Source organism: Aquarana catesbeiana, linkage group LG11 (genome assembly GCF_042186555.1).
Source record: "Aquarana catesbeiana isolate 2022-GZ linkage group LG11, ASM4218655v1, whole genome shotgun sequence".
In the NCBI taxonomy this organism is placed as follows: domain Eukaryota; kingdom Metazoa; phylum Chordata; class Amphibia; order Anura; family Ranidae; genus Aquarana; species Aquarana catesbeiana.
The window spans coordinates 272,147,236-272,291,414 of record NC_133334.1 but is presented as its reverse complement, the minus strand read 5'-3'; the positions used below and the strand labels follow the sequence as shown (position 1 = coordinate 272,291,414).

Sequence of the window (144,179 nt, the reverse complement as noted above, 5' to 3'; positions counted from 1 at the left end):
CATTGGTCGTCAGTGGGAAGAATGCCCCTTACATTAGTGGTCTGTTGGAAGAATGCCCCTTACATTGGTGGCCAGTGGGAAGAATGCACCTTACATTGGTGGCCAGTGGGAAGAATGCTCCTTACATATTGATCAGTGGGAAGAATGCCCCTTACATTGGTGGCCAGTAAGAAGAATGCTCCTTACATTGGTCGTCAGTGGAAAGAATGACCCTTACATTGGCGGTCAGTGGGAAGAATACCCCTTACATTGGTGGCCAGTGGGAGAATGCCCCGTACATTGGTGGTCAGTGGGAGGAATGCTCCTTACATTGGTGATCAGTGGGAAGAATGCCCCTACATTGGCGGTCAGTGGGAAGAATGCCCCTTACATTGATGGTCAGTGAGAAGATTCTTCCCACTGACCACCAATGTAAGTAGCATTCTTCTCAATGATCACCAATGTAAGGAGCGTTCTTCTCACTGGCCATCAATGTAAGAATTCTTCCAACTGACCACCCATAAATTGGTTTTAGAACACCTGAAAATTATTTTAGGGGTTCCTCTGGGGTAAAATAGTTGAGAGATGCTGGCCTAAGGCAATGTTGTATACGTTGTAAAAAAAATTGCAAAAAAAAAAATGAATGTATGCACTGATATGCTGATTTTAGGAACACATGCCTACTAAAATTGTGATAGGTCCATCAATTGAACCTTTGTAGTATGTTATATTTGCATTTTGTTAGTGGTATATTCAAGAACCTGATCCAAATATTCATATTTTTTGGGATGGTGGCACTGAAAGGATTACTAATTTGTTTTTAGAATTCTACTAATCAAGTCCTTCAAGGAATATGTTACCATTCAAAGCTGTGTAATTCCTTATGGCTTAACTAGTGGAGTCACACAGGTAGAGGCTTTAACTGGGTCCAGGGACTGGTTATGGCACCCGGGAGACTTTAAAAGTGACCCTGAATAGTCACATGTACTCCTTTATTACCAGGCCTTTTTTGCAGTTTTCAGTGCTGTGATAAGACTAACAATTACTTGGTCATTCAATACTGTACTCAAATGAATCCTATTCAATATTCAATTAAAAATGGTTGTAACGTAGAAACACCTCCAAGATGACCCTCTTTGGAATGTCACTATTGGTCATCACAGCGTTCACATTGTACAGAGCTGTACTCTGTTTGTGAACCGAGCTTTCTTCTGATGGTTCGCAGCCATTTATGGGCGCACTTGCTGTCCAAAGGCTATTCCTAAAGTGCTATTTATAAACAGCACTGAAGGAATAAAAAGTCCACCATTTTGCCATTCAGAAACGGAGGTAGGGAAGCAGTAAAAACAGGATTAATAGGGATAAATGTGTCTATATATCTAAATCAAACTGTTTTTAGTTTAGCTATATTCAGCCCCACCCGTTTAATAATTAAAATATCAGCTTGGGTGAACTGGCCCTTTAAAGCTGAACTCAGGAATAAGAAAATATTGTTCACAGTATATGCAAGAGCTACATGTATGCTTCTTGAATCTTGGTGTGCTTTGTGTATTTCTTCCAGATCTGTGCAGTAATCCAGTGTAAACTTCCTGAAATAAAGGCCACTGATTGCTGGTTTCTCTCCTTGTGCAGGGGGACTGGTCTTGTCTCCACCCCCTTCTGTCGTTTACTACAGCCAGCCTGCAGTGGGTGGAGCCTGCTGGGTCCCTCCCACAGCTCTGCTCTCTTCACAGTCACTGCTACTTTTTGCAAGATAATAATTGTGTGCACCAAATGCATTTGCAAGCCCAAAGTGGATTTATATCTATATTAAAGTATAAATGTAAAACTATAGTGCTTCTGTGTCCCCAGTGAAAGAGGTCATGATTGCTGCTCCTCAGGATCAGGTCTTAAGATAGCCTAATATACATAAATTAGAGAAGAAAAGGAGGCGCACCATCTAAGTGTAACCTGTAGTAATGCTTAAATGCGCTCAGTGTGATTCAAGCTCAGCATGTAAAGATGTTCATCTGTAAGGTTGCAGAGATCGGCAGGCAAGCGACTGGTAGATGCAGAATTCGTCCAGGAGGCAGCTGCTGTGCTTGGAGATGGGATGCAAGCTGTCACCCTGTGCTGGCGGCTTCCTGGAGTCCTCGGCCCACTCAGCAAGGATCAGCTGAACTCGGAAGGGGGCTTGGACGTAGTGACATCATTCCCGACACCTCCGAGTGCGGCCGCTTCCTGCCAAGGGGGCTTAAACATAGTGACGTCATTCCTGACACCTCTAGGTGCAGCCAGTTCTTGCCAAGGGGGCTTGGACAAAGTGACGTCATCCCCGACACCTCAGAGTGTAGCCGATCCTTGCCAAGGGGGCTTGGACGTAGTTACTTCATCCCCGTCACCTCCAAGTGCAGCCGATCCTTGTGAAGGGGGCTTGGACATAGTGACGTAATCTTCGACACCTCAGAGTGCAGCCGATCCTTGCCAAGGGGGCTTGAACATAGTAAACGTCATCCCAGACACCTCCAGATGCAGCCAATCCTTGCCAAGGGAGCTTGAACCTAGTGACGTCTTTTCTGACATCTCCGAGTGCAGCCGATCCTTGCTAAGGGGGCTTGGACATAGTGACTTCATCCCCGACACCTCCGAGTGCAGCCGATCCTTGGCAACAGGGCTTGAACGTAGTGACATCATCCCCAACACCTCCAAGTGCAGCTGATCCTTGTGAAGGGGGCTTGTATGTAGTGACGTCATCCCGGACACCTCCGATTGCAGCCGATCCTTGCCAAGGGGACTTGGATGTAGTGACGTAATTCCCAACACCTCCGAGTGCAGCCCATCCTTGCCAAGGGGGCTTGGACGTAGTGATGTCCTCCATGACACCTTTGAGTGCAGCCAATCCTTGCCAATGGGGCTTGGACGTAGTAATGTTATTCCCGACACCTCCAAGCTCAGCTGATCCTTGCCAAGGGGTCTTGAACATAGTGACATCATCTCCGACACCTCCAAGTGCAGCCAATCCTTGCCAAGAGGGCTTGAACATAGTGACATCATCCCCGACACCTTTGAGTGCAACCGATCCTTGCCAAGCGGGCTAAGGACTCCAGGAAGCCACCAACACAGCGATAGCCTGCATTCCATCTCTAAGCACAGCAGCGATTACTTCTCATTCAGCTGCCTCCCGGCTGAATTCTGCTGATACCAGCCACTTGCCTGCCAACCTCTGCATCTACCAGCCAGTTGCTTGCCGACCTCTGCAACCTTACCGATGACCATCTTTATATGCTGAGCTTGATTCACACTAGATTTGGGTTCACATCTATGCGACTGCGCTTGATGCGTTTTTTAGGCACGTTTTGCATTGCGCTTTGTGTTTTCAAACCCTCCTTTTTTATTTTTGCATGCAATTTTCATGCATTTTGCGTTTTATGTATTTTTTTTTTTTCCCTCTTAAACACCCTGTATATTGCTGGTTGCTAAGGAGGAGGCCAGATTTGGAAAGAATCCCCCATGCCAATATTTAAAACAAAAAAAATCCATACCAGATCCTTATCCGAGCATGCAGCCCGGTAGGTCAGGAAATAGATAGGACGAGCGAGTGCCCCCCCTCCTGAACCATACCAGACCGCATGCCCTCAACATGCCCCCGCCCCAGAGCACCTTGCCCTCAAGACAAGGGCCTCTTCCCGACAACCCTGGCCGGTGGTTGTCGGGGTCTGTTGGCGGGGGGATTATTGAAATCTGGAAGCCCCCATTAACAAGGGGGCCCCCAAATCCCGCCCCCTCCCTATGTGAATGGGTAGGGGTACATCGTACCCCTACCCATTCACCCCAAAAAGCAGTGAAATTTTAAAAGACCAGCTATATACTATATACTTATGTTTCTGGTGCAATTCCATTGAAGTCTATTACACGCAAAACACAGAAAAAAAAGTCCCCCAAAACGCATATATGTGAACATGTACCATAGGAAACCTAGTTAAATGGACTCTACTGCGTTTCTGCAAACTTTCTTCTTCTTCTTCTCTTGATTGATATCCGTTGTGGCTATTGATGAATATATTAGGTTTGTTATGGCATTTTTATTTTAAATTGGAAATGTTAAAATTAAATTTTGTATTGGATTCGAAGTGCGGGGGCTCCCTCCGTGTCCTACCAAAGTCCTCCAAATCTCACCCAGACAAACAACCGCCTGACACATTCATCATTATTATCCAGCTCTGAAGTGGTGTCTTTTTAAAAATGAGCAGTGCTTTATTTTTAATTTACGTTTAAGTGGCAGGACGTGAGCTGTTTCGGCTACTTGCAGTGTGTAATAGCGGGGCTCGTTAGCAGTTAATGACTTGCTTGATCGTTAGGAATGAGAAGTTTTGGATCATTAACACTAACAGTGGAATTATTACCAATATAACCCGGACCCATATTAACGAATAATAAACCAGCAAAATCCTAAAGGCTCGTGAACAAACTTCTTAATAGCCCCCTAAATCCGCTGGGACACTTTACAACACCAATTTGTTTCCCTTTTTCTGTGTTTCAGAAAGCAGACGACCGGGAGAAGCGGCAAGAAGCCCATCGCTTCCATTTCGACGCCATGTGAAGCTTCAGAAACAGCTTTCCTCTGTGAATAAAGGCTTAAAAGTGGTTTTCCTGGAAAAAAGTTCATCTCTGTTCACTTACTGATGAAGGCATAGTTCAGCGATTTACAACCTTCAGCTCATTAACTTCTATAAATTGGCTGAGGGCTGCACGAATTCTGAGCCCTTTTCTGAAATCAGCTCCTTTTTTGTTTGGGTGAATTCTGTTCATTGAGCTTTTATGTTAGGACCTTCACTGACAACCAGAAGTTTTAAATTAAGGCTACATGTACACTTACCCTAACCTGACCGCGGGAAAATGCAAAACACGTTTTTACCGCTATTTTGCTACGTTTTCCCGCGCCCAGCAGTCAAAATATTCCAATCCTGAACGCGATTCTTCCACGTTCACGAGTGGGAGGTTTAGGCCTAAAAGCAGCAGCTCCTAAACTCTGCTAAAAGCTAAAGTGTTACATGGACACATAGGCTTTTATGGAGTTGAGTTTAAGAGCTTTGGCAAAAAAAAAACACCAAAAGCTCCTAAACTCAAGTTTAGGAGCTGCCAATGTACATGAAGCCTAAGGCTCCGTATTCGCTTAGCCCTCCACTTTCACATAGACGTTAAACTAAATCTAAACCCCCCCCTTCCTCCCATCCTGCTCCGTTACAGTAATTGGTAGAAAAAGCTTGTAAAACCTTTTCAGCAAAAATGCTTTCATGGGATTCCACTGCATCCAGTCACATGATCAGTTGCCTAGGCATAGGTCATGTCATCTCAACCAAAATGGCTTAAGGGACCAAGGATTGAGAAGTCAGCAGATCTGCTTGAACTCGGATTCAGCTATGATCACATGACCAATGGCCAGACATTTGATTATGAAATCGCCAAACCCATAAGAAGTTGGAAGAAGCATCTTCTGCAGGACAAGTTAGCATTACAGGTCTGTACTATTGTAAGGGGCCAGGAAGCAGGGAAGTATTTTTGGTATAGGTTCAATTTCAAGCTAAGCCCTTTCCCATATAATGGGCACAATAAAGATAATAACACTATATTTGGTGATTCCTCCTTGCAGTTCTATACACAACAGTAATTGGAGCAGCCTATCTTAACCTTTTCATCCCAGAGGAACCCTAGGAATCATTTTGAGATTTTGGCAAACACCACCAAAATCAAATTAATGAAAGGTCAGTGGGTGGCCAGTGGGAAAAATGCCCCCTACATTGGTGGCCAGTGGAAATAAAGCCCCCTACATTGGTGGCCAGTGGGAAAAATGCGTACAACATTGGTGACCAATGGGAAAAATGCCCACAATATTGGTGGCCAATGGAAAAAAAAGCCCCCTACATTGGTGGGCAGTGGGAAAAAAAGCCCCTTACATTGGTAGACAATAGGGAAAAAAGCTCCCCGCGTTGGTGGCCAATGGAGAAAAAAAGCCCCCTACATTGGTGGCCAGTGGGAAAAACGTCCACAACATTGGTGGCCGGTGGAAAAATGCCACTCTTACAGTGCAGGCTACAATGCCACCCTCATAGACAGCTAAAAAGATAATTGGTGTCATGCAGCTGGTGTTGGCCCTGGAACCATGCAGGCACTGTCAGATGGCTGGATTTTAGCCCGACATGCCAATAAACTATTCTTTTAACTGAGGATCTTCACCATGGCGCCATCCTTTTGAGAAACTTTTTATTAGATGGCTTGCAGAGGCCATGATTTGTGAACCATTGTCTCATGTATTGAGTTGGGTGCTAGGGTAGAATGCAGCTTATTGTTTTGGAACCATCAGATGGGAGGTCAATCAACCACTGCTCAAGGAACCTCTACCAACCTCTGGAGGAACCCTGGTTGAGAAAGGTGTGTGTAGATAACAAGTGAGGAACATTTGTAGCTGAAATCACTAAAAAAGCCCTCTGCATTGGTGGCCAATGGTAAAAATGCCACCCTTACAGCAGTGGCTACAGTGTCACCCATGCAGACAGCTAAAAGGATCTTTGGTGTCATCTGAGGCCACTTCTGCCAAGTGGCCTCAGATGAGCCACCACCCACGGAACCTCTAGAAACCTCTGGAGGAACCCTGGTTGATATTGTCCGGTTCAGATAGACCCTATCTTTTCGAGAAGGGGGAGTCCATGCTCATAACAGCAGAAATTAGAACCTTATAGTGCCTGTGGGGGGTTGGCTTAAGACATCTTCTAAGAGAATTTTGCTGTAATAAGGCTGTAAGTCACTGAACTGTCGGTGTATGGAAAGGACCTCTTTCCTTGGAAACCTTGTCAATTTTATAGCAGGACGCAGCAACCAAGTGGCAAGTTTGCCAAAGAATGAACAGCAAGAATACAAGACAGCGAAGACCAGGAAAACTCATACCGCATATTTTGCATCAGACTTTATTTATTGGTTGCTAATTAAAACGTGTGCTCTAATTTATCATCCTTTAAGCCTAGGCAAAAGGACATGGATACTCTTTATTTATAAAAGAAAAAAGGGTGGGGGGGTATTTTAGTTCATGTAACGGGGTGTAATTTGTTATTTGGGTTCTGATCTTAGAACGTCCAGGAAGCGTTGAGTGTGACTGATTGCTAACGATTTGTGATGTCTGTTACTTTTTTTAATGATTTTTGCATGTTTGCACAAAATTAATGGAACACTGGAAGATTTAAGGGATTTTTTTTTTCAATGATGTTAAATGTGACAAAATTATGTACTATGTAAGGTTAAAAGTGAACGTTAATGGCCGTTAGTAAGACAGAGAGCTATGGGCAAAATGCGACAACTAACAGCAGCCAATCACACATTTGGGGAGATTTACTAAAACGGGAGTGCTCAGAATCTGGTGCAGCTGTGCCTGGTAGCCAATCAGATTCTAATTTTGTTGAATCAAGCTTTGACGAGAAAACCTGGAAGCTGATTGGTTACTATGCAGAGCTGCACCACATAATGCATTCTCCAGTTTTAGTAAATCCCCACCCATTGCGTTTCGTTGCTCTGACCACTCTGATGGTAAAAACCTGATTTGGATTCTGTGTTTGTAGCCTTTTCACTGCCGGGTTAAATAAGCAAACAGCAAATTAATTGCTAAACAATATGGCATGGTAATATGCATTTGAAACTGACAAACTGATAAGAGACAGCTTCAGGCTAATGATCAATAATACTTAGTGACCCTTTCGTGTTGTTAAAAAAATGGAGCTCAGAGGTCTCTGCTACAGTATTTGCTCCCCTCCCTTGACACCTACCTCCCATCCTTTCCTGGGCAGCTTTCAACAGTCTCTTCAGAATTCAACATATTCATGAGTGTTAGATGTCTGTGGCCCCCTCTGCATAATGTGGTTCCTTCCTCCACCCGCTACGTCACTACAGGACCGAACAGTAGTATAGGGGGGGCGGAGGATGGAGCCTCAGCACATGGCAGGGGACACGGGCATATGCTGCCCTGGGATTCCACTGCATCCAATTAGGTGACCGGTTGCCTAGGCATTGGTCATGTCATCTCAGCCAAAATGGCTTAAGGGAAAGTCGAATGCTGAAGAGACTCACAGGGATTTCAGAGCTAGAACTGAGGGGAGGTAGGAGACACGGGCACCATAGAAACAAGTGAACTCTACCTTTTCTCTTCTGGGGACCTTTCTGTTCCATTTTTTTTAAGGAACTAACCCTTAAAGTGGGCACATAGACATCAGCATAAATCAGTTTTAACAGTTTTTCTAGGGGTGAAAAATAAAAGCAACGGAAAGCCTAAAATGATTGAAGTCCCATCCAGTGTTAGTTGTGTTTTATTAAGAATAAAATGCTTTGAGAAACTGCTGAAACAAGCACCTATTAGTTTTGGCCACGTGGCTGAAAGCCTCAGCACATGCTCATGTGATCAAATTCTTCCCTTTAGCAAAGACAACATAATCAAATGCCTAAGCCTTTGGATCAGCAGTCGCCAACCATTGGTCCATGGGCCACTCATGGTCTACGAGAAAATTTTGGTGGTCCCCAGGGGTTCTGCCGCAAATCAACAGATGTGTACCACCCAATGTTGTCTCCAGTGTTGTTCTCAATGCGCATTGACAGTCAATACTATCAGCGCGCATTGATACGCAATGCCTCCTCTGTAGTTCTGGCTCCTTTGAACTCAGAGGGAGGCGTCGGGAGTAGTGCAAAGAAGGGAAGATGAAGAAAGAGGGAACTTCGAATGGCAGCTCCAATCACAGACTGGGAAGGAAGCATGGAGCTTGGGCACTTGGCTGGATTAGGAGGTGAGATCCAATGATGAGTCTGTGTAAGGCAGCAGTGTGATGCAGAGGGTGGGGAGCATTGAGTGTATAAGGCTTGCAAAATTCATGTTAGTGGTCCACGGGATTTTAAAAAGTTTAGTTTAGTGGTATGTGAGGTCCGAAAGGTTGGCAACCACTGCTTTTAGATTTAGGGTCAGCACTAAAGGGAGCCTGCAGCAGCGTCTTCTCCACCACTCTTCTGCGATTTGCTGTTTGTCTGTCCCTGCAAGAGTTTTAATAAAGTTGTGTGTTAACATTGTATGATAGGCACTCCTTAGAGTGCGAACAGCAAACGTGCAAAATACAAAATGGGGGACTTAATTCAGGTTTTCCTTCCATCTTCTCCTTGATATGCAGGTGGAATTGCAAACTATTCAGTTTTGGATTTTGCTAAAGACAAGCTGCTTGATGACTTAGTAAAGCAGTGCAAAGGGACACAAATGCTGTGCAAAGTGTAGTAACACGGCCAATAAGATTTTGTGTTGATGCAACAAGCTCCACGATGGTTTCTGATTGGTTGCTGTATGTTATTGTAGTTTACATAGTCTCATTGCTCGCTGGCCTTACTTGATGCCAAGCCTGTAAATTCTGGGAATGTGCTCGGAGTTATGGACTGTCTTCGTGACTGTTAAAAACTGAAATTTGGTAATTATTATTACATTTAATTATAGGCAGTATTGTTTTATTTTTTTTTTAAATGAAGGATTGCCAAACTGATTTGTAAATGAAGCAACTGCATTTTATGTAAATAACAGGATCTTATGTAAAAGATGGCGCACGCCAATGGATTCTTCAGAAGATGCAATGGGGGAGATTTTTTATTAAAACTTGAGAGTGCAAAATCTTCTGCGAGCCTCATAGGAACCAATCAGCTCCCAGATTTTATTGTTAAAGCTTAAAGTGGAGTTCTGCGCGGCCCCCCCCCCCCCCCCAGCAAAAAATTAAAAGTCAGCAGCTACAAATACTGTAGCTGCTGACTTTTAATATTAGGACACTTACCTGTCCAGAAATCCAGCAATGTCTGCACCCCAGTTGATGTTTTCATCGGCTGTCATGTTTCCAAGCAAAGCTGCACCAGATTTGGCACTCTCCAGTTTTAGTAAATCTCCCCCATAGTGTTTGAATGGACTAACCCTTAAAGCTCAAAGTGTGTTGTAACGATTGATATTTAAAGGGTAACTCCACTTTAAGCCCTTAAGTGGTAATCTGTGGACTGGAGGATGCGGATGAGGTTTGCAAACTATACTTGCTGCATGTGGCCAAACTTAATGCCAATATCCTTCAGAATCTGCCCTTTGCTCTGGGGTATTGTGAGACCGGCCCTGTGTAAGTCTAGGCTGAAATCTCCAACATCCAGAGCAGGTGAGCAGTCTGGGAAGCCTCTGGCCAAAGGACTGAAAGAGTAGTAGTATGGATAAGAGGACCACTGGTTCCAGGCAAATGTAACTCACCCTTTACACTCCTCATCCAATCCAAGCCCTTTAAATATTCTGTCTTTTACCTTTGAGGCGCACACTTAACTATTTCTGATATTTACTGGGATCCCTTATTATCAAACGTCATCTACATCTAATGATACTTCAGTTTTGTGTGGGCACTGGTGTCTTGAATAACCCCCCACTTCCAAAATCTCTTGGGGACTCCAGTGGTGAGATTGTTCCCAGTAGATGGTGTCACTGCCCCTCCCACAAAGCCGTAAAACAAAGTTGTCACTCTCTCTCACAGCGGAAGTTACAATGATTTGATTAAACTCCTTAGACCAGAGCTTTTCAACCAGGGTTCCTCCAGATGTTTCTAGGGGTTCCTTGAGCAATAAGCAATTGCTGAGTAACCACTGACACCATTGTTCTTTTTAACTATCTTTAAGAAGGGGGGGGGGTAATTCTCAATGACTACAAGTGTACGACAGGCCATAGATAATTCAATTCTCTTTCCTGCAACCTCGATTCCCTCATCAACAGGCAGTGTTGATGGCAGAGCTACTACGTTCTCCTGGCAGGGAAGGAGGGCACGGGGAGGTGCGGGGGGGAGAGAGACGGGGGGAGAACACAATTATTGCTAGTGGCTATAGCCACTGGCAATAATTGCATGTAAAAATCCGACATGCTCGTTGTTGACGATCGATTTGGTACAATCAGCCTGCCCATGGATGGTTTAAATCTCAGCTGATTCCTGCTGAACAAGCCGAGATTCGAACCATCTATGGCCGGCTTAAGGAGCATTCTTCCCACTGACCATCACACTAATGTACTGTGAGCTGTAAATATAATATTTATTAGCTGGTGCTCCCTGGAGCCGAAAAGGGTTCAAGGGCTCCTCCATGTTACAAAGGTTGAGAAAGGCTGGCTTAGACTATACATACTAATACCATCCACAATAAACAGACTCTGCGTGGGGTATATTATTGTTTCAACACCACAATTTGGTTTCCTGCCTTGGAGCGAACCTTGCAGATCCCAACAAGTTATGGCTATATAGTAGCCATCCCCAATCCTGAATTATTAGGGGTAAAAAAAAGCAAAAGAAAAAGAAAATACTTCGCTTGGACCCCACCTTGTGGCCTGTGTACACAAAATAATTAAAAATAATAATTTACTACATTAAGAGGATCATTTACAAACATGTTGAAGTGATAATTCAAATCGTATATAAAGGGAAAAAATATATATGTATATATATATATATATATTATTTTTTTTTCCCCTTTACATAAATATATTATATTAAAATATATATATATATATATATATATATATATATATATATATATATATATATATATATATAATTTTTTTTATTTTTTCCTTTACATAAATATATATATATATATATATACTCTAAAATATGAGCCAGAGACTGTCCTATTAACTATAATAAGACAACTCTGAATATAGCATAAAAACAATCTCCTATAAAATACTTTTACCACATGCAGCCTCCATTCATAAATTATTACGGCTACAAAGAAGTTCATGTATCAATAAATAATGAGATTCTTGTATGAATATCTAACAAGCATGAATTTCATAAGCCACAGTTTCACAGCACCTCCAGTTCCCCTCATTAAAGGGAATGTATTGTTGGCTTTGTATCTGTTTTCTTTAGGACTAAAAAAAGCCATTGTTGGTGTCAATGGAAGGACTTATGCCCCATTATTGGTATCAGTGGGAGGAATAGTACCCCATCATTGGTGCCAGTGGAAGGAATATGTCCCATTGTTGGTGTCAGTAGGAGGAATTATGCCCCATTGTTGGTGCCAATTTATAGACTTATGCCCCAGTGTCAGTGGGAGGAATTATGCCCCACTATTGGTGAAGAAAGATATCAGTAGGATCAAAGAGAAGAAAGGGCACCACTCACCAAACCACAGTGCATTAGTATGTAGATGAATGTGGCCTCAGCCAGCGCCATTCCAGCCACGCCCCCTGACATGCTTCGCCTTGCTACTCACTGGGGCCTGGTCACAGACCTCTCTAACCAAGCCCTAGTGAGCGGGGCAAAACTTGTCAGGGGAACTTGGCTGGAGCGGCGCTGGCTAAGGCCACATTCATTTACATACTAATGAGCTCGGTTGGTGAGCAGCGCCTTTTCTTCTCTTTGATAATGCTCTTACACCTCTGAATGGGGACACCAGCTCCCTTCACTGCAACCGGCGGGGAGATCTCAGTCTCAGCTTAGAGCGGCAGTGCAAGTTTTATTTGGATTGCTGAAGGTATCAATAGGAGTTATGAAGGCAATCAAAAGGGTGTATCCGGCCCCTTGGCCACAGTTTGGAGTCTACTACACTAAACCATCACAGTTTAGAGGTCCACATTATTTTCGGCAATACAGTTTAATCCAGATTGGACCTAAAGACCACCAACCAGTTTATATTTGATTTTCCTTTTCTAAATTATAGAGGGTCCACCAGGGTAGAGTGGCAATATCTTTTGATTTTGTTAAGGCTGGAGCAGTTGGGCAAAATTGATGTTCTTGCTGAAGTCCCTGAGACATATAAGAAACCAGAACACGATTCAACTCAACCAGAAGCCACACACATCTGAAATATCTGTTAGCTACCACTGTAAAGAAATGACTGCCGATAGATACTTGAATGTTTGGTTTACAGAGAAACTTTTCCATGTTGTACGATGTTGTATGAATGCTCTGCCGTTATCTGTATAGGAAATGCTACATTCCGCTATCTCACTCTGACTCGTCATCTTCTGTCAGACATTAAACTGTCAGGAGGATAATCATTGGTCTGTGTATTGTTAACCATGATCTCTAATTAAAGGAAAATAAAACAACAGAATCTGGTGGTTTCTGAAGACCTTGTATGTCCATGTTCATCATAGAGGACCCCGTCATGACCAACTGGCTAACCTTACAGCATTGGGGCCCTGGGAATCTTTTCCTTCAGGGTTCCTGTCTGTGTAGGGATTGTATGATCTCATGTAATTTTCCTTCGGCTGCTCCAGCATCCTCCTAAAAATATAAAGTCGCCAAGAGTTGAAAAGACCTGAAACCTCCCATGGAAAGGATGTTTTGCTGTTAAAGAGCATCTTCACCCTATAAACAAAAATGTAAAAGTCAGCAACTACAAATACTGTAGCTGCTGACTTAAAAAAAAACACACACTTGTCTGTCCCCGGGTCCAGCGATGTCCTCACCAAACCCGGCTCTTTGCCAGTCTTCGAGGCGCCGGCATCTTAACTGTGGGCAGCCAGCTGTGACTCCCTGCGGCTCCACAGCCGACTGCGCATTGCATGAACCGTGCTGCGCCCCATGAATGGTCCCGCAGTCTCCTGGGACCTGTGACATGTCCCAAGAGGCTGCGGGGAGAGGTGGGGCGAACTTTGAGGTTGCCTACCCCCAGGCCTAGGTGGTCGGAGCAGAGGTGGGAGCGGGTACCTGTCAAAATCAGGGTTTTTTTTTTCACAATAAAATTTTATTGAGAGAGAGTATTATAACAAGTACAGAAAAGTGTAAAATATATAATGTACAATGAGAGTACTTGCTCCCATTGTCTATTATATATTTATTGCAAATAGATTGTAATTTCGATATAAGTAAATACAATCTAGTTGCAAAAATGTAAAAGATTTACTAAAAACTATCACTTAACTCATCTGAATTACAATTGGTTCTTCCCAAGCACTGTGATGTTTGGTTGATCAGAAGCCATACTATCAGGCTCAGTTCTTTCAGCTGTCAGCGGGATTCCCCCCACTGACAGCTGAAGTGTAAAAAAAAAAAAAAAGTGTCAATTATCGGTTGTTAAGTAGCGGGCCACTGCGTCCTTAACAACGTATGAGTCATTCAGCTGGCAGTGGGGTTCCCAATGGGCAAATGCCCAAAAAGAGTTCCATTTCCCCGGCTGGTGAAGGTGCGTCTGCACGATCTGTTCAACACAATGTTCTTGTAGAAGCATCACTGTTCTGGGGACTTCCTGGTCGCAAAATCCCATTAGATACTCTTGGCCAGTCAAAGGGTTTCAGGACCCGGCTCTCCTTCATGCTCTGACTGGGAGAAGCAGGCAAAAACCCTGGTCTCCTCCATGGACAATGATCTGTGGGTAGAAGGCTAACTCATAGTCCCCTCCAAAAGCCCCTGTCCTGGTTGGGTCTGTCACAAGATGTTTCCAGTGAAGGTCACTGTTCACACTACAACACGTAAAGACGTTTTAGACAATTGTTCTCATTCAGCCGTGTGGGAACAGTTTGGTGAAGGCTCTTCCAGCATGACTGTGCTTCTGTGTACAAAGCCAGCTCAAATCATGACTTGATGCCGCCTTTCTCAACCTTTCTACCCCAGAAGAACGCCTGAAAAATATGCACCAGCTGTAGCTCTTCTGATACTTTATTTACTTGAGGGAATACAACATTCAGTGCTCCAGGCTCACGCCTATCGACCCTCAGTGGGTTTTAATCATAGCCAATGATGATTCACCTACAGCTGACTGTACATTAAGGCTCTTTTCACACTGCCACACCCTGACTTATAAGTCTCGTGATTTTGCGGCCGCGATTTCACGGAACCCATGGACCTCAGCTCGCATCAAATTAGGACCAAAGTAGAGCAGGGACTACTTTGAAGTCAGTGCGAAGTCACACAGACATGAATGGTTATCATGGGGTACAACTTTTCATGCGACTCTGATGTCCAAAGTCGCAGGAAAAGTCGCACAAGTGTGAAAAGGGCCTAAAGCGCAGCTCCACCCAAAAATGAAAGCTCCGCTCCGCACCCTCTACTGCCACATTTGGCACTTTTTGGGGGGGAGCAGATACCTGTCAAAACCAGGTACTCGCTCCCACTTCTGGGTAAGATTGCCACACAGTGATGCGGCGATCTACGACATTTCCACCACCCCCCCCCACTGCTTTCTGGGAGACACACAGGTACCAGAAGACAACAGGAGGATTCAGAAAGCACGGCGCAACTCGCGCATGTGCAGTAGGAAACAGGCTGTGCTTCCTGTTTCCCTCAGTAAGGATGCCGATGCCTGTACCCGAAGCCGATGCACGAATCGGCTAGGGGCGCCGACATCGCGGGATACCTGGACAGGTCAGTGTCCTAATACTAAAGGTCAGGACATATAAAACAAGGAAGGTAGCTGTAGTGACGTCACGGTACCCTCCCGCACGCGTATCGTCCCTGTGGGCGGGACTTCTTCAGCGAATTTAAGGACGATACGCGTGCGGGAGGGTACCATGATGTCACTACAGCCACCTTTCTTGTTTTACATGTGATATGCTGTATACCTCGCATCCTAGCACTGGGGTTGCAGTGCTATGTTTGTAAGTAGCATTTTTATTCTTTTAGTCAAAACGGAGAGCACTATATATGTCTCATTGATTTTACATGAACCATGACTGCATACGAGAGTTCTCATACTGCTGCCGCACTATATCGTTGGATCGACCGTGAGACAGACTTGCATCTTATGATTGCCCCAGTGGGGACTGCTTGAATGACCTTTCTGTTAATTCAGAGGTCCACAGATTAAGGTGAGCGGCCTGTATCTGCGGTGGGTGGAAGCACAGATAAGGATGTGAACTAATTACGATCGTCTTGAGCACCCTGATCACTATTGAGGAGTTTACTCTTGTCTGCTGGTGTCTTCATTTATGTCATTCCTGGCTTTTTAACTCCATAATCTGGGACTCTCTATGCGTTTTTTATAGCAGTATTTGTAGCTGCTGACTTTCTTTTTTTTTAATACAGGCTGGAACTCCTCTTTAAGATCAGTAAGTTATAGATATAAAATGTAATAAAAGAATAAAAAATGTGCTGTACTTGGAATATAGAACACCAAGGTGGATCATTTTAACGCCCTCTGCTCTATATGATAAAATAATTTTCAGTAATAATCACAGTTTTAAAATAACAAAATGAAAGCCGAACTCCAGGTATGATCTTAATTGCATACTTACCTTGGATCGATATGAGTATGCATATTCCATACCTGAGTGACCCCTGGGGAAGCAGATAATCAACGTAGTAGTGAGTGAGCGCTACTACAGTAATCATTGTAGTCTTCTAGGTCCTGTCCCATTGTGCTCAGAACGCCTTGTATTTTATCAGTGAATACAAGGCGTTCCCTGATTGGACAAGGTGGAGATCATACTATCACGAACCTTAATCTGCACCTCAAACAATCAGAGATTGCCTTGTATTCACTTAAAAAAAAAAGGATAAGGTGTTCTGTGAATGACTACTACAGAGATTGTCAGCTTCCACAGTGGTTCCACAGATATAAGATATGCATACTTATATAAGTCCAAGTTGGACCAATGTAAGTATGCAATTAAGATAATACCTAGAACCCAGCTTTAAAGCCAGAAGAAAGACAGACTTCCTTATATTGGTGGTCAGTAAAGAAATGCGTCCTTGCATTTGTGTTCAATGAAGGGTCCCTTCATATTGTTAGTGGGAGAGGTGTCCCCTTACATTGGTGGTCACTGGATAAAAGGCACCCTTACATCTATGTTCAGTGGCCCTTCCATTGGTGGCCATGACGTTCTTCCAGACAACTAAAGAGATCATTGGTGTCAAACTTCTGGCTCTAGCCAATGACGTTGGCCATGGAACGTTGTAGGCACCATCATGTTGATGGTCAACCTGCCACTATTTAAGAAACTCCTAGCAACCTCTGTAGGAACCCTGGTTAAGAATGGCTTGTTTGGTGTGGAGGAACTTGAGTGCTTCCGACCTCAATTCTACAGATCAGTGGTCTCTAAACTGCAGCCTGGTGGCCGGATGCGGCCTTTGCTTGCTTTTATTTGACCCTTGGGGGACTATTTCATCCACTGTTACCAACAATGGGGCATCATTTCCTCAACTGACACCAATGGAGGGACACAATTCCTCCCAATGACACCAACAATGGGACACAATTCCTCCCAATGACACCAACAATGGGACACCATTCCTCACAATGACACCAACAATGGGACACAATGACACCAACAATGGAGCACAATGACACCAACGATCAGGCCCAGTGACACCAATGATGGGGCACAATTCCTCCCACTGACGCCCAACGATGTGGTGCCATTCCTCCCACTGACACCGAAGAAGGGTCATGGTTTATACCCACTGACATCAGGACCTTTTCTACTCCCGCTGGCCACAGTCCAGCCCCCCTAAAGTCTGAAGGACAGTAAACTAGCCTTTTGTTTAGAACATTTGGAGACCCCCTGCTATAAAACATCTTTGGGGGTGAATTGGAATGCTGACTTCAAGCCAGGTTTTCTCCTCCAACATCTGTAACTGACCTCACAAAAGGTCTTTTACCGAAATAGCCACAAACCCTCACAGGTGTCCAACAGGCTCATTGGTGTAATGGTCAGGTTTCCACAAATGTTTGGCATATAGCTATATTTAGGATAAATGGTGTAACCAGGCAAATTGTGAATTTATATTTATCTAATAGACACTGCAAACATGCCATTTTGATTCTGCCGCTCATCTTGGCGGTGGCCAGCCACACTTGTTATATGATATAGCTTCTAACGTCCTTATTTGCTTACTGGCTTTGAACCTAAACTTTTGGAAAGTGGCCTCTGGTTCCAAGCTCCACCTCTGGGCTCATTCTAGCCTTGGCCACACAATTTCCCAGCTTGAAGGGTTTGCACAGCACAAAATGATGGGATAAAAGGACATCGTTGTAGTCATGAAGGTATCTTGCAGGCTGCAAAACTGATTGTTTTCCACTTTTGATGTTTCCGGGCATTGGTGGCATGAATTAAAAAGCCATATCGGAATTGTTTTGATTTGTTCTATGCGGTGATCTTGCTTTGCATGTGACAGGTTGACGTTAAATTGTTCTGTCCGGTCAAAAAAAAATTGGCACAGTGTACGCAACATGGACAATGCATATCACAGATGCACAGCGAGTCGACGTGCCAGTTTATCTGACCTCTCTCCCTGTATGCCTTGGCGAGCGATGAAAGAACTGGATCACTTCTACCATCCCCGTTCATGTCACAGCTGCCTTCACTCCCACCAGCTCCGAGGGGACTCACACTAACATTAAAGGAAAGCTCCACGCTAATAAAATTAAAGTTAAATGTGTGGTGATCATGCTCCAATTTTAGTCGTTTTTGGATGAGGGTTCACTCATTTATTTTTTTAGTCACGATGGTCAACATCACCAAAGATGCGAGCAGGGCCGGTTCTGTTTGCACATTCATTGATGGGCGCTGGTAAAGCTGCATTTAATGGGCGCTGGTAAGGCTGCATTTAATGGGCGCTGGTAAGGCTGCATTTGATGGGCGCTGGTGAGGCTGCATTTGATGAGCGTTGGTGAGGCTGCATTTGATGAGCGTTGGTGAGGCTGCATTTGATGGGCGCTGGTGAGGCTGCATTTGAAGAGCGTTGGTGAGGCTGCATTTGATGGGCGCTGGTGAGGCTGCATTTGAAGAGCGCTGGTGAGGCTGCATTTGATGAGCGTTGGTGAGGCTGCATTTGATGGGCGCTGGTGAGGCTGCATTTGATGGGCGCTGGTGAGGCTGCATTTGATGAGCGTTGGTGAGGCTGCATTTGATGGGTGCTGGTGAGGCTGCATTTGATGAGCGTTGGTGAGGCTGCATTTGATGGGTGCTGGTGAGGCTGCATTTGATGGGCGCTGGTGAGGCTGCATTTGATGAGCGTTGGTGAGGCTGCATTTGATGGGCGCTGGTGAGGCTGCATTTGAAGAGCGCTGGTGAGGCTGCATTTGATGAGCGCTGGTGAGGCTGCATTTGATGGGCGCTTCATTAATAAGGTGGGGTATACATAGGCAGGGCAAAGGGCTTGCACCAGCCCTGGGTGCGAGTATTGCCCTCCTAAATAAGCCTGTAGAAAATGTTCTGAGTCCTACTCAAACCTTAATTTACTTTGTTTCCAGAAGCAAAAATCTGCGTGGAAAATCCCCGTCATAGACATTGCGATAGTAAAACGAAAACTCACATGGATCATGTTGAATGAAAAAATTGTGAGTGTCCTACGAGACAATTATGGTCCGACAAAATATGGTCCTCCTGGCTTGCTTACTTCCAGGTCCCGGATGAATAAATCTTATCGGACGAACAAGTTGATGCAGGACCCCCGAGACGGATCCATTTCCTTTTCTCTTCTCTTTTCCTCTTCTTAGCTCTTTCATTGTTTCCTTGACTCCTGCCAGCCGTGGCATCACGCTCTATTAGACCTTTTTCTTTTTTTTTTTCTTTTCCCTTTCTTATTTAACCTCTTGCTTACTGGGCACTTTCACCCCCCTCCTGCCCAGACCAATTTTTAGCTTTCAGTGCTGTCACACTTTGAATGACAATTACGCGGTCATGCTACACTGTACTCAAATGAAATTTTTATCATTTTTTTCACACAAATGGAGCTTTCCTTTGGTGGTATTTAATCACCACTTGGGTTTTTATTTTTTGCTAAACAAACAAAAAAAGACAGACATTTTTGAAAAAAAAACATGTTTCATAGTTTGTTATAAAATTTTGCAAACAGGTATTTTTTCTCCTTCATTGATATTCGCTGATGAGGCTGCACTGATGGGCACTGATGGGCTGCACTGATAGGCACTGATGGGCACTGATAGATGTCACTGATGGGCACTGGTAGGTGGCACTGATGGGCTCTTGTAGGTGGTATTGATATGCAACACTGGCGATGAGGCACTGATTGGTGACATTTATAGGTGGCACTGATAGGTGACATTGTGGGCACTGATGGGGGGTACTGTGGGCACTGGTAGGTGGCGCTGGTGGGCACTGGTAGGTGGCACAGATGGGCACAGAAGCCTCTGCGGAGGCTCTCCATGATCGGGACCGATGTCCTTCTCACAGCCGCCGGTGATCGGCTTTTTTTTTTCTCCTCACGCTGAAAAAATAACCAATTACCGGCTCTGTTTACATCACGTGATCAGCTGTCATTGGCTGGCAGCTGATCACGTGGTAAGGGGTCGGGATCGACCCCCTACTCCGATCTGTGATCAGCCGAGTCTCCTAGATTCGCTGATCACAGAGCGCGCCACGTGCCCTGCGGGGGGGGGGGGCGTAGGCCGCTCGAGCAAGGGAGGATGTCTATAGACGCCCTCCCGGCAAAGTAGGTCCATGCTGTAGCCGTCTTTCAGCTATAGCGTGGTCGGGAAGAGGTTAAGTTACTGATGTTTACATTTGGGGGCCCAGAGTCCCATCTATGGGACCGGTACAATGCTTGGTAACGAGTAATACTTCATGAACCGTGGTCAATGGACATGGGCTTTCCTACCCGGTGGGTTTACTTCCAGTGATTACATTTTAAGGTGGTCTCGACCTCGAAACGTATGGATGAACACCTCTCAGTGTTTATACTGGGGTGCACAAAGCAAGGTCCAAAAAGACATGGGTGAGCGAGTTTGGGGTGGAGGAACTTGACTGTCCTGCACAGAGTCCTGACCTCAACCTGATAGCATACCCTTGGGATGAATTAATGTGGAGACTGCGAGCCAGGTCTTCTCATTCAACATCAGTGCCTGACCTCACAAATGCTCTTGTATGGTCAAACATTCCCATAGACACACTCCTAAACCTTGTGGACAGCCTTCCCAGAAGAGTTGAAGCTGTTATAGATGCAAAGGGTGGGCCAACTCAATATTGAACCCTATGGACTAAGACTGGGATGCCATTAAAGTTCATGTGCGTGTAAAGGCAGGCGTCCCAATACTTTTGGTAATATAGTGCATGCCATGAAGAATGACGGCAGTTCTGAAGGCAAAAGGGGGTCCAACCTGGTACTAGCAAGGTGACCGGTGAGGTCGGGATATCTCACTCCTATCACCAAATATTCTTTGAAATTCCTCTTCTTCTGTCTTCCTGGCCTACTCCCTCTTTCATGTTTTTTGCTCATATTATATGTTCTTGCTCTGTATTCATTGATCCTTTTTTTTTTTTCCTCACTTGATCTTCCTCTTTCTTTCCTATAATTTACACCTCACTAATAAATGTTTAAAGTGCGCTAAGTGCTTCACCCATTGAACCGCGGCGTGTCAGGTGCCGCCCTGTGGACTCTCATTTTGACACTTTTTAGTTCGATGGGTGAAGCACTTAGCGCACTTTAAACATTTATCGGTGAGGTGGAAATTATATGGAATTTACACAAAAAGATTGTCCATTTGGCTTCATTTAAGACGAGAGTTAAGCCTCGTACACACGATCGGATTTTCCAACGGGAATTGTGTGATGACAGGCTGTTGGCGGTAAATACGACCGTTTCTACGCTCCATCGGACAATTGTTGTCGTATTTTCCGTGGACAAATGTTGTGTTGTCGGATTTTCTGAGCGTGTGTACACAAGTCCGTCGGACAAAAGTCCAAAGTACAAACATGCATGCTCGGAAGCAAGGAAGAGCCGGAAGCGGTCGGTCTTGTAAACTAGCGTTCGTAATGGAGAATTAACATTCGTGACGTGGCAAATTATGAAATCTAGAAATGCAGCGCACAATTCTCTTCCTCTTTAATGGGATAATAATGAAGCTGCTTTGCTGGTGATACTGATGGAGTTATGGCAAACGAATTTTCAAAGGCTTTTTTTTTCTAGTGATATCAAGAATTGTATTATTATAATTAATATTTTTTGTTTTTTTTGTTACTACAACACCATTATCCCGTAGTTTTTAAGATCAAAGATACAACTATGTTGGTCTCCCTTGTTAATTTTACATTGTATTTTTTTAAATGTAACTGCCGACTCCCAATCTGTCATTTGAAGTAAAACACATAGCCAAGTATTATTCTACACAATTTTTTAATTGTGCATTAAAAAAATAAAACACATAAAATTAAACATGCTCTCTGCCAATAAAACTTAACCAAAAATTGCATTCTATGCATCCAAAAATATAGAAAATATACCAAATCAAATCATTATTATTCAACCAAAAAAAAATAAAATAAAAGCCTCATGGATGTGTCCTGCTTTTTAATATAGGGGGTCACCAATGCCAAGGGTTAGTGAAAGCAGGGGGGCCGTCATCTGGAGATAATTCCAAAAATCATCCGGATTGTTCTCCCGGAGCTCCCGCAGCAAAGGCATATGACATCATTGGTCACAATTAAAAAAAAGGAACCAAGAACTGGACTTGGGTCAAAGCAATATCTCCAAGGCCAATAATAAATAACACGCTATCTCCTTGGATTCCGCAACATGGCTGGATGAAGAACAACCGTTCAGAAACAAACTGAAAAGCATGAAATGAAAAGCGCGAATCAACACTCACCAAACTTCTACTAACACGAAAATTGTGCCCCCCCCACCCCCTTCATTATGTGTGAGCTTATGAGGAGGAGATGGAGAGAGAGCACAGCCCACACCTCCTCCTGGCTCTCTCCTTCTCTCCTTGCTGCTTCCAGCTCTGGGCTGACAGAAGTAGTGATGCCGCTGTCACTACTCCTGTCCATGGGGCAGTAAATGAATGAGAAGTGCTCTGTGCTGAGCGGCTTCCTGTTCATTCACAAACTGAAGCATAGCAAACACAGTTTGCTATGCTTCGGTTATGAATGGACACAGTGAGTGAGTGTGTTCACTGTGCTCATTTAGAAAAGGAAGGGCCAGTAAATAACATTTACTAGCCCCTTCCCCCCGCTTTCCATCCTGAAACATCCCCCCACAGGAACCGGAGGGAGAGGAGGGAAGCCAGCAGCACTGTAGGGGCAGGGCAGCAAACAAGGGGGGGCACCGCATATAGTGATTATGGTGTGCCCTGGCACACCCCCTGCGCATACCTATGGATGTACTGGTACGTCTCTGGTCCGCAAGTGGTTAAAATAATATAAAATCATATTGGCTGGTATATGACATATCTACCTGGTTCATCATTTTATGAAGATCCCCAATGCACTCCCCTGGGGAATGTCACATAGTCATAGAGTACTTATACATTTCACAGCAGGCCCCAATGGGGCATATATCTACGCGTTTTGAGAAAATTCCTTTATCCTCTTCCTCGGGGGTGTATAGAAAATAATGAGTCTGAAATGTAGCACCCTTGTCTTAAACAGGGCTGCTATTATATTTAGTTGTGCTAGGTGGTAACTAGCCTGGCTAATTTGTAGTCTTGATCAACTGTTTTTTCTTCTAAACTCGAGTTTAATTGTCATCTCTCTCTTCTGTCAATAGGTGGCACTGTTGCCTTTGGCATTAGGATGATAGATTACAGTGAATTAAGATTATGCGTAGATATGTTGTCTCAGAATCAGCAGGAGTTTTCTTTGGCCGCTGTGTATGCTTTGGAAGGAGTCAGGTGATCGGGGTTCTTTCCACCTGGCCTGCGGACTGGGTGGGTGTGTGTGTGTGTGTGGAGCAGCAGCTGAAGTGTAGGCTTGAAGCCTAGCCACGTGTAAAGGGGCTCAGCCTGAGGGGAGCCTGATCGTTGCCTGGAGGCATAGGAGAAGAAGTTGCCAGAGTGTCAACCACTCTTGTTGGCCGAGGTAGGTCTCAAAGGGATGAAGTTCTGAAAGAGTACCAGAGCAGACGCGCGGGTAGCTGAGAGTCAAGCCTGAAGGATCAGCGGTTATCTGAGAGTCCGAGGAACCCAGCGGTGAAGCTTGAAGAATACAGCGGGTAGCTGTGAGTGGAGCTTGAGAAGTCCAGCAGGTAGCTGGGAGCTAAGCTTGAGGATCTACAATGGGATACTGTGAGTGAAGTTGTTGCCATAGAGAACAGCAGTTGCTACAAGATACAGATCGCTGCATTAAGCTTAAAGGCCCTTTTTTTTGTATCGCTGTCTGCCTAGTTCTATTTGTGGTCTGTGGAATCTGCCAAGTTGCGTTTGCATTTGCCTAAGGGTGTCCTGTGCCCTAACCCTCTCTCCCCTGTTCCTGTTAGGAGAAATAAAAACTCTCTTTGTTCATTTTAAAAGTGACTGGCGCCCATCTTTCCATCTTGCACTACACCCACCATGCCTAGGAACCTGCACCCTGAGGAGGAATGTCAGCCTTTCCGGCCTCTGGGGCTCACCACTAGGCCCATGGAGGTTAGGGAGACCCCTACATAAATAAAGCTATTTAAAAGGATGCTGGGGTGGGCGGGAAAGGGGTTAACCTTTGAAAACGCCTCCCAAAAGCTTGCTGTACGTGTGACTCTTATCCAAGCAGAAGCCCGTGTGAATAATGCCCAGAACAAAACAAAATTAAAAAGGTTTGTGTAGATTGGGCCGAGGGAAAATGAGATCCAGCTCCCTATTGTAGAGGACATGGCATTCCTTCGTAGGCAATCCTATCTTCTCTGTATCTTCATACCCCATTGAGATGCAATTCGGATGAGACAGATTTTCCATCACCGTGTCATTTCCCGAACAATCGCAGAACGCGCTAATGACAGCGGCGATATGGAGATGTATGCAAGCGCTTGCCAATCTCATTGCTGTGTATCCTGGCACTCGCTGGCAGAGCCGCGTTCCTTTCAAAGAGATTTGGACGGATTCTCGAGAAAATAATCATCGGAGATGAAAGGCTCCTGGCGAATGGTTGGGATGCCTTTCTCAGAACGGGAACATACGGGTTCATTCATTAAACTTGGAGCCACACAGGAGCCTTCCATGACACGTCACTCCGCCATGGTTGGGATGCCCAGTTTTCGAGATGAAACCTCTGCAGCTAAAAAAAAGCATGAGACTTCTCTGTGGACATCATTGTCAGATGATAGACTCGATCTTCTCCTTACTTTTATAACTATGAAGGTGGCTCTGAGCAGTTCTGGGTTGTCCACATGGAAGAACCTCAACAAACCCACATACACCACCGTAATATTGGTACCAATGGTTTTCACTGCAGAGCTCCCAGTGCGGAGGGCGATGCCGTACCATAAGGTCCACTCACACTAACCTACCTTTGTAACCCTCCCTGTAACCCATGTATAATCGCCTGTAACCCTAATGCTGCGTACACACGGTCGGATATTCCGATGAGAAATGTTGGATGTGAGCTTGTTGTCAGGAAAGTCCAACCATGTGTAGGCTCCATCGGACATTTGCTGTCAGAATTTCCGCCAACAAATATTTGATAGCAGGTTCTCAAATTTTTCCGCCAACAAAACTTGTTGTCGGAAAGTCCGATCGTGTGTGTACAAAGTTCCACGCATGCTCCGAATCAAGCAATAGCAGCCGTACTGGCTATTGAACTTCCTTTTTCTCGGTTTGTCGTACGTCTTATACGTCACCGCGTTCTCACGTTCGGAATTGTTGGCCAACATTTGTGTGACCGTGTGTATTGCAAGACAAGTTTGAGCCAACACCCTTCGAAAAAAATCCACGGTTTTGTTGTCGGAAAATCCGATCGCGTGTACGGGGAATTACACTAACACCAACCCTCACACTAGCCCTCCTAAGAGAAACCCTTCTTATATTCCTAATCCTAGCAGTAGCTCTTACACTAATGCCGCGTACACATGACCATTTTTTCCGTCAGAATAAAAACTCTGACGGTTTTGCCGATGGAGTTCCGCTGAAACGGACTCGCCTACACACAATCACACCAAAGTCCGATCGTTTAGAACGCGATGACGTACGACGGGACTAGAAAAAGGAAGGTCAATAGCCAGTAGCCAATAGCTGCCCTTGCGTCATTTTTGGTCTATCGGACTAGAATACAGACGGACGGTTTTCCCGATAGGAATTGATTCCTTTGGAAAGATTTAAAACATGTTCTATTTCTAGGTCCGTCAGAATTTTTGAAAGGAAAAGTCCGATGAGACCAACACACGATCGAAATACCTGATGGAATGATTCTGTCGGAACCTTTTCTGCCGGAAATTCCGGTCGTGTGTACGCGGCATAACACTTCCTGTAATTCAAACTCTACGTCCTCTTGTAACCCTAATGCCCCCTACACACGGTCGGAATTTCCGACAACAAATGTTCGATGGGAGCTTATGGTCGGAAATTCCGACCGTGTGTGGGCTCCATCGGACATTTGTTGTCGGAATTTCCAATAGCAAAAATTTGAGAGCTGGATCTCAAATTTTCCGACGACAACAAAATCCGCTGTCCTAAATTCCGATCGTGTGTACCCAATTCCGCCGCACAAATTTTCACGCATGCTCGGAATCAAGCAGAAGAGCCGCACCGACTATTGAGCTTCATTTTTCTCGTCTCGTCGTACGCGTTGTACGTCACTGCGTTCTTGGCGATTGGAATTTCCGACGACATTTGTGTGACCTTGTGTATGCAAGACAGGTTTGAGCCAACGTCTTTCGGAAAAAAATCCAGGATTTTGTTGTCGGAATGACTGATCGTGTGTACGCAGCATTACACTAACCCCAAGACCAACCCTCCCTGTAATCCTAACACTAATAACGTCCTCCCTAAAATCTAGCCCTAACACTAACCATCTCTGTAATTATACCAATAACACTCTCTGTAACCCCAACACTAACCCTCCCTGCAACCCCAACACTAACACTAACCCTCCCTGTAAACCCAACACTAACCCTCCCTGCAACCCCAACACTAACCTTCCCTGTAAACCCAACACTAACCCTCCCTGCAACCCCAACATTAACCCTCCCTGCAACCCCAACACTAACCCTCCCTGTAAACCCAACACTAACCCTCCCTGCAACCCCAACACTAACCTTCCCTGTGAACCCAACACTAACCCTCCCCGCAACCCCAACATTAACCCTCCCCGCAACCCCAACACTAACCCTCCCTGTAAACCCAACACTAACCCTCCCTGTAAACCCAACACTAACCCTCCCCGTAAACCCCAACACTAACCCTCCCCGTAAACCCCAACACTAACCCTCCCTGCAACCCCAACACTAACCCTCCCTGCAAACCCAACACTAACCCTCCCTGCAAACCCAACACTAACCCTCCCTGCAAACCCAACACTAACCCTCCCTGTAAACCCAACACTAACCCTCCCTGTAAACCCAACACTAACCCTCCCCGTAAACCCCAACACTAACCCTCCCCGTAAACCCCAACACTAACCCTCCCCGTAAACCCCAACACTAACCCTCCCCGTAAACCCCAACACTAACCCTCCCCGTAAACCCCAACACTAACCCTCCCCGTAAACCCAACACTAACCCTCCCCGTAAACCCAACACTAACCCACCACGTAAACCCAACACTAACCCTCCCCGTAAACCCAACACTAACCCTCCCCGTAAACCCCAACACTAACCCTCCCCGTAAACCCCAACACTAACCCTCCCTGCAACCCCAACACTAACCCTCCCTGCAACCCCAACACTAACCCTCCCTGTAAACCCAACACTAACCCTCCCTGCAAACCCAGCACTAACCCTCCCTGTAAACCCAGCACTAACCCTCCCTGCAACCCCCACACTAACCCTTCCTGCAACCCCCACACTAACACTAACCCTCCCTGTAACCCCAACACTAACCCTCCCTGTAAACCCAACCCTAACACTAACCCTAACACTAACCCTCTCTGCAACTCCAACACTAACCCTCCCTGCAACCCCAACACTAACCCTCCCTGTAAACCCAACACTAACCCTCCCTGTAAACCCAACACTAACCCTCCCTGTAAACCCAACACTAACCCTCCCTGTAAACCCAACACTAACCCTCCCTGTAAACCCAACACTAACCCTCCCTGTAAACCTAACACTAACCCTCCCCATAAACCCCAACACTAACCCTCCCCGTAAACCCCAACACTAACCCTCCCCGTAAACCCCAACACTAACCCTCCCCGTAAACCCCAACACTAACCCTCCCCGTAAACCCCAAAACTAACCCTCCCCGCAAACCCAACACTAACCCTCCCCGCAAACCCAGCACTAACCCTCCCCGCAAACCCAGCACTAACCCTCCCTGCAACCCTAACACTAACCATTCCTTATTTAAACGTATGTACCCCAAAGGTCAACCCTTCCTGACCACAGTGGACTATGCCTGTGTAATGTGTTTTGAAACAGCCACTTGTAGCCTCCATTAGAAGGTCATGTGACAACACCGGAATGCAAGTGGAAGACAGGAACCGAGCATTGTCATCCTTCAACAGGAAGAGCCTGAAAACGCCTCCCCCCCCCCCCCCCCCCCGTGGCAGGATCACCAGGAATGAGTGAAAGCCGCAAATTTTACAGTATGAACATAACTGTTACGCAATAAAAAAAATAAAACATTGCCATGTTAAAGCTTTTATGAGATAATATATTGAGTTTGTATATACTTAGAGCCTTGTGTTTTGTCTTTTTTTAGGGTGCATGGATAGGTAGGTTCATAGATAAAGATAATAATCCCTTCTGGTCTCTCCATGCTCTGGGTGAATTCTCAGCACAAGGCACAAGGAAGCTCGGTAGCGCTGGACATGAATTAATATTGATCATTGGGTGTCAGATTAATGATTCAGCCCGGAGACTCTTCGCAGATTGATAGGCCGGGTTAGCGGTGTTAGCGTGTGATTGAAAATAAATAATGACCCACGTGTAGACATTGGCGGGGGGATCCTCCGGGAAATCTCTGGGGACGCAATCACTCCGCGGCTTTCATAATCAGCTGACTGCTCTTCTATTGATATTGATATGTTAAATAAGCGGCGGCCTCGGCCATCATCCACCGCGCGGTGCTGGCTGCTCCACATTGGCCGTCATAGATACAATCAATGATAGTCGCCATTATTTTTAATCAATGACAGCCAATGAGAATTGAAAATAACAGTCACATGGATGAAAATAAGGGTCATTTGGCAAACGTGTGTGTTATACAGCGGGCAAAAATAATGATCCCCTGCACATTTTGTATGTTTGCCCACTTACAAAGAAATGAAGGGTCTATTATTTTTTATCATAGGTGTATTTTGAATGATAGAGACAGAATATGAACCAAAAATCCAGAAAAAACACATAATACAAATGTTATAAATTGAGTTGCAGTTCAGTGAATAAAATAAGTTTTTGATCCCCAAGCAAAACATGACTTAGTACTTGGTGGAGAAACCCTTGTTGGCAAGCACAGAGGTCAGACGTTTCTTGTAGTTGGTGACCAGGTTTGCACACATCTCAGGAGGGATTTTAGTCCACTCTTCTCTAAATCCTTAGAGTTTTTTGGCTGTCGCTTGGCAACTCAAAGTTTCAGCTCCCTCCATACATTTTCTATAGGATTAAGGTCTGGAGACTGACTAGGCCACTCCATGACCTTAATGTGCTTCTTCTTGAGCCACTCCTTTGTTGCCTTGGCGATATGTTTGGGTCATTGTCACGCTGGAAGACCCATCCATGACCCATCTTCTGGCTGAGGGAAGAAGGTTCTCATTCAAGATTTTACAATACATGGCCCCGTCCATTGGCTCCTTAATGCGGCAAAGTCGGTCAGTACCTTTATCAAACAGCCCCAAAGCATCATGTTTCCACCTCTGTGCTTGACTGTTGGGATGGTGTTCTTAGGGTCATAGTCAGCATTTTACTTCCTCCTAACATGGCGAGTCAAGTGAATTTCAAAGAGTTCAATTTTGGTCTCATCTGACCACAGCACTTTCTCCCAATCCTTCTATGAATCATTTAGATGTTCATTGGCAAACCTCAGATGGTCCTGTTCATGTGTCTTCTTGAGGAGGGGGACCTTTTGGGGCGCTGCAGGATTTCAATCCATGGCGGCATATTGTGTTACCAATGGTTGGTTTGGTGACTGTGGTCCCAACTGCCTTGAGATCATTCACAAGCTCCTCCCATGTAGTTCTGGGTTGATCCCTCACTTTTCTCATCATCATCCTCACCCCATGAGGTGAAATCTTACATGAAGCTCCAGACCGAGGGCGATTGATGGTTATTTTTTACTTATTCCATTTGCGAATAATCGCTCCAACAGTTCTCTCCTTCTCACCAAGCTTCTTGCTGATGGTCTTGTAGCCCATTCCAGCCTTGTGCAGGTCTACAATCTTATCTTTGACATCCTTTGACAGCTCTTTGGTCTTGCCCATGATGGTGAGGTTTGAATGAAAGAAAAGAGATTCTGTGGACAGGTGTCTTTTATACACATAACGAGTTGTCGTTAGGAGGACCTTCTTAAATTGGAAGGACTAATCTGTGTACCACGTGACCACCTACTGTAGCCAGTCTGTGGGAGCCAGAATTATTGTTGGTTGGTAGGGGATCAAATACTTATTTTACCCACTGAACTACAACTCAATTTATAACATTTGTATCCTGTTTTTTTTTCTGGATTTTTGGTTGATATTCTGTCTCTATCAGTTAAAATACACCTATGATAAAAAATTATAGACCCTTAATTTCTTTGTAAGTGGGAAAACCTACACAATCTGCAGGGGATCAAATAATAATTTCCCCCACTGTAGCTATGAGAATCGAGCCTGAAGTGTTTTATGTAAAGTTTACCTTTTATTATGGCTTTGGTCACTCCAGGAACGCATGCAAAATTGCGCATTTTCCCGTACCGCACAAAAACGTGTTGTCTTTTGCAGACGCGCATGGGTGCCATTAATTCCTAATGGGAAATTAATGGCCATTAATTCCTATGTGGGAAGCCACCACCCGCGACCTAGATGGGGTAAGTGCGGGGCTGGATGACCGACCTCCTCGCGGGGGGGAGTTTGCGGGTGACCCGACCGACCATCCGACAGCGCGCGCAGGGGGGGGGGTGTTTTCCACCACTTGCCACTGCCTTTAATCAATACAAAGCCATCCTTAAGCTCCAGTCCAGCCCCTTTGCCTAGGCTGAGATGATGGCATCAGCCTGCTGCAGGCAGGAAGAAGCATTACCTCAGTCTCCTCTACCCCCAGTGATCAGACTGAGCAAGTCACATGGTGAGAGGCTGTAGCAGGGGGCTGATCTGTGTTAAGAAATTTGTGAACACAGCCAAGAATTGCATGATTATACGTAATTGTGTCATCTCCGCGCTTCAATCTCAGCCCAGGAGGTAGACGGTGATCCTTGGTGATGCCTGAACAAATATGGGGCTGGCCTTCTGTGGAGAAAAGCATATAGAGCCATTGTCAATGGGAAGTTGTGATTTTTTTGTGAGAGGTAATATTTGCTTACGTGTGTTACAATGACATAATACTGAGCCCGATACACTGGGTGTATTTACTAATGTTGTTGTTTTAATGGGTATTAAAGTGATCTCATTCTAAACATACTCCTGACCCCCCCCGAGCACCGTGATAGCGCTCACTTACCATTATCATTCACTGAAAGCATCTGCACACAATGCTTCCCGCCAATAATGAGGGGAAATCTGGCTTCATAAATATGGATGCTGTCGAGGTCACATAAACTCCCAGCTGCTGGCTCCTCCGCTATTTAATATATGTATGTAAACAGTGAATACACGGCATTTCAATCCTCTGTGTCCTGTTAACAGCTGAAATATGGAATGCATGGAGAACAGGGAGAGCGCCGGCTGTGTAATAAAATAGGGATTAAAATGTAATGTCAAGGGTGACACGGGGGGGCCACATGGTGTGGCGATTTAACCCCCTGCCCTCTGTAAAGTTACAAACATAGGAAGAAATTCCTCCATTAGGGGCGCAGGGGCACCACCCCCCCTAATCCATGCGCCCGGCCCCTAATCTACATGCAGAACGCCGGACGCATGGATTTCAATGGGGGTTTTTTTTTTCTTTAAGCACATGATTAAAGCCTGAGGCTCTAATTGGCTTCAAAAAAGGGTGGGCTCGGGGCACAGAGCACTGCGCCCCGAGCCCACCCAGGTGTGTGATATTAGCGAATTAATATTCGCTAATGTTTTCCTGCTTCTTCCTTCCAGCCAATCAGGAAGCGGGTCTTAAGACCCGATTGACCTGAGAGGAGAAGCGACCATAATAGCCACGAGGAGGAAGCTGCTGAGGAGGAGGAGGAGACGCAGGGTGAAGCCCCTGAGGAGGAGGAGATGCAAGAAGGAGCTGACGCTGCCCGCGACCTAGATGGGGTAAGTGTGGGGCTGGTGGGCGAATGAGCGAGCGATGGCCCCCACTAGACACATGCAGTGTGTTTCGTAACGAATCAAAATTTGCATCTTTCTGACATTCGGATGCATCCGAATAAAAAAATAACGAATTTCAACTAATACGAAAGAAATTATAGCGAATATAACGAATGAATTCGACATGATTCGGTAATTCGTTAAAGATCTAATTAAACAAAAGGTCAACTCAAAGTAAATCTTACAGTCCAATCAGCTGATTAATTTTGTGCTGGAGGTTGGATTACTGGCAAAGAGAGAATTGAGTGAAAAGGGTGTTGTATTGTATTTGAGCAGAGGAGAAGAGATAGTCATTGTGTGTGTTGTATTGTATTTGAGCAGAGGAGAAGAGATATAGTCATTGTGTGTGTTGTATTGTATTTGAGCAGAGGAGAGGAGATATTGTCATTGTGTGTGTTAATAGATTCAATAAACAAACGACTTTCCAAACTACGAATCATTATCACGAATATATATACATACATAAATATCGAATTTCAACTAATACGAAAGAAATTATAGCGGATATAACGAATGAATACGCTCTACAATTAATAACGAATTATCCAAAAACGAATATAACAGAACAAAATTATGTCTTTTACGAATGACAACAAGCCGAAACTAAACCAAATTTCCCGTTGTGCACAAGTCTAGCCCCCAACCAGCCCCCCCCCCCCCCCCACCAGCCAGCCATCCCCCACACCCCCCCAGGCGCTCAATCGATCTGGCTTATGAGGGGTTCCTATTCTTTGAGAGGTGTGTGCCTAGGGGACCTTTAGAGTAAACTCCTGAGGAAGCGCTCCAGCGCGAAACATGTAGAGCTTCAATCTGCAACATCAAACATGCACCAAGCCTGCCCAGATATTGACGCCCGTAATCTACCGACGCATTGTACATGGCTCATTGGTGGTTTTCTTGATGGTTTTGCTTGATTTGACACCACTATGTTTTTAACAAAATTGTATAAAAGTTCTATTTTTTACAAAAATGACTGGTGTACACTGGTGCCTATAAAGTCCATAAAGGTCTACCAACAAAAATTCATTAATTTTGGGATGTGGCACTGTTTTAACTGTTCGCATCCACAGTCCATCCTGTGAGGATGTAAACACATTATATAATAAAACGCGTTGGGTTAATAGAAATTCTACATGATTAAAGTGAATAAAGTATCAGATCTGCCTACTCTACCTGTAGACATGAGATTTAATTTCATTGACTTCAATGACATGGATAGAAACATATGGAAAAGGGCAAAAACAGCCCTGGGTTGGACTTTAGAGGCACATTGGACGATATTTGAATAAAAAAATACACTTTATTAATACAATTCATTTGTGAAAACAGAACAAAAGACAATAAGTATTAAAAACATACATATACAGCAGTAACCATGAAATACATGGCGCAGAAAGAAATTTTGCACCATGTAGAAAACAGTGAGCCCCTGTGCGTCAACGTGTTTCGCTGTTTTGCTTCATCACGACACATTCAGGGGTTGTTTAAGGAAACAGGTCTCACTATTACCTTGTCAGCATAGAAGCATATGCAGATGAAAATGGAAAATTTCCCGGCTGGGCCTCAAACATCACCATATGGGTAGGGTACCATACTTTTCAAATATTTGTAACCATGTGGCAGGTGACTCTAGCTCTCTCGGCTCTCTCCACAGGTTGCTCTGGGGCGGTGCTGGGAGGGCAGCGCTTGTCGAACCCCGCCTTTAAGGAGTGCTGGCTCTCTCCGAAGGTTGCTCTGGGGGCGGTGGTGCTGAAAGGACAGCTCCTATGTGCTGCTAGGCTGAGAGAAGTCTCATATCGGCTTTCTACACCCATACCCTCCCCTTACAAAGAACAATTTCCCTTCTAAGCCACCTCCAGCAGCCTTTTACCCTTCTTCCCTCCACATGTGCATATCTGACCTCTGAAAGCCCCTTATTACATGAGAGAGGGATGATGGGAGCAAAGCATGATGTGGTAGTGAAGGGGTTAAATAAAAGAGCAATCTCATACCCTACTTATTGCAATGCTGTAAGTGCTTTTCATATACAGCCAGGTCCATAAATATTGGGACATCAACACAATTCTAATCTTTTTGGCTCTATACACCACCACAATGGATTTGAAATGAAATGAACAAGATGTGCTTTAACTGCAGACTTTCAGCTTTAATTTGAGGATATTTACATCCAAATCAGGTGAATGGTGTAGGAATTACAACAGTTTGTATATGTGCCTCCCACTTTTTAAGGGACCAAAAGTAATGGGACAATTGGCTGCTCAGCTGTTCCATGCCCAGGTGTGTGTTATTCCCTCATTATTCCATTTACAAGGGGCAGATAAAAGGTCCAGAGTTCATTTCAAGTGTGCTATTTGCATATGGAATCTGTTGCTGTCAACTCTCAACATGAGATCCAAAGAGCTGTCACTATCAGTGAAGCAAGCCATTATTAGGCTGAAAAAACAAAACAAACCTATCAGAGAGATAGCAAAAACATTAGGTGTGGCCAAATCAACTGTTTGGAACATCCTTAAAAAGAAAGAACGCACCGGTGAGCTCAACAACACCAAAAGACCCGGAAGACCACGGAAAACAACTGTGGTGGATGACCGAAGAATTCTTTCACTAGTGAAGAAAACACCCTTCACAACAGTTGGCCAGATCAAGAACACTCTCCAGGAGGTAGGTGTACGTGTGTCAAAGTCAACAATCAAGAGAAGACTTCACCAGAGTGAATACAGAGGGTTCACCACAAGATGTAAACCATTGGTGAGCCTCAAAAACAGGAAGGCCAGATTAGAGTTTGCCAAACAACATATAAAAAAGCCTTCACAGTTCTGGAACAAAATCCTGGACAGATGAGACCACGATCAACTTGTACCAGAGTGATGGGAAGAGAAGAGTATGGAGAAGGAAAGGAACTGCTCATGATCCACAGCATACCACCTCATCAGTGAAGCATGGTGGTGGTAGTGTCATGGAGTAGGCATGTATGGCTGCCAATGGAACTGGTTCTCTTGTATTTATTGATGATGTGACTGCTGACAAAAGCAGCAGGATGAATTCTGAAGTGTTTCGGACAATATTATCTGCTCATATTCAGCAAAATGCTTCAGAACTCATTGGACGGCGCTTCACAGTGCAGATGGACAATGACCCGAAGCATACTGCGAAAGCAACCAAAGGGTTTTTAAGGGAAAGAAGTGGAATGTTATGCAATGGCCGAGTCAATCACCTGACCTGAATCCGATTGAGCATACATTTCACTTGCTGAAGACAAAACTGAAGGGAAAATGCCCCAAGAACAAGCAGGAACTGAAGACAGTTGCAGTAGAGACCTGGCAGAGCATCACCAGGGATGAAACCCAGCGTCTGGTGATGTCTATGCGTTCCAGACTTCAGGCTGTAATTGACTTCAAAGGATTTGCAACCAAGTATTAAAAAGTAAAAGTTTGATGGATGATTGTTAATCTGTCCCATTACTTTTGCTCCCTTAAAAAAGTGGGAGGCACATATACAAACTGTTGTAATTCCTACACCGTTCACCTGATTTGGATGTAAATATCCTCAAATTAAAGCTGAAAGTCTGCAGTTAAAGCACATCTTGTTCGTTTCATTTCAAATCCATTGTGGTGGTTTATAGAGCCAAAAAGATTAGAATTGTGTCGATGTCCTAATATTTATGGACCTGACTGTATATATGGTTACATGGTTAGTAAGGTTGAATAAAGACACCAGTCCATCCAGTTCAACCTGAGTGAGTGTGCATGTCTACAATTATCCCTATTTATTTAAGGTACCCATATGTGTATGTATATATATATATATATATATATATATATATATATATATATATATATATATATATATATATATATATATATATATACTGTGCTGTGCAGGGAAGGCAATGGAAGAGCTGTATATCAGAGATATTTCTGTGCTGTGGCACTGAGCCCCCGTGTGCTGTAAGGGGGAGCTGTGGGATGGGTTGGCGCAGTGCCAGGCATGCATGGCCCATATACTGTACTGTGGCAGCACACGGGTTAATGTGACCTCAGGTATTCGTGTCCCTTTGTGCTCTGTGATGGACAGTGGAGGGTTAATATCGGCTGGTTGTTAGCCCAAGTTTCCCCCCCTTGCATGCTACTGAAGCTTTGGGAGAATTAGAAAAATGCATTTAAGGAAAAATTCCAGACACAGACCTGTTGCACTGAACGGGTTAATATATTTATCTTGCTTATAGTTCAGTGCTGTACACATGGAAAGGGTTAAAGCTCTGGTAGGCTCTGTGGTGCACAGCTCACCTCTAAGACTGAATGGGTTAAACTTTAGCAGAGCTGGGTATTAATGGTTTATTTACATTGTACATGATATTTATGGTTTATTTACATTGTACATGATATTTCCCTGCCCATGTGCTACAAAATGCTACATTCCTTTATGGAATCGCACAGGTTAATAAACTGATACAGATAAACTCCCTATGAACTGCTTCTCTCTGGCAGTGAACGGGTTAATAGTCTCATGGACTGCATATGTTATATTTTCTGGTATATAGGACATGGAGCTCATTCTTATTCGCACAGTAAACAGTTAAAAACAGATGTACACTTAAATTCCACACACTGTGGTATGGATTCGGCGTCCCTGGCAGTGAAAGGGTCAATGTGATATGGATGATATCTGTGATTTATGTGTCCCCCTGACCTGAGCTCAGCAAGCTGCCTGCATTTAAAGGGACTCGGTCTATGTGTGTGTGTATAGCTATGCTGTACTGGTGAGGGGTGGAGGGGAAGGAGTTAATTTAAGGCGTCAGAGCAGATGCTGAAATAAAAGAGGCAATAGAAGAGAAGGAAATGAGGAGAGAGATAAATGGTATGTTGGTAACCCCTGAAAAATCACATTTAGGATTTATATGTTGTACCTTCACAATGCACAGTGCAAAGCACATAGGAAGGTGCGGTGTGATAGAAAGATGACAGGTACTAGAAGGAGGGACTGACAGATGATAGATGGAAACACTGGAAAGAAAGAGGATGGAAGAACAGACAGTGTAGAGAGAGAGAGAAGGACAGACATACACTGGAAGGAGAGAAGTAGAGAGAATGAAGGACAGACATACACTGGAAGGAGAGAAATAGAGAGAATCATAGGCGTGCGCACAGGGTGTGCCAGGTGTGCCTGGGCACACCCTAATCGCCTTGTGTGGTGCATATTCCCCCCTGTTTAGATCACTGATATTTCATCAAGTAAAAAATAAAATCTTAAAAAATAATAAAGATAAAACTACTGACACTGTCCCCTGCCCTCCTGACACCATCACTACATATACACATGCACACACACGCATATGTGTTTGAGCTTTGGGGTGCACACCTATGGAGAGAATGAAGGACAGACATACACTGGAAGGAGAGGAATAGAAAGAATGAAGGACAGACAGACACTGGAAGGAGAATAGAGAGAATGAAGGACAGACAGACACTGGAAGGAGAATAGAGAGAATGAAGGACAGACATACACTGGAAGGAGAGAAATAGAGAGAATGAAGGACAGACATACACTGGAAGAAGAATAGAGAGAATGAAGGACAGACATACACTGGAAGGAGAATAGAGAGAATGAAGGACAGACATACACTGGAAGGAGAGACATAGAGAGAATGAAGGACAGACATACACTGGAAGGAGAGAAATAGAGAGAATGAAGGACAGACAGACACTGGAAGGAGAGACATAGAAAGAATGAAGGACAGACATACACTGGAAGGAGAGAAGTAGAGAGAATGAAGGACAGACATACACTGGAAGGAGAGGAATAGAGAGAATGAAGGACAGACATACACTGGAAGGAGAGGAATAGAGAGAATGAAGGACAGACAGACACTGGAAGGAGAGGAATAGAGGGAATGAAGGACAGACATACACTGGAAGGAGAGAAGTAGAGAGAATGAAGGACAGACATACACTGGAAGGAGAGAAGTAGAGAGAATGAAGGACAGACATACACTGGAAGGAGAGAAGTAGAGAGAATGAAGGACAGACAGACACTGGAAGGAGAGGAATAGAGAGAATGAAGGACAGACAGACACTGGAAGGAGAGAAGTAGAGAGAATGAAGGACAGACATACACTGGAAGGAGAGGAATAGAGAGAATGAAGGACAGACATACACTGGAAGGAGAGAAGTAGAGAGAATGAAGGACAGACATACACTGGAAGGAGAGGAATAGAGAGAATGAAGGACAGACAGACACTGGAAGGAGAGGAATAGAGAGAATGAAGGACAGACATACACTGGAAGGAGAGAAGTAGAGAGAATGAAGGACAGACATACACTAGAAGGAGAGGAATAGAGAGAATGAAGGACAGACATACACTGGAAGGAGAGGAATAGAGAGAATGAAGGACAGACATACACTGGAAGGAGAGAAGTAGAGAGAATGAAGGACAGACATACACTGGAAGGAGAGGAATAGAGGGAATGAAGGACAGACATACACTGGAAGGAGAGAAGTAGAGGGAATGAAGGACAGACATACACTGGAAGGAGAGGAATAGAGAGAATGAAGGACAGACAGACACTGGAAGGAGAAACATAGAGGGAATGAAGGACAGACATACACTGGAAGGAGAGACATAGGGGGAATGAAGGACAGACATACACTGGAAGGAGAGAAGTAGAGGGAATGAAGGACAGACATACACTGGAAGGAGAGAAGTAGAGGGAATGAAGGACAGACATACACTGGAAGGAGAGAAGTAGAGAGAATGAAGGACAGACAGACACTGGAAGGAGAGAAGTAGAGAGAATGAAGGACAGACATACACTGGAAGGAGAGGAATAGAGGGAATGAAGGACAGACATACACTGGAAGGAGAGAAGTAGAGAGAATGAAGGACAGACAGACACTGGAAGGAGAGAAGTAGAGAGAATGAAGGACAGACATACACTGGAAGGAGAGAAGTAGAGAGAATGAAGGACAGACAGACACTGGAAGGAGAGGAATAGAGAGAATGAAGGACAGACAGACACTGGAAGGAGAAACATAGAGGGAATGAAGGACAGACATACACTGGAAGGAGAGACATAGGGGGAATGAAGGACAGACATACACTGGAAGGAGAGAAGTAGAGGGAATGAAGGACAGACATACACTGGAAGGAGAGAAGTAGAGGGAATGAAGGACAGACATACACTGGAAGGAGAGAAGTAGAGAGAATGAAGGACAGACAGACACTGGAAGGAGAGAAGTAGAGAGAATGAAGGACAGACATACACTGGAAGGAGAGGAATAGAGGGAATGAAGGACAGACATACACTGGAAGGAGAGAAGTAGAGAGAATGAAGGACAGACAGACACTGGAAGGAGAGAAGTAGAGAGAATGAAGGACAGACATACACTGGAAGGAGAGAAGTAGAGAGAATGAAGGACAGACAGACACTGGAAGGAGAGAAGTAGAGGGAATGAAGGACAGACATACACTGGAAGGAGAGGAATAGAGAGAATGAAGGACAGACATACACTGGAAGGAGAGAAGTAGAGAGAATGAAGGACAGACATACACTGGAAGGAGAGGAATAGAGGGAATGAAGGACAGACATACACTGGAAGGAGAGAAGTAGAGGGAATGAAGGACAGACATACACTGGAAGGAGAGGAATAGAGAGAATGAAGGACAGACAGACACTGGAAGGAGAGGAATAGAGAGAATGAAGGACAGACATACACTGGAAGGAGAGGAAAAGAGAGAATGAAGGACAAACAGACATTGGAAGGAGAGGAATAGAGAGAATGAAGGACAAACAGACACTGGAAGGAGGGGAATAGAGAGAATGAAGGACAGACAGACACTGGAAGGAGAAACATAGAGGGAATGAAGGACAGACATACACTGGAAGGAGAGAAGTAGAGAGAATGAAGGACAGACATACACTGGAAGGAGAGAAGTAGAGAGAATGAAGGACAGACATACACTGGAAGGAGAGGAAAAGAGAGAATGAAGGACAGACATACACTGGAAGGAGAGGAATAGAGAGAATGAAGGATAGACATACACTGGAAGGAGAGGAATAGAGAGAATGAAGGACAAACAGACATTGGAATGAGAGGAATAGAGAGAATGAAGGACAGACATACACTGGAATGAGAGGAATAGAGAGAATGAAGGACAGACATACACTGGAAGAAGAGGAATAGAGAGAATGAAGGACAGACAGACACTGGAAGAAGAGGAATAGAGAGAATGAAGGACAAACAGACATTGGAATGAGAGGAATAGAGAGAATGAAGGACAAACAGACATTGGAATCAGAGGAATAGAGAGAATGAAGGACAGACATACACTGGAAGAAGAGGAATAGAGAGAATGAAGGACAGACAGACACTGGAAGAAGAGGAATAGAGAGAATGAAGGACAGACAGACACTGGAAGAACAGGAATAGAGAGAATGAAGGACAAACAGACATTGGAATGAGAGGAATAGAGAGAATGAAGGACAAACAGACATTGGAATGAGAGGAATAGAGAGAATGAAGGACAGACAGACACTGGAAGGAGAGGAATAGAGAGAATGAAGGACAGACATACACTGGAAGGAGAGAAGTAGAGAGAATGAAGGACAGACATACACTAGAAGGAGAGGAATAGAGAGAATGAAGGACAGACAGACACTGGAAGGAGAGGAATAGAGAGAATGAAGGACAGACATACACTGGAAGGAGAGAAGTAGAGAGAATGAAGGACAGACATACACTGGAAGGAGAGGAATAGAGGGAATGAAGGACAGACATACACTGGAAGGAGAGAAGTAGAGGGAATGAAGGACAGACATACACTGGAAGGAGAGGAATAGAGAGAATGAAGGACAGACAGACACTGGAAGGAGAGGAATAGAGAGAATGAAGGACAGACATACACTGGAAGGAGAGAAGTAGAGAGAATGAAGGACAGACATACACTAGAAGGAGAGGAATAGAGAGAATGAAGGACAGACAGACACTGGAAGGAGAGGAATAGAGAGAATGAAGGACAGACATACACTGGAAGGAGAGAAGTAGAGAGAATGAAGGACAGACATACACTGGAAGGAGAGGAATAGAGGGAATGAAGGACAGACATACACTGGAAGGAGAGAAGTAGAGGGAATGAAGGACAGACATACACTGGAAGGAGAGGAATAGAGAGAATGAAGGACAGACAGACACTGGAAGGAGAGGAATAGAGAGAATGAAGGACAGACATACACTGGAAGGAGAGAAGTAGAGAGAATGAAGGACAGACATACACTGGAAGGAGAGAAGTAGAGAGAATGAAGGACAGACATACACTGGAAGGAGAGGAAAAGAGAGAATGAAGGACAAACAGACATTGGAAGGAGAGGAATAGAGAGAATGAAGGACAAACAGACACTGGAAGGAGGGGAATAGAGAGAATGAAGGACAGACAGACACTGGAAGGAGAAACATAGAGGGAATGAAGGACAGACATACACTGGAAGGAGAGAAGTAGAGAGAATGAAGGACAGACATACACTGGAAGGAGAGGAAAAGAGAGAATGAAGGACAAACAGACATTGGAAGGAGAGGAATAGAGAGAATGAAGGACAAACAGACACTGGAAGGAGGGGAATAGAGAGAATGAAGGACAGACAGACACTGGAAGGAGAAACATAGAGGGAATGAAGGACAGACATACACTGGAAGGAGAGACATAGGGGGAATGAAGGACAGACATACACTGGAAGGAGAGAAGTAGAGAGAATGAAGGACAGACATACACTGGAAGGAGAGAAGTAGAGGGAATGAAGGACAGACATACACTGGAAGGAGAGAAGTAGAGGGAATGAAGGACAGACATACACTGGAAGGGGAGAAGTAGAGAGAATGAAGGACAGACAGACACTGGAAGGAGAGAAGTAGAGAGAATGAAGGACAGACATACACTGGAAGGAGATGAATAGAGGGAATGAAGGACAGACATACACTGGAAGGAGAGAAGTAGAGAGAATGAAGGACAGACAGACACTGGAAGGAGAGAAGTAGAGAGAATGAAGGACAGACATACACTGGAAGGAGAGAAGTAGAGAGAATGAAGGACAGACAGACACTGGAAGGAGAGAAGTAGAGGGAATGAAGGACAGACATACACTGGAAGGAGAGGAATAGAGAGAATGAAGGACAGACATACACTGGAAGGAGAGAAGTAGAGAGAATGAAGGACAGACATACACTGGAAGGAGAGGAATAGAGGGAATGAAGGACAGACATACACTGGAAGGAGAGAAGTAGAGGGAATGAAGGACAGACATACACTGGAAGGAGAGGAATAGAGAGAATGAAGGACAGACAGACACTGGAAGGAGAGGAATAGAGAGAATGAAGGACAGACATACACTGGAAGGAGAGGAAAAGAGAGAATGAAGGACAAACAGACATTGGAAGGAGAGGAATAGAGAGAATGAAGGACAAACAGACACTGGAAGGAAGGGAATAGAGAGAATGAAGGACAGACAGACACTGGAAGGAGAAACATAGAGGGAATGAAGGACAGACATACACTGGAAGGAGAGACATAGAGGGAATGAAGGACAGACATACACTGGAAGGAGAGAAGTAGAGAGAATAAAGGATAGACATACACTGGAAGGAGAGAAGTAGAGAGAATGAAGGACAGACATACAGTGGAAGGAGAGGAAAAGAGAGAATGAAGGACAGACATACACTGGAAGGAGAGGAATAGAGAGAATGAAGGATAGACATACACTGGAAGGAGAGGAATAGAGAGAATGAAGGACAAACAGACATTGGAATGAGAGGAACAGAGAGAATGAAGGACAGACATACACTGGAAGAAGAGGAATAGAGAGAATGAAGGACAGACAGACACTGGAAGAAGAGGAATAGAGAGAATGAAGGACAAACAGACATTGGAATGAGAGGAATAGAGAGAATGAAGGACAAACAGACATTGGAATGAGAGGAATAGAGAGAATGAAGGACAATCAGACATTGGAATGAGAGGAATAGAGAGAATGAAGGACAGACATACACTGGAAGGAGAGGAATAGAGAGAATGAAGGACAGACAGACATTGGAAGGAGAGGAAAAGAGAGAATGAAGGACAGACATACAATGGAAGGAGAGGAATAGAGAGAATGAAGGACAGACAGACACTGGAAGGAGAGGAAAAGAGAGAATGAAGGACAGACATACAATGGAAGGAGAGGAATAGAGAGAATGAAGGACAGACAGACACTGGAAGGAGAGGAATAGAGAGAATGAAGGACAGACATACAATGGAAGGAGAGGAATAGAGAGAATGAAGGACAGACAGACATTGGAAGGAGAGGAAAAGAGAGAATGAAGGACAGACATACACTGGAAGGAGAGGAATAGAGAGAATGAAGGACAGACATACACTGGAAGGAGAGGAAAAGAGAGAATGAAGGACAGACATACAATGGAAGGAGAGGAATAGAGAGAATGAAGGACAGACAGACACTGGAAGGAGAGGAATAGAGAGAGAGAAGGACAGACATACACTGGAAGGAGAGAAGTAGAGAGAATGAAGGACAGACATACACTGGAAGGAGAGGAATAGAGAGAATGAAGGACAGACAGACACTGGAAGGAGTGAAATAGAGAGAATGAACGACAGACATACACTGGAAGGGGAGAATAGAGATCAATGATAGAAGGACAGACAGAATGATTGCAAAGAGAAAGTGAATGGAGGGGGACAGGAGAGAGAGACTAAACATGGAGAAACTAATGAAAGGGTTGAGAGAGACAGACAGACCAACACTTTATATAATGATGGACAGACCCAATAAGGAAAAGTATAGTCAGGTGACAGACACACTGCTGTAAGGACAGACAGGTGCTGGATGGATGGATGGGAGGACATTTTCAGGGACAGGCACTCTGGATTAGGGCTGAGTTTACAGAATTGTAATAAATACATTAAAGTTTTTGGGAAAATATAAAGAGGGGAGAAGGAGAAAGGTGCTGTACAGGAGAGGAATGGGATGAGATACTGTAATCCCTATTCAGGAAAGGAACATGCACTGTGTAGAGGGACATGGGGGGCTCTGAATGGACAGGCGCCTCATATAGGGAAGGACGGGCACTGTGTAGAGGGACATGGGGGGGCTCTGAATGGACAGGCGCCTCATATAGGGAAGGACGGGCACTGTGTAGAGATCAGAGGGATTTTGCAGAGACAAGTGCTGGATGGAGAGGAAAGACACTGTGTAGAAAACAGATGGGACTCTGCAGGGACAGGTGATGGATGGATGGATGGATGGATGGATGGATGGATGGATTGAAGGACAGGCACTGTGTAGAGGGACTCTGCAGAGACAGACATGAAGACAGGCAGAAAAGGACTGGGATGGATGGATGGATGGATGGAGACTGGCAGATAAAGACTGGGATAGATGAATGGATGGATGGATGGATGAAGACAGGCAAAGAAGGATTGGGATGGATGGTGACAGGCAGAGAAGGGATGGATGGATGAATGGATGGATGGATGGATGGATGGAGACAGGCAGAGAAGGGATGGATGGGTGGAGGGATGGAGACAGGCAGAGAAGGGATGGATGGGTGGAGGGATGGATGGATGGAGACAGGCAGAGAAGGGAGGGATGGATGGATGGATGGATGGATGGATGGATGGATGGAGACAAGCAGAGAAGGGATGGATGAATGGATGGATGAAGACATGCAGGGAAGGGATGGATGGAGACAAGCAGAAAAGGGATGGATGGATGGATGGATGGAGACAGGCAGAGAAGGGATGGATGGATGGAATGGATGGATGGATGGAGACAGGCAGAGAATGGATGGATGGATGGACACAGGCAGAGAAGGGATGGATGGATGGATGGATGGACACAGGCAGAGAAGGGATGGATGAATGGTTGGATGGATGGATGGATGGATGGACACAGGCAGAGAAGGGATGGATGAATGGTTGGATGGATGGATGGATGGAGACAGGCAGAGAAGGACTGGGATGGATGGATGGACAGAGGCAGAGAAGGGATGGATGGATGGATGGAGACAGGCAGAGGATGGAGGGATGGATGGAGTCATGCAGAGAAGGGTTGGATGAATGGTTGGATGGATGGATAGATGGATGGATGAATGAATGGATGAAGACAAGCAGAGAGCTCCATAGGAGTCTGAGCAGCTGTGACAGTCTCCGCTGGATGGAGAGTTGGGAGGGGCGCATGCGCAGTGGCAGCTCTTGCAGCCTCTCATCCTAAATGAAGCACATTTGTTGGCAACTCTTCATTGAGCCGCCAGCCCACCCAGCCCAGCTCCAGTCTCCTGCACCCCCTCCTCCTACCCTGGACATCCTTCTTCCTCCCCCACCAAGGATGGCAGCCCAGCATCGCCCCCCAGGACACAGCTGAGAGGGGGCACCCAGGGGGGGTCACCCTGATGGATTTGGGTACCTGTGGGCAGTGGTGTGAAGTGCTGCCAGGGCTGCAGATCTCCAGCACAGAGCCCCCCCTCTGCCCAGGGCTGCTGGTACAGTTCAGGGGTTCTGACACCCGGAGGCTCTGAGCACACAGCACCCCCAGCACCCCCCTTCCTGGATACCCATGGGGGGACCTGGCATGGAATGCCCACTGCCTGTGGATTTCTGACCTGGCACCGGGGCACCACAAAGCTCATCTGACATTTGGATTATAAGAGGCATCACCATGGCACTGGAGAAAGTCTACTTTATCCTAGAAGGTATGGATCCAGGGGGCACCCCCATCCAACATTCACCCGCATTTACACACCACACTGCCATGCATTCACATGATAATGATTACTAGGTGTCATTATGGGATGTAAGCTGCTTAGGACTAGTCCCTGAGATGGTAAGTCATCCCTGGCATTGCACTGTGATGCCAGTCTTGGTCCTGGCACTGGGGTTGCTGTACCCTGGTCAGGCACACAGTGTCTGACATCGATGCACCCAGGTTGGTGCTGTATAATGCCATGTACAGGTATTACTCCCTACAACACCAGTCGGTACAACATTGGTATTTGGTCTTTGACTGCCCTCTAGTGGACAAAAAAATCCAGCTCCATAAGGTGTAGATCGATAAAATAAGGGATCAGTAAAATTAGGAACATATCAATAGCTATCTACAGGAACCTCTGACACCTTAGATTACACCATGTGTAAAGGCAGCGCTCACAGTGCAGTAACCTACAGCAACCAGGACTCAGTTAATGGTATTAGTTTATTACATTGGGTTAACACCATGCCCACAGTGCCATAACCTGCAGAAATTCAGCTCAGTATCACTAGAAACATTCCTATATATCCAGCTACAGGAAGCCCTGGCACCTTAGCTGCTGTTTCTTAAACCATGTGCAAAGTCAATGCTCACAGTGCAATAGCCAACAGCAACCAGGGCTTAGTACATCTGGAAATGTAGCTATCTACAGGAATCTCTGGAACCTTAGCTTCTGTTTCTAAACCCCATGGCATGCACAATAGTGGGTACCCTATAAGTCATACATGTATTACACATTGGGCTAGCAATGTGCTATGTGCAAAGGCAATGCTCACAGTGCAATAACCTACAGCAACCAGAGCTTAGTAACACTGGAAACATACCTATATAGCCAGCTACAGGAAACCCCGACACCTTAGCTGCTGTTTCTAAATCCATGGCACGCATAATACTGTGTGCTCCATAACTAATACATGTATTACACATTTATTAAACTGGGCTAGCACCGTGTGCAAAGTCAATGCTCACAGTGCAATAACCTACAGCAACCAGGGCTTAGTAACGCTGGAAACATCCCTATAGCCATCGGCAGGAACCCCTGGCACTTTAGCTACTATTTCTAGTCCCTGGTTTCATGGCACACACAGGTCTCTAAGCCAATATTGGGTGCTCCATAATTAATACATGTATTTCACATTTATTAAAATGGGCTAGCACCATGTGCAAAGTCAATGCTCACAGTGCAATAACCGGCAGCAACCAGGGCTTAGTATATCTGGAAATATAGCTATCTCCCTGAAACCTTAGCTTCTGTTTCTAAACCCATGGCGTGCACAATATTGGGTGCCCCATAAGTCATACATGTGTTACACATTGGGCTAGCACCATGTGCAAAGGCAATGCTCACTGTGCAATGACCTACAGCAACCAGGGCTTAGTAACTGGAAACATACCTATATAGCAAGCTACAGGAACCCCCAGGACCATCGCTGATGTTTCTGTACCTATGACATGCACAATATTGGCTGCTCCCTACATAATACATGAATTGCACATTTATTGATCTGGGCTAGCACCATGTGCAAAAGTAATGCTCACATTGCAATACAACAACTAGGGCTTAGTAACACGAAAAACATACCTATATAGCCAGCTACAGAAATTCCAAGCACTTCAGTTTCTGTTTCTAAATCCATGGCATGTACAATATTGAGTGCTCCATAACTAATACATATATTACACATTTATTAACGTGGGCTAGCACCATGTGCAAAGTCAATGTTCACAGTGCAATAACCTGCAGTAACCAGGGCTTAGTACCGCTGCAAACATACCTGTATAGCCAGCTATAGGAACCCCCGGCACCCTAGCTGCTGTTTCTAAACCCATGGCATGCATAATATTGGGTGACCCATAAGTAATACATGTATTACACATTTATTAACTTGGGCTAGCACCATGTGAAAAGTCAATGCTCACAGTGCAGTAACCTACAGCAACCAGGGCTTAGTAAATCTGGAAACATCCCTATATATATATATATATATATATATATATATATATATATATATATATATATATATATAGCCATCTGCAGGAACCCCTGGCGCTTTAGTTTCTCTTTCTAGTCCCTGGTCTCATGGGGCACATACAGTGTGCTAACCCAATATTGGGTGCTCCATAACTAATACATGTATTACACATTTTTTGATATGGGCTAGCACCATGTGCAAAGTTAGTGTTCACAGTGCAATAACCTGCAGTGACCAGGGATTAGTACCGCTGCAAACATACCTATATAGCCAGCTACAGGAACCCCCGGCACCCTAGCAGCTGTTTCTAAACCCATGGCATGCATAATATTGGGTGCTCCATAACTAATACATGTATTACACATGTGCAAAAGCAATACTAACAGTGCAGTAACCCACAGCAACCAGGGCTTCAAAAATCTGGAAACATCCCTATATATCCATCTACAGGAACTCATGGCACTCCAGCCTCTATTTCTAAACCCATGGCGTGCATAATATTGGGCGCTCCATAACTAATACATGTATTACACACTGGGCTATAGCACCACGTGCAAAGTCAGTGTTCTCAGTGCAGTAACCTACAGCAACCAGGGCTCAGTAAAGCTGGAAACATACCTTTAGCCATCTGCAGGAACCCCTGGCACTTTAGCTGCTGTTGCTCGTCCCTGGTCCCATGGCACACACAGTGTACTAACCCAATATTGGGTGCTCCATAATTAATACATGTATTACACATTTTAGTAAATTGGGCGAGCACCATGTGCAAAGTCATTGTGTTTGGTGTAGTAACCTACAGCAACCAGGGTTCAGTAGAACTAGAAACAGATCTAGAGCCATCTACGAGACCCCCCGGCTCTCTATCTGCTGTTTCTATTCCCATGGCACACTCGGTGTCCCAGACCAATATTGGGTACTCAATAACTAACACCTAAATTACAGATTTTTTAAATTGGGCTAGCATCATGTGCAAAACCTGTGTGCTCAGTGCAAACACCTACAGCAACCAGGGCTCAGGAAAATTAGAAACAGATCTATAGCCATCTACAGGACCCCCCTAGCATTTTAGCTGTTGTTTATAAACCCATGGCATGCACGGTGTCCCAGACCAATATTGGGTACCCCCATAACCAATAACTGTATTACATTTAATATATTGGACCAGCACTATGTGTAAAGTGAGTGTTCACAGTGCAGTAACCTGCAGCAACCAGGGCTCAGTTATTAGCATTAGTTTATTAAATGGGGCTAGCGTCATGTGCAAAGCCAATTTGCACAACATAATCCCCTACAGCCATCAGGGCTCATACAAGACTGGAATCATATTTATAGCCATCTACAGAGCCCTCTGACACTTTATTTGTTTCTAAACCCATGGCACCCACAGTGCCCAATGTTGGGTACCCCAGAACTAATACTAATACTAATGGGCTAGCACTATATGCAAGGACAATGTGCTCACTAACACTGGAAGCACATATAGACCTGGCACTTTAGCTGCTGTTTGTAAACCCATGGCATGCACAGTGCCCCAGACCAATATTGGGTACCCAATAACTAACACCTAAATTACACATGTATTGGGCTAGCACCGAATGCAAAGCTAGTGTACTGCAGTAACCTACAGCAACCAGGGCTCAGGAAAACTGGAAACAGATCTTGAGTCATCTTCAGCATTGGCCCTCAACCTTAGACCTCAAATACCCCCAACAGGCCATGTTTTGGGAACTTCCCTTAGCTAAAATAGCTCTTATGAATACCATGTCATTGATATTGATTTAAAGCAGCTGTGCAAAGTCAAGGAAAACCTGAAAACATGGTCCGTTGGGGGTACTTGAGGACCGAGGATGAGAGCCACTGATCTACAGGAACCCCTGGCACTTTGGCGGTTGTTTCTAATACACATGGTACACATAGTGCCCCAGACCAATATCAGTTACCCCATAACACGTATTCAATTGGGCTAGCACCATATGCAAAGCCTGTGTGCTCAGTGCAAAAGTCTACAGCAACCAGAGCTCAAGGGCCATCTACAGAAAATACTGGCACTTTTAGCTTGCTGTTTGTAAACCCATGGCATGCGCGGTGCCCCAGACCAATATTGGGTACCCAATAACTAACATCTAAGTTACAGATTTATTAAATTGGGATAGCACCATATGCAAAGCCAGTGTGACCTACAGCAGCCAGGGCTCAGGGACACTGAAAACAGATCTATATCTATGAACAGGACCCCCCTGGCACTCTATATGCTGTTTCTAATCCCATGGCATGCACACAGCCCAATATTGGGTACCCCATGACTAATACATGTATTACATATTTAGTAATTTGGGCTAATGCCATATGCAAAGCCAGTGTGCTCAGTGCAGTTCCTTACAGCAACCAGGGCTTGGTTTATTTACCTGGTTAGAGATCTTGAGCCATCTACAGGTCCCCCTGGCACTTTAGTTGCTGTGTCTAATCACATGGCACACACAATGTCCCAGACTAATATTGGGTTCCCCATAAATAATACCAATTTATAAAACTGGGCTGGCACCATGTGCAAAGTTAATGTGTTCAGTTCAATACCCTACAGCAGTGGTCTCCAAACTCTGACCCAGGGGCCGGATTCAGCCCTTTGCTAGCCTTTATCTGGCCCTTGTGGCACTATTCCCCCAACTGACACCAATGATGGGGCACTATTCCCCCAACTGACGCTATCAATGGGGCAATATTCCCCAACTGACACTATCAATGGGGCACTACTCCTCCTATTACAACCAAGATTGGGGCACTATTCCTCCAATTAAAACCAAGACTAGGGCACTATTCCTCCCATTAAACCAATGATGGGGCACTATTCCCCCAACTGACGCTTTCAATGGGGCACTATTCCTCCTATTAAAACCAAGATTGGGGCACTATATCTCCCATTAAGACCAAGGTTAGGTCATTATTCCTCCCATTAAACCAAGGATGGGCCACTATTCCTCCAACTGACACCATCAATGGGGCACTATTCCTCCCAATAAAACCAATGATGGGGCACTATTCCTCCCATTAAACCAATGATGGGGCACTATTCCTCCAACTGACACCATCAATGGGGCACTATTCCTCCCAATAAAACCAATGATGGGGCACTATTCCTCCCATTAAACCAATGATGGGGCACTATTCCCCCAACTGACACTATCAATGGGGCACTATGCCTTCCAATAAAACCAATGATGAGGCACTATTCCTCCAACTGACACCATCAATTTTAGCACTATTCCTCCCATTAAAACCAATGATGGGGCACTATTCGTCCCACTAAACCAGGGGTCTTCAAACTACGGCCCTCCAGTTGTTCAGGAACTACAATTCCCATCATTCCTAGTCATGTCTGTTAATGTCAGAGTTTTACAATGCCTCATGGGATGTGTAGTTCCGCAACAGCTGGAGGGCCGTAGTTTGAGGATCCCTGCACTAAACCAATGATGGGGTACTATTCCTCCCATTAAAACCAATGATGGAGCAGTGATATTGGGGCATTTTCTACGCCCACTGGCCACTGTCCACCCCCCTAAAGCCTGAAGGATAATAAACTGGCCCTTTGCTTAGAAAGTTTGGAGACCCCTGACCTACAGCAACCAGGGCTCAGTTAGTGTCATAAAAAGAGCCGTGTGATTGGCTGCCAAGGTCTGCTGCACTTTGCACAATCAATATGTTCTACACTCCCCCATTGAATAAGAAAGCTTCATTTCTACTAAATGTAAAATTCTTCCTGCTCAAAAAAAGAGAAAAAAATCCCATATTATAAATTATAGATGAAGGACAGAATCTGGACTTTTATGATACAGTTAAGCTGACCACATACTATACAATCTCTGTACAATCTCCATATATGGTGGCCATACACGCTTCAGTAAATGATTGATTTCCGATCGAGCTCCTCCAATAGGAATAACTGATCAATAGTCGGCAACCCGTTCGCTTGATATGTTACACTCTGAGAAGTGGATTCTGATCAACAAGATATGATCATAACATACGATTGTAAACGATCGATCGCATCTCTGATTCCAGCCACTAATGTTCATATAAAGGAACATTTGGGTAGCAGTGATCATAACATGATTTCATTTGATGTTAGCTATAAGCAAAAAACACATATGGGAAAGATAAAAACACTTAACGTTAAGAGAGCAAATTTTCTAAGGATGAGGGCTGCTCTCCAGGTCTTAGACTGGGAGGGAATATTGGCATCAATGGGCACAGAACAGATATGGAATATCTTCAAAAAGACTGTTTGTGAACTCACTGCAATGTATATTCCCATGGGCAATACGTTTAAAGGGCTAAAAATAAAACCTCTGTGGCTCACGGCCAAAGTTAAAAAAGCTATAAACAATAAGAAAAGAGCTTTTAAAAAATATAAAAATGAAGGAACACTATCATCGTTTAAATGTTACAAAGAATATAACAGAATATGTAAAAAAGGATATCAAGGACGCAAAAATTCAAAACGAACGACAGGTTGCAAAAGAGAGTAAAAAACAAACCCCTAAAAAATCTTCAAATATATTAATAGTAAAAACGTCAGGCCTGAGCATGTAGGCCCTTTACAAAATAATCTAGATTGGGTGACTGGGGACAAAGAGAAGGCAAATTTATGAAATACTTTCTTCAGCTCTGTGTATACAAAGGAGCATGGGGGAGCTCATGTCCATAATGGGGGTGGTAGTGACACAGCCCCAAATGATCCACAATGGCTCAAAAGTGATATGGTCCTTAAATATTTAGACAGAATAAAGGTGGATAAAGCACCTGGACTAGATGGCATCCACCCACGGATCCTAAAAGAATTGAGCTCTGTCATTTCAAAGCCATTGTATCTAATTTTTAGGGACTCATTAATGGCGGTGGACTTGGTTTACTTGGACAGAGGTGTGGCTGTGGATGTGCTATACTTGGACAGAGGGGTGGTGGTGGACATGGTATACTTGGACAGAGGGGTGGCGGTGGACGTGGTATATTTAGACAGAGGGGTGGCGGTGGACGTGGTATATTTGGATAGAGGGGTGGCTCTGGACGTAGTATACTTGGACAGAGGGGTGGTGGTGGACATGGTATATTTGGATAGAGGGGTGGCTCTGGACGTGGTATACTTGGACAGAGGGGTGGCGGTGGACGTGGTATACTTGGATAAAGGGGTGGCTCTGGACGTGGTATACTTGGACAGAGGGGTGGCGGTGGACGTGGTATACTTGGATTTTGCAAAAGCGTTCAACACAGTTCCCCACACACGGCTCATGTGTAAGGTAAAGTCTACAGGCTTGCAGAGATCAGTTTGTAAATGGATAGAAGACAGAATTCAGAGAGTAGTGGTTAATGACTCGTACTCTGAATGGTCTAAGGTTATCAGTTGTGTACCCCAAGGTTCAGTGTTGCAGGACGCCATCAGGGGGGTACAGCCGCTACAACTGTAAGGGGCCCGCCCGGGCCAGAAGAAGGCAGGACGGGTGAAGGGGATCAGTTCTGTGCAGTATAGAAACGATCTCACAGTTTCTGCAGTTCTCCTGTCATTGATTTTAGACATCGAGCTCTTTACTGCCACCTCTGGCTACTATGTGCATGTGCACCCCTCGTGTGACAGTGATCTGCCTGTACTATGCTTCTCAGCAACATGTCAGCTTTGTAAAACCGAGCTGGGACCAGGTAGGAAGTTACAAGTCGTGGCTGTGAAGGAAAGGGAGGGGGGTTGTTTGTGTACAGGGTGGGGCCAGAGGCTTGTGTGTATACAGATTTGTGTATGTGGGGCTGCCATATATACAGGTGTGTGTGTGTGGGAGGGGGGTGGCTGACATATATACAGGTGTGTGGGGGGGCGGGGGGAGCTGACATATATACAAGTGTGTGGGGGGGGGGGCACTGACATATATACAGGTGTGTTTGGGGAGCTGACATATATACAGGTGTGCGGGGGGAGCTGACATATATACAAGTGTGAGTGTGTGGGGGGGTGTTGATATATATACAGGCCTGTGGGGGGCGCTGATATATATGTATACAGGTGTGTGGGGGGCTGGGGGAGCTGACATATATACAGGTGTGTGTGGGGAGCTGACATATATACAGGTGTGTGTGGGGGGCTGACATATATACAGATGTGTGGGGGGGGCGCTGACATATATACAGGTGTGTGTGGGGGGCTGACATATATACAGGTGTGTGTGGGGAGCTGACATATATACAGGTGTGTGTGGGGTGCTGACATATATACAGATGTGTGGGGGGGGCGCTGACATATATACAGGTGTGTGTGTGGGGGGCTGACATATATACAGGTGTGTGTGGGGGGCTGACATATATACAGGTGTGTGTGGGGGACTGACATGTATACAGGTGTGTGTGGGGGGGCTGATATATACAGGTGTGTGTGGGGAGCTGACATATATACAGGTGTGTATGTGGGGCTGACATATATACAGGTGTGTGGGGGGGGCGCTGACATATATACAGGTGTGTGTGGGGGGCTGACATATATACAGGTGTGTGTGGGGGGCTGACATATATACAGGTGTGTGGGGGGGGGTTGACATATATACAGATGTGTGTGGGGGGCTGACATATATACAGGTGTGTGTGGGGGCTGACATATATACAGGTGTGTGTGGGGAGCTGACATATATATAGGTGTGTGTAGGGAGCTGACATATATACAGGTGTGTGTGGGGGGCTGACATATATACAGGTGTGTGGGGGGAGCTGACATATATACAGGTGTGTGGGGGGGCTGACATATATACAGATGTGTGTGGGGGGGGCTGACATATATACAGGTGTGTGTGGGGGGGCTGACATATATACAGGTGTGTGTGTGTGTGTGTGGGGTGGCGCTGACATATATACAGGTGTGTGGGGGGGCTGACATATATACAGATGTGTGTGGGGGGGGCTGACATATATACAGGTGTGTGTGGGGGGGCTGACATATATACAGGTGTGTGTGTGTGTGTGTGTGGGGTGGCGCTGACATATATACAGGTTAGAGCTGCACGATTAATCGTTAAGAATCGAAATCACAATCTTTTTCTCTTCCCGATCTTCAAAACAGCATGTCACGATCTTTCTAACAAGTGCAGAGAGTTCTCACAGCTGTAAAAAAAAAAAAAATCCAGGCAGCCTGCCAAGTTTTATTTGCAAAAAGTAGAAACAAAGTATCCTTTTGTTCATATATCAAAGGAAAGAACTCCAGAGTGTAGATGAGGGAAGCTTAACCATTTAAAGACCAAACCTTTTCTGACATTTGTTGCTTCTTTTCTGCTAGAAAATTACTTGGAACACCCAAACATGATATATTTTTTTCAGCAGAGACCCTAGAGAATAAAATGGTGGTTGTTGCAATATTTTATGTCACACCGTATTTGCGCAGCGGTTTTTCAAGCGCAATTTTTTTTGAAAAAATACACTTTAATTATTTAAAAAAAAAACTAAACAGTAAAGTTAGCCCAATTATTTTGTATAATGTAAAAGATGTTACACAGCGAGAATCGTGATCTTTATTCTAAGCAAAAAAATTGTGATTCTCATTTTAGCCAGAATCATGCAGCTTTAATACAGGTGTGTGTGTGTGTGTGTGTGTGGGGGGGGGGGGGGGGGGCACTGACATATATACAGGTGTGTGTGTGGATTGGGTGAAATATTTACAGGTGTGTGAGGGGGGGCTGACATGTGTACAGCTGTTTGTGAGGGGGGCTGCCATATATACAGGTGTTTGTGAGGGGGGCTGCCATATATACAGGTAGGTGTGTGTGTGAGGGGGGTGCCATATATACAGGTGTGTGTGTGTGGGGGGTGACATATATATATAGGTTGGGGGGGCTGACAAATTTACAGGTGTAAGGGGGGGGCTGACAAATATGCAGGTGTGTGTGGTGGGGGGACTGATATATATACAGGTGTGAGGGGGGCTGACAAATATACAGGTTGTTGGGGGGCGGACAAATATACAGGTGTGTGGGGGGGCTGACATATATACAGGTGTGTGTGAGGGGGGCTGCCATATATACAGGTGTGTGTGGAGGGGGGGCTGACATATATACAGGTTTGGGTGAGGCTGACAAATATACAGGTTTGTGTGAGGCTGACATATATACAGGATTGAGGGGGGCTTAGTGGGTACAGGGGAGGTGGCCAGTGTGCGGATTCGGTAGGATGGCCCATAGGCAAGCCCTGGGGAATGATGGTCAGGTTCGGGGGGGGAGGCGGGGGGTCCAGGTCTAAAGCTGTGTAAGGGGCCCAAAAATTTCTGATGGCTGGCCTGAGTGTTGGGACCCTTACTTTTTAATACCTTTATAAATGATATTGGGTCTGGGATTAAAAGTACCATTTAAGTCTTTGCAGATGACACCAAGCTATGGATGGAATAACGTCCTTACAGGATGTCTCCAATTTACAAGCTGACCTCAATGCTCTGTCTAATTGGGTGACTATGTGGCAAATGAGGTTTAATGTTGATAAATGTAAAGTTCTGCACTTGGGGGCTAAGGATATGCATCATACATATTGGGGGGAGTACAACTGGGGGAATCCATAGTGGAGAAGGATCTGGGGGTTTTGGTAGATCATAAGCTCAATAATAACATGCAATGCCAAGCTGCGGTTTCCAAAGCGAGCAAAGTCCTTTCTTGTATTAGGAGAAGTATGGACTTCAGAGAGAGAGAGATATCATTTTGCCCCCCCCCCCCCTGTACAAATCTTTAGTAAGACCTCAGCTGGAATATGCAGTTCAGTTTTTGGCACCAGTTCAAAAAGGATATCAGGGAACTGGAGAAAGTGCAGAGAAGGGCAACCAAACTGATAAGAGGCATGGAGGAGCTCAGCTATGAGGAAAGATTAGAGGAACTGAATTTATTCTCTCCTGAGAAGAGGAGATTAAGGGGGGATATGATCACCATGTATAAATATATAAGGGGTCCATATAGTGAACTTGGTGGGCACTCTTTACATCTAGAGTTAAAGAAATTTCATCTCCAAATACGAAAAGGTTTCTTCACAGTAAGAGATGTGAAAATGTGGAATAGACTCCCTCCAGAGGTGGTTCTGGCCAGCTCAGTAGATTGCTTTAAGAAAGGCCTGGATACTTTCCTAAATGTACATAATATAACTGGGTACCGACATTTATAGGTAAAGTTGATCCAGGGAAAATCCGATTGCCTCTCGGTGGATCAGGAAGGAATTTTTTTCCCTGCTGGAGCAGATTGGATCATGCTTTGCTGGGGTTTTTCGCCTTCCTCTGGATCAACTGTGGGTATGGGATTGTGTATATTGGATTGTATGATATTATTTTTTATTTGTTTATCTATTTTTATGGTTGAACTAGATGGACTGGACTGTCTTTTTTCAACCCGATTAACTATGTAACTATAATCTGACCAGTGGAAATACGATCGTGTTTATGAACAAAGTATCTCAATGCTGCCGATTATTAGAAAACGATCCAAAATATTCTGCCCTGGCAAAACAAATCTGATCGAGATTGAGTCCAAATTGATCAGAAGTATAGCTATGGCTATTCGAATGATTGCAAATTCAATCATTTTGATCCAATCACACATGGATTGGATAGTAAAATCAAAGCATGTATGGCCAATCATTAGATTTACCAAGGCTCTGTAATAGGACACACCTAAACAATCTATTCAATGTGTATCCAGTCAGACAGGTCTTTGTACTAGATAGGTGATGGTAGATATAAAGAAGATTGTACAATCAGATTGGATAGTGCATGGTCACCAGACCCCTTTCACACTGTGGTGCTTTGCAGGCGCTATAGCGTTAAAAATAGCGCCTGCAAAGCGCCCTGAAACAGCCGCTCCATTCACTCCAGCGTGAAAGTCCGAGGGCTTTCACACTGGAGCGGTGCGCTGGCAGGGCGTCAGAAAAAGTCCTGCCAGCAGCTTCTTTGGAGTGCATTAGGAGCGGTGAACTCACAGCTCCTAACGCGCCCGTGCCCATTGAAAACAATAAGGCAGCGCTGCTATACCGCCGGCAAAGCGCCGATGAAGCAGCGTTTTGCGGGCGGATTTAACCCCTTTTCGGCCACTAGCGGGGGTCAAAACCGCCCCTCTAGTGGTCGAATAGCGCTGCTAAAACGATGGTGAAGCGGCGCTAAAAATAGCGCTGCTTTACCGCTGCGCTCGGGGCGGCTTAGTATGAAAGGGGTCTTAGTCGTGACAAGCCAAAGACAGAAATATTGAGGGACAGGTTCTCATCACCGGGTACCGTTCCTGAAAGGCAGTTTACAGGCACACTGGATTAGGGCAAAGATCACAATGGGGGAGTAAAATATAGAAAGTCTTTAGGAAAATATATGGGGGGGGGGGGGAGACAAGACAAGGTGTTGTGCAGGGTAGGACCTGAGTAAGGGACTGTAGTCCCTATTGATGAAAGGATCCTCTGTGCACACAGGGCTGACCTTAAGACACAACAGCTGACAATCTCCCCCCCCCCCCCCCCCGTGCAGAAGATTCCTCCATACATAGACAATTACCGTTCTCTGTCCTTCTGTACATAGAACATCTCTCAATTTTTTTTCCCAAAGACCAACTTGGAAGATTTAGGAGCGCAAAACGCTTTTGTGGATATATTATTTCTAAAATGTAATAATAATAACAACAATAATAAATAAATATTATAAAAAAATCAGATGTATAAAAATCCGCCCACTCATACACCCAAAAACGCTGCGCTGATGGCAAAAACCTAAATCTGAGCTGCTGCTTAAATGATAAGTATACAGTAAAAAATTGATTCACCACAAACTCGCTCCTAGTGAACTCAAAATAGCAGCGCTAAAGGTGATCCCTAATCAAATAATGAGGTGTAGTGAAGAGTGATAAGCTGATGTATCAACCTGTGCAATGATTACATCACGTCCTCATCCTTCATCATTAATGTGCATACAATGACATACTCAAAAAAATCACAAACGAATGGTGCATATAAACCAATTAAGTGAATAACGTATCTGTGCACATACAAATATAATGTGAAAATTATAACTGAGAGCCAATGTGAATTAACTCGCAAAAAAATTATTATATCTATAAAGTGTGTCCACAAACAATCCAAAAGTAAAATAGTCCAAAACAAAATCCGTGACGTGTTTGTAGTGCAAATCTTCTACTTAAATGAATCTTCCACCGCACCTCTGTGACTGTGAATCCACTCCCCTTAGGTGAATGCACTCACCAGCTCCTTTTGCCCACACTCTCGTGTCAGGGCCAACAAGCTTTTATCCCACACTCACAAGGGATAACGCAGGAGCTGATTGGTGGTGGTCGGTCACATGGTCTAAAGCCAGCTGTGCTGTAGTATTGTCCATGGGAAGCACATGGAGGCGAGGTGTGCGTTTGCCCGGATAGGAGAGCTCTTGGGCATTACACTTTGGAGAAGTAAAGGTGTACAGGTTTACCACTGAAGACCAATCTTATCCCTTGTGAGTGTGGGATAAAAGCTTGTTGGCCCTGACACGAGAGTGTGGGCAAAAGGAGCTGGTGAGTGCATTCACCTAAGGGGAGTGGATTCACAGTCACAGAGGTGCGGTGGAAGATTCATTTAAGTAGAAGATTTGCACTACAAACACGTCACGGATTTTGTTTTGGACTATTTTACTTTTGGATTGTTTGTGGACACACTTTATAGATATAATAATTTTTTTGCGAGTTAATTCACATTGGCTCTCAGTTATAATTTTCACATTATATTTGTATGTGCACAGATACGTTATTCACTTAATTGGTTTATATGCACCATTCGTTTGTGATTTTTTTGAGTATGTCATTGTATGCACATTAATGATGAAGGATGAGGACGTGATGTAATCATTGCACAGGTTGATACATCAGCTTATCACTCTTCACTACACCTCATTATTTGATTAGGGATCACCTTTAGCGCTGCTATTTTGAGTTCACTAGGAGCGAGTTTGTGGTGAATCAATTTTTTACTGTATAATAAATAAATATTAAATAAAATAATAATAATTAAGTTATTAATTAAATAATAATAATAAAAAACAATGTAATTTCTTTAGGTCAGGCATGGCAGTTGGCTGCGCTGGCCCCTTTTAGTCATTTTTGTGATTGATAGCTGGTTGAAAGTGGATGAAATTGATACAAAAAGTTCCTTATGTACCATAATAAGGCTGATCCAATGTTCCCAAATAGCAGAGACTGAATTGTTTCACAAACATTTGAAATAGAGGAATTGATACACAGTATTTAGTATGTAGCAATTATTTGTTTCTACTCAGGACAAGAGCCTTTTGTTAATAATGTGGATTTCTACTATAGAGCAGTATTGTTCCCTAAAGGAATAGCCAAACTGTGTGTAAAAAAAAAAAATTAGAGAGTGCTCCTAATCTCAGCTTGTTACCTGTATAGAAGAAACCTGGGAGTCAGAAAACATGCTGATTGATAGGGTATCAGATACTTATTTCACTCATTAAAATTCAAATCAATTTATAACTTTTTTGAAATAAGTTTTTTATATTTTTGTTGTTACAGTGGAACCTCGGATTGCGAGTAACGCGGTTAACGAGCGTTTCGCAATACGAGCACTGTATTTTTGAAAATCGTAACTCAGTTTGCGAGTGTTGTCTCGCAAAACGAGCACGATTCAGGCCAAAACATGTGCAGTACCACGTTTGGCCTGAGGTGGGGGGGGGGGCACCAGAGCCCAGCAGCGCTGATCGCAGCCGATCTGCGCAGTTCGGAAAATGCACGGAAAGGCCCGAGAACAGCTCGGCTGACCTTGGCAAACCTCGGGTACGTAGTCTTTCCGAGGTTTGCCACGGTCAACCGAGGTGTCCTTTGGCCTTTCCGGCCATTTCTGAGGCTCTCCGGCGCCCCCCCCCCCCCTCTGGCCGCATGCGGTATTGCATGCCATTGAAGTCAATGCGGAACAAATTATTTTCGTTTCCATTGACTTCAATGGGGAAACTCGCTTTGATATGCGAGTACTTTCGATTACGAGCATTCTCCTGGAACAGATTCTGCTTGTAATCCGAGGTCCCACTGTATTCTGTCTCTCACTGTTAATATAAACCTTCCATTAAAATTATAGACTGATCCTTTCTTTGTCAGGGGGCAAATGTACAAAATCAGCAGGGGGAACAAATACTTTTTTCCCTCACTGTAAGGAGGGGGGTCTGCTAACCTGTGTTGCCAAACACAGGTTACCAACAGTTTTTAACCAACAGTTTGTAAAAAAGGGCACTTTTTTTTTTGCTGTTTGAAAATGTCTGTGAACTGCAGAAAAAAAAATACACTTGTCCCCGCCCCCGAAACTGCAGACAAAATTATATTTTGTGTACATAAAAGCATATGTAATGAAGATGGTTCATTTTAAATAAATGATCCTTTGTCCTGAGGTTTATGTGTGTCTGTGAGGCTGATAGTTGTGGTCCAGTAATCAGGAATATTTTGTGGGTACAAGGACTGTTTTATGTGTGAAGTAACGACTAGGTAGAGATTCTGTTTAATGATCCCCCTTTAAGCCCCTCCCACTGTTAGGCAAAATCTCAGAACTTTTTCTGTTTTATCCTGGGGTGACCCAGACCTTTCACGATCCATGTCATACCCACATTTTGTCACTGTGCTTTGAGTTTAGGTTTGTAAAGTCAGGCAGATGGCTTGTTATGAGTATCATTAAGGTTTTCTCATTGTTTTTACTGTTAAAATATCGTCTTAGTTTATTATAGGAGTTTCAGTCATATTTCAGGATGTCAGTAAAAAGGTGCTCTGCCAGTAAATTTTTTATGTTTGTCAATAAAAAAAAATAATGGTGGGGGTGGGCAGTGGGGGTTGGCATTTGGAATACTGGAGGCTTGATTGAGGTCTGGGTTATTCAGAATATACCAGCTATGACCCTACCTGCAGTGTTATCAGCTCTGCTGGACTACAGAACACCTCCCTATTAAGTTATGGAGATTAGCAGGGGGAGTGGTGTTCTCTTGTCCACCAGGGCAGAACTGAGCAGGGCTGACAACACTGCGGGAGATTTCAGTGCGGCGGGCAGCGTTGTCAGCTCACTACAGGAAGTCAGAAGCTCACTGGATTTCTGGGAGTCCAACAGGTATTTTTCTGTACTTGTAGTGAAGTGTAGTGATTGCAATACAATGCATGTGTATTGCAAAGATGTACTGCATATGTTTTTTTTTTTTTTTTATTATTATTTAGCCCAGACATACACGTGTAAGTGGTTGTAAACTCTTACATATACCCAGCGCAGTGACTATCCTCGGGTGATACACTGTTTATCTGCAGTCTTCTCCATGCCCATTCAAAGTCCAGAATTTATCAAACTTGTCTGGGTTGTCAGAAAAAAAAGGGGGCTGAAATTACACTCTGCAGAGCTCCACACACACACACACCACACACAGGAATAGAGGTGAGGATGTCAATCACAGGCTGTGTGCTGGAGCTCCCCCCCCTGTCACCTTTTTATCTCTTGGTGTCAGGAAAACTCGTCAGAAGTGACTCATGCTGATAGCAGAGGAAGGAGGCAGCAGACAGAAATGACACTTAGTGCTCTGGATTGAGGCAAGTACACACTATAGAGGGATGTGCTTTGTTCATATTTCATGTCTGAGGTTTACAACCAGTTTAGTTCCTCTATACAGTTGTTTTGGCCCGTTTTCCATATTAGTATTCCGTGGTTGTGTGTAACAGATGCGCAGAGCGCTGTGTTTCCAGATGTTGTTCAGTTTTACTCATCAATTCACATTAGTGTCAGGACTGTTCGATTCCACCCAGACATCCCATTCACCAATCCTTTCCTGACACCCAGAGATCTTCCCCATACCCAGCGCATACGCGGTAAATAACCAGAAATATTCCATGCTGCCCTACTGCCTTAGTGGAAGATATTTCAGTAAAGCAAGCAGGGGCTCAGAGGAAGCCTGGGCTGAAAAATGAATATGGCTTCATCTTAGGATCTAGCTTGGAACAGATCAGCAGTGTCAAGAGTGAGGTCCCTGAAAGAGAACAGAAACAATGGAGGACAATGCCACAGATAAAAGGTGGACCTCCTCATTAGTAGTCATCCATAAGAGAAAGTCTGGAAAGTAGAGGCCACTTACGCATTTCGCCTATGATTAAGCACTTGTTAGCATGAAATGCATAAAAAGGTCTTTCCACCTGCTGAACTTTGCTTTATGGTTGACCACTAAAAAAAAAAAACTTTTATCTGGAATGCCTACATGTATTGGTTCCATTGGGCCGCCTTTCGGTAACAAGCTTGATAAGCACTCGGAAAGAGAGAACCGGCCTGAAGCCGTGTCGTGCTTGTGCAAGCTAGGATAACAGCTATGCTATGAGGAAGGCTGTAATGGCCGAAACGCGTTAGGATTTTTACACTGTATTTATGTTACATAGTTACATAGTAGGTGAGGTCGAAAAAAGATGATTATGATTATGTATTATGTAACCAATGAAGAGCAACAAGAGGAGTATACCGAGTGGCTGGCTATTTTTCTGTATTGGTTCCAAAGGGTAGGTTTTCAGTAACAAGCTGGACAAGCACATGTGAGTGTACGGGCAAGAGTGGACCAATCTTGGGCCCGTATTGTGTTGTGCTTGTGTAAACTAGGATAATTGGTCATTCTTCCATGGCTTGGTCATATGACACGCTCGGCATTTTTACGCATTTCACTTATGATTAAGCACGTGTATGATGTCTCTCCACCTGCTTGACTTCGCCTTATGGATAATAACTAAAAAAAGAAGTGGAACATTTATTTGAAATGCCACCATCCAAAGGTTCCATAGGGTAGGTTTTCAGTATCAAGCTGGACAAGCATCGGCGTGTGTGTGTACGGGCAAGAGTGGACTAATCTTGAGACGTATTCTGTTGTGTTTCTGTAAACTAGGATAATTGGTCATTCTTCCACGGCTTGGTCACATGACATGCTCTGCAGTTTTTACGCATTTCACTTATGATTAAGCACTTGTTAGCATGAAACACATATGATGTTTCTCCACCTGCTGGACTTTGCCTTATGGATGACCGCAAAAAACGAAGTTTAACATTTACCAGGAATGCCACCATCCACTGGTTCCATAGGGTAGGTTTTCAGTATCAAGCTGGACAAGCACTTGGTGTGTGTGTGTGTGTACGGGCAGGAGTGGACCAATCTTGAGCCATATTCTATTGTGCTTGCCCAAACTAGGATAATTGTTCTTTCTTCCACGGCTTGGTCACATGACATGCTTGGCATTTTTACGCATTTCACTTAAGATTAAGCACTTGTTAGCATGAAATGCGCATGATGTCTCTCCACTTTCTGGACTTTGCCTTATGGATGACCACTGAAGAAAGAAGTTCAGCATTTATCGAAAATGCCACCATCCATTGGGTGACCTTTTAGTAACAAAGGCAAGGACAAGCACTCGGCAAGAGTGGACCAACCTGGCTGGAGCTGTGTTGTGTTGTGCTTGTGCAAGCTAGGATAATGGTTCATTTGTCCATGGTTTGGCCACATGACCTACTGGGCATTGGTCACCACCACCTGAAGACTAAGTTAAGGTAGAGCTGCTAATACTCTTGACATGGCAGAGGCCACACATCGCTGCAAACCCAATGTGAGGGAGTATGTGACAGTCTCAGCCCGGGCTACAAGGCCATGCCCCCAAAGCATTTTGCTCCGCCCCGAAGCCTAATCACGGGGATCCCCATGATTAAGCTCCGGGGGCAGAACAAAATGCGTTGGGGGTGTGGTCTGGTTGGAGCCCGGGCTGAGACTGTCACATACTCCCTCACATTGGGTTTGCAGTGATGTGTGGCTTGCGGGACATCCTTTCCTTCTGCTTTAGACTAAGGCCCCTTTCCAAGCATATTCGCCTGTTCAGCGGGGGATCTTTCCTCTGAGCAGGCCCGCTCTCCTCTCTGGGGCAGTCGGATGAAAACAGACTGCATGTCTGTTTTCATCTGATTGTCATCCAATACAATCATTGGTGTCAGTGGCAGAAATAGTGCCCCATCAATGATGTCAGTGGCAGAAATAGTGCCCCATCATTGGTGTCAGTGGAGGAATAGTGCCCCATCATTGGTATCAGTGGAGGAATAGTGCCCCATCATTGGTGTCAGTGGCAGAAATAGTGCCCCATCATTTGATGTCAGTGGAGGTATAGTGCCCCATCATTGGTATCAGTGGGGGGAATAGTGCACCATCATTGCTTCCAGTGGGAGAAATAGTACAGCATCATTGGTGTCAGTGGCAGATATAGTGCCCCATCATTGGTGTCAATGGCAGAAATAGTACACCATCATTGGTGTCAGTGGAGGAATAGTGCCCCATCATTGGTGTCAGTGGAGGAATAGTGCCCCATCATTGGTGTCAGTGGAGGAATAGTGCCCCATCATTGGTGTCAGTGGAGGAATAGTGCCCCATCATTGGTATCAGTGGGAGGAATAGTGCCCCATCATTGGTGTCAGTGGAGGAATAGTGCCCCATTATTGGTGTCAGTGGAGGAATAGTGCACCATCATTGGTGTCAATGGGGAGAATAGTGCCCCATCATTGGTGTCTGTGGGAGGAATAGTGCCCCATCATTGGTGTCTGTGGGAGGAATAGTGCCCCATCATTGGTGTCTGTGGGAGGAATAGTGCCCCATCATTGGTGTTAGTGGGGAGAATATTGGTCTATTATTGGTGTAGATGGGAAGAATACCTCATTGGTGTCAGTGGGAGGAATAATGGCCCATTGTTGGTGTCATTGGCAGTGTCAGTGATGAGAATAGTGCCTTTTATCAGAGGGAAGAATAGTGCCCCAAGGGCCAGATAAAGATAAGCAAAGGGCCACATCCAGCCCCTGGGCCGCAAATTGGAGACCACTGAGTTAGAATATCGGTGTTACATTGTGGGGAGGCAAGTAATCTATAAAGATGTAAATGTATTGCCATGGAGATACCAAAGAACTGTAAATATAATTACTTTATTCCGTAAAGGAGCTACTGGTTACATGAAATGTCTAGTCTGAATTATTTGAGAAGAGATTGTCCTTACAGTGTATTAAAGACCCGGGGAACAAAGAGTACAGAATGAGTTACACCCTTGAGGTTATGAAGTAAGGAGTGTCAAAAAGGAGAAGCAGCCAACTCAGGAGAGGAATTGGTAATGGCCAGTGGCAGAGGTTCCGTAGGTAGCGGTAGTCTGACACTTGGCATACCCTCCCGAGTGGCTGAGTCCCTACTGTAGGGCAGAACCCTCCTAGAGACTGAGCCAGGAACCATATGCATATGAACTAGCTGCGTCGGCTCCACTCTTTGCCTTCGGAGGACAAGCAACACTCAGTGCTATTCCCCTCAAAATGTCTCTGTAGTCAATGCCGGGAAAGGTGTCACTGGCAGATGAGAAGACATCATGCTTCTGTTTGTGTGGGGCCTGGTGAAGCAGTTTGTCCTCTGGCCATGAGGGGCGCTAACCTACATGTTAAATAATATAAATGTATCAGCATTTAGTTTCCCCATGCTGTCTACATGTACACATAACAATCTTACTTTACAATCTCACCAGCATCTATCAGGGGTGGATCCAGGGGGGGCAACGGGGCAATTGCCCCACCAAGAATGCGGGTGAGTGGGTGGGTGGGCTGCTCTGCGGGTGAAAGAGCGGGTGGCTCCGCGGGCGGACGGCTCTGCGGGTGAGAAAGCGGGCGGCTCCGCGGGCGGGCCGGGCTGTCGGCCGGCTAAATAGGTGAGCGGGCGGGAGGCTCAGTGGGCGGGTGAGAGAGCGGGCGAGCAGCTGGGCGGCTTGGTGGGTGAGTGGACGGCTGGCCAATCAGGGAGCTGGAGGGCGGGGGAGCAGAGAGATAACATCATCTCTCACTGCCCGGCGCCCATCCTGCATCCCTGCAGTGCAGTTCCGCCCTCACTGTGCAGGCAGCCACAGGAAGCAGTGAGATGACATCATCTCTCTGCTGCCTGACTGGTAATCTGCTGCCTGACTCTGGGACACAGCAAGAGACCACCTTGGCAGGAAAGTGACACAGCAAGAGACAATCTGCAACATGTGGCAGGCGACGTGGCAAGTGTTAGTGGGAGGAATAGTGCCCCATCATTGGTGTCAGTGGAAGTAAATAATGCATCTTTGGTACTGGGGGGAAGGAATAGTGCCCTGTCCTTGGTGTCAGTGGCAAGAATAGTGCCCCATCATTGGTGTCAATGGCAGGAATAGTGCCCCATCATTGGTGTCAGTAGGAGGTATAGTGCCTTGTTGGTACCAGTGGAAAGAATAGTGCCCCATCATTGGTGTCAGTGGGAGGTATAGTGCCCCATCATTGATGTCAGTTTGAGGAATAGTTTCCCATTGTTGGCATCAATGGGAGAAATAGTGTCCCATCGTTGGTGTCAGTTTGATGAATAGTGCCCCATTGTTGGCGTCAATGGGAGAAATAGTGTCCCATTGTTGGTGTCAGTTTGAGGAATAGTGTCTCATTGTTGGTGTCAGTTTGAGGAATAGTGTCCCATTGTTGGTGTCAGTTTGAGGAATAGTGTCCCATTGTTGGTGTCAGTTTGAGGAATAGTGTCTCATCGTTGGTGTCAGTTTGAGGAATAGTGTCCCATCGTTGGTGTGAGTTTGAGGAATAGTGTCCCATCGTTGGTGTCAGTTTGAGGAATAGTGTCCCATCGTTGGTGTCAGTTTGAGGAATAGTGTCCCATCGTTGGTGTCAGTTTGAGGAATAGTGTCCCATCGGTGGTGTCAGTTTGAGGAATAGTGTCCCATCCTTGGTGTCAGTTTGAGGAATAGTGTCCCATCGTTGGTGTCAGTTTGAGGAATAGTGTCCCATCGTTGGTGTCAGTTTGAGGAATAGTGTCCCATCGTTGGTGTCAGTTTGAGGAATAGTGTCTCATTGTTGATGTCAGTTTGAGGAATAGTGTCCCATTGTTGGTGTCAGTTTGAGGAATAGTGTCCCATAGTTGGTGTGAGTTTGAGGAATAGTGTCCCATTGTTGATGTCAGTTTGAGGAATAGTGTCCCATTGTTGGTGTCAGTTTGAGGAATAGTGTCCCATAGTTGGTGTTAGTTTGAGGAATAGTGTCCCATCGTTGGTGTCAGTTTGAGGAATAGTGTCCCATCGGTGGTGTTAGTTTGAGGAATAGTGTCCCATCGTTGGTGTCAGTTTGAGGAATAGTGTCCCATCGTTGGTGTCAGTTTGAGGAATAGTGTCCCATCATTGGTGTCAGTTTGAGGAATAGTGTCCCATCGTTGGTGTCAGTTTGAGGAATAGTGTCCCATCGTTGATGTCAGTTTGAGGAATAGTGTCCCATCGTTGGTGTCAGTTTGAGGAATAGTGTCCCATTGTTGGTGTCAGTTTGAGGAATAGTGTTCCATAGTTGGTGTGAGTTTGAGGAATAGTGTCCCATTGTTGATGTCAGTTTAAGGAATAGTGTCCCATTGTTGATGTCAGTTTGAGGAATAGTGTCCCATAGGTGGTGTCAGTTTGAGGAATAGTGTCCCATCGGTGGTGTCAGTTTGAGGAATAGTGTCCCATCCTTGGTGTCAGTTTGAGGAATAGTGTCCCATTGTTGATGTCAGTTTGAGGAATAGTGTCCCATCGTTGGTGTCAGTTTGAGGAATAGTGTCCCATCGTTGATGTCAGTTTGAGGAATAGTGTCCCATCGTTGGTGTCAGTTTGAGGAATAGTGTCCCATTGTTGGTGTCAGTTTGAGGAATAGTGTTCCATGGTTGGTGTGAGTTTGAGGAATAGTGTCCCATTGTTGATGTCAGTTTGAGGAATAGTGTCCCATTGTTGATGTCAGTTTGAGGAATAGTGTCCCATAGGTGGTGTCAGTTTGAGGAATAGTGTCCCATCGGTGGTGTCAGTTTGAGGAATAGTGTCCCATCGTTGGTGTCAGTTTGAGGAATAGTGTCCCATTGTTGATGTCAGTTTGAGGAATAGTGTCCCATTGTTGGTGTCAGTTTGAGGAATAGTGTCCCATTGTTGGCATCAATGGGAGAAATTGTGTCCCATTGTTGGCGTCAGTTTGAGGAATAGTGCCCCATTGTTGGCGTCAGTGGAAGAATACTGTCTCGTTTCAGTGGGAGGAAAAGGGACCCCAAGGGACAGAAAAGGACAAGTAAAGGTCCACGTCTGGCCCCCGCGGCCCCAGTTTGTAGACCACTGCACTAATGTATCATCAGTTATTGTAATTTTAAAAAGGTGTTTCCTGAACCTGGAAAGTTATTTTGCGGGGTTCCTCTGTTTTCAAACATCACGAGTAGAAGCTTCATGGTGTTGGGTGCCCTTTGTACTGCTTTGTATTCTTGTGAACAATGTATCAGTATCATTTTTTTTTTCACAAGAAAATGTATCAGTATCATTACATCCCATGGCATTGGCGCACATCTTCTTGTCTTGACTGCAAAATCTCCAAAAATATTGAACAGTAAAAGGGACCATTGTTGACGACACACGGTGCAAACTCAATGTCCTTCATTTAGGGTTCCCATCTGCTCTAGCCGATGAGTACGGGTTCGTTTTTCAGACGGCTTTGCTTGCAGAGAAAGAGAGGAGATCTCAAATGAATTAAAAAGAAAGGGTTAACAGCGACGGCAGCCAGATAATCTCCTGGTCTTGGCTGATGTAGAATTCTCCATCCCTTCCCAGCACACATCATTAAGTTTCCTGCTCCGTCAGTTCAGCTCTGTTCATAGCAGTATAATGGCGCCTCTGTCGGAGCACCTAGACTCCGCCTTCTTTGGCCCAGAAAAGGGGCCCCGTCTGGGGTCACGGTATAAAAAGGGAATGAAATATTGGGATGCTGCCTCGTTGCCTCGTCTATAACAACAGATGTTGGCGAAGGATGCGCTCATCACCGGCTCAGCATCCCCTGGTACCCACAACCCAACTAAAGCTTCTTTTTTTACTTGTATCTCTATTCTTTTATATCTTAATTTATTTGTTTTATTTATTTTGTTTAATCGCCAACATATTTGTAGCGCCCCCCCCTGCATACATTGCCTTGATTTGCAGTCACATCCGCACATTCTGCTGATTAACCTACCAATTTCCGCCAGTAACCGGCTCCGCGGGGCTTCCAATTTTAAAGCATAAAATTGTTCTTTTAATGCATATACATCGGCACCATAAAAAAAAAGCAACATTACCGATAGTATCAGTCCTTTCAGCAAAAATTAAAGCTGTATTAAACCCAAAACCAAAAAAATCATATATTGCAGCTTATCCATCTTTAGAGGTGGTGGATGCATTACTTTTCTTTTTTTTTAAGCTTTTTTTCCCTTCTGTTTTCACCTGGTGATCTAGCCCGTAACACACCTCCTGTATTATTGTGCCTCCACTCTGCATGAAGGAGCACAGGGGGCACAGCAGACAGCAGCATTGTCAGTGTGGGCCTGGGCCTATTATATATACTGTATGTTTTGATGATATGGGCACATGGCACCGGGTTTGTAGTGTATTTTATTGTGTTTTAAACTTAGTTAATAAAGACTTATGTTTTATATTGACTGTATTCTCTCTGGTGGATCATTTAAAGTCCCAATTTATTTCTGCCCCCTCTTAGCTCCTTGGTAGAGGTGAAGAGGGAAGTTTTCAAGTTGCTTTTATAGTAGGGGGTGGTGCCCCATTGAGACAACTAGATATATACACTGTGAGGGTCCCACCACTACTGTACTGAAAGACCAACACCCTCCACTGGAATATGATCTTCTCAAAGCTTTATTGATCCACAGCCCCCCCCGTTCAAGCACCTACGAGGTGGTACCAAAAAGTTTCAAAACTGCAAAATGTCAAGGGGTATGAATACTTATTCAAGGCACTGTACAACTTGCCAAAAGGTTTCAACAGTTTCGGGGGTTGAGCTCGTCTTCCAGTGATGTTCTCCCGCTCTTGAAGCCCGCGTGTCACTCAGAACACCTTTGCCGTAAAATTGCCAAATCATATCAAACGTCTCTGTGGCAAATTTGCCCAGTTTCACGCAGAATTTCACATTTACTCTGTGTTTTTTAACTTGCTGCCCATGATGAAATAGCAGACGGGTAACTAGGGATGCACCCATACCATTTTTTTTTTTACAATGAGTACCGGTATTTTTTTTTTTTGTACTCACCGATACCAATTACCGATACCTACCGCCAGGGGCGTTGCTAGGTCTACAAAAGATCTGGGGCTAGAGCCCATAGCAGTGTAGTAAAGAAAGTCATACGCTTGGGTGGGCATACACATGTATATACAGTAATATACATGTGTGTATATCCCCAGAGGGCCCCCCACTTACATCAGGGTCCCCAGAGAGCCTCCCCCTTACATCAGGGTCCCCAGAGAGCCCCCTTTACATCAGGGTCCCCAGAGAGCCCCCCTTACATCAGGGTCCCCAGAGAGCCCCCTTTACATCAGGGTCCCCAGAGAGCCTCCTCCTTACATCAGAGTCCCCAGAGAGCCTTCCCCTTACATCAGGGTCCCCAGAGAGCCTTCCCCTTACATCGTTGGTCCCCAGAGAGCCCTTCACTTACATCAGGGTCCCCAGAGAGCCTCCTCCTTACATCAGAGTCCCCAGAGAGCCTCCTCCTTGCATCGGTGTCCCCAGAGAGCCCCCCACTTACATCAGGGTTCCCAGAGAAAACTCCTTAAATCAGGGTCCCCACAGAGCCCCCCACTTACATCAGGGTCCCCAGAGAGCCCCCCACTTACATCAGGGTCCCCAGAGAGCCTCCTCCTTACATCAGAGTCCCCAGAGAGCCTCCCCCTTACATCGGGTTCCCCAGAGAGTCCCTCACTTACATCAGGGTCCCCAGAGAGCCTCCTCCTTACATCAGAGTCCCCAGAGAGCCTCCTCCTTACATCAGAGTCCCCAGAGAGCCCCCCACTTACATCAGGGTTCCCAGAGAAAACTCTTTAAATCAGGGTCCCCAGAGAGCCCCCCACTTACATCAGCGTCCCCAGAGAGCCTCCTCCTTACATCAGAGTCCCCAGAGAGCCTCCCCCTTGCATCAGGGTCCCCAGAGAGCCCCCCACTTACATCAGGGTCCCCAGAGAGCCCCCCCTCCCTTTGGGGACCCCTGCAGAGACCCGGGGCTATGGGCCCCAGATTCGGGGCTATAGCCCCAAAAGCCACCCCCCTAGCAACGCCACTGCCTACCGCAAATGTTTTGTTTACACTTCAGCGGTCAGCAATGGTACAAAGCACTGAAAAGTGTTTTACAAATTAAATTAATTCATTTTTTTTTTCAATTTTGCACTTTTTTTCCAATGTGAAATGTGTAAATAAATGTTAAAGTAAAAACAAAGCGAACAAAAAAAGTTTTAAATTATTAATAGTGAACAAAAAAATATCAGCAGGAAAATATTAATTAAATGGAGAGGGATTATAGGGAGTTAAGTAAGGCTGTTTAGAGTGAATTAAAGGGTAAGGCTTAATGTACACGGGATGTTTTTACAACCTCTCCTGAACGATTTAACTTGACAGATAGTAACCCGCGTTTAAAACGTCCATTTTGCCGCGTTTATGTGCCCCATGTTTAGCTGCGTTTGCGTTTGGAAGGGTTTGAGAATTTTTTTTTTTTTTAAATAGCCAAAAATGAAAAAACGCCTGTAAACAAAACACGGCTAAATGCAAGTTACCGCAATTAGCCGCGTTTAGCGTCTGAAACGTCGGAAACTTTGGCGCCTGAACTCATTTTTTTTGCCTTCAAAGAAAAGCCTATAAACACAACTGCCTAAAAATGACATTAACCACCTGAGGTCCGGGCCATAGCCGAAAGACGGCCACAGCGCGGACCTCAATTTCCGGGAGGCCATCATGGGACGTCCTCCCCTGTGCACGCGCGCAGGGAGCACCCTGCAGTCACGGAGACTCGGATGATCACAGATCCGAGTAAGGGGCCGATCCCGGCCCCTTACCATGTGATCAGCTGTCAGCCAATGACAGCTGATCACATGATGTAAACAAAAGCTCGGTAATCGTTTTTTTTTTTCTCCTCACGCTGATAGCGTGAGGAGAAAAAAAAGCCGATCACCGGCTTATGTTAAAGGGACATCGGTCCCGAAGAGGAAGGAGGCACATATGCCCCTCATCTGTACCTGCCATTGCCACCTGCCAGTGCCCACAGTGCCCAGCAGTGCCACCTATCAATGCCCACAATTGACACCTATCAATGCACACAAGTGCCACCTATCAATGCCCACAAGTGCCACCTATCAATGCACACAAGTGCCACCTATCAATGCCCACAAGTGACACCTATCAATGCCCACAAGTGACACCTATCAATGCACACAAGTGCCACCTATCAATGCCCACAAGTGCCACCTATCAATGCACACAAGTGCCACCTATCAATGCCCACAAGTGACACCTATCAATGCACACAAGTGCCACCTATCAATGCCCACAAGTGCCACCTATCAATGCACACAAGTGCCACCTATCAATGCCCACAAGTGACACCTATCAATGCCCACAAGTGACACCTATCAATGCACACAAGTGCCACCTATCAATGCCCACAATTGACACCTATCAATGCACACAAGTGCCACCTATCAATGCCCACAAGTGACACCTATCAATGCACACAAGTGCCACCTATCAATGCCCACAAGTGCCACCTATCAATGCACACAAGTGCCACCTATCAATGCCCACAAGTGACACCTATCAATGCCCACAAGTGACACCTATCAATGCACACAAGTGCCACCTATCAATGCCCACAAGTGCCACCTATCAATGCACACAAGTGCCACCTATCAATGCCCACAAGTGACACCTATCAATGCACACAAGTGCCACCTATCAATGCCCACCAGTGGTGCCAATCAGTGCCACCTAGCAGTGCTGCCATCAGTGTAAGCAATCAGTGCCCATCACTGCCACCCATCAGTGCCCATCACTGCCACCCATCAGTGCCCATCACTGCCACCTATCTGTGCCCATCAGTGCCGCCTTATCAGCGTACATCAATGAAGGAATAAAATTACCTGTTTGCAAAACGTTATAACAAAATATTTAAAAAATATAAAAATTTTTTTTTTAAATTCGGTCTTTTTCAATTTTTTAACAAAAACTAAAAACCACAGAGGTGATCAACTACCACCAAAAGAAAGCTCTCTTTGTGGGAAATAAAATGATAAAAATTTCATTTGGTTACAGTGTTGTATGACCGCGCAATTGCCATTCAAAGTGCGACAGTGCTGAAAGCTGAAAATTGGTCTGGGCAGGAGTGGGGTTTAAGTGCCCAGTAAGCAAGTGGTTAAAACGAACCTGTGTACATGAAGATATCATTGGATGAGTTCAGGGGCAGCTGAAACAAGCATCCAACTGCCTCTGAACGTCCCTTTACCAGCAGCATTGCACATGAGGCCTTAATAAGGGGTTAAAACAGAGGAACATTTGAATAAAAAAACAAAAAAAAGTATCATTTTTTTTGACTTTGACAGGTTAAACTGAATTCATCTGCAGATCCAAGTTCAACCCTTTGATCTGTAGATGAAGGAGCAGAAAGATGCAAAAAGAAACAATGTTTATTTTTATCTTTCTGTTCCACCAGCTGAGCAATGTTGTTGATAAACATTGCACTTTTTTTTTTTTGACAGCTCCAATTGCTGGGACTTCGTTTACACTTCAGCTGTCAACAGGGGAACCCCACTGACAGCTGAATGGGTCACTGGACGCGGCGGCCCCACTCCTAACAACCGATAGTTTCCGGGTTTTCTTTTTTTTTTTTTTATTACATTTCAGCTGTCAGTGGGGGAATCCTGCTGACAGCTGAAAGAACTGAGCCTGAAAGTATGGAAAGGCATAGCTTCCCCCTCTATAATGGGAATTTAAAGGCATAAGAGAGTAACCAAAGTTTGCATTAAAATTCAAAGTTTCATGGTACCAAATTGGTTTACAAAAAGTCGAAAAACATCTAATTATCAAAAATACAGTACACAATAACAAAAATTGTAGGTACATATTACCACACCATCATTTTTCACATAACAGCTGTCCATATAAAGGGAGTTGTAAAAACGTATCCGACGCATTTCGGAGCGGGGGCGGACTGACCGTTCGGCCACTCGGGCACTGCCCGAGGGCCCCGGGCCACTAGGGGGCCCCATGAGTTGTCAGTCTGCCCCTGTTTCGGAGTAACTTGGCTCCTTTTTAGGGATAGTTTTTTTTTTGCAGTTAGTGTAGGTACAAGGTCTACAAGATGAAAATCATGCTAAAAACATTCATCAAACTGTATATATTGGTGGCTCTTATGACAGTAAGTGAGATTTTCAAGTGGCACTTCCATGTTCTTAAACCCATGACTCAGCAATGGTCATAGTGATTAAAAACATAAAAGATTCAGTAAATCTGTAAACCAATTTGGCCTTTAAAGTTCCATTATAGAGGGGGAAGCTCTGCCTTTCCATGTATCCTAGGGATGTGGCTATAATAAGCAGATATCTGAACCTCAATTTCTTTCTCAAGCCTGAAAGTATCAGTTTCAGGTATCGGAGCATTTGCACGAGTACCGATACACAGTGGCGTCCCGTGCATTAAGGGCGCACGGGCGCCGCCCCCTCTCTCCAGCCACCCCTCTATCACCAATAAATAGATTATTCATGCATTGCATGAATCTATTTATGGCTGCCGCCCCCTATTCAGGCGCCCGACCCCTTTTTGGGCGCAGGGTGCCTGAATTACAGCGGCGGGGGGTGTTTTTGAAGCACCTGATTAGAGCCATAGGCTCTAATAGGCGTCAAAAAAGGTGACCTGCGAGCGCCATGCTGACTATTCGCTTTTCCTAACACTAAACCGCCTCTCCACCAATCAGGTGCTTGGGTCTGTTACCTGTCACCTGATTGGCTGAAATGACAGGCGCCGCTATTGGACGCCTATCAGGAGGAGAAGACGAGAGATGAGGATGGCAGGAGACGCATGGAGGACCCTGCTCGTCGCCATCACCAGCTGCCCCACCAAGACAGGGTAGGTGCCAGGGGTCACACTGGGGGCATTCAAGGGCACACTGGCAGCATTTAGTGGGCACACTGTCAGCATACGATGGGCACACTGGAAGCATTTGATGGGCACACTGGCAGCATTTGATGGCACAGTGGCAGCGTTTGATGGCACAGTGGCAGCATTTAATGGGCACAGTGGCAGCGTTTGGCACAGTGGCTGCAATTGATGGCACAGTGGCAGCATTTGAGGGCACAGTGGCAGTGTTTGGCATAGTGGCTGTGTTTGATGGGCACAGTGGCAGCATTTGATGGCACAATGGTAGCGTTTGATGGCACAGTGGCAGCGTTTGAGGGCACAGTGGCAGTATTTGAGGGCATAGTGGTAGTGCTTGATGGCACAGGGGTAGCGTTTGATGGCACAGTGGCAGCGTTTGATGGCACAGTGGCTGCAATTGATGGCACAGTGGCAGCATTTGATGGCACAGTGGCTGCAATTGATGATTTTTTTTTTCAAAAATTTTTTGCGCCCCCACCCCACCCCCCCCAAACAAAAATTTTTTTTTTGAGCACCAGCCGCCACTGCCGATACTTGTGCAAATGCTTAGTATCAGCACCGAAACCTGTATCGGTGCAACCCTACTGGTTACGCTCGTGGTCAGAAGCATAGCACCAGTTGCACAGCTCCCGACATACACAGGACGATGTCTTTTGGCACACTGACTTATGAAGGTCAGTGCTCCTTGTGGCTGTGCATGCAGCCTTGTGCTGCCATCTGTTGGTGTGTCACAAAACTAGTCTCAAAAATTTTTTGATACCACCTCGTATATCTGAAGGGTTTTACTCGTCAATTAAGCCCTTTGAAACACATCAAACACTTGAGTGGGGAGGTGTTGAGGAGCAATTGTGAAAATCATAATCCAAAGTGTGGTTTCTGTCTTGTAGACCCGATTGTGGTAGCAGTGAGACAACGTCAAGCCTGGGAAAGCTGGGGTGTACAGAGCATCCTAGGGCCTCAAGCCGGATCAATGCTGTGAAGCGATCGCCTCTTGCGATGAGCTTCTGTTTGAGGCCCCGACAGTGAAAACATGGAATAGGCACTATAATAAACACATTTTTTTTGACACCTACACAAGGCGTTCGGCTCCAGTTTACTTAGCGGCTCTGACAATAAATCTAATCAGGAATTATAATTGAGTTTTGTTTTTTTCCAAAAAGAGAACCGCCGCTCCGGTCTGCCATCTTTCATTCCCATCGATTGAAAGTTTTGTCTCTAATTAAATGTTCTGAACCCAAAGAAGGGCCATTAATTCCCATTAAACCCGCAGTAATTGTTTCTATATTATTAAACTGCACAATTCATAACAGGCTACTGGAAGCTCAGCTCTTTAAAGACTTTGAAATAAAATGATGGAACGGCGGCGGGTCAGCTGCCTGGTGACAGTGTTGGGGAATAACTTTGTAAGGAATTGTAAGACAGATGGGGGCGTCTAGGGAGAGCGCGGCTATGATACCGCTTGGCACATATCATAGCCGCATATGCTTGCAAAAGCATAAAGGAATACAATCTAATGCGGTATTACATTAGTTGTGACAGTAGAACGGACTGTGATTGAAGTATATGTAGCGCACCCCCTAAGGAGCCGCAGGTGAAATGGGATCCCCCACCCTGCACAGCCAGGCACGCCGAATTTTCACAGTCATTTCAGAGTCAGGAAACAGTCCAGCACTTTGCTTTTTCTGTTTTTTTGAGGGGATATAACTTGGATAGGGATTGGGAAATTACGGGATGCCCACTCGACTTCAAACAACTTGAGGGACAACTTCTCCTATATACAGTCTATATACACGCCTTGCATCCCTCCAGCACGCTTGCTTGCAGAAAATCTTAGCTGGGACACTTTTAGTGAATCTGACCAGATCAAAGCAAAAGTCCTTTACAGGCAGGACCTCGGGCCCCTTGGTTGTGTTGCAAAGTTGAGTGCCCAGCTTACGTTCCTCCTGTGGCCACTGATCCCAGCACCACTCTTCAGGCACTGTCAGCCCGCCTGGCTGCAGCTTGCCCTTTCACTAGCCCTCCTGGCTACTTTTCCACAGTCCTCCCAGACTGACTCTCTCTCCACAGTCCTCCCAGATTGACATTCACCAGCCCACCCGGCTGACTTCTCAGGAGACCTCCTGGACCTGCTGACCCGCTCCTGCTGTGCTCTCCTTGCTCCTGTGCCTCCAGGAAGGATTCCTCCGTGTGTTGTAGAGGGTCCCTCCAGCACCCGAGGCCCCAGGGCCACCAACAGCCTCCTCAGGACTCTGTCTCCATCTTCCACCCGACTGCCCCTGCTGGCAGGACCCGTGAGTATTTATGAGGTGGCCTGCCCCCTGCCAGCCCATTTTGCTGGGGCCCTCATCAATACTCCAAGCGGCTCCTCCTAGACTCCACCCTCTACTTCTGGAGGCTTCTCCAAGGTTCCAGAAAGCAGGGGGAGTCACCAGAGATGCTGCTTGCTGAGTCATTCCGCCTCCCTGAGTCAATTAACCCTGACCCAGATTCAACCCAGGCCTGACTCTCAGCCAGGCCAAATTTTCCTACACTAACAACTAACTACAGTACGGGGGGTCCCCGGGTTACGAACCTCTGACTTGCGAACGACTCCTACTTACGAACGGGAGGCGGGTGACATTCTGCGCATGCGCGGCCACTTTTCGACGGCAGGTACATCGGAAAACGACGTCTGCGCATGCACGGCTACTTGACAGAACATCGGAAAACGACGTCTGCGCATGCGCGGCTACTTGACAGAACATCGGAAAACGACATCTCTGCTGTTCTGCGCATGCGCTTCCGACTTACGAACAAATCCGGCTTAAGAACAAGCAGGCAGTCCCTAACAGGTGCATACCTCGGGGACCCCCTGTATGTACACCTAATCTAGGACACTAGAGGGTGCTATATATATATCTGGGCATTATAAAAAAAACATATGCAGTGCATTCTCTGCAATACAATGCACATTTTGCCATGTTTCCTACAAGTACCAGATACTTTGGTCATTTTGGCTAAGCCTCACAGAAACCTTCTTCCCCCCTCTCCTTCCTTCTTCTCTCTCCTCTTCAACTCCTTAGATCCCTCTTTTTTGCATCTTTTTTTCTTCTTTCTGTTTCTTTCTCCTCTCCCTCCTCCAGATTTTCAATAAATTAGTCCTAAGTCACCCTATTCTTCCTCCTTATACAGGGGTAATTATTGGATTTGTTCATGAGGAAATCCCATATGATTTTTGTCCACCGCTCAATACATCTTTTATGTATTATCACATATCACAGCGAAATAAAAAATGTTTATTTGTCTCTGTATTTGTATTCTGGTAGTGGTGTTGGTATTCCTCACGCCACCTCTCTTTTGCTATATCTGTATATCCATATTCCATACCAGTGTTTGCTGCACATCATTTAAAAAATGTAATAAAACTTTTGTGAAGCAGAGTCTTCCAGCTTATCAATACACATTTTGTATCCCGTACTTTTATTGTGTGAGTATGAACTTTTCTTTTTTAAATGTTGGGGCATGGAAGTTCTTGGAAGAATATACCGGGCCCTGGTCTCAGTAAGGCTGAGAATCACTGATCTAGTAAAATGGATCATACAATGGGCAGGGTTACATAGTTTAAAAAAAAAAATACCTTAAAAAGTTGCTCCAATTTGCTCAAGCCATGCTACAACCAATTCAATGGGGATCAGTAGGAAAAATGCCCCCTATATTGGTGGCCAGTGGTTTGAATGCCAACTTTACAAACAGCTAAAAAGATAATTGGCGTCATGCAGTTGGCTCTGCCCAGTTCTTTTGGCCCTGGAACTATGCCATCACCATCAAATGGGAGGCCAATCAGCCACAGCTCTAAGAACCCCTAGCCACCTCTGGAGGAACCCTGGGTTCAATGGAACACTGGGTGAGAATGGCTGTTCTAGAGGGTAAGTCCTTGCCGATCATGCTTCATCTGGTAGAGGTCTTGTCTTGGCTGCTGGGCTTCTGCCTGGAAAGAATTGAATAAGGGCTGCCTGTGGCAGAAACCTAAAGAACTTAAAGCTGGCCTGAGATGGAGGACTGGAGTTCCCATAAAAGATGGCCTGAGGCATAGGCTTAAGAAAACAGAAAGGTGGCTACCCAGAGGGAGCTTCTTCTGAGGAGCCTGCTGTGTTGCAAAGCAGTCATGAGAGCTTGGGAGAAGTTGCTGCTAGAGAACAGTATATGGGAATTTCGGGTGCTCAACCATTCAAGGAACCTGTTAAATAGAGTAGAGTCAAGGGCCAGAAAACCCTTCATTCAAAGGAGAAGGCACTGTCTGTCCCCTAATTGCACATGGTGATTTCTGCTATTATATAAGGTTCACTGCAGCTTAATTGGCTGCTTCTACTTTATCAGGGGCCAATCTATTATTGGGAGGATGCTACTGAAGGTATTAGATCCACCATTATTTTTGCTTCTGGAAAATCTGAGGAAGCTAAAGTGACTGATGCCTATGTGTCGGCACTGGAGGGTTTGTGTGTTGTTGGGTGCAGCTACTGGGCAGGTCACCATTAGGAAAGTCAGGAGAACCCGTAAAACTCCAGCAATACCTTTTGGGGTGAGTGCTACATATTGATATACTGTTTTACTGACCAAAGATTTGGAATTCTATTTAGCCAGTCTTCGGGTCCAGGCACATCTATTCGACTGCATAGACTGTTCTGCAAACTCACTTTTTTTCTACCGTCATTAAGACAGATTCTTCCACCCTTTGGGATCCCTATGAGTTACCAGGTCCGTGTCCCCACTGTGATCATTATAAGGGGCTCCCACCCTGTAAGATTTCAGATTTATTTCATATAATGGAAGAGTTGAAACACCGACAAGCTGGGCGAGGACACCCAAAACTCCCAGGTGGACAGGAACAGCAATTGTATGGCTGCTATTGACCACCAATAAAAAAGGGTGGGAGGAATCAATTATTACTACTACTGAAAGGAGTGGGATAATTATTACTACTACTGACCTCAATGAAAGAGGTGGGGGAATCAATTATGACTGACACTGACCACCAATGAAGGGGGTGGGGAAGCAATTATTGCTGCTATTGACAATCAATAAAAGGGGTGAGGGAATTAATTATCACTGCTACTGACCACCAATGAAAGGGGTGGGGGAATCAATTATTACTACTACTGACCACCAGTGAAAGGGGCAGGGGAATCAATTATTACTACTACTGACCACCAGTGAAAGGGGCAGGGGAATCAATTATTGCTACTATTGACCATCAATGAAAGGGGTAGGGGAAGCATTTGTTGTTATTGACCATCAATGAATGGGGTGGGGGAATCAATTAGCACTGCCACTGACCATCAATGAAAGGGGTGGGAGTATCAATTATCACTGCCACTGACCATCAATGAAAGGGGTGGGAGTATCAATTATCACTGCCACTGACCATCAATGAAAGGGGGGGGAGTATCAATTATCACTGCCACTGACCATCAATGAAAGGGGTGGGAGTATCAATTATCACTGCCACTGACCATCAATGAAAGGGGTGGGAGTATCAATTATCACTGCCACTGACCATCAATGAAAGGGGGGGGAGTATCAATTATCACTGCCACTGACCATCAATGAAAGGGGTGGGAGTATCAATTATCACTGCTACTGACCACCACTGAAAGAGGTGTGGGGGATTAATTTCTATCAATGAAAAGGGTGGGGAAATCAATTATCGCTACTATTGACCATCAATGAAAGTGGTGGGGGAATCGATTAGCACTGCCACTGACCACCAATGAAAGGGGTGGGGGGATTAATTACCATCAATGAAAGTGGTGGGGGTATCAATTATCACTGCTACTGACCACCAATGAAAGGGTTGGGGAAATCAATTAGCACTACTATTGACCATCAATGAAAGTGGTGGGGGAACCAGTTAGCACTGCCACTGACCACCAATGAAAGAGGTGGGGGGGATTAATTACCATCGTTGAAAGGGGTGGGGAAATCATTTATTGCTGCTATTGGCCATCAATGAAAGGGGTGGGGGAATCAATTTTCACTGCCACTGACCTCCAATGAAAGGAGTTGGGGGATTCATTACCATCAATGAAAGGGATGGGGGATTCATCATTACCATCAATGAAAGGGGTGGTGGGATTAATAACCATCAAAGAAAAGTTGGGGGTTGGGGGGGATCCATTACCACGAATGAAAGGGGTGGGGGAATACATTACTACCAATGAAAGGGGTGGGGGGATTAATAACCATTAATGAAAGGGGTGGGGGAATACATTATCACCAATGAAAGGGGTGGAGGTATAAATTATCACTGCTACTGATCATCAAAGTGGGGGGGGGGGGGGTATCACTGCCATTGAACACCAATGAAAGGGGGGAGGTAATTATTACTGCCACTATCCTTGCTCCTAAACTAAGTTTAGCAACACTTATTGGGGGGCGGACAGTATATACTATACACCACCAGGGGGTGATAATGGGAAAAGTGCTAAGAACCCTTCAGGCATTTATTCAATGGAAGACCAAGCGGCGTCACCACTCAGCAAACCTTTGATGGATGTTTCAGGATCTTCATTGCCCTTAACAAAGCTACTTGTAGTCTCCTTTTTGGGGAGTATATGGGAGGTTTTATATCAGTGTTGCATAGATATCACTTTTATCCATTCCACCACCTATAAGAGTGCCACGTTGGCTCTCCTATCCCATTTGCAATTTAACATTTTGGCTGACGATGAAAAGAATAATGTGGAATGAAAAGATTGTGGAGGGTAATCCGGGGATAGCGATCGCACAGTGCTGTGTCTGGGGATGAGGTATACACAGGATTCTTCTCTCTATCCCTGTAATGTGAATGTACTGTGTGGCAGATTGATTTCATAATACACTCCATCATCCGGCGCTGGCTTACTGAATGATTCTCTCTTAAGGGTGACATTTCTCCGCCACATTACCGCTACCTCAATAGTCGATCAAATTTGTTTTTCGTGAAAAGCGCCTGACATTTACCTTGCTCCCGACGTTTAATGAAATAAATGAGGGCTAAATCCTGAGCGCTGAAGAGATAAAAATGGATTTCTCCCTGTCTGGTACATGGCCTGCCAATGAGCGTTAACCCTACGGTACACGGGCTCTCCAAAAACAAGAGCGAACGTTGGGACTCGCTGCTCCAGAGCATCCAGGCCATGGGCAGGAATGGGTGTGATTTCGGCGAAGCAATAACTGTTGATTTTGTCTATTGAGCTGCTTATATGAAATGCGAATCAAAAAAAGTTTCTATATTTAGGATTCTTAGGGGGGTTGTTCTTCCCCACGTTCATGCATTATTTATTCCTTGTATCCTACCTCATGAGGTTATCATTATTATTATTATACAGGATTTATATAGCGCCAACAGTTTACGCAGCGCTTTACAACATGAGGGCAGACAGTACACTTACAATACAAATCAATACAAGAGGGATCAGAGGGCCCTGCTCGTTAGAGCTTACAATCTAAAAGGGAGGGTCAAGTGGAAACAAAAGGTAATAACTGTGGGGGAGGAGCTGATGGAGAAAATTAAGAAACAGTTGTTAGGTGTGGGTAGGGTGGGCTTCTCTGTAGAGAAGGGTTTTCAGGGATCGTCTAAAAGCTAACAGAGTAGGAGATAAGCGGACAGATTGGGGTAGGGCATTCCATAGGATTGGAGAGGCTTTGAAAAAGTCCTGGAGACGAGCATGGGAGGAGGTGATGAGGAAGTTAGAGAGCAGGAGGTCTTGAGAGGAACGAAGAGAACGAGTAGGTTGGTATTTAGAGACTAGGCTAGTGATGTAGCTGGGGGCTAAATTGTGGATGGCTTTGTACGTAGTTGTTAGTATTTTGAAGTTAATTCTTTGGCCGTCCGGAGGCCAGTGGAGGGATTGACAGAGAGGAGTGGCAGAGACAGAGCGATTGGTAAGGTGAATGAGTCTGTCAGCAGCATTCATGATGGATTGAAGGGGGAGTAGACTATGTAGAGGTAGGCCAATGAGAAGGGAGTTGCAGTAGTTGAGGTGAGAGATGACCAGCGAGTCAATTAAGAGCTTTGCTGTGTCATTGGTTAGAAAGGGACGTATTTTGGAGATGTTGTGGAGGTTGAGGCAGCAGGATTTGGACAGTGATTGGACGTGGTGCTTGAAGGAAAGTTCAGAGTCCAGGACGACACCAAGAACCTTGACATGTGGGGATGGGCTTAAAGTTGTGCCATCGATTTTGACCGAGAGATCAGGGGAAGGGGCATATGGGGGAGGAAAAATTATAAGTGCATTATTTATTCCTTGTATCCTACCTCATGAGGTTATCATTATTTTTAGGTCCATAAAGACATGGATGAGCGAGTTTGGGGTGGAGGAACTTGACTGGCCTGGGGTTGTTTTTCAGGGGTTGGGCTTGGCCCCTTAGTTCCAGTGAAGGTAACTCTTAAGGCGTCGGCATACCAAGACATTTTGGACAATTTCATCTTCCCAACTTTGTGGGAACAGTTTGGGGACGGCCCCTTCCTGTTCCAACATGACTGCGCACCAGTGCACAAAGCAAGGTCCATAAAGACACGGATGAGCGAGTTTGGGGTGGAGGAACTTGACTGGCCTGCACAGAGTCCTAAACCTCAACCTAACAGAACACCTTTGGGATGAATTAGAGCGGAGACTGTGAGCCAGGCCTTCTTGTCCAACATCAGTGCCTGACCTCCCAAATGTCCTTCTGGAAGAACGGTCAAACATTCCCATAGACACACTCCTAAACCTTGTGGACGGCCTTCCCAGAAGAGTTGAAGCTGTTATAGCTGCAAAGGCTTGGCCAACTCAATATTGAACCCTACGGACTAAGACTGGGATGCCATTAAAGCTCATGTGCGTGTACAGGCAGGCGTCCCAATACTTTTGGTAATATAGGTAATATCTAAAGCCTAAAACTGCATTTGACACATAAGAGGGTTAATTTAGGTTAGTTTAGGTTATTCCTTTTGTTTCAATTTTGTTTTATTAAAGTTTTGAAATAGAGATTATTTATTCTGACGTTCCTTTTGTTTGTGTTTATTGTTCCCTTTTATTCAATGTATTTGCTTGTTGCTTAGCTGATGCTTTTAATTTTTTTTTTTTTTACTTTTTTAATGAAAGGTATACTAACAGATATTGACAATATTAGACATCACTTTAAAGGATTGATCATAATGTTTATTGGACACATATTGTGAGAAAGAACAAAACAATGTACAACATAGGAAAGAATAATAAGTATTGATATCTAATTGTTAGTCAGACCCCGCTTACCCCGGATGGGATCAAACTGTAATGCCGCGTACACACGGTCGGACTTTTCGTCTACAAAAGTCCAACGGACACCGACGGACTAAAGCTGGCTGGTAATCCGTTCGTGTGTGGGCTTCTCCGGACTTTCAGCAGACTTTTTCAGCCTCAAATCCGACGGACTTTAGATTTGAAACATGCTTCAAATCTTTACGTCGTAACTACGACGGACCCGAAATCCGCTCGTCTGTGTGCTAGTCCGACGGACAAAAACCCATGCTAGGGCAGCTATTGGCTACTGGCTATGAACTTCCTTATTTTAGTCCGGTGTACGTCATCACGTACGAATCCGTCGGACTTTTGTGTGGTCGTGTGTAGGCAAGTCCGTTCGTTAGAAAGTCTGCTGCAAGTCCGCCGAAAGTCCGCCGGAAGTCTGTCAGACAGGCTGTCGGACTTTTGTAGACGAAAAGTCCGACCGTGTGTACGCGGCATAAGGAGGGGTTGACCAACAATTTAATATTATCAACAAGGATCAAGGAACTTAGTGATAAATAATGAGCCACATCTGAATCTCATATGAGGAAGGTTATATCAAACTCACCAGAACTATTTAAGGTTTACATTCTTTTAGGTATTTAGAAGCTCTAGGATGAGATAGCCAGGCTCGCCATTTGTTTTTATAGGTAGTAGTGGAGTAGTTTTTATATGTTGCATTCATTCGAATTGAGCTTGATCGTTTAATCTAGAGATTACTTTTGAAAGATTGGGTGCTTCAGTGGATTTCCATAAACTGGTTATAGTAAGCCTTTGCCGCTGTTGATATATGAGCCACGATCGTTCTGTATATTAAGGGGTAAATATCAAGATTTCTACCTAATAGGGCCGTGGCTGGAGTAAGTTTATTTTTAGGTTGCCTGTGAGGTTGGACAAGAAGGTGGATACAGATTTCCAAAAACTGTAAAGGTTTTTGCAACTCCATAAGGTGTGGAGGAGGTGGCCGACTTGGTCGTTGCATCTCCAGCATATAGAGGAGGAGGAGGTAGGGTATATTTTTGATAATTTATATGGTGTAAGGAACCATCTGTTTAACCTCTTGACACCCGCGCTATAGTTGAATGACGGCCACAGCACAAACCTGAATTTCCGGCGTGGAGCTCGCTGTGATCACCGAGTCACTGAGACTCGGGTGATCACCGATCTGAGTAAGGGGCCGGACCCGGCCCCTTACCATGTGATCAGCTGTCACCCAATGACAGCTGATCACATGATCAAAACAAAAGCTTTGTGATCGTTTTTTTTTTTTTTTCCTCACGCTGACAGTGCGAGGAGAAAAAAAAGCCGATCACCGGCTCATCTGCAAGGGACATCGGTCCCAAAGAGGAAGAGGCAATTATGCCTCATCTGTGCCACCTGCCATTGCCACCTCACAGTGCCCACCAGTGCCACCTATCAGTGCCCACCAGTGCCACCTATCAATGCCCACGAGTGCCACCTATCAATGCCCACAAGTGCCACCTATCAGTGCCCACCAGTGGTGCCAATCAGTGCCACCTAGCAGTGCTGCCTATCAATGTAACCGATCAGTGCCCATTATTGCCACCCTTCAGTGCCCATCACTGCCACCCATCAGTGCCCATCACTGCCACCTATCGGTGCCCATCAGTGCTGCCTCATCAGCGTACATCAATGAAGGAGAAAAATTACCTGTTTTAAAATTTTATAACAAAATATAAAAGAAACATTTTTTTTTTTTTTTAAATTCGGTCTTTTTACATTTTTTTAACAAAAAATAAAAACCGCAGAGGTGATCAAATACCACCAAAAGAAAGCTCTATTTGTGGGAAAAAAATGATAAAAATTTCATTTGGGTACAGTGCTGCATGACCGCGCAATTGTCATTCAAAGTGCGTCAGCGCTGAAAGCTGAAAATTGGTCTGGACAGGAGGGGGGTTTAAGTGCCCGGTAAGTAAGTGGTTAAAATTTTCAGAGTGTTATCCCAGTGTTCTGTACAAGAGGAGGCTCTGCTAGATACCCGTATGGCTTTCTGCCATTGATTCCAAGAAAATTTTTGATTTAAATCCTCTTCCCACTTTATCAAATGAGATTTTTTTATTATTATTTGAGTGAGATGATACCGTAGTAGTTCATATACAGGCAGTCCCCGAGTTACGAACAGGCTAGGGACTGTAGGTTTGTTCTTAAGTCGAATATGTTCGTAAGTCGGAACAGCATGGGCAGAATGGCAGATATGTCGTTTTCCGATGTTCCGTCGAATGTGCCCGCCGTCGAAAAGGTTCCGTCGAATGTGCCCGCCGTCGAAAAGGTTCCGTCGAATGTGCCCGCCGTCCCGTTCGTAAGTAGGAGTCGTTCGCAAGTCGGATGTTCGTAACTCGGGGACTTCCTGTATAAGGGAATTCCCTTTCCTCTTATGATTAGTCAAAAATTTCCAAATTTCCAGAGGGATTTCTATGGATTTATTGGGGTCCAAGTTCCTCAGACAGGGATCCAGTAAAACCTTGGATTGCGAGCCTAATTCCTTCCGGAAACATGCTTGTAATCCAAAGCACTTGTATATCAAAGCGAATTTCCCCATAAGAAATAATGGAAACTCAGGTGATTCGTTCCACAACCATTTATTCATAGGTCCTTCAGTTTATAGTGCTCATAAAAAGATTATAGCAATGTGATAAAACCATAAAATGTCCATCCACAAATGGAAGCCTCCACAAGGGGATTAGAAGCAATATCCAGCAGGAGCTCCAGAGTATAAAAGAGAAGAGAGATGCCTCTAAGTGTAGCAATATGGTTACATTTAATGAAGGTACAACATTTAGCAACTCACATGGTTGATGATTAAATGAGGCACATCTAAGTATGGAGGCATCCGGGGTAAAGCTGTCCACATAGACTGTCCTCCGCACCGCCGGCTCTCACCGCTGTCAGTCTGCATTTGTGACCAGGAAGACCACCCTGCCTAATGCCGCGTACACTTGGCCGGACTTCCCCACAGAAAAAGTCCGATGGGAGCTCTCGGTCGGACATTTCGACTATGTGTATGTCCCATCGGACTTTTTCTGTCTGCATTTCCGACGGACTCAGATATAGAACATGACGGAGTTTAGCCCGTTGGCAAGTCCAGCCGTGTGTGCGCGGCATTAGAGAGATCTAAAGGGGAGGCTTGAAGCGCTCGTGGAGCGCAGCGTGGAAGGGACGACTTTGATGTCAGTGAGGAGGACGGTCTATGTGGACATCTTTAACCATCAACCATGTGAGTTGCTAAATGTTGTACCTTCATTAAATGTAACCATATTGCTACACTTAGAGGCGCCCCTCTTCTCTTTTATACTCAGTGATGTGACGCTACTTGTATATCAAGACCATCGCTTGTATCTCAAGTCAGAATTTATAAAAAAAATGTTACTTGTCTTGCAAAAACGCTCTCAAACCAAGTTACTCTCAAACCAAGGTTTTACTAAATTTATTCAAGGTTTATGTTTTTCTATTGCAAGGATAGGCCTTCGTATAGATGATGGCCCTGCTGGATCCGGCTACCTGTTGAGTAACAAGCTTTACAGTAGTCTAATACTCTTGTTGGGATAGGTACCTTAGTTCCGCCTTTCTTGTGTTTGGTTTTTAGGTAGAATGTGTTTCCATGTTGTTATCGTGGACCTAATGCTAAACAGTTTAGGTATACTAATTTTGGGAAGTACAGAACTAGCAATAGTTAAGGCACTGAAGCCCACAGTGGCTTCTTTTTTCAATGCTTACCCAAAGTTTGTCTTCGGGAGAGGTAAACCAGAATCTCACCTGATCCAGTAATGAGGCATAATAATAATAGTAATAATCTATAATGACTGGTAGGCCCATGCCACCTACGGATTTGGTGGTGGTTAGAAATGAGAACGCCACTCTAGGTTTTTTTCCATTCCAAATGAAGTTTTTCAGTTTTTTCAGATCTTTTTTTGAAGAGATCCGGGATAGGCAGGGATCGGAAGTAATATGGAATTTTGGGGAGGGTTTGCATCTTAAATGCAGCAATTTTCCCAACCCACGAGAGTTGTGTTTTCTGCATAATTTGCAGGTCTTTGCTGACTTGGTCTATAAGATTGGGAAAGTTTACAGGCAGTCCACGAGTAACGAACGGGTTAGGGACTGCCTGTTTATTCTTAAGTCGGATTTGTTCGTAAGTCGGAAGCGCATGGACGTCGTTTTCCGATGTTCTGTCAAGTAGTCGCGCATGCGCAGACGTCGTTTTTCCGCTGTTTTCCGATGTGCCCGCCGTTGAAAAGTGGCCGAGCATGCGCAGAACGCCACGCCGCCTCCCGTTCGTAAGTAGGAGTCGTTTTGCAAGTCGGAGGTTCGTAACTCGGGGGACCTCATGTACTATAATTTGGAAGGTGGGTAGGTAAGTTTTATTCCTAGGTATGAAATAGCTTCTTCATCGTGTAGCCAAATTTAATACGCAGACTGTTAGATATTTCTATAGGGAGATTCTATAGGGAAATGTGGCATGCCCGATGAAGGGGTCCTGCCTGGCTGTAACGATGTGATCGCTGATTAACCACTTCCGGACCGCCGCACGCCGATATACGTCCTAAGTTTGAAGGAGGATATCGGAGTTATGGCAGCAGCCAGCTGCCATAACCCCGGTATCCTCTTGTTAGGCCGGCGGTCCTCTTCAAGATAAAAGTGGTCTCTGCGGCGAATTCACCGCAAGATCACTTTTATCGGCGGCGGGAGAGGGGCCCCCCCTTCCCGACACGCTCCGGTGCCCTCCGCCGCTTACCGGAGCCGGAGGCAATGGGATCTTCTCCTATGCTGGGTATGGAGACGAGTGAGGGGAAGATGGCCCCCCCACTCGTCTCCATAACATTGCAGGGAGGAAGCGACGTCAAAACGTCACTTCTGCCCATAGCTCTTAAAGGGACATTTTTTTTTTATTCTTTTTTTAAATGACAATTTTTTTTTTTATTGCATTTTAGTGTAAATATGAGATGTGAGGTCTTTTTGACCCCAGATCTCATATTTAAGAGGTCCTGTCATGCTTTTTTCTTTTACAAGGGATTTTTACATTCCTTGTAATCGGAATAAAAGTGACACAATTTTTTTTTAAAAAAGTGTAAAAATAAAAAATAAAAGTTAAAATAAATAAGAAAAAAAAAAAAATAACGCGCCCCGTCCCGACGAGCTCGCATGCAGAAGCGAACGCATACGTGAGTAGCGCCCGCATATGAAAACGGTGTATAAACCACACATGTGAGGTATTGCCGCGATCCTTAGAGCGAGAGCAATAATTCCCTAGCCCTAGACCTCCTCTGTAACTCAAAACATGCAACCTGTAGAATTTTTTTAAACGTCGCCTATGGAGATTTTTAGGGGTAAAATTTTGTCGCCATGCCACGAGCGGGCACAATTTTGAAGCGTGACATGTTGGGTATCAATTTACTCGGTGTAACATTATCTTTCACAATATAAAAAAAAATTGGGCTAACTTTACCGTTGTCTTATTTTTTAATTAAAAAAAGTGTATTTTTTCCCAAAAAAAGTGCGCTTGTAAGACCGATGCGCAAATACGGTGTGAAAGAAAGTATTGCAACGACCGCCATTTTATTCTCCAGGATGTTGAAAAAAAATGTCTAATGTTTGGGGGTTCTAAGTAATTTTCTAGCAAAAAAACCTGTTTTGAACTTGTGAACAATGAATCTCAAAAAGAGGCTCGGTCCTTAAGTGGTTAAAGCTCTGGACGCACTCTGGAGATCTTTGATGTGCTGGTGACATTTGTTTTTTTTTAAATTATACATACAAAATGAAGGGGCGCAAAACGCACTGCAAAAAAACGCATGCATTGTGAGCACCTCCAGCGGCCGTGGTTTGCTATCGTTGGCGGGCGAGGACACTGCAGATATGGATTTGACTAGATATTTACTTTCTGAGTTGTTATAACATTTACATGGCCCCCTCAATGCGGCAAAGTCGGTCTGTACCTTTAGCAGAGAAACAGCCCCAAAGCATAATGTTTCCAACTCCGTGATTGTCTGTAGGGATGGTGTTCTTAGGGTCATAGTCAGCATTTTTCTTCCTCCAAACATGGCGAGTTGAGCCAATGCCAAAGAGCTCACTTTTGGTCTCATCTGACCACTGTATTCTCTCCCAATCCTTCTCTGCAGTGGCGGTGCGTCCATAAGGGCGCACGGGCGCCGCCCCCTCTCTCCTGCTTGGCTTGGCGCTGGCAGTTCACTCAGCTGTGTTAGGAAAACGAATGAATATTCACTTTCCTAACACTGAGCCGCCTCTCCGCCAATCAGGTGCTCGGGTCTGTTACCCGTCACCTGATTGGCTGAAACGCGCTGTGATTGGCCTATCAGGCGTCCAATCATAGCAGAGGATGGGAAGAGAGGACAGGAAAAGACATTGAGGAGACCGCTCGTCGCCGTCACCCGCTGCCCCACCGAGAGACAGGGTAAGTGCCGGGTCAGACGGCGGGGGGGCACAGTGGGAGCATTTGATATGGCACAGTGGCGGCAATTGATGGGCACAGTGGCACAGTGGCTGCGTTTGATGGCACAGTGGCTGCGTTTGATGGCATAGTGGCGGCAATTGATGGGCACAGTGGCTGCGTTTGATGTCACAGTGGCGGCAATTGATGGGCACAGTGGCTGCGTTTGATGTCACAGTGGCGGCAATTGATGGGCACAGTGGCTGAGTTTGATGGCACAGTGGCGGTGTTTGATGTCACAGTGGCGGCAATTGATGGGCACAGTGGCTGCATTTGATGGCACAGTGGCTGCATTTGATGGGCACAGTGGCTGCGTTTGATGGCGCAGTGGCGGCGTTTGATGGGCACAGTGGCGGCGTTTGATGGCACAGTGGCGGCGTTTGATGGGCACAGTGGCGGCGTTTGATGGGCACAGTGGCGGCGTTTGATGGCGCAGTGGCGGCGTTTGATGGGCACAGTGGCGGCGTTTGATGGGCACAGTGGCTGCGTTTGATGGCGCAGTGGCGGCGTTTGATGGGCACAGTGGCGGCGTTTGATGGGCACAGTGGCGGCGTTTGATGGCACAGTGGCTGCATTTGATGGGCACAGTGGCTGCGTTTGATGGCACAGTGGCTGCATTTGATGGCACAGTGGCTGCGTTTGATGGGCACAGTGGCTGCATTTGATGGCACAGTGGCGGCGTTTGATGGGCACAGTGGCTGCGTTTGATGGTGCAGTTAGGCTGCAATTTATGGGGTTTTTTTCAGAATTTTTCAGTTTGTTTGCGCCCCCCCCCAAAAAAAATTTTGAGCACCAGCTGCCACTGCTTCTCTGAATCATTTAGATGTTCATTGGTAAACTTCAGACAGCTCTGTACATGTCACTTCTTGAGAAGAGGGACTCGGTGTGTTTGGAAAGAAAAATGCTGACTATGCGTTTTAAAGCGTTCCAGTACAGTCCAGTGCAGGAAAAATTGCAGCACGTTCTATTTTTTTTTTTTCTGGAACTGGAATGCACTGGAACTGCAAGCAGTGGTGTGAACTATGCCATTGAAATCCATATAACCTACTTTCCATGCGTTTTTGATGCAGAAAAAAAAAAAAAAAACAGACTGGATTGCATATGGTGTGAACTGGCCCTGAAAAAAAAAGAAAAAAAAAACAGGAAAAAAAAAAAAAAGAAAGAAAAAAAAAATCACCTGGAATGCATCCGGAAACGCATCAAAAACGCACCGGACTGCATGTGGTGTGAATTGGCCCTGAAAAAAAATAATAAAACAGGGAAAAAATAAAAAAAGAAAGAAAAAAAGCACCTGGAATGCATCTGGAAACGCATCAAAAACGCACCGGACTGCATGTGGTGTGAACTGGCCCTGAAAAAAAAAAAGAAAAAAAAGCACCTGGAACGCATCCGGAAACGCATCAAAAATGCACTGGAATGTGCCAAAAAATGTGTTAAAAAAGCGCATGCAGAAACACATCCGGAACGGATCTAGAGTGCGTTTTTGTGCCCTCCGTGACCCTAAAGACGCTGGTCTGTTGCATCTGCCAGTGTGACAGGTGCAGCAGCCGGGAGCTCAGTAATGTCAGTCCTGGTTCTTCCCCCTCCCCCCCACCACTTCTCTATGAGAAAAGCTGAAAAAGCTAAAAGCCGTAAATGCTATAAAAGAGCTAAAAAAGCCCAAATCTGCTATTTTTCTCCATACTGTCAGTAATTTAATATCTGGAGTTACTCAGAGCGAGATTGCGGTGAAGATGACTGGCGCGGCGCACAGCATCAGTCTCTTTCCTCGGGATCAGACAATGTTCTCGGAGTCTGGAGGACTCAGTGGGATGTTGGGTACGGAGGGGTTGTGGAGTGTTTTGTATGATCGCAGATAGCGGAGTTGGCGGAGGCTTGGCACGCCGCGTGTCGGATGAGAAACGAGACACAGAAAATTCCAGAGCACTCCCAACAGGACGCCGCTAACAATGAGAATTATGATTGGGAGTCGGGAACTAAGAGCCGCGGGACGCCGGCGCCGGGGAAGAACGAGCTTCTTCTTCTCTTATCGCCTTCAAAAACCACCTTTGCCGCTCCCCGGCAGCCCGCGGACCGATCGATTTCATCCAAAAGAGAAACAAACTATTCTTTTGAATGCAGCTTCCACAGCAACGCCCCAAAAGTCAAGAAAAATCACCAATTCCTCCCGTGTGTCCGATATCTCTGGAGATTGCTGACTTTTGGTGTTAAAACTGAACTCCGGGGAGATATACAGATTATTGCAGGTCGGAGATCAATAATACATCATTAACCACTTGCCTACCGGGCACTTTTACCCCCTTCCTGCCCAGGCCAATTTTTAGCTTTCAGCGCTGTCACACTTTGAATTACAATTGCGCGGTCATACAACATTGTACACATATGACATTTTTATCATTTTTTTCACACAAATAGAGCTTTCTTTTGATGGTATTTAATCACCACTGGGTTTTTATTTTTTTTGCTAAATAAATGAATAAAGACTGAAAATTTTGAAAAAAAAAACCAAAACTTTTTCATAGTATGTTAAAATATTTTTGCAAACAGGTAATTTTTCCCCTTCACTAATGTGCACTGAAGATACTGCACTGATGGGCACTGATGAGCAATTATGACCTGCACTGATGGGCACTGATAGGCTGCACTGATGAGGTGGCACTGATGGGGACTGATGAGCACTGATAGGTGGCACTGGTGACGCTGCACTGATGTGCTCTGATGAGGTGGCACTGATGGCCACTGATAGGCTGCACTGGTGGACACTGATAGGCCGCACTGATAGGTGACACTGATAGGCGCCACTAATGAGCATTGGTAGGCAGCACTGATAGGTGACACTGATGAGCACTGATGGGTACTTATTGACAGCACTGGAGGGCACTGATTTGCAGCACTGGTGGGTACTGATTGGCAGCACTGGAGGGCACTGATTGGCAGCACTGGAGGGCACCGATTGGCAGCACTAATGGGCACTTATTGGCAGCACTGGAGGGCACTGATTGGCAGTACTGGAAGGCACTGATTGGCAGCACTGGAAGGCACTGATTGGCAGCACTGAAAGGCACTGAATGGCAGCACTAGAGGGCACTGATTGGCAGCACTGGAGGACACCGATTGGCAGCACTAATGGGCACTTATTGGCAGCACTAATGGGCACTGATTGGCAGCACTGAAAGGCACTGAATGGCAGCACTAGAGGGCACTGATTGGCAGCACTGGAGGGCACTGATTGGCAGCACTAATGGGCACTTATTGGCAGCACTGGAGGGCACTGATTGGCAGCACTGAAAGGCACTGAATGGCAGCACTAGAGGGCACTGATTGGCAGCACTGGAGGGCACTGTCAGCATGAGGAAAGGAGTGCCAATAACCGACTTCTGTTTACGTTGCTGATCACCTGTGATTGGACACAGCTGATCACATGGTAAAGAGACGCTGATTGGCTCTTTACCTCAATCTGTGATCAGCAGCGTGCGGAGAAAGTGATCACGAGGGGCCGTCATATAACAACCTCCCAGAACTAGCCGGCCGCGCTATAGTCATTCCACTATAATGTGATCTGCAAGTGGTTAAAGTAGAACTATAAGCAAAACTTTTTTTTCATTTTGGATAGAGTAAGGAGCCCTGTCAGATTTTTTTTCCACAACATCTGTGTGTCATCGGGGAGATTTCCCTTCACTTCCTGTCCCATAGCTAAACAGGAAGTGAGAGGAAATCCCCGCAAATTAAGAGAATTCATTGGGGACCCCCCCAAGTCACCAGAACAAGTGGAACCCATTGGAAGATTTCCCCTCTGTTACTTTTTTGGGGGCAATCTTTTATTTTCACTTTCATTGATAAAGGTAAACAGGACAAATAGAGAGGGGGGATCTCATTAACGTGGACACATACAGCAATAAAAACTGACAGGGGTTCTAATCCCTCCCCCCTCTATCCAAAACTAAGAAAAAAGTTACCTTGAGTTATACTTTAATCACTTCCCACCCGGGCCAATTTTAAAATCTTTTCACATATATGTTAAAATCAGCAATTTTTTATTTATTTTTTGCTTGGAAAACCCCTTAGAACCCCCAAACATTATATGGAGAATAAAATGGCAGCTGTTGCAGTTTTCTATTTTCTCTATTTTGATAAGAGCTAAAAGATGATGTTGAGCCGAGTAAATAGATACCAAATATGTAAAGATGTAATGTTTTGTATGCCGTGTGATGCATGTGTGGTGCAATCACTGTCTACATATACAGTATGTGTGGGATCTACGTGCATGTTTGCACGTGTGCATGAACACAGGGAATAGGGGTGCTTTAATTTTTAATTTTACATTCATTTTATTTAAATTTATTTTTTACACTTTTTTTTTTAATTCAACTTTATTGTTATTACATTTAGGAGCTTTGCTAGTTCTACAAAAGATCTAGGGCTAGAGCCCATAGCAACGAAGTAAAGAAAGTCATACGCTTGGGTGGGCATACACATGTATATACATCAGGGTCCCCAGAGAGCCTCCCCCTTACATCAGGGTCCCCAGAGAGCCCGTTCCTTACAACAGGGTACTCAGAGAGCCCTTCCTTACATCAGTGTCCCCAGAGAGCCCCCACTTACATCAGGGTCCCCAGAGAGCCCCCCCTTACATCAGGGTCCCCAGAGAGCCCGTTCCTTACAACAGGGTACTCAGAGAGCCCTTCCTTACATCAGTGTCCCCAGAGAGCCCCCACTTACATCAGGGTCCCCAGAGAGCCCCCCCTTACATCAGGGTCCCCAGAGAGCCCCCCCTTACATCAGGGTCCCCTGAGAGCCCCCCCCCTACATCAGGGTCCCCAGAGAGCCCTTCCTTACCTCAGTGTCCCCAGAGAGCCCCCACTTACATCAGGGTCCCCAGAGAGCCCCCCCTTACATCAGGGTCCCCAGAGAGCCCCCCCTTACATCAGGGTCCCCAGAGAGCCCCCCCTTACATCAGGGTCCCCAGAGAGCCCGTTCCTTACAACAGGGTACTCAGAGAGCCCTTCCTTACATCAGTGTCCCCAGAGAGCCCCCACTTACATCAGGATCCCCAGAGAGCCCCCCTTACATCAGGGTCCCCTGAGAGCCCCCCCCCTACATCAGGGTCCCCAGAGAGCCCTTCCTTACCTCAGTGTCCCCAGAGAGCCCCCACTTACATCAGGGTCCCCAGAGAGCCTCCCCCTTACATCAGGGTCCCCAGAGAGCCCCCCCTTACATCAGGGTCCCCAGAGAGCCCCCCCTTACATCAGGGTCCCCAGAGAGCCCCCCTTACATCAGGGTCCCCAGAGAGCCTCCCCCTTACATCAGGGTCCCCAGAGAGCCCCCCCTTACATCAGGGTCCCCAGAGAGCCCCCCCTTACATCAGGGTCCCCAGAGAGCCCCCCCTTACATCAGGGTCCCCAGAGAGCCCCCCCTTACATCAGGGTCCCCTGAGAGCCCCCCCCCTACATCAGGGTCCCCAGAGAGCCCTTCCTTACCTCAGTGTCCCCAGAGAGCCCCCACTTACATCAGGGTCCCCAGAGAGCCCCCCCTTACATCAGGGTCCCCAGAGAGCCCCCCCTTACATCAGGGTCCCCAGAGAGCCCCCCCTTACATCAGGGTCCCCAGAGAGCCCGTTCCTTACAACAGGGTACTCAGAGAGCCCTTCCTTACATCAGTGTCCCCAGAGAGCCCCCACTTACATCAGGATCCCCAGAGAGCCCCCCTTACATCAGGGTCCCCTGAGAGCCCCCCCCCTACATCAGGGTCCCCAGAGAGCCCTTCCTTACCTCAGTGTCCCCAGAGAGCCCCCACTTACATCAGGGTCCCCAGAGAGCCTCCCCCTTACATCAGGGTCCCCAGAGAGCCCCCCCTTACATCAGGGTCCCCAGAGAGCCCCCCCTTACATCAGGGTCCCCAGAGAGCCCCCCTTACATCAGGGTCCCCAGAGAGCCTCCCCCTTACATCAGGGTCCCCAGAGAGCCCTTCCTTCCCTCAAAGTCCCCAGAGAGCCGCTCCTTACATCAGGGTCCTTAGCGAGCCCCTACTCACATCAGTGTCCCCAGAGAGCCTCCCCTTACATCAGGGTCCCCACAGAGCCCCTTCCTTACATCAGGGTCCCCAGAGAGCCTCCCCTTACATCAGGGTCCCCAGAGAGCCCCCCTTACATCAGGGTCCCCAGAGAGCCCCCCTTACATCAGGGTCCCCAGAGAGCCCCCCTTACATCAGGGTCCCCAGAGAGCCCCCCTTACATCAGGGTTCCCAGAGAGCCCCCCCACTTACATCAGGGTCCTTAGCGAGCCCCCCCCACTTACATCAGGGTCCTCAGAGAGCCCTTCCTTACCTCAGAGTCCCCAGTGAGCCGCTCCTTACATCAGGGTCACACAGAGAGGGGGCGGACAGTGATTATGTAATCTCTCTGCTGCCCGCGGCTGCACAGTAAGAGGGGAACAGTGATGATGCAGGGCGGGTGGTGAGAGATGATGTCACCTCTCTGCTCTCTCGCCCGCCCGGCTCTCCTGTGCTGCCTGCCCGCTCTTTGGTGCTGCCTACCGCACTCACAGTCCAGCTGCAGAGAGGACACGGCCACCTCTAAGAAACTCGGGGCTATGGGCCCCAGGTTCGGGGTTATAGCCCCAAAAGCCACCCCCTAGCAACGCCACTGATTTCAACGGATGAACAACATCCATAGCTTGAGCAGTGACAAGTACTCTTTATGGAGAGATCTGAGGTCTATTAGACCCCTCATCCCTCTTCTGGCCTACAAGGCAGCCGATTAAACCAGGATCGTCTTGACACTGAAAATGAGATCCTCGTCACTTCTGGCTTCATTTGTCACAGAGGAGAGGGAGGAATGAATGCAGTAAGGGGGGGCACAGCATAGCAAGCACTTCACCAAATACACTATATTACCAAAAGTATTGGGACGCCAGCCTTTACACACACATGAACTTTAATGGCATCCCAGTCTTAGTCTGTAGGGTTCAATATTGAGTTGGCTCCGCCCTTTGCAGCTATAACAGCTTCAACTCTTCTGGGAAGGCTGTCCACAAGGTTTAGGAGTGTGTCTATGGGAATGTTTGACCATTCTTCCAGAAGAGCATTTGTGAGGTCAGGCACTGATGTTGGACGAGAAGGCCTGACTTACAGTCTCCACTCGAATTCATCCCAAAGGTGTTCTATCGGGGTGAGGTCAGGACTCTGTGCAGGCCAGTCAAGTTCCTCCACCCCAAACTTGCTCACCCATGTCTTTATATAAAAACGTATATTAAAACTTATATTAAAAATAAAAACCACCAAAAGAAAGCTCTATTTGTGTGAAAAAAGGACGTCAATTTTGTTTGGGTACAACGTCGCATGACAGTGCAATTGTCAGTTAAAGCGACGCAGTGCCGTATCGCAAAATATGGCCTGATCAGAAAGGGGGGAAATCTTCCGGGGCTGAAGTGGTTAAAAAAGTGAAGCTTCACAACATTTACTAAGCTCTGGGAAAAAAAAGGAGTGCAACTGCACTTTCAAAGCGCACAGCCTATTTGCCTTTAGTAAATTGACACCAATGTTTTTATTGTAGTCTTGTCATGGTGTTCGAAAGCACCCACCATTTCTAGTGAGGGTGCCACAGGGACAGGAAGTGGTAAAAATTTCCCCCAATAGGGGTCACGGAGGGTAGTTAAAAACAGAAAAATAATTGTTAACTCTTCTGCCGCGTACACACGAGCGGAATTTCCGTCGGAAAAATCTTGGATGTTTTTTTCCCACGGAATTCCGCTCAAGCTTGCCTTGCATACACACGGTCACATGAAAGTTCGCTGAACTTTCGACCATCAAGAACGCGGTGACGTACAACACTACGGCGAGCCGAAAAAATGAAGTTCAATGCTTCCGAGCATGCGTCGAATTGTTTCCGAGCATGCATAGGAATTTCGCGCGTCGGAATTGCTACAGACGATCGGAAATTTCCGATCGGAACTTTTTCCAACCGAAAAAAATTGAGAACCTGCTCTCCATCTTTTGCTGGCTGGAATTCGGCCAGCAAAAGTCCGATGGAGCGTACACGCGGTCGCATTTCCCCGACCAAAAGCTCTCATCGGTCTTTTGCTGGCCGAATTTCCGATCGCGTGTACGCGGCATTCCCCGTTCTTGTCAAATCTAGAAAACATTGGCTGGAATTGGACTTGAAAGAGATATAAATAGAGTCGGACCTCCCCGCTAGCGTCGTAGCTGACATCAGCACCTATAAATCGACCCTCAGCGCGCAATAACCGGGCCGCGTGACTGCTAGAATTACTCAGTTTCGCCAACGATCTCATGAGATGCCGGGTAACAGATTAGAAATGTTACCGTGAAATTGTTTCAGTCAGCAATTCCATGATCTATACCTCCCCTGAGCGTGACGCCTCCACGCGTGATTTATACCGGACCCCTGAGGGATCACCTTCAAATCCATAAAACACCGCTGTTTGATTACAATCCGATAAACCACCGGACGCGAGCTTTACTGATCAATGCACTTAATCTAATTAATGGGAACCCGAAATTGTTGCTGTTTATCATAAACACTTTGAAGAAGTCCATTCTACAGACTTCTATCCTTCACTAAGAAATCCACCAACAACCATGCCTAGTCAATAGAGGAGGACTTTAGAGCTGAACTCCGGTCAAAAAACGGCCATTGGCCAATAAGCTCAAATCTTGGGGGGCTACAACCTGGAAGAACACTAACCTTATTCCTAGATCCTTTACGATTCGTGTCAACTGCATAACACACAAAGCTCCTCAAAGGCCCCGTCCACGTTCTCGGAGAAGAGGAGAACACTGTGAAGTGAAAATGGATAGCCAGCAACTCGTTCATCCGAATATGATCGTTTATTGATGCAGGCGAAGACATTTGATTGTACGGGGGGGGGGGGATATAATTATTTTATCCCCTGCAGATTTTGTAAGTTTGCCGACTTATAAATAAATGAAGGGTCTATCATTTTTTTTTATCGTAGGTGTATTTTAAAGAGGAAGTAAACGGTGTCAAATGTTCTTTTTTAATTTAACCATTTAAGGAACGAGCCTCTTTCGGAGATTTGTTGTTTAGGTTTTTTTTGCTGGAAAATTATTTAGAACCCCCAAACATTATACTTACACCCTAGAGAATAAAATGGCGGTCGTTGCAATACTTTCTGTCACACCGTATTTGCGCAGCGGTCTTACGAGCGCACTTTTTTTGGAAGAAATACACTTTTTTCAATTAAAAAAATAAGACAGCAGTAAAGTTAGCCCAATTTTTTTATATTGTGAAAGATAAAGAGTAAATTGATACCCAACATGTCACGCTTGAAAATTGCGCCCGCTCGTGGAATGGCGACAAACGTTTACCCTTAAAACGACGATTAGGCGACGGTTAAAAAAATCTACAGGTTGCATGTTTTGAGTTACAGAGGAGGTCTAGGGCTAGGGAATTATTGCTCTCGCTCTGCCGATCGCGGCCATACCTCACATGTGTGGTTTGTACACCGTTTTCATATGCAGGCGCTACTCATGTATGCGTTCGCTTCCGCACGCGAGCTCGGCGGGACGGGGCGCGTTTAAAAAAAAATTTTTTTTTCTTATTTATTTTACCTTTTATTTTTACACAGTTTTTTTTTTTTTTTTTAAATTGTGTCACTTTTATTCCTATTACAAGGAATGTAAACCCTTGTAATAGAAAAAAAGCATGACAGGTCCTCTTAAATATGAGATCTGGGGTCAAAAAGACTTCAGATCTCATATTTACACTAAAATGCAATAAAAAAATAAAAAAAATTTTTGTCATTTAAAAAAATGAAAAAAAAAGGCCCTTTAAGAGCTATGGGCGGAAGTGACGTTTTGACGTCGCTTCAGCCCTGCAATGATATGGAGACGGGTGGGGGCCATCTTCCCCTCACTCGTCTCCATGTCAGGCCACAAGAAGGATCCGATCGCCTCCGCCGCTGCCGACGGCTCCGGTAAGCGACGGAGGGCACCGGAGCGCGGCAGGGGGAGAGCCCTCTCCTGCCGCCGATAAAAGTGATCTGGCAGCGAATCCGCCGCAGAGACCACTTTTATCTGAAACCGGACCGCTCTCTGAGGAAGCCGATACCGGGGTTATTTCAGTTAGCTGCTGCCATAACAACGATACTCCACTTCAAAGTCCCGACGTATAACGACGGTGGGCAGTCCGGAAGTGGTTATTAAAACCCTGCAAAGTAAAGGTATAATGTGCTAGTATGTATCGCATAACACTTTTTTTTTGGCATTACTTCAGCTACTCCCTGGAAGAGGACCATTTCATCAGAAGCTCTTTTTTGACATAAGAAAAGGAGATATGATATGAGAAGTTTAGAATGATGGGAGCGCTGCTCAGCATCTGGACGCCAAGGAATTACCTCGGGGTCCCCATCAGAGTCCCATATATATATATATATATATATATATATATATATATATATAGTTCTCATCAGAGTCCCTATTACATCAGGATTCCCATCAGAGTGCCCCCTTAAATCAGGGTCCCTAACAGACTTCCTGCTTTTATTAGGGTCCCAATTAGAGTCCCCCTTACAGCGTGACAATAGCAGCAGAGTGAGAGGTGGAGCAGGTCAAGTCCTCATAAGAGTGCAACTCTTATATCAGGGTCCTCAATAGAGTTCCCCATATATATCAGGTCCTCATCAGAGTTCCCGTTACCTCTGGGTCCCCAGCAGAGTCCTCCATACACATCAGGTCCTCATCAGAGTCACCATTACCTCAGGGTCCCCATCAGAGTGCCCCCATTGGAGCCCCCCATTTACATTAGGTCCTCATCAGAGTGCCCCGTTACACTAGGGTCCCCCTTTACAGTCTCCCTTACAGCATGACAATAGCAGCAAGGTGGGAACTGGGGAGTGGAGCAGGTCTGGATGGAGCAAATTTCTAGCGGTCCTAGCAACCAAGAGCGGGGATGATGACAACACAGCAAGGGGGAACCTGTGCTAGAGACTGTTGGGGGGAATGGGTGGAGTTTTTTGTTTTTTTTGGTTGAACTAGATGGACTTGTGTTTTTTTTTCAACCTAACTACGTAACTATGAGTGGAGACCATAGGTAGCCTCTGTTGACCTGAATTCTCAATCTGTGCACACCACTGGCCCTAGCCGTGGGCCATCTAAAATGTTGTAGCGGGCTGGATGTGACCCTAGGCTGTAGCTTGGAGGCCCCTGTCCTAACGAATAACAGTGTCACTCTCCTGGCTGTGCAGTGAAGCAGGGGAGTAGGGATTACAAGCAGAATTGGGAATATTTTGTTGGGTAAATATGTATTATTAAGTTCATTGTGTGTTTAGCTGTTAGACAGTTGCCCTTGTTTCAGGTGTTCCTGGGTGGATCTCAATTCAATGTCTTCTGTAAAAATGTGTATTTCCCATCACTTTCAGTTCTAGGGTTATATGGGAAGGGTGAACCCCCATGGCCTCTCTACTTATACAGGTGGACATTGACACAGGACACCTTGTATATTTTTTATTTTTTAACATGTGTTAACTGACCCTTATTGATGATACTGCAAGCAAAGATTGGAAGTTGTACAGCACAGGCTTCAGGAAGCAGACATACCCATCTCACAAGTAAGGGTCTGTATGCAATCTGGTTGTTGTGTATTATGCCCTGTACGCACAACCGGTTTTGCCGTCTGAATAAATTCCGAAGGTTTCTCCGACGGAACTCCGACGGAATTCCATTCAAGCGGTCTTGCCTACATACGGTCAAACCATAGTCCGATCAAAGTCTGACCGTCCAGAACGCGGTGACCTACAACACGTACGACGGGACTAGAAAAAGGAAGTTCAATAGCCAGTAGCCAATGGCTTCCGTCTCGTACTTGCTTCAGAGCATGCCTCGTTTTTGGTCGTCGGAACAGCATACAGATGAGCGGTTTTCCCGATAGGAATTGGTTGCGTCGGAAATATTTAGAACATGTTCCATTTCTAGGTCCGTCAGAATTTTCGTAAAAAAAAAAAAGTCTGATGAGGCATACACACGATCAGATTAGACGATGAAAAGCTTCCGTCTGACTTTTTCTGTCGGACATTGCGCTCATGTGTACGAGTCTTTAAAGAGCTTGAAAGTGAATGAACTTTCTGATTAGCTTGATTGTAGAGTTTCCAAGCTGTTTTTTTGTTTCTTGAACTAAATCTAGCTGTTTGGCTCCTCTCATCATACCCAGCACATCTTTCCCCAGATTGCTTTAGGTGAAGTTAGCCACCAATGTCCAGAGTTGGCCAGAACAGACTAACAAATGAGAGCCTTATCAGTATATTTGAGGCATGGTGCCCATACCCTTTGGTCTTAGGGGAGCCTTATCAGTATATTTGAGGCATGGTGCCCATACCCTTTGGTCTTAGGGGAGCCTTATCAGTATATTTGAGGCATGGTGCCCATACCCTTTGGTCTTAGGCAATGGCCCACAAATGCCATTATGCTATATAAAGCTGTGAGATGATCCTGAAATTATATAAAAAGGGCAATGTTTTCTGTAAAAAGTCAGGCAAGTCATGCGGGGGTACATGGTGCCAGTGAGGGTAGCAACCTATGTCCCGGGGGCCTCTCCGCAGTGCTTCAGAGGATGTGGCATGGATGGCATCATGTTCCACATATGGTGGACATGCCCGGAAGTGCCGAGGTTCTGGATACACACATAAAACTTCATATACTCATTGACCCAAATGAACCTCATTAAATCACCTCTACAGGCACTGTTGGGATGCCCAGTGGAGGGGACATCAAAACATATGAGGAGACTCATTATCACAAACCATGAATTAGACTGAGACAGAAGTACAGTTAAATCACACTTGTTTAATAATAATAATAAAATGGTAAACAGAGTAAACATAGTCAAAACATAGCCAGAGTTCAGGAACCGGAACGGATAGTCAGACAAAACAAAACGTCAGGGAGCCAGAGATGAGCGTAGTAGAACAGCAAGCAGGATCTGGAGCCAGAAGGAATGTCAGCCAAGCAAGTCTTTAACAGGAACAAAGGAGAGCGTCTCTAGAGATGTGACGGCTTAAGTAGGCAGGACTGACGAGCAGGATATCATCAACAGGTGAGTCACTGTGGAGAGAGCTGGCAATTAGCGGATAGCTCAGCGGCCAGCTTTGAGAAGGAAGGGCTGAGCCCAGCCCTGACACTTTTAGCCTTCATATTTGTAGCAGCAAAAATATCCATAGCCGAATCTTGGAAGTTCCCTACAATCCCTTTCCACCTGCTGAAATCTAAACTATCATGGATAATGGTAAATGAACGCCTCTCTGCATTTTTGAACGATAAAATAGCTTTGTTTGATAAAATATGGGACACCTGGATTAACTACCTTTCAGCTCCATTATGAGATGGGATTGGCTCTGCAGCGCTCTTCTCCGGGACTAGAGTGCACCCCCTTTCACTACCCTCTATTTCTTTTTTCTGTCATCTCTTTTCCCTTTCTATCTTTCTTCAATCTGAATTTGCCTTTCGATGGGCCCTCGGACCAATTACAGTCCCTGGGACTACACAGGAGTTAAGTTAGTAGATTACATCAAGTAGATGTAGCAGAGGGGGAAAGGGAGTTACCCCTCATTGTTTTCCATGTTACGCATTGAAATATATCTGTGCAGTACCAAGAGCGCGAAGAGGTATTCCAGAATTAAAACCGGGTGGCACAGTGGTGTAGTGGGTAGTGCTCTTGCCTAGCAGTAAAAAGGGTTGCTTGTTCAAACCCCAACCACAGCACTACTGTCCAAAATTGGCCCTAGTATATGAATGTGATTTGGGGACCTTGGATTGTGGGCTCCTTGAGGGTAGGGACTGATGTGAGTGGGCAATGTATGTGTGGAGCACTGCGTAAATTGAGGGTGCTATATGGGTACCATAAATAATAATATAATAGATGAGCATCTTAATGAGACACAATGTATAGGGAGAATTGTAGACATGCACCCACACTCACTCAGGTTGAACTGGATGGACTGGTGTCTTTATTCATCCTTACTAACTATGTAACTATGTAACTATATTATATATGCATTTCCCTCCCAAGCTTTGCATATCTCTAGTGAGATGAGTGGAGAAGGCAAAGAACATTATGAAACCTCATCGCTGATGCTATTTCTACATTTCATAAGTTATACAGTGTTTCTTTATGGTTTAATTTTTTTTTTCTTTTTTCTGGCTATGTTTGATTTTCTCACATAAATCTAATATGTGGATGATGATACATCAAATTTAATATCAAAATATGCTCTTCTGTGCTGTAACTGAATCATCTCCGGTTTGATAATGAGCAATTACTGTTACAACGGCAAATGCTGATTTTGTACTTGTTAAAAATTTTCTGAATAAAAATATTGAAAAGAAAAAGTCAAGCAAGTCAAGCTTGGTCCCATCCTCTTCCACTTCCTGAGCTTCCCGATTGGGCTTTTAATAAGATGGTCAAGGTTGCTGACCAATAGGAAGGCGCAAGGATATAGAGCCAATCTTGATTTTCAGAGTATCAACCAAATCAAGTTTGATCCCACCCTCTTCCATTTCCTGAGACTCCAGCTTGGACTTTTGATTGTGATGGACAACCTTGCTGACCAAAAGAGAGAGCCCAGGAGCTATACTTGACTTTAACATTACCAAGCAAGCAAGCTTGATCCCACCCTCTCCCTCTTCCTGAGCCTCCTGGTTGGGCTTTTAATATGATGGGCAACCTTAAAGACCAATATGGAAGCACAAGGGAGCCAAGTTTGATTTTCACAGTATAAACAGAAGGGTATGGAACTAAGCTTGACTTTAACATTATCAAGCAAGTCAAGCTTGATTCCATCCTGTCCCACTTCCAGAGCCTCCTGGTTGGGCTTTTAATATGATGGGCAACCTTAATGACCAATATGGAAGCACACAAGGGAGCCAAGGTTGACTTTCTCACTACGAAGCAAGTCAAGCTTGATTCCACCCCCCTTACTCGCTGAGCCTTCTAGTTGGGCTTTTAATGTGATAGGCAACCTTGGTGACCAATAGGAAGGCACACAGGTACAGAGCCAAGCTTGACTTTCACAGTACCAAGCAAGTGAACCTTTATTCCACCCTCTTCCACTGCCTGAGCCTTCTAGTTGGGCTTTTTATGTGATGGGCAACCTTGCTGACCAATAGGAAGGCACAAGGCTATTGAGTCAAGCTCGACTTCCACAGTAATTGTCTCTATTTAGAAATAACTCCAGCTACCCATAACTTTGTTCTACCAAACGTTTTGATGCATGGTTATGCACTCAGCCTCCACTCTTCTATTGCAGGGTTTCTCAACAAGTTTTCAATGGCTTTCTCCAGAGGTTGCTAGGGGTTCCTTGAGCAATGAGCAATTTCTGTCTTTCAGATAAGTTTCCGCTTACATAAATGATCAAGTTTAGCTGTAAGGGGGTAATTCTTCCCAATGACCACAAGTGTAAGGAGCATTCTTTTCACTGACCATAACACTAATGTATCATGAGTTGTAGATATAGTAATATTGTGCAGGGGTTCCCTGAGACCAGAAAGTTTTTCAAGGGTCCTTCTGTGTTGAAAAGGTTGAGAAAGGCTGTTCTATTGTCTTATCGCCTGACCAGTTTGAATTGTCCATGTATACAACAGGCTAAATGACTGCTGAGCAATTTCATCACATGAGCGATTTTGTAGCAGTGATTTGTAGCGGCTAAATAGCATCCTTGTTATGGGAAAAATAAAAGACAGTCAATAAAGGGCATAAAACATTATACCATTGCTGTAGATTGTGACATGGCAGGAATTGATTCCTGAAAACTTGTAAAGTTGCTGAAAGATCACTTTAATATCTGCATTTCTTCTTTTTTCTCTTCATAGTTCTCCTGATTACTATACTGGTCGTAGAAGGGATTGCTGTGGCGCAGAGGACACAAGGTATGTACATAGCCAGTTCACATCGCCTGCTGTGACTTAGGTTTGATTGTATGATTTGTCAGTTTCGAGGCAACGTTCTACGGCTCTCAATAAATATAATACCAGATCTAATTACATTTTTCATAATAGCGACCCTTTCAGTGTTGCCCTGGCAGCAATTATTCAATGATGCTTCCTGGCAGAACAAGTCTTGACAATGCAAGAAGCACACAGTGGAGAGGCCATGTTATGTCCTTTTACCATTATGGATACCAGGCAGCAGAACATATTCTGCAAGACTCACGTGCAACATACACTCACCGGCTACTTTATTAGGTATACCTTGCTAGTACCAGTTTGAACCCCCTTTTGCCTTCAGAACTGCCTTACTTCTTTATGGCATTGATTCAACAAGGTGCTGGAAACATTCCGCAGAGATTTTGGTCCATATTGACATGATCTCTATTGGTATGAGATCTGGTGAGTGTGGAGCTCTATTGGATGAGATCTGGTGAGTGTGGAGCTCAATTGGATGAGATCTGGTGAGTGTGGAGACCATTGGAGTACAGTGACCTCATTGTCCAGTGGTGAGATGATTGGAGCTTTGTGACATGGTACATTATCCTGCTGGAAGGAGCCATCAGAAGATGGGGACACTGTAGTCATACATTGATGGACATGGTCAGCAACAGTACTCAGGTAGGCCGTGGTGTTTAAACGATGCTCAGTTGGTACTAAGGGGCCCAAAGTGTGCCAAGAAAATATCCCCCCCACCATTACACCACCACCACCAGCCTGAACCATTGATACAAGGCAGGATGGATCCATGCTTTCATGTTATTTACCCCAAATTCTGACCCCACCATCTGAATGTCGCAGCTGAAAGCGAGACTCATCAGACCAGGCAACGTTTTTCCAATCTTCTGTTGTCCAATTTTGCTGCTTCAAGGTTCGATGTGTTGTGCATTCAGAGATGTATTCTGCATACCTTGGTTGTAACGAGTGGGTATTTGAGTTACTGTTGCCTTTCTGTCATCTTGAACCAGTCTGCCCATTCTCCTCTGACATAATTAAGTAATTTTCCTCCACACAACTGCCGCTCACTGGATATTTTCTCTTTTTCAGACCATTCTCTGTAGGTCAGCAGTTTTTGAAATATTCAGACCAGCCCATCTGGCACAAACAACCATGTTACGTTCAAAGTCACCTAAATCCCCTTTCTTCCCCATTCTGATGCTCAGTTTGAACTTCAGCAAGTCGTCTTCACCACGTCTAGATGCCTAAATGCATTGAGTTGCTGCCATGTGATTGGCTGATTAACAATTTGTGTTACCAAGCAATTGAACAGGTGTACCTAATAAAATGTCCGGTGAGCGTATATTTACTGGTATTTAAGACCTGAGTGAAATTGGATTAACTCTACAGCATCGCATTTAGCTAGGGGAGTGTTGCCCAAAGCCTGGGTGCTGGTGGCACACATCTGCACATAGTATACGTCAAAGCACCTTTGTGAGGGCCTAGGCTGACCTACAGGCACTGGTGGCAGAAGGCTGATTTAAAGGATCACTCCACCCAAAAAATAAAATACATTTTTTTAAAGTAGAGCTGAGTGGGCTTCCTACTTGTCTTGGATGGTCCAACAACAAGATGCCCAAACAGCTGCAGCCAGAGTATTTCCTGCCCTGCAGCTGTAAGTACACAAAGAGGTGAGGGTGCTCATGGCATCGTTGACCTAATATGGCCACATGACCATACTATGTCAATAACATTTGTAGCGCTCACCCTCGGAAAGGGCCCGCTGATTTGCCACAGGTTCCTCTCGCACTACTGCAGCAGCAGCCAGGCACACAGCAACATTCACTCTTCTGCCTCAATAGTCTAGGGGGTTGCCTTTTTCTAGATTTATTGCAGGACAACTAGGATAGGTCACAGGGAGCTGTGGGATACTCCAGAATGCTGAGCAGTAATAGGAGGACAATATTCACCCTGCAGATATTTCTTAGAAACGTCCCTTCAGTAATAACCCAGGAAATGGAGAGCACTGGGTAACCATATGTAATGTTCCAGACGAGGCAAGCCTTAGGATTAGCACACAAGAGATAGCAGCAGCAACAGTCACCAGGGTCCTACACACATGTTTGTACACCAATATCAGTCAGACATTTTCCCAGTGAACTCTCCAGACCAGATCCTCGATGAAATCTCTTGATCAGCGCCAAAGACATTTAGCAAACAGCCCCCCCCCCCCCCCCAGCTCTGCCACAGTTGAGCACTGGCAGAGTTGCAGCCTGGCTGCGCAGAAAGTCAGCCCTTCAGGCTGGGAACTTATCCACCTGGACAAGACAAGGCTGACCAGAACTCAAATTATTTATGTGCTCCACAGTCACCTACTGGGTACACTTCCCTAGGGATTGACCGAGGCCCCATATATATTCATGCTACTTATTTGACCTTCTCCACTCCTATGTTCTGGAGCTTTCCAGAAGGCAGGGTGAAGCAATCAAGCCTGATTGGCCCAAAACAACCAGTCACTGTTTCACTAATTACAGAAGAGACAACAATTTCATCTAACTAGGAGGATGCTACACATTCATAGGACTAATCAGTCCACTATAGACTTTTGTGAAGATTGATTGGACACAGGGGCGGACTGACCATTCAGGCACTCGGGCACTGCCCAAGGGCCCCATGCCACTAAGGGGCCCCATCAGGGTTGCCAGCCTCAATAAAACCAGGGACAGTATGTAAAAATCTGTGTTTTTTAAAAAAATCCCAAGATTATAGCTGCCCCACCTCTCCAGTGCCTTTTCAGTGTGTGTATGTGTGTGTGTATACTGTGTGTCTATATTGTGTGTCTGTGTGTGTATACTGTATGTGTGTGAGTGTGTATACTGTGTGTCTATATTGTGTGTTTGTGTGTGTATACTGTATGTGTGTGTGTGTGTGTATACTGTGTGGCTCCATAATCTATTGCCTGGGGGCCCCATAATCTCCTATTGCCCGGGGGCCCCATAATCTTCTCCTATTGCCCAGGGCCCCATAATCTCCTATTGCCCGGGGGCCCCATAATCTTCTATTGCCCGGGGGCCCCATGAGTTGTCAGTCCGCCCCTGATTGGACATTAGACAGTTTTCACCAGAAAAGTTGCCCCCATTGAAGTATTTATCATCACCACTTTTTCTGATGACAACTTTGGACATTATGTCCCTTGGACTATGGTCACCAGAACATATAGAGTGAGACATTTCCCCAAAATGACATAAGGTCTAACCCTTCCTCAATCTAGCCAAAAAAAAGCTTTGCCTTTATACAGGATACACTAAAAGACCTTGCAGCCTCCAGCAACCTTTTCTCCTTTACTTTCTTGGAGTACTTTATCCTTTAAGGTGGTTGGTAAAAAGAAAGAGGAGCCCATATAAAGGGACGTTATCATTCCTTTTAGGTAATATATTTTTATTTATTTCAGATGGACCGGTTATGGGAGCGAAACACATCCCTGTGACCCAGTGCGGAAGCTGGGTCAGAACTAGTAATGGAGGACACTTTGCATCCCCAAATTTTCCCAACACATATCCTCCGAACAAAGAATGTGTCTATATATTAGAAGGTGGGTGCAATGTTTCTCTCTCTCTTTTAAAATGTTATATCCCTGTGTGCAATCATGTGCATTTTTTAGAGCTGTATTGTGTAATTTTTTTAATGGACCCTCAAAGCAGGTCCACCTGCCAAAAACTGTACCTGCCTCACCAAGGGCGGTTGCATTCCTTTGGCTTATGTATGCTTGTTGGGGTGCCATTTATTACATTGTGAATGCAGCCTTATGAGGACATGATTTCGGGATTTATTGTTATCTGTGTAGTGCTCACCCCTGAATGGGCCACTGGATTTAGCCAAGTTCTTTCCTATAAAGTTCAGAGGCAACCAGACACAAAGCAACAGTTCCCTCAACCCGGCTCAATAATCAGTCTAGGGCAGTGATGGCGAACCTTGGCACTTCAGATGTTTTGAAACTACATTTCCCATGATACTCATGCACTCTGCAGTGTAGTTGAACATCATGAGAGATGAAGTTCCAAAACATCTGGGGTGCCAAGGTTCACCATCACTGGTCTAGGGGATGTCTTTTCTTTTTTTGAGGTCAATTGCCGTAAACTTGAACGGAAGGAGAACAATGAGGGCTGGGATACTCCAAAACGCTGGACTGCAAATGCAAGCTAAGGACACTCCTTTCTAGAGCAGCAGCACAGTCACTACGTTCACAACTAAAGACCACGAACAAAGGGGTTTTAGCACAATTCAAAACACGTGTATAGAAAAAGAAATGGGATTTTAAAGGTGGTAACACACTTGTTATAAAAATATCCAAAATGTTATTATAAAAACGTATTTTAAAATGACTAATTCATATAAAACCAGCACAGAGGATCCATGTGGCTATAATGCATATGCAGCAGCTTCAGATCTCAACATGTTTCGCCAAACATTGGCTTCTTCAGGAGGTTTTTTTGGAAATACTGCATGCAAAATCACTAAAATATAGAAAACAATACATAAGTCAAAGAAACATAAAGGTCCAATCTGAACATTTGAACAATGCATCAAAAATACATTATTACTATGTTAAATTAGACAAAACACATATACAGAAATGCCTATGGAATTACCTGGGAGGTTCTCTCAAAGAGGTTTTAGCACAATTTAAAGTAGAACAGAGCAGCCTAAAACCCTCACAGCTGAGAACCATGAACAATCTTGATCAAGTTCAGGGCTAACAATCTCTATCCATAGCTGGGGACCATGGGGATTGCACCTCAGTAATCAAGCTCTACTTACGGACCTGTTAAGAGAGATCCAGAATTTGAGGGTTCTGTCCATAGTATCAAGTTGTCCAGCAGCCAGTCCTGGATGCCTCCAGGCGCAAGCAGCCCCCTGAAGCATCAGCAGTCCTCAGCTAGGTAGGACCAGACACTAACTCCTCTGCCCAGGCTTCAGCCTAATTACCCTCTTCCTTGACCACCTACTGGGCACCCCCCCTAGGGATTGGTCAGCAGGTAGTAAATATTCAAGCTGAGGCTTTGAATCCTCCTGCCCCAAGCTCTGGAGGTTTCTCAACAGAATTAGGGGGAAGCAATCAATCCCACATCCTGTGGAGCCACAGCAGACCAAAACAGACAATTCCACACCCCTGACTACAGAGTGAGCCAAAAAATAAACTTCCCTAGCACCTAACTAGAGGGTGCTACATCTGTATCGTGTCTGGAAAGGGCTTCACATAATTTAATAAGCAGACCTTACATTTGGGTGCAAGGTCCCCTAGAGAAGCTCGGTGTTGTGTATGATGTGGCTTTGGTTAAAGATATTTTATGGTTCTCATTGAATTTTTTATAACTAGAATTACAAAGTGATAACACTACATTGTAACACTGTTGGGTTTCATCCTTCAGCTGCTCCTCGCCAAAGAATTGAACTGACCTTTGATGAGCCCTACCACATAGAGCCTTCCTTCGAATGTCGCTTTGATCACCTAGAAGTACGAGACGGTCCATTTGGCTTCTCTCCGCTCATCGATCGGTACTGCGGGATTCGGAGTCCAACGGCAATCAGATCGACGGGGCGCTTTATGTGGATTAAGTTCACCTCCGATGAAGAGCTGGAAGGCCTGGGGTTCCGAGCGAAATATTCCTTCATCCCAGGTATGGAGACCAGGGAACCAAGGGCTTGTGCTGCTACATGCTTCTAATACTCTCTATGATTATGAGCCAACATAAGAATTGTTCAGTATATAGAGCTTTGTAACAATGGTAGAGAGGCTGTATGTCCTCTGATCTTAGAGCAAGTCAATGACTGGGACAGGCTGAATGCACAACTTGGATCCGCAAAGTGGATCTTTCAGTAAATTTACTTAATGGCGTCTCTAGGGCTGGTGTGACCTGGTGCAATGACCCCCCCCATCCCCCCATTGGACTTTCTCCTGTCTAGCCTGCCAGAACATGCTCACGGTGTGCACCCCAAACCTGCCCCTATAAATGATAAGGTGTATGCGCCGATCTGTGCACTGTCATGGATGGGGTGACATCATCGCGGTCGATATCACTTCCTACTTGATGGTGTCACCCCCCCCGTACTACCATAGCAATGCCACTGACTTTACTGCAACAATACCATTTTTAAAAAAAGGCACATTTAGCTCTAAAATGCAGTTTTTGAGTTAGTCAATGGCTTTGTCTACACTGGGATGATGTCATCAGTCTACTGCAGGTAGGAGGAAGCATTTCCTAAGTCTCCTCTTCCGCAGTAATAACTTAGCCCCCTAGAGGAGGTCATTCTCAACCAGAGTTCCATGCAACCATTGGGTTCCTCCAGGGATGGCTAGGGGTTCTATGGGCTGTGGCTAACTGACCTCTTATCTGACGGCGCCTGCTTAGTGCCAGGTCCAACACTACTTGGCAGAGCTAGTGATATGGCTGCAAGGGTATCATTCTGGTCACATCTTCCCCCAAAAGGACTAATCTTATGAGGGTTTCTCTGAGACTTGTAAATGATTTCATGGGCTCCTCTGGGGTAAAATGGTTGAGAAAGGTTGACGCTAGGTCAAAGCTAAACTCTGAGTAAAACAAAAAATAGCCTTGCAGTGGGGCTCCTCCTCAGACTGCATGGGTTAAATGTTTGTTCATGCCTAGGGTACCAGTAGCCAGGACTTTTACTTACCTAATCCTTGGCTCCCCTGGCAGCTGGTGGTCCCTTGGCATCCTCATGTACTGGGATATTGGTCCTGCATTGTACTTGATGACATCAGTGATCAGTGTGCCTTTGACTGCTGGAGCACCTTAGAGATGAGGCAGCTGTTCTTATAGTGTGGGAGGAGCCTGCTGGAGCCAGGGATCAGGTAAGTCAAGTCCTTTATACTGGTAACCTGGGCATAAATCAGCATGTAAAGCCCCATACACACTATTGGATTTTCTGCAGATTTTTGTCTTCGGGTTTTCCAAAACCATATAAAATGAGGTCAAACCTTAAGAGTTTCAATTTGTATACAATCAGGCAGGCCCTTGCACTACAAGGTTGTCGCAAATCTGAAGATAAAAATCTGCAGAAAATCTAATAGTGTGTATGGGGTCTAAGGGTATTTTTTGTTTTCCCTGGAGTAAAGCTTTGACTTAATTAGAATTGATGGCGAAGATTACTATCCCACCAGAATTAAAAAGAGGAATTCAGAGGAATGCTGGCAGAAATAGAGAACTGATTTCATGAATTGGCTTTTGTCCCTTGCATTTTGCTGATGTGTTCCAACAGAGACAGCAATAAAACCCGACAGAGGGTCTAACCACGCCTCCCCAACTCTACTTGAAAAGGTGTTTTCATCTAATGCCGCGTACACACGACTGGACTTTACGGCATACTTTTGTCCGGCGGACTTTTCTACGGACTTTACGATGGACTTTCCGAATGAACGGACTTGCCTACACACGATCAACCAAAGTCCAACGAATTTGTACGTGATGACGTATGACCGGACTAAAACAAGGAAGTTCATAGCCAGTAGTAAATAGCTGCCCTAGCCTTGGTTTTTGTCTGTCGGACTAGCATACAGACGAGCAGACTTTTCGTCCGGACTCGAGTCCGCCGGATAGATTTGAAACATGTTTCAAATCTAAGTCCGTCAAACTTTTGATAAAACAAAGTCCGCTGGAGCCCACACACGATCGAATTGTCCAACGAAATCCGGTACGCCAGACCGAGTATGCCGTAAAGTCCGATCGTGTGTACGCGGCATAAGGTTTCAGATTTTACAATGCTCATTTCTTTGCAGTCCTCCCTTCAGAATCCTTATTCTTTGTCAATTTTAATTATCATAATCACACAAAGACAAAAAGACATGTAGAAGGGCACCCTTATATTAGGACAACCTTTCTCAACCTTTTACCCCTAAGGAACCCACAAAATAATGCGCAGGTCTTGGGGGACCCCTTCTAAAACAAATTCATCAGGCATATGCGGGAAATATGCTCCTTACATTGGTGATCAGTAGGAAGAATGTTCCTTACATTGGTGATCAGTGGGAAGAATGTTCCTTACATTGGTGATCAGTGGGAAGAATGTTCCTTACATTGGTGATCAGTGGGAAGAACATTCCTTACATTGGTGATCAGTGAGAAGAATGCTCCTTACATTGGTGATCAGTGAGAAGAATGTTCCTTACATTGGTGATCAGTGAGAAGAATGTTCCTTACATTGGTGATCAGTGAGAAGAATGCTCCTTACATTGGTGATCAGTGAGAAGATTGCTCCTTACATTGGTTATCAGTGAGAAGAATGTTCCTTACATTGGTGGTCAGTGAGAAGAATGTTCCTTACATTGGTGATCAGTGAGAAGAATGTCCCTTACATTGGTGATCAGTGAGAAGAATGATCCTTACATTGGTGATCAGTGGGAAGAATGTTCCTTACATTGGTGATCAGTGAGAAGAATGTTCCTTACATTGGTGATCAGTGAGAAGAATGATCCTTACATTGGTGATCAGTGAGAAGAATGTTCCTTACATTGGTGATCAGTGAGAAGAATGTCCCTTACATTGGTGATCAGTGAGAAGAACGTTCCTTACATTGGTGATCAGTGAGAAGAACGTTCCTTACATTGGTGATCAGTGAGAAGAATGTTCCTTACATTGGTGATCAGTGAGAAGAACGTTCCTTACATTGGTGATCAGTGAGAAGAATGTTCCTTACATTGGTGATCAGTGAGAAGAATGTTCCTTACATTGGTGATCAGTGGGAAGAATGTTCCTTACATTGGTCGTCAGTGGGAAGAATGTCCCTTACATTGGTGATCAGTGAGAAGAATGTTCCTTACATTGGTGATCAGTGAGAAGAATGTTCCTTACATTGGTGATCAGTGGGAATAATGTTCCTTACATTGGTGATCAGTGAGAAGAATGTTCCTTACATTGGTGATCAGTGGGAAGAATGCTCCTTACATTGGTGATCAGTGAGAAGAATGTTCCTTACATTGGTGATCAGTGAGAAGAATGTTCCTTACATTGGTGATCAGTGAGAAGAATGTCCCTTACATTGGTGATCAGTGAGAAGAATGTTCCTTACATTGGTGATCAGTGAGAAGAATGTTCCTTACATTGGTGGTCAGTGAGAAGAATGTTCCTTACATTGGTGATCAGTGAGAAGAATGTTCCTTACATTGGTGATCAGTGAGAAGAATGTTCCTTACATTGGTGATCAGTGGGAAGAATGTTCCTTACATTGGTGATCAGTGGGAAGAATGTTCCTTACATTGGTGATCAGTGAGAAGAATGTTCCTTACATTGGTGATCAGAGGGGAAAATGTTCCTTACATTGGTGGTCAGTGGAAACAATACTCAGTATGTTGGTGGTCAGTGGTAAGAATACCCCCCTTAGAGTGGTGGTCCAAATTCCACAGCTAAGAGCATCACTGGTGTCATGCCACTGGCTCTGCTAAGTAATTGTTGGCCCCAGAACAAGGCAAGCACCATCAGATAGAAGGTTAATCAACCACAGCTCAATGAGCCTGTACCAACCTCTGAATGAATGCTAGGATACCATGAAACCCTAGTAGAAAATGGCTGTCCTAGAGAATCGCTTAATTGCAGCACCTTCCCCTTTGGTTTCTTATACAATATACAGTATTTGTTTGGAGCTTCTGAAGAAATGTAGAAAACTAAGTTTTAAACTTGCTCATTCTCATTTCACTGCACACTGTGAGCTTCTTGCTGTGTACACTGGATTCCAGTTATTTCAATTATGGAGGACCAACTACACATGTGGCATTACCTAGGGTGGTCTGCCTGAAAATGCAGTCTGCTGAGGAATGCATGTCCGCTTCCCCACACATCCACCCATCAAGGCATTTTAATATTTGCTAATGTAGCACCCTGGTGTTTAGACAGGGTTGCTAACAAATTTAGTTTGCCAGGTAGTAATTGTCCCAGGGTTGCCAACCGCCAGTAAATTTACTGATAGTTTGTAAAAATCAGTGATTTTTTGTACAACTGCCAGTAAATATCAGGGGCTAATAATTTCATGCTGTGTTGACGTTTTTAAGTGTAAATCAAGCAAATTACTTTGTTATAGGTATTGCCAGTGTTTCCATATAATGTCTATACTGTTCAAATATTCACTGTGTTAGTTTTCAATAGGAGTTCTGTAATTTCTCAGGTTACCAGTAAAAAATGTGCTCCGCCAGTAAATTTTCCATGTTTTGTCAGTAAAAAAATGCTGTGGGAGGTTGGCAACCTTGATCCTGGTTGATTGATAGAAGATCCACTGATTCCTCCCTAAATTCTTGATTTGCTGCACCTTTTCTCTTCTGTCACTAGGTGGCACTGTGGCTGGTGACATTAGATTGACAGGGGCTTAGCAAGGTCAGATCATGAATGGATGGGGGGGGTGTCTCAGCCAATTGGTGGGGGTTTCTTTAGTCCCTTGGCCTGCTGGGAGAGCCTATTTACTTGGGTGGAGTCAGGTGATTAGGGTTCTGTGCCACCTGGATGGCTGTCTGGGTGGACGTGTGTTATGTCGCCCCGGGCTGCTAGGCTGGAAGCCTGAGGCCTATCCCGGGGATAGCTGGCTGCTAGGCTGCCTGAGGCCTAATAGAAGTCTCGGAGTCTGCTAATTTTCATTGCATCTACTCAAGGGTGTCCTGGCCCTAACCCTCTCTCCCACAGTTCTGTTAGGAGACAATGAATCCCTTGTTTGCATTCAAAAAGTGACTTGTTCCCATCATTCCCTCTTGCATCACACCCACCATGCCGGGTAACCCACTCTACAAGGAAGGGTGTCAGCTCTCCCTAACCCCTGAGGTCACCATTAGGCCTCTGGGACCACGGGACCTGGCTACACTAAATTATTCCCAAGAGCCAGCCCACTGCTTGCATCAGTTAATAAAGACTCTTGGGGGGGGGGGGGGGGTACCTTGGTCTTGATGTTTCAGGAGGCTATGTACAGCATCCTGCCAGCCCCTTCCACCAGCCATGACCTGCTTGCATTGCATAGAGCTATCCCCGAGTCTAAAAAGAGGTATGTAATAAAAGCATAAAGGATTAAAGTAACAATGTTATTGGCATATTAATGATGGGGACGAGAGGTAAGGCACAGTATATTAGCTTTAAAGCAATAAATAAACAGAGCTTGCTAAAAATTTTATTTTCTTGCAGACCCGGACTTCAGCTATCTCGGAGGTATCCTAAGCCCAATACCAGGTCTGTATGAGTTTTTTCGGAAGCCTGATTTTCTGTTAATGAAAATCCTTTTGTTGTTCTGTTGACCGCCTTCCTTTGCTTTCTTCAGACTGCCAGTTCGAGTTATCAGGACCAGATGGAATTATCCGATCTAGCCAGGTGGAACAGGGGGATAAACTAAAGGCCGGTCAGGCTGTGGACTGCATATGGACTATAAAGGCAACACCGAAAGCTAAGGTGAGACTGTCGGGAAGGCTTGAGGATTTTAAAGAGATGTACTTTTAAACATTTCTTCAATGAATTTTGAGCAGTGTATGATCTGATTGTATAATCTATGCCTAGTTTTCTTCTTCTTCTTTTTTTTTTTTAATTCAACAAAGATTTTTATTGAAAATGCAGCAGCATACATTGCCAACAACAATACATGTCAATGTCATTTACGCCGGAAATACACCCGCCACTGATGTAAATTCCATAAAAATATTAAACGCAATAATACAGTACATTAACAGATACAACGTGCAAAAAAAAAAACATTTATTTTTGCAACATTCACAGAGACAATGCGCTGTCACCTCTCGAGTATTCTGTCATTATACCCTGCAGAGATGAATCAAGCTAGTCAGTATTGAGCCTAAGCAGCCTATCTGTGATCAAATCTACCGGTGCGAGTCCCGGAACATCCAACCACGGTGACCATATATACAAGAAAAAAAGAGAGGGGCAAGTGGGACTTTAAATGAAGCATGTCAATTGAAAGTATAATAATGAATACATGTGAGTAGGTAAAATTATTGGATTTAATTGATAGTCAAGTCCATGATTTTGATGCATACAGTACCAATAAAGTAGTATAAATACAGACATAATCGCATGAATTGATATAAACGCATATTTAGCAGTAACAATCAAGGAAACTCAGTAGTGTAAACAAATCAATGGACATACATATATGCAATTCATAACAGAAGTACATGAATTAAAATCGCCAATCAAAATCACAAAATCGCATGAAATGAGAAAACTCAATAAAAAATTGATAAATGTCAGGGATATGATTTAGGCTTGATAGGGCATCCTTAGTTTGCGAACCCGACGCGTTTCTTGGCTTCTTGCCAGTCATCAGGGGTGGGATGCATAATTTAACTGAGGAAAACAAAAGAATATCATAAATATTGATACATGTGGAACCTCCGGCCAATAGAGAAAATCGTATCAGAAATGTCCAAATTGTCTACTTTGAACGGAAAAGCTACTTACAAAAATAGCCCAAAAGTCAAGAGGGGTCACCAGCAATGGGATCTGTTAGGGTGTGAGATATAACCGTCTCAACCGGGGTTGAGGCAGGGCACCGACCATCCTTCCAAAGTAATTGGAGGGTGGGCCAGGAGAGACCACAGCCGACTGATTCCTGAGCCCTCAGTATATTGGTCAATGAGTTGTAAATGGGAAAATCTGCAGAAAATTGAAAAAAATATGGTGTGTCAAGGGAAGTAAAACTGGAGTAGAAAGTGTTGGATGAATGAAATGACTGAAAGAAATATGTGCTTGGTGCATATAAAAAAAGTAAATGTGTAAAAAAATAGGGTAATAAGGGGAAATGAAATGGATGCATGAAAGTGCACATGAAAAAGGATAGGTAAAGAAACCCATAAGGAATGTGTGAAGATAGAGGATGTCCTGCACTGGGTAAATAGGTGAGAGGATGGGAATATGTGTACTGTAAGCAGAAAAAAAGATGTAAAAAATATATATATTAATTACCCATGTGTTGAATAGTGGCTGCTTAACAGAGCGGTCCTTTCCCAGTGAAGCACAGTGAGGGAGTGAACCGTCAGTCTGTCGGTCCCAGCTGATATACTCTGGCCCTGGGCGGGTCCCTGCCAGCGTCATGCATGACGTCATTGGTAGCTGAGAGATGAGAGAGCAATCACAGCTGAGAGTAACTCAGTGGATGTCTACTCATCACAGCTGTAGGCGTCAGATGGAGAAAAAACAAAACCCGGCTCACACCTTGCGGCGTCAATTGATGCCACTTGGGGGGCCATTTTGTGCATGGCGCCGATGCGTTGAGATCGGGCCCCAACCGCCCCGGAATGCATGAGGGGAGGTGGGGAGGGAGCTGAACGCATCGCAACCCCGGACAAAGAGACTGCAAAATATCAAAACACTTCAGCCCATGTGCTGGATTTAAATCAATAAGTGGATTCCAGGGAATAAAAACCCTGGAGTTGGTACAAAATAGTTCTCAATAGACTCAAGGGAACACATGTAAAAATATGTTATGTAGTCACAGACTGTTACTCTGTTGGAAAATAAGTAACAGATTTGGGATAAAGATACAAAAAAATATATTTAAACTAAGGATAACAAAAATAATGATAGTGCGATTTGGTCACCGAGGGAGCGGGTGTCTTCCACCCAAATATATATATATATAGACAAAAGAAAGTGACCAGTCGCATGAACTAAATGTCAATGGCATGCTTCCATCCCGGGTTCATGTATACAAGAAAAAAAGAGAGGGGCAAGTGGGACTTTAAATGAAGCATGTCAATTGAAAGTATAATAATGAATACATGTGAGTAGGTAAAATTATTGGATTTAATTGATAGTCAAGTCCATGATTTTGATGCATACAGTACCAATAAAGTAGTATAAATACAGACATAATCGCATGAATTGATATAAACGCATATTTAGCAGTAACAATCAAGGAAACTCAGTAGTGTAAACAAATCAATGGACATACATATATGCAATTCATAACAGAAGTACATGAATTAAAATCGCCAATCAAAATCACAAAATCGCATGAAATGAGAAAACTCAATAAAAAATTGATAAATGTCAGGGATATGATTTAGGCTTGATAGGGCATCCTTAGTTTGCGAACCCGACGCGTTTCTTGGCTTCTTGCCAGTCATCAGGGGTGGGATGCATAATTTAACTGAGGAAAACAAAAGAATATCATAAATATTGATACATGTGGAACCTCCGGCCAATAGAGAAAATCGTATCAGAAATGTCCAAATTGTCTACTTTGAACGGAAAAGCTACTTACAAAAATAGCCCAAAAGTCAAGAGGGGTCACCAGCAATGGGATCTGTTAGGGTGTGAGATATAACCGTCTCAACCGGGGTTGAGGCAGGGCACCGACCATCCTTCCAAAGTAATTGGAGGGTGGGCCAGGAGAGACCACAGCCGACTGATTCCTGAGCCCTCAGTATATTGGTCAATGAGTTGTAAATGGGAAAATCTGCAGAAAATTGAAAAAAATATGGTGTGTCAAGGGAAGTAAAACTGGAGTAGAAAGTGTTGGATGAATGAAATGACTGAAAGAAATATGTGCTTGGTGCATATAAAAAAAGTAAATGTGTAAAAAAATAGGGTAATAAGGGGAAATGAAATGGATGCATGAAAGTGCACATGAAAAAGGATAGGTAAAGAAACCCATAAGGAATGTGTGAAGATAGAGGATGTCCTGCACTGGGTAAATAGGTGAGAGGATGGGAATATGTGTACTGTAAGCAGAAAAAAAGATGTAAAAAATATATATATTAATTACCCATGTGTTGAATAGTGGCTGCTTAACAGAGCGGTCCTTTCCCAGTGAAGCACAGTGAGGGAGTGAACCGTCAGTCTGTCGGTCCCAGCTGATATACTCTGGCCCTGGGCGGGTCCCTGCCAGCGTCATGCATGACGTCATTGGTAGCTGAGAGATGAGAGAGCAATCACAGCTGAGAGTAACTCAGTGGATGTCTACTCATCACAGCTGTAGGCGTGACCATATGTGACCATAACCTCTAAAATTTATGTACATTACCCCTATGTTGGAAGATAAGCTTTTCCATTCTTAACAGCTCACCTATATTTCTAACCCATTCCCTCACAGTAGGAGGGGTCCTTCGACTTCCAATGTACCATTAACCACTTTTGTGCCTGGAACAAGGCTCGAAGTATAGCCCCCTGGGGGTGCCTTTCCCAGTCGTACTCTTCCAGTATACCCAATAAACAGGTCTTTGGGTCTGGGAAAGAGACACCTGAAACACTGGATTGAACCTATTCACCACCCCCGTCCAGTAGGAATGCAGTTTCGGGCAGCGCCAAAAAAGGTGAATTAGGTCACCATGGTCCCGCTTACTCCTCGAAGAGCCATGTTTTCTGCATCACTCCATACGGGTTACATGAACCAAATGGTCCTTTATGGGTCATGGACCTTTACAATGTTGCCTTCCCCAAAATTATACTAATCCCTTTTCATTAAGGGCCACCCACGATATTGTATGGTTTTATGAATAAACAAATATCAGAAAAACTATGTATTACACGTTACGTAACCATGTCTTCCTCAGAGGACGCCCTCTGAGGAAGACGTGATTACAAAATGCGTTAGGGCGTGTCTACGCAGCTCCCCTGTCTGCCAGTCCCAGTTTGTGCCATCCCGGGTCTCATCGTGCTCAGCAACACCAGGAAGCCGTGAGAATGACATGTAATGCACAGTGCAGACTCAACATTGATATCGCTGTTTTGAACTGACTTTCTTGTAAGCATAATTTCATTGGTTGTGGGTATGTTCCCAAATAAAATGGTGTTATGCTATGTGAATTCCCTCTTTCTTTGCGTGTAACATTTGGTGAGCTACCTACAGAAATTACCGTGAAATATATAAAAGCAGGATCCTTTTCCATACCACAAGGAGAGACCAGGTTTAATCCATTGCTGTCTTATGAAGGACTTTATCATCAGAATAGCAGTTTACCCAGTTGTGCCTGGAGATAATAAGGCTGTTTTTTAACCTGTCTGTGGAAACTGCAGGGCTTTTTTTATCAGAGAATAGGTGCAGGAACTCAACCATGCCCGCCACAAACACATACCTGCCAAATGGCATCAAGCAGTGCATACAACCCCCTCCTCCACTGCCCTCATCTTCTCCCCCCTCCTTAAAACCTCCACCATCTGTCATATTTCCTACCTTTGTTGCAATATTAAGCTGAAGCACCTATCCGGCTGTAGTACCTCCCAGCATACTATACTATACTACAGTCACTTGCAAAGGAGATCATGCAGTAGGAGCATCAACTACTGGTCCCCAGGGGAAAAAATGGAGACCACAGAGGGTGCAGCCTACCACGCACCCTCTCCTGCCCATGACTGCACTGAACCCTGGGCACCTGTTCTGTATCTCCCTTGTCCTGGTCTGGCACTCAGTGGGATCTGTGCAGGAGATCTGACCTGTGGGAGCTACTGGGGGATAAGCTATCACTTGTAAATGCAGAAGCTGGATTTCAGTGTTACCAAGTGATAGTGGTGAGCAGGGAGCAGAAGACCTGAGCCAGAGGTGGTGGAACTGAGTTCCCCCTAGTTCCTGCTTAAAAAAATCCCTGGGTAAGTGCATTACCAACAGGGATCACTGTGAGCACGAGGCTTCTTTCCGGTGATGGTATATAGGCTTTGAGGCTTCCCTACGATTCTGAGGGGTCACGGAGCACTACATCTACCCTACGGACTTTTGTTTGGGACTCTGTGACACATGAATTATTATCCATGTGTGGTTTATATTCAATTGCACTAATACTCTTAGTTATTTTTTTCTAGCGCTGTCAATGCTGTGATAATTTTATCGTTGCATCTTTATTAATTGTTTTATGAATGTTGTATCTTTTGTTTCTCTTTGGGTTTGTTCAGGATTTAATTTTGAAACTAGGATTTAAATACCATGAAATGTATGTTACACCTTTTAACAATCGCTACATCACAGCATGCATTCATACAAACCAGAGGTTACATTTTATTTATTCACTACCAGACTTTTTTTTTTTTTTTTTGTTAAAGGAAAACATCTTTTATTACACACGATAATACATACCTAAAACATACCCACATTTTTCCAAAGCCAAGGATCACTTGAAAAAAAAAAGCCAGTAATGCAGATGAAATGTTGGAATTGTATCTCAGCCACAAGCATGTACCCCAATCTGGAACTTATAGAACTAAAAGTTATTTCCAAAGCGCAGTGTTTACAGCAAAGCAACAGCAGCTTAATTGCTTTGTCCAGCATTTGTTGCACAGTCTTTGTGACTTGACATCTAAATCCAACATTTTCAGGAAAGCTACTGCAGCTTAACTGCTTGATCCAGTGCTTATACAACTATCGTGACTTGACTTCTTGATCCAGCCCTTATTATACAACTATTGTGAGTTGAGTGCTATATCCAGCCCCTTATTATACAACTATCGTGACTGGACTGCTTATCCTAGCCCATATTGTACAACTATTGTGACTTGACTGCTTGATCCAGCCCCATTGTACAACAATCATGACTTGACTGCTTGATCCAGCCCATATTATACAACAATCATGACATGACTGCTTGCCCCAGCCCTTAATGTACAACTATTTTGACTCTAATGCTTGATCCAGCACTTATTATACAACTATCTTGACTTGACAACTTGATCCAGCCCTAGTTATACAACTATTGGAACATGACTGCTTGATCCAGCACTTTTTATGCAACTTATGTGACTTGACCGCTTGATTCAGAGCTTATTATACAACTACTGTGATTGGCTACTTGATACAGCGCTTATCATACGGCAATTGTAGCTTGGCTGCTCTCTGTTACATTGTCATTGCAGAACCAAGCTTACCTAGCAAAAAGAGAAACCCATGGAGGCACAGGGAGGGTTTGTAACTTTCACTTACCAACTTGACCTATTCAAAAAAAAAATTGTCTTGCATACTCCCAAGAGTGGGATCTCTCTGCCATAATGTCCACCTGGGAGTTTTTTGGATGTCCCTGTTCAATGTGTGTTCCTACTCTTCCTGTTAAATTCTCCATAGTATAAAATAAATAGAAAATTCAGTAGAGATGGTGGGAACACCTCATGATAGGCACAGCAGGTAAGCAGACCCAGGAATTTACTGACTTCTCACCAATAGAAAAAAATGTCAGGTTGGTTCAACTCTCCAACGCCTACCAAATACTGAAATATTAGTTTTGTGGTGGACTGACCCTTTACTGATAATCTTTTCCTCCAGATTTATTTGCGATTTTTGGACTACCAAATGGAACATTCCAATGAGTGCAAGCGCAACTTTGTGGCGGTCTATGATGGAAGCAGCTCTATAGAGAACCTCAAAGCCAAATTCTGTAGCACTGTGGCCAATGACGTCATGCTGCAGACAGGAACGGGGGTGGTCCGAATGTGGGCAGATGAAGGTAGCCGACTCAGTAGATTCCGAATGCTCTTTACATCGTTTGTGGAACGTGAGTATGCTGGATATAATGTTACTCATACTGCATTGCCTTATGGTGGAATTGTGGCACCTCTGATTACATACGCTATAAGTTCAAAAGCATGTGGTCACTCAAAAATTAGTTTAAAGAGGAGCTCCAGTCTCCCCCCTAAAAAATTAAAAGTCAGCAGCTACAAATACCGTATCTGCTGACTTTTAATATAAGGACACTTACCTGTCCAGGGATCCAGCGCTGTCAGCACCCGAGATGATTCTTCAATCGGCTTTGGGTCAGAGCACCAGTATCTTAACCCAGAGCTCCACCCAAAAGGGGAAGTTACGCTTTATGGAATCCTCCCCCCCTCCTCTACATTACTTGGCATGTATTTTGGAAGGGGGGGGGGTGCAGGTACCTGGTTTTGACAGGTACCAGCTCCCTCTACCACTTAGAATGCCTAGGCAATCCGAGCAAAAGTTCTCCACCCCCCTTCCTCCCCGCAGTCTTCTGTGTCCATTTACAAAGAGAGGCTTGCTCATGCGCAGTGGGCAGCCGGCTGTAAAGCCAAAAGCCACACAGCCAGCTGGCCACAGTTAGGATGCCAGCGCCGGGAACCCAGGAACTAGCCTGGGTGAGCACGGCGCTGGATTTACGGACTGAAACTCCTCTTCAACTAAGGGAAACCGGCAGCTGGCTTCCCACTGCACATGTGCGACCCACGCTGCACTTTGTGAATGGCCCCGCAGTCTTCTAGGACCTGTGATGTGTCCCAGAAAGGGGGGGGGGGGGCAACTTCCCCTTGGATCACCACTGGGGGGGGGTGCAAATAAGCGGAATTTCCCCTTTTTGGGTGAAGTTCCACTTTAAGTGTTTCAGTTGAAGGGTGCAGTTGATGTTACAGCATACATGGCATTTTGGAAAATTGTGCAAATCCAGTCTTGTGAGATCACTTTGGGGAAGGCTCTTTTTTGCTCCAGCATGACTGTTCTCCTGTGTACAAAGCCAGCTCCATAAAGATATAAGCTCCCTAAAGATTTGGGGGAACCAGAGCGGCCTACACAGAGCCCTGACCTCAACTCAAATAAACACCTTTGGAATTAATTGGAACACCAATTGCAAGTCAGGTCTTCTCACCGTACATCAGTATCTGACCTTAGCTCCACAATCTTTTGGAAAGCCTTCCCAGGAGAGTGAAGGCTGTTATAGCTGCAAAGGGCGGAGGGCAGCTCCATATTAATGCCCGTGGTTTTAGAATTAGATGTCCAGTCAGCTCATATAGGTGTGATGGTTGGGTGTACACCAGCTTTAGGTCATATAGTGTGCTTTATGGTTATAGGAAGAGGTGCAGGTCAGTATTGTTAAGATTTCAGGAAGCGTTAGTGTAAGGACTAGTGTTAGGAGTTATAGGGAGGGTTTCTGTTGGGATTATGGGGTTTACTAGTAACTATTAGGACTAAAGTAAACAGGGGCCATGGGGAGGAACCAAAAAGCAAAGAAGTCAACACAGGCATCTGACACACCAGGAGCCTTTTGATTTTCATTTTTTTCAGTGACCTCTCCCTAAAGCCATAGGTGAGATTCTGTTGGATATTGGCAGTATACCGGGTAGTGGATATTACCTTAAACTCCAGGCAGACAGCTCAAAACAGATTTGAAAAACAAAGATGTGAACCGTTTTGTTTGCCAAAAATGTGTCATTCTATGCAGCCACGCCAAAGGATTAGGGGTGCCGTTCCTGTCCAAATCTGGTGACTCCCTCTGAGGGTACAGGCTAGGGGAGAACCCATCTAGGCTTAATGAATGCAATATGTAGGAGGAACACCCCAGGTGCTGCACACCAACAAAACCAAAGAGTCCTTATAGTAAAAGCAGTCTCAGCCCAGGCTCCATCCAGAGCATGCACCGAAGCATTTCACCCCACCCACAGGGATTAGTCATGGAGGGGCAAAACACATCGGGTTTGGCCTGGACAGAGCTTGTGCTGAGGCTTCTTTTACTATAGAGACGGTTGGGCTTTGTTGGTGTGCAGAACCTGGGGTGTTCCTCCTTCATATTGCATTGTATACAGCCAGTTTTGTAAATCAGATAGCACAGCCTGGTTCTGGACCTTCACTTAGAGAGATAAACAGAGCAGTGGAAGAATGCAGGAAAGGTGGGGGGGGACTATTAAGAGAACCCGCCACTTTGCTCTCAATGGTCAAAATGACTTATTCTGTATAACAGCATGGAGATATTCAAGCACAGCAAATGTTTTGATGTTGGCATGCCGGTGAGTAACGTTTGGAAAGTGCTGTATTATATTGTACTTGAGTGTTTTTTGTTTTTTTTTTCCTAGCTCCGTGTGGGGAAAACACCTTCTTCTGTCACAGTAACATGTGCATTAACAACTCCCTGGTCTGTAACGGCATACAGAACTGTGCCTACCCCTGGGATGAAAACCACTGCAGAGGTGAGAGCCATGGATTTTATGCTCGAATGTATAGTCAAGGATGTCCCGGTGGGGAAGTTTCCCTTCATTTCATGTCCAGGGGATACAATAAGTAGTGAGAGAAATTTTCTGCACGCTGATCAGAATTGGTGACACCGAAACTGGTGTTCCCTTGGCGTCTTGGTGACAATGGTCATCAAGGACAAATAGATCCCCAGAAGGAGAACCTGATAATAAAGTCCAAAATTCTCAGGGTAAAGGAAGTATTTTCTTAAACACTAAACACAGTCATTTCAAAAAAGTCCCACCATTGTCACCATGCAGATGGCTACTGCTAGTACTTTAAAATAACATGTACACGAACATTACATTAATTTATTATAGGTATAAATGATAATAAAATCCAAAAATTCTCAGGTTGAAAGAAGTGTTTTCCTAAAAACCGGTATTTCAGAAAGTCCCACCATTGTTACCATGCAGACGACTATCAATGTCCAGTCCATCATATCGTCACTCCTTTACATCAGTAATTGGCTGGCCTAGGAACCACTAGAGAGGCTGCAGAGGCAATCACTCCATAAAACACACCTTTTTCATGTACATCCCACTGTCAGTGATCATTACCCAGGAAAGTGACCACTCCAATCCTCCCACTGAGCACCACAATTTGTGAGAAGATGCTGCTGCACTTTATAGACAAGAATATCCTAGTGGGGAAATTTCCCTTCATTTCTTGTCTAAGAGATTCAACAGCAAGTAAGAGAACATTTCTGCAAACTGATTTGAATGTCCCTCTTAGACAGGTGTCACCAAAACAGGTGTTCCCCAGGTGTCTCAGCGACAATGGTCACCAGGACAAATAGAGAAGGTGATTCATAAAAACGTGCCACTCTCTATCCAAAAAAAAAAGCAGAGATTTTGCCTTTAGATACACTTTAGTGACTTTAGAGAGACTCCCACCAACCAGCTGGATAAGCAAACAAGCAGGTCACCCTGGTGGATGACGTGGGCTCACCTGAAGTGCGGGGTCTAAGTACTAACCATCATTCACCAGAGCTCCTGATGGTAGAGATGGGTTTTGCTGCGTGTTAGTACCAGGTCGTGGTCCTCAGGATCACCCCCCCAGGAAGGGAGCAAAGCGGGTCCAGTAGCAGATATAGCAGGTAGGTATCAGGCAGGAGTGTAGTCAGTAAGCAAACTAAAGATCGGTAACAAGTGTTTGCAGGGGGGGATCAAGCTGAAGCGTAGTGGAGGAACAAGCCAAAGGTCAGTAACGACTGGCAGCAAAGATGCTCCTGATGGTGGAGATGGGTTTTGCTGCGTGATAGTACCAGGTCATGGTCCTCAGGAATGCCCCCCTCCCCCCAGGAGGGAAGCAAGCCAGGGTCCAGTAGCAGATATAGCAGGTACGTATCAGGCAGGAGTGTAGTCAGTAAGCAAACTAAAGATTGGTAACAAGTGTTTGCAGGGGGGGATCAAGCAGAAGCGCAGTGGAGGAACAAGCCAAAGGTCAGTAACGAGTGGCAGCAAAGATACGAAGGGCAGCAGGAGTGACAAGAGCAAGATATTGGCTGGGGAGAGCACAATAATCTGGCAAACAAGAAGTGCAGAGACATAGCTTAAATCTGGAAGTCCTTGCGAGGGATAAAGAGTCCAAGGTTCCATGAGAAACAAGACATAAGGCAAGGTTGTCTAAGCAGTCAGGCAAGGAGTTATCTTAGGTGGCTCAGCGAGAAGAGTTACTGCCAAACACAGTAGATGTCCCAAGTTCAGGTTCAGGTCCAGGCCCTGATACAGAGGAGGAACGAGTACTCTCCCTTCACTCTTTGCATAGACAGGATATTTAGGTTTGCACAGGACACTGGTTCACCAGCTGAAGGTCTTTTATCTGAAATGCATCAGCAACTTTATACCTGATATTGTCATAAAATGTATTTGGATCCTGCAAGAGCGCGTTGGAAATTTTTACTCAGTAGAGCTTTGGCTATACTTCTTTAACTCCTGTTCTGGTTTGACACAGATAGCCTCTTTTACACCTCTTGTGAACCAACTGTCCTATCTGTCCAGAATGCTGGGGTATGTTACTCAAGTGGAACAAGGAAGCCACTTGGTGAAATGTCTTCAGTTATATACACTAAGTTCAGTGTGACTAGCTGCAAACAAGGACTGCTAATGAAATTGGAGCCTTTAAATCCAAAATCTAACCTGGGCCACACTGGAAGAAGAATTGTCTTGGACAGCACATAAAATACACTAACAATAAGGAAAGTTAATGATCATAAATATAGATAATGTACCTATCTAAGTGATAAGACTTCATTTTTTTGTAATATTTTTTATTAAAGTAAAAGAGGACAACATAAAACGAATGCAATACTTGACACTGTTTTTGATAAACAAAAGCATCAATCTCTGATTGGATGGATGGATGGAGTAGCAATTCTTCAATGAATTCTCAAGGTGCTCATCAGATATTTTGTTTCTAATTTTGCCCTTTGTGTGCTTCATCCTTGAAAACAGTTGCTCACAAATATAGGTGCTGCCGAAAACTGATGACTTGAATAAGAGTGGGAGATTTTTCTTTGGGAAGATAAAAACTTATATAAGTCCCGTAAAGAGGCACTGTGGAATTTTTCTTCGGGTGCATGTGTTCGCTAAATGTAAATGCATTTTTACGAAAAAGGAGAAAAAAAAAAAAAAAAATCAACATTTTAACCACTTCAGCCCCGGAAGATTTTTCCCCCTTAATGACCAGGCCAATTTTTGGGACACGGCACTGCGTCACTTTAACTGACAATTGCGCGGTCGTGCGACACTGTACCTAAATAAAATTGACGTCCTATTTTTCCCACAAATTTCTTTTGGTGGTATTTGATCATCTCTGCGGTTTTTATTTTTATTGTTAAACAAGTGACAATTTTGAAAAACAATATTTTTTTTAACTTTTTGCTATAATACATATCCAAAAAAAAAGTCTAAAAAAATAAATTTGTTCATGAGTTTAGGCCGATATGTATTGTTCTACATATTGTGGGTAAAAAAAATCGCAATAGGCGTATATTGATTGGTTTGCGCAAAAGTTATAGCAACTTCAAAATAGGGGATATTATTATTTTTTTTTTTTACTAGTAATGGCGGCGATCTGCGATTTTTAGCAGGACTGTGACATTGCGACGGACTAGTCGGACACTTTTGACACTTTTTTGGGACCGTTGACACTTATGCAGCGATCAGTGCTATAAATAGCCACTGATTACTGTATAAATGACACTGGCAGGGAAGGGGTTAACAATAGGAGCGATCAAGGGGTTAAGTGTGTTCCCTCAGCATGTTCTAACTGTAGGGGGGGGCTACCAGGGACATGACAGAGATCAATGGGAACAGTAGAACTCTGACAAGTCCCCTGTCAGAACGAGGAATCGCCTTATTTACAAAGGCAGTTCCCCGTTCTGTCTGTGTAATAGGCGATTGCAGGCCGCCGGCAGACTATCGCGTCTGCGCAAACCAACGCACAGCTACGGCGATTTGCGCAGGAGAGCCGACCTGCCACAGTACAATGATGGCGGCTTGTCGGCTAGTGGTTAAAGAGGAACTGCAGTCCACTCACATAATTTGTAATAAAAACATCTTTGCCATTCTGAAGCTGCCCTCCAACCACATTGCATATTATTTTATATATACTGTGATTCTGTACTTGCCAAATATGCTGCAGAAATCTCCCCCCACTGAGTCTGGCTGCAGCCATTTTAACTGTGGGCAGCTGAAGCTGCTGCCTGTTCACTTCCTGGATTTACACAGAGGCACACCTGCAGCTCTCATTGGCCCTCTTATGACTCACCCCCCCCTCCCTTCCTGGCAAACTCTCAGGAGAGTGAGAGAGAGACCTGTGCATGATGTCATACACCTAGGCTTATGACCAGACAAGAAACAGGAAGTGGGCTGTATAAGGCATTTACTGGCAGAAAAAAAATGTTTAACTGTCCAAAGTTAAAACAACAACAAGAGCAGAAGATTTAATAGATGGGAAGTTCAAAAAAACGACTGAAGATCTGCTTTAAGTAAGTTTATGATTTTTTGTTGGGCTGCAGGTTGGACATCCCTGTTTTAGATCCCTTAAGGAATTTACATAAACATACATACAGCACATTAATGGGTAGACTTTGTGCATCCTTGTCTAAGTGCCTAATTATTTATATTTTTTGGTTGCAGAAAGAAAAGAAGCTGGACTGTTTGAGCAAATTACCAAGACCCATGGGACCATTATTGGGATAACCTCTGGAATTGTCTTGGTCCTTCTCATAATTTCCATTCTGGTCCAAGTCAAACAGCCCCGTAAAAAGATCATGGCCCGCAAGACCACGTTCAACAAAACCGGTTTCCAGGAGGTTTTTGACCCACCTCACTACGAGCTCTTCTCCCTCAGGGACAAAGAGATTTCCGCCGATTTAGCCGACTTGTCCGAAGAACTGGAGAACTACCAAAAAACGAGGCGCTCCTCCGCCACGTCTCGGTGTATTCACGATCATCACTGTGGTTCCCAAACGGCCACTCTGAAACACAGCAGGACCAACCTGAGCTCCATGGAACTTCCGTTTCGCAACGATTTCGCCCAGCCGCAGCCCATGAAAACGTTTAACAGTACCTTCAAGAAAAGCACGTACGCGTTTAAACAGTCCCACGACTGTGCCGACAAGGGCATCGAAGACCGGGTCATGGAGGAGATCCCTTGCGAAATTTACTCGCGAGGTCGAGAAGATTGCGCTCAGGGTTCAATATCGATTGACTTTTAACCTCTTCACAGAATTAAAAAAAAAAAAATGAAGGTTTCGTTAAATAAAAGTGATCTATTTTTGAGACAATCCTCAACAAAATTACAGATTTTTTTTTTCTAGAGACTTGGAAGTTGAGACTCAACTAGGTGTGAAGAATTGTAACATAAAGCTCTCTATTTTTCGAGCAGGGATCACGATACGTGAGCGTTTGCATGGCATCGATAATCTGTATTATTAGGATTCTATATAAACTGTACTCACTGGTTACAGAAGAAGACACACGGATTGAAGTCGTCATTATGAACTTTGTACTTTTTTTTTTTTTTGGTTTGGCCTTTTATGTTTTTACACTGAATAGAAATTTGTTTACCTTCCAACAAAAAATGTTCTAGGATTACTCATGGTGCTACAGTAGAGGGAAAGAAGTTAAAACACTGTCTTATATTTAGTTACTCATTGCCAAGAAACTCACAATCTACCCATCTTGTTTATTGTACTCAAACAAATTGGCCCATTTGGAGGTTGATGAGTGACCGATAACCGTCAAAGGAAAATTGGTTAAGACACTGGATTAAAATCAAATCAATATTTTTGAGGAACTGTACTGAACATGTATAAAAATGTATAAGAAACTTAACGTCGAGCTGCCACTCCTATGAAAGTAGACGTTTGTGTTCTGTATTGATATTCACATACGTCCCAAACTCTTAAAATTAGAAATTGGTAAATATTGGGCCCCATACCGTTCAGTCCAATCCTTGCCCTTAAATGTATGATACAGGTTAGGTTCACGTACAATCCCCAAAATAATGGTTGGCTGACAAAAGTGCATCCGCTGTCCAAAAGTGACAGGTTAAAGGGAAAATTTGAATAAATCTATATATATATTTTTTTTTTTTTTCAAGGTGGGGGGGAATATAAAGTCTTGTGAATTTTTTTTTTTTTTTTTTTTAAAGAATCATTTACAATTACATCTATTTACAAAAAAAAAACATATCATATGTGATTTGTACAAAAATAAAATAAAAAAAATAAAAACATTTATTTGACCACAACGCAAGTGCATTTTTTAAAATTCATTGAAAGACGAAAAATAAATAAATGAATACATTTTAAAAACTGTAAACTTATTTATATTTTAATTTGAAATGATATTATTTTTTTTTTAAGACAAAATGCAAGAAAATAATATAGCTTAGACCACGTGTGTCAAACACAAGGCCGTATCCAGCCCACCAGGCCATTTTTTGTGGCCCATGCACACACTTTCCTCTCGGCAGCTCTCACAGATCCCTGCCTGCCCTGCTCTCATGGCGGGAACAAGGAAAATGGAGATGTAGGTGCAGTGTGGGAGGGGGCATCACGTTGTAAGCTGCACTGTGATCTAAATCTGTGCCCAGGTGCACAGATGGCAACCAATGATCTCCTTGCAACTGGAGGAGCCACCTAAACTGCCAAGAGGTACTACAGCCAGACCGGGTAGGTGAGATGCGAGGAAACTTTGACTGTGGAGGGATATGTCTGCAGTGGTAGGAGATGGGGGGATGAAAGAGAACTGAACCCAGCGCACTCCTGAACTCTGCACTCTGGACATAGAACATCCCTGAAGTCTGTACATAGCACATTCCTGAACTCTGCACTCTGTACATAGCCCATCACTAAACACTGCACTCTGTACATAGCTCACTCGTGAACCCTGCACTCTGTACATAGCACACTTCTGAACTCTGCACTCTGTACATAGCGCATTCCTGAAGTCTGCATTCTGTACATAGCATACTCCTGAACTCTGCAATCTGTACATAGCACACTCCTGAACTCTGAACTCTGCGCATAGCGTACTCCTGAACTCTGCACTTTGTACATAGCACAATCCTGAACTCTCCACTCTGTACATAGCACACACCTGATCTCTGCACTCTTCAGGAGTGCGCTTTGTACAGAGTGCAGAGTTCAGGAGTGTGATATGTACAGAGTGCAGGGTTCAGGAGTGTTCTAAGTACACTCTGCACTCTGTACAAAGCGCACACCTGAATTCTGCACTCTGTACATAGCACATCCCTGAACTCAGCACTCTGTACAAAGCGCACTCCTGAACTCTGCAACCAGGACATAGAACATCCCTGAACTCTGCAACCTGGACATAGAACATCCCTGAACTCTGCACTCTGGACATAGCCCGCAACCTTGGCCAGATCTGTGCCTTGCCACAATTCTGTCTCTGAGCTCTCCAGGCAGTTCCTTTGACCTCATGATTCTCATTTGCTCTGACATGCACTGTGAGCTGTAAGGTCTTATATAGACAGGTGTGTCACTTTCCTAATCAAGTCCAATCAGTATAATCAAACACAGCTGGACTCAAATGAAGGTGTAGAACCATCTCAAGGATGATCAGAAGAAATGGACAACACCTGGATTAAATATATGAGTGTCACAGCAAAGGGTCTGAATACTTAGGACCATGTGATATTTCAATTTTTCTTTTTTAATAAATCTGCAAAAATGTCAACAATTCTGTGTTTTTCTGTCAATATGGGGTGCTGTGTGTACATTAATGAGGAAAAAAATGAACTTAAATGATTTTAGCAAATGGCTGCAATATAACAAAGAGTGAAAAATTTACGGGGGTCTGAATACTTTCCGTCCCCACTGTAGAACATCCCTGAATGCTGCACTCTGTACATAGAACATCCCTGAACTCTGCACTCTGTACATAGAACATCCCTGAACTCTGCACTCTGTACATAGGACATCCCTGAACTCACTTAAATAGACCGCATGAATAGTGTCACCACAGGGTGGCACTGTGGACACCAATACAACATACTGTGCCACGTCCTAACAAATCCAAGAAGAAGTTTTGGAACGAGAAAATGGACTTTTCAAGCACATATGTTTTATATCAATAAAATTCAAACTCATGAATGGTATTTTGATGTTATATTTCTCATTTATGTAGCCATCCATTTAAGCTCCTGAAGAAGCGCTTTCTGAGCATGAAACTGGTTGAGCAGAAACTACCTACTCTGGGCTGCAGCAGTCCCCGACTGATTTTTACTGTACAGAGTACCTATTGGTGTCGTTCACAATTATACTCAGGGCAGTAAGCAAGTCCTATGGGTGAAATCAGTACACTTTTGTGAATCAACTAATGGATATACAAATGTTGATATGACTTGATTTTAAATGTTGTTCAGCTTTTATATATCTGTCTAAATAAAGATGTACATATTTTGTTGATATAATACATATGTGCCAGAAAAGACCATTTTCTCTTAGCAAAACATCCCTGAACTCTGCATTCTGTACATAGCACATCTCTGAACTCCACACATAATGAACTCCTTGTCTTTGATGCCCCATTAAGATCCTCCCACTGTTTGGCTACACCCACTATTTGATTCGGTTAATGGGGGGGCGTGGTTGAGTCCCTGCACCTATTCTCTGAGGAAAAAAAACCCTGGATAAATGTATATACAGTACCTTGAAAAAGTATTTATACTCATACTTTAGATTAACTGGTTGATGAGTTCAAAGACCTGAAGGTAGCAGTAATGTTTGATGTGGATTTTTTTCAGATAATTGTGCACATTTTTTTACGAGGAGGAAGCTAAGTATCAGAGGTGTGCGTAGCCTATTGTATTAGGTTGTGCACCTGTATGTTTAGGGTCGTTGTCCTGCTGGAAGGTGAACCTCCACCCCAGTCTCAAGTCTATTGCAGACTCCAACAGGTTTTCTTCTAAGATTGCCCTGTATTTGGCTCCATCCATCTTCCCATCAACTCTGACCACCTTCCCTGTCCCTGCTGCAGAAAAGAATCCCCACAACATGATGCTGCCACCACCATGTTTCACAGTGGGGATGGTGTGTTCAGGGTGATGTGCAGTGTTAGTTTTCCACCACTAATGGTCTTATCCAGGAAGCGCGTTCTTATGGCTTTTTTTTTTCAACAATGGCTTTCTTCTTGTCACTCTTCCATAAAGGTCAGATTTGTGGAGAGCACGACTAATAGTTGTCCTGTGGACAGATTCTCCCACCTGAGCTGTGGATCTCTGCAGCTCCTCCAGAGTTACCATGGACCTCTTGGCTCTTCTCTGATGAATGCTCTCCTTGCCCGGCCAGTCAGTTTAGGTGGACGGCCATGTCTTGGTAGGTTTGCGGTTGTGCCATACTCTTTCCATTTTCGGATGATGGATTGAACAGAGCTCTGTGAGATGTTCAAAGCTTAGCATATTTTTTTTTTTAACCTAACCCTGCTTTAAACTTCTCCACAACTTTATCCCTGATCTCTCTGGTGTGTTGGCCTTCATGATGCTGTTTGTTCACTAAGGTTCTCTAACAAACCTCTGAGGGCTTCACATGACAGCTGCATTTATACTGAGATTAAATTACACAGAGGTGGACTCTATTTACTAATTAGGTGACTTCTGAAGGCAATTGGTTCCACTAGATTTTAGTTAGAGGTATCAGAGTAAAGGAGGCTGAATACAAATGCACGCTACATTTTTCACATATTTATTTGTATCATTTATCATTTTCCTTCCACTTCACAATTATGTGCCACTTTGTGTTGGTCTATTACATAAAATCCCAATAGAATAAATTTACGTTTTTGGTTGTAACATGACAAAATGTGGAAAATTTTTAAGGGGTATGAATACTTTTTCAAGGCACTGTAGTCTTACAGATACAATCGGCCCTTTGAGGGCAACCATGATGCTGTTGCGGCCCGCAATGAAATTGAGTTTGATATCCCTGGCCTATAAAAATCTGGGATAGGAACAAGATACAGCCTTCCCCAACAAAAAAAACTTATGCTAAAAAAAAAAGAGAAAAATAACAGAATAATAGGCAAAAACTAAAAAAAAAAATATATAATATAACAGTTTGATGGCTTACTGTAAAAAAATAGGCCACATTTTTCTAAAATTACAGCAGGAAAAAAAAAAACAAAGCTGCAAACAATTTAATTCTAGAAAAGAATGAGTTTCCTCATTATCCCAGTTTTGTAAGTCATTTTTTAGTGCGTACGTTAGCACTGCTCCTATTAAAATCCTAAGTGGCAATTAAAAGCGTTCTTTTACTGGTTCCATCTGGCTCTGTTGGAAAAAAATAAATCTAAAATGTTTGTCTTTAATTACCTTTTTCATCAACCTTGCGCCTGTAAAAAAAAAAAAAAAAAGTGAAATTAAGATTCGCTTTCAGCTCATTTATAGCTAAGATTTTTCTGTTGAAGTTAAAAATAAAACAAATCCAGAACATTATTGAGGGACCCGGTCTAAATATAACCAGTAGATAAAAATAAAGTTATGCTCAACACTTGCTATTTGGAAAAAAAAAAAAAATTTTATTCTTTGCAGCGAGTCCTTGGTTCTCTCAGCGAACCCATGGAATGTGAAAGAGTTTCCTAAGGATTGAGATTCCCGTTCCCCGGGGCATCAATTATTTTCCCTTGAAAATCCCTACTCTGTCTTCTGAAATAAGCCTGACCTGTGTATGAAATCCGAAGGTGCTAAATTATACCATGTTGCTTCCACACAAAGCAAAGGTGCCAAAGGCAGCGACTGTGATATAATAAATAGGTTTTTAGATGAAAAAAAAAAAATTACCCTGTTATTAGAATCTGCAGCGGTGGGTCCTGACCTGATCTCCACTATCCGGCAACGTGAGGAAGTTCCTACTTCAGATTAACTGGTTGATGAGTTCGAAGACCTGAAGGTAGAAGTAATGTTTGATGTGGATTTTTTTTCTCAGATAATTGTGCACATTTTTATACGAAGGGAAGCTAAGTATCATAGGTGTGTGCAGGCTATTGTATTAGGTTGTGCACCCCAAAGCTCAAACACGTGTGTGTGTATATATGTGTATGTATATATATATATATATATATATATATATATATATATATATACATACACACACACAGTATCTCACTAAAGTGAGTACACCCCTCCAGGGGCGTTGCTAGGGGGTGGCTTTTGGGGCTATAGCCCCGAATCTGAGGCCAATAGCCCCGAGTCTCTGCAGGGGTCCCCAAGGGGAGGGGAGGGGAGGGGACCCTTATGTAAGTGGGGGGGGGGCTCTCTGGGGACCCTGATGTAAGGGAGAGGCTCTCTGTGGACCCTGATTTTAAGGCCTAGGCTCTCTAGGGACCCAGATTTAAGGGGGAGGCTCTCTGGGGACCCCAATGTAAGTGGGCCTCTCTGGGAACCCTGATGTAAGTGGGGGGGGGGCCTTTGGGTACCCTTATGGAAGGGGGAGGCTCTCTGAGGACTCTGATGTAAGGAGGAGGCTCTCTGGGGACCCTGATTTAAGGTGATGTAAGGGGGGGGGCTCTCTGGGGACCCTGATGTAAGCGGGGGGCTCTCTGGGGATATATATACACCCACACGTATATTACTGTAAATACATGTGTATGCCCACCCAAGCGTATGACTTTCTTTACTACGCTGCTATGGGCTCTAGCCCCAGATCTTTTGTAGACCTAGCAACGCCCCTGCACCCCTCACATTTTTGTAAATATTTTATTCTATCTTTTTCATGTGACAACACTGAAGAAATGGCACTTTGCTACAATGTAAAGTAGTGAGTGTACAGCTTGTATAACAGTGTAAATTTGCTGTCCCCTCAAAATAACTCAACACACAGCCATTAATGTCTAAACCACTGGCAACAGAAGTGAGTACACCCCTTAGTGAAAATGTCCAAATTGGACCCAATTAGCCATTTTCCCTCCCCGGTGGCATGTGACTTCATTAGTGTATCAGGTGTGAAAAAAAAAGCATATGTGAACATATTCAAAACTAAAAAAATATATGAAACATATAATATAAAAAAGTGTTCCAAATTACAAAAGTCCAAGGCAAAAAACAGAAAAAACAAAAAAAATGTAATAACTCCAAATGCGTGTGTGCAACCAAACAAAATCCAAATTTCAATCTTCAACGAAAAAACGTGATCCAATAATTCATGTGTTCAAAACTCTTAGGTGCTCCTTCATCAATGAAGTCCTAAGAATGACTCACCAGAGACTGTGGCTGGTCAGGTTATATACCAGCAATAACACGGTGTCTGTATGATTAGGAAGATCCACTTTCCACTCTGCTGATTTGCACTGTATCCACCCGTCAGTTCCTTTCCCACGTTTTTTTTTTTTAAAATATAATCTTTATTGATGTTCACAGTTCTGACAAAATGGTCAAAAAGACAATAACGATCAGATAACAGCTAAGAAAGGGAAAAGGACAAAGCAGCCCACAGGGGTATTTGAACAGAGTACATATAATATAAGGCCCGGTTGGCCATCCAACATAGAGGGTGTTAGAGACGGAGGCGTCTACTTCGTGGTCATGAGAACATATGAGCCATATCACTATTAATTTGTCTCTAGCCCTGCTGCCAAACTTTAGCGGCATTAATGAACAGACACCACTGATTTGGGCAGAAAAAAAATAAAACCAGATGGTAAACAGATAAAGATACATAAAACATTAGAATTAAACAACAAAAAGAAAAGAAAAAAAAAGTGCACTCTAATAAATTATGCTAGCCGTCATGTATCAAATCTCTCGGATGATCAAGTCAAGTCTATAGCATTTCTGACAGTTACACTCCTCCTACCGGGACGATGTCCGTTGGTTGTGTGTTTGTATGGGCCTTGTATACATAATGAATCCAAGTGGCCTAACTTCCATCCCATTTATCATGTCTGTCCTTACATGTCGCCATCCATTCCTCTGCATCCCTAATATCGTTCACAAGATGGATCCATTCCGCGTGGCTTGGAACTTGTCTGCTTTTCCAGTAGATGGGGATCAATCTCCTAGCCACATTCAGGAGATGAGGCAGTACCGACTTTCAGTAAAGGCTGAGAGGGATGGTGGGGACATGCAGGAGGAAGCCCATCGGAGAGTCAGGGAGGTCTATGTTCAATATGAGGTTTATTTGGGGTCTAATGTCCTACCAGTAAGGATGTAACTTAGGGCAATCCCACCAAATGTGCAGAAATGAACCCCTATATCCACAGTCCCTCCAACAAACATCTGAGGAGGTTGGGTATATTTTAGCGAGTTTGGTAGGGACCCTACACCATCTTGTCATTACTTTGAACCCATTATCCTGTATTTTTGTGTCAACAGAACTAAAGTGAGTTAGGCGGTATAGATGGTCAAGTTGCAGCTCAGTAAACTCATGTTGCAGGTCTCTTTCCCATTAACGAATGTATATTGGTTTCCCCTTGGGTCCTTGCCCTAGCAGCATCTCAAACAGGACAGATATAGAGTGCGGGATTGGATTGGCAGACGTGCACAGCTTCTCAAAAGGGGTGGAGGAGGTGGGGGAGCGTATGGCTTGAGGTAAACCACGCGCAAAATGTTGAAGCTGTCCATGTCTCCAATCCAAAACTGTACTTCTGTCTCAGTCTGATTCATGGTCTCTGACAGTTTATGAGAGTTTATGCGCGTTTATGAGCGTTTTTCAGCATTCAGCGTTTTTTTGTGTTCAGAAGAACGTGATTTTAGGGCGTTCAGACAACAGCCCATAAACTCCCCTGCTGGTAAACTTCAAAAAACATCCATTGACACTGACAGCGGGACTCGGTTCCGCTCCCACGTTGCTGGCTTTGATTCTATATATAAAATTATGTGCAGCGCCTAAAAGTATATATGCAAAACCAATGAAGTATAATGTGAATAACCACAAAAAATATAAATAGAATTTTTTACTTCTACAAATTCATATGTGAAAAATCAATAAGTATAATGTGAATGACCACAAAAAGTATATATAAATATATTGAAAATTGATGTGAATATCATAAGACTTCTAATGTTCTATAAGTCCATATACTGTCATATAGAAGTTGATACAACGTAAAAAAAAGTCCATAAGGGAAGAGTGTAGAGAAATTAACTTCTAAACAAGGAAAGGCATTTCCACGTGACATCACTGTTGAGTGAAAAAACAGAAATGGAACCACCACCGGTTGTGTGAAGGCTTACTGGACGAAAAGGACTCAAATGGGCTTATGCTCAATGAGTCAACAAGGCTTGTGGTGTAAACACCAATGCATGAAACCTCTTCACCTGTATTCGAGATCAGAGTGGAAGATGATTCATCCGTCCAGGACACAGCACAGAACAGCAATCCTTAGAAATGGCCAGAGTGACGTACTAGGTCTCCTCATGCAGTCAAACAGTATAACCAGAAAATAAAAAACTCCACATAGTGTGAACCTAAAAAAATGTAATATGTTTAATAAAATTGGGAACACTCACATGTAGTAGGTGTATAAAGCGCTTTAAATGTACAGTATGAACAACGCAATGACATCCGCAGGGTCGTCCCGACGCGTTTCGTCTAAAGAGACATCATCTGCTGATTGACAGCAGTGGGAGCCAGTGGCTCCTGGTGCCTCAGCAAAGCCAGCAAGAACCGGAAATAAAGGGAAAGAAGAGCTGCAGACGTGCATGGCGCTGGATCGAATGAGGGCTCAGGTAAAGGGGGGGGCTGCAAGGAATGCATTAAGATAAAAAATATTTAAGCTTTACAACCACTTTAATCACAGCCAAATTGCTGTATACTGGGATGGGGGTGCAGGGCAGGACTGGGCGTGCTACACCCGTCCTCCATAAGATGACCTTTTTTTGGGCGTGTGTAGCACACCCAAAGTCTGCAACTAGTTAATGCAGACTGCTGATTAAAAATATTTTAAACATCTAAAAACACAATAAGTTAACATACTACCTTTAATAAAAGTGATTACAAATTCAGCTGTTTGCTCCTTGCAAGATAATTTTTTTTTAGCAGCAGTAATTGATGGTAAACATTCTGCAAGTTGAAAGATTTAGATAATGATTATGTATTTTTCACGTCTCCATAACACCTCCGCAGACAAAATCTATTCACCGGAGCCTCCGTATCGCGGCACAAACAAGTTTTTGCAGGGATAAAGTAATTTTAAAGATAAAAAAAAAAGAAAAAAAAAAACCCCGCTCGCAGCTGTGACAAGCGAAAGATTTAATCAAGTCTCTTAGATTTGGCTGGGAGAATTATCGGGGGATATTGAAATGAAGGCGAAGAAGCTGGGCCATTTATCAAGTCTATCAGCTCCAAAACACACCGAAAATTACCTAGCGAGATTTATCAATGGAGAAAAAAAAAAAATTACAGAGGCGCCTATCGAAAGGGAAAAACAAGTTTTGTTTTTTTTTTCCCTGACAAATGGTTTTACGCTGTTTCGTTCTGAGTGCTGAATGGAGACTTTGATAGAAGTTCTTGTTTGAATATTCAATATGGTCATGTATCAGTGTCAGGGACAGAAAGCAAAATACAAGCAAGCTTCTATCATCTGTCTTGCTTGTGTTCCTTTGATAGATGATCGATCGGACGATGTAAAAATTAAAAAGAGCAGCCAAGTCTTTCATTATTTTCTTAGTTTTAAAGAGGCGGTCCATCCAAAATTGACCATTTTCTTTTTTGGGGGGGGGGGGGACAGTTTAGGATAAAGTAACAATTGGTGGAGACAGAATGAGACTGTCTATTACAGATGGTGCATTCCACACCCAATGTCCATCTCCATTATAAAGATCTCAAGAGATCCAATCATAAAATGTTGCAAATCGCCCAACAAATGTATGGGAAAATTGGTGCACAGAAAGGTCAATAACCGCCACCAAACACTCAACGTGAAAACTCACCAGATAGTAGAACTTCACTGCATAAAGAGGTTAACATGTGTTTGCATTCATAAAGGGAATATATGCAATCCTTCACCCACATTTGATCGAGAGGAAGGCAAAAAAACCCAGCAAACCATGATCCAATTTGCTACAGCAGGGGAAAAAATTCCTTCCTGATTCCCCGAGAGGCAATCAGATATTCCACGGATCAACTTTACCTATAAATGCTAGTATCCAGTTATATTATGTATATTAAGGAAAGAATCCAGGCCTTTT

At 44.6% G+C, this 144,179-nt stretch overlaps 2 protein-coding genes and 1 long non-coding RNA gene across 3 annotated transcripts in view; 2 read left to right on the top strand and 1 right to left on the bottom strand.

Moving 5' to 3' along the window:
* The window catches only part of ITFG1 (integrin alpha FG-GAP repeat containing 1), a 314,466-nt gene extending 301,377 nt beyond the window's left edge, over window positions 1-13,089 (top strand). Inside the window, exon 18 of the mRNA XM_073605835.1 lies at window positions 4,499-13,089. Coding sequence (XP_073461936.1) covers window positions 4,499-4,558 — 60 coding nt within the window. The 3' untranslated portion in view covers window positions 4,559-13,089. The remainder of the gene's footprint in view (window positions 1-4,498) is intronic.
* Window positions 13,090-45,453: 32,364 nt separating this feature from the next.
* NETO2 (neuropilin and tolloid like 2) lies at window positions 45,454-134,279 on the top strand. Its single transcript, XM_073605830.1, has 9 exons — window positions 45,454-45,955; window positions 107,538-107,594; window positions 111,040-111,180; window positions 113,018-113,266; window positions 118,760-118,804; window positions 118,893-119,020; window positions 125,829-126,057; window positions 128,360-128,473; window positions 132,662-134,279. Exons 1-9 carry the CDS (start codon window positions 45,922-45,924, stop codon window positions 133,240-133,242), a joined length of 1,578 nt encoding a protein of 525 aa, XP_073461931.1. The 5' UTR covers window positions 45,454-45,921; the 3' UTR covers window positions 133,243-134,279.
* Window positions 121,178-122,562, bottom strand: LOC141111787 (uncharacterized). Its single transcript, XR_012236476.1, has 3 exons — window positions 122,352-122,562; window positions 121,848-122,042; window positions 121,178-121,733 (listed from the first exon to the last, which is right to left on the bottom strand). It is a non-coding gene; the product is annotated as an uncharacterized lncRNA (long non-coding RNA).
* Window positions 134,280-144,179: the final 9,900 nt, after the last annotated feature.

Bases quoted from the DNA above. Each gene is read 5' to 3' on its own strand.
- NETO2 (XM_073605830.1), top strand. From the start codon at position 45,922: ATGGCACTGGAGAAAGTCTACTTTATCCTAGAAG. The intron at 119,021-125,828 runs GTGAGACTGTCG...CTTTTCCTCCAG, and splicing joins AGGCAACACCGAAAGCTAAG to ATTTATTTGCGATTTTTGGA. The intron at 128,474-132,661 runs GTGAGAGCCATG...TTTTGGTTGCAG, and splicing joins GGATGAAAACCACTGCAGAG to AAAGAAAAGAAGCTGGACTG.